The following is a 144179-nucleotide window of genomic DNA, read 5'->3' on the forward strand; positions in this document are numbered from 1 at the left end:
TAAAATACATGAATGATGACGCAGTCGTCTGGGCGGAAGTTTGATATCGCGACTCCGCCTCCGGCTCCACTGACGGTTCCTTCTGCGCATGCCCAGGCTCCAAACTTACGTATTGCGTAACATGTCAGCGCCCATTCGGTCGGCCATTTTGGCTTCAGTTCATTACAATGGAAGGAAGCGACGTCGCGTCGTCCATCTTTTTTTACAGTCTATGCGTTGGACGGAAATAAGAGGGAGGAGGAGAGAAAGCGGGGGCCGGTGAGAGGACTTTTCACGAGTGAAGATATTATTGCGCCAAGTCAAAGTGCTCCAGAGCACTTGCTATGGTATTCCGCCATACAATAGTTATCCATTTAACACGCTTAGAAAAGCGCAACGTTTTGTTGTGTCACCGTCCTAGGTCGAGTTATACTACTCGAGTAACTGTATTTAAATAGGGAAAACATGGAGGTGTTTGGTAGCTTCTCTGCTTGGCCCTGAACTGGGCTAAGCTAAGTGCTAATAAAGTTTCGCCGCGAGAAAGAGGGATTTAGAGCACGCACTGAGACAAGAGAGGTATGTATCAACTCGTCTTCGTTAAGGGAATAACAGTTAAATAAGAAAAAACGGTGGAGTATCCCTTTAAGGATTTCATCTGAGGCCACGCTCATTTGCATACTTTTTAGTGTGTAATTTTCACCCCCTCTGATCCTTAGAATTTAACGTTCTGTTTTTGTTGTATATTTGACATCTACACAACTCATTAATAGCAAACATTTTGTTTGTAAAATGAGCAACAATGCCTATTTCCCACATTACATTGACAAGTTGCCAAAATAATTAGATTTAAAATGTAACAAACTGGGGAACCCAAACTTTCAGAGTGTTTCAACTCTCATCAACAAACCACTGGCATACTTCAGGGTTCGATGCTTGGCCCTTTTGTTTTCACACACATCACAGACTTGTCGTTCAAGCACATGGACTTCCCTGCTAAGCAAGTGACAAACAGCTCTATTTACCATGCTCTCAGCTTGTCTAGTAGGCATCTTGGGCTGGATAAAAGCTCCACTTCAACCAGAAACAGTAAATGTTTGGAAAAAACAGTATGTACAATATAACTGAAAATCCTGTTTTCCATGGTATGAGTCCCTGTGCAATCAATCAAGAAAGAGCCTGTACAGAACATGTAAGATAATTTGATTTTATTCAGTTATTTAGAGGCAATCACAGTTTGCCATAGTAAACAGTAAATCCTCCATTTTGAACATGGAGACAGCTTCTGATCGCTTCAGTAACATGTTTAACAACACTACAGACACAAGACAATTCACCACCCATTTGGGTCACAGCATGTCAAACTTGACATGTTTTCACCTTTCATTGAGTCGAGCAGTTTGGGCAGCTTGAGGTTTTCCGGTAGCGGCTACAACCATCATGTCAATAATACCCTGAGGATACAACGGAGCATATTGAGCTCTTGTATAAGACTCCATTCACCTCTCTCGTATCATTTGCCCCCTCCATTGCTTGCTTTTAGTATATATATCTACACTACACGCCTGGTAAGTAATTGTAGAATATGCAAAATCAAATTCAACTAATCTAAACAATTGCTGAATGTTCTAGTTACGCACTTGCCACACAATGTACCATGTTTTTTGTGTCGTTTAATAAGTTATTAATATATTCTCATGACATTTTATCATCTATACTAAAAAATAAACAGCATACGTACAATACCAGTGGATTGACATTTTTAAAAAATTATTTTTTGGTTAAACCACAAAGGAATGAAATAAGCAGTCAAAATGATACAGTCATATGGCTCAATGGACCATCCTGCATGTGAAGAATAATACTGCCCATATACTGCAATTGATGCGACACGACAGCTACATCACACCCATTATAACCAGCGAAGCAGGAGCGATCTAGTTCACTAATTCTTAGTGTGGACAGGTGTTATAACCCGACTCTTGTAGAAGAAAATATAAAAGTTGATTATGAAGTTGCCAACATTCTCTCATACAGTAATTACTGCCTTTTAAACAAAAGGTTCAAGAGAAAAAAATAAAACATCCTCTAACAACAGCTTTGGGAAGCTCGTTTCTACAATTGGTCTCTGTTCATCTAGTCTTAAAGTGCACTTGACTAGACTGCAAAGCTATAAATGACAACACTAGTACAAATTGTTTATTTTTTTACTTTAGTGTTTCTAAAGGTGCGCATTTGTGCATTCATAAGCGCTGACACAGAATATCTTTGTTGTAACTCCTATTTTCAGACTCATAGCCAACATTGTGAAATCAGTCACAGCACTGCCATGTTGGCTCCTCTTGTTCCAGTATCATCAGGCCTCCGAGCTGATTGAGGCTCTACGAGGATGCAGGGGCGTCCATGGTGGACAGAATGCGGACCACCTCGGCACGCTGCGTGGGGGAAATGTGCTGGGTCATGTGAACAATCGAGTCCATGGCCACTTCAGGGTTAGCTTGAACCAGGCTAAGAAACATGAAGTTAACAAAAAATGTTAATTTAAAAACACAAAATATAAATTTAACAATAAATAAGGGTTTAAAAATGCATTGATCTGGCAATAAACATCTCCCTTGAAGATATACTAAAATATACAGTATCTCACAAAGTGCATATACCACTCACATTTCAGCAACCATTTTAGTACATCTTCAAGGGACAATACTATAGAAATGAAACTTGGATATATTTTAGAGTATATTTAGCATTATAGGTTTACTGTCCTCTGAAAATAACTTACAGCCATTATTGTCAAAATAGCTGGCAACAAAAGTGAGTACACCCTGATAACAGTTGTTTTTAACCATGCAAAGCCACATGTCATATTCATCATGTTCATGTTTTTGTATGCTTGATAGGGCCATACAAATGTGTGGATCTTGTATTAGAGCACTTAAAATTTGGTGCTTTGAGTACAATTCATTCATACTGATCACTGGATGTTCAACATGGCACCTCATGGCAAAGAACTCTCTGAGGATTTGAGAATTAGAATTGTTATAAGAAGATCAGTAACACCATGAAACTGAGTTACAACACAGTGGCCAGGGTCATAGAGAGAGGTTTTCCATGATTGGTTACACTCAGAACAGGCCAAAGAAGTTGAATCAAAGAAGTTGAGACCTTGTGCTGTGCGTCAGGTGCAGAAGCTGGCTTCAAAAAACAGATGCATGAGTGCTGCCAGCATTGCTTTAGAGCAGCATTTCTCACAGTGTGGGGCGTGCCCCATTGGTGTGCCCATCTCTATTAAACTTTTAAACATGAAAGTGAAATGTCACATAATTACCAGATTCAAACTGTGCTTTTGCGCTTTGGCTGGCGCTGAAATATAATTTGAATTGATAATTGTATTCAATTGATATATTTGAAAAAATCAATTCAAATATAATTTGCAGACATGTTTTATTCATATCAGATACACAGTGTGTAAGTAACTAAGTGTACTATTTTCTCCCAGATCACGACCACTTGCATGAATTTCGGGAGAAACTGATGAATTCACGCGCTGTAACTGACAGGACTCTCTGAACAGCTGCGCAAACAAACATGGCGGCACCCATCTCGCGTTATAGATCAAGATAATTTATTAACATTTTTAAACGACAAAGCAACTCACTTACACATACTTGAGAAGTGGAATATCAGATAGTTGGTGACATGGTAAGCAAGTTTGTGAATATTTTGAATAAAAAAGAAACAAAATAAAAGCGTTAGGCCACATCTGTAAAGCATGACGCGTCACCATGGAAACGGGAAACGTTCTAAAATAATGGTCGCGGAAAAAAACAGCTAGTCTAATAATATTTATTTTATAAATTTATATATAATAAATTATAATGCAAAGTGATAATATAATTGCACTTTTATTTTCTCTATTTGAATGTTTTTAATGCTGTAATTTAATGTTATGTTTTTAAAATCTGATGTTAATAAAATAAATGTTAATATATTTTAACAGTTAAAGTTAAAGCCTAGTTTATTAACATTTTGTTGGGGCGATTGAAGACAGGTGGGGCTCGGAACCCTTCCCCACCTCCAAAGTGGGGAATGGCAGAAAAAGTTTGAGAAACACTGCTTTAGAGGTAGCAGAAGAGGAAGGTCAGCTTGTCAGTGCTCAGACCATATGCCGCACACTGCAACAAGTCGGTTTGCTTGGCCGTCACCCCAGAAGGAAGCCTCTTCTGAAAATGGCTCACAAGAAAGCCCGCAAACAGTTTGCTGAAGACAACATGTCCAAGAGCATGAACTACTGGAACCATGTCCTGTGGTCTGATGAGACTAAGATAAACTTGTTTGGCTCAGATGGTGTCGAGCATGTGTGGCGGGTACCAAGAAAATTGTGTCTTGCCTACAGTCAAGCATGGTCTGGGGCTGCATGATTGCTGCTGGTACTGGGGAGCTCTGCTTCATTGAGGGAAACATGGATCCCAACATGTACTGTGACATTCTGAAGCAGAACATGATGCCATCCCTTCAGAAACTGGGTTGAACGGCATGATAATGATCCCAAACACACCGCCAAGATGACAACTGCCTTGCTGAGGAAGCTGAACGAGATGGAGTGGCCAAGTATGTCTCCAGACCTGAACCCTATTGAGCACCTGTGGGGCATCCTCAAGCGGAAGGTGGAGAAGTGCCATGTGTCTTAACATCCAGCAGCTCAGTGATGTCATTATGGGGAAGTGGAAGAGGATCCCAGCAACAACCTGTGCAGCTCTGGTGAATTCCATGCCCAGGATGATTAAGGCAGTGCTGGAAAATAATGGTGCTCACACAAAATATTGACACTTTGGACAGTTTTAACATGTTCACTTATTAGGGTGTACTCACTTTTGTTGCCAGTTATTTAGACAATAATGGCTGTATGTTGAGTTATTTTCAGAGGACAGTAAATCTATACTGCTATACAAGCTGCACATGGTCACATGGTCTAAAAACTATCATTTCTATAGTATTGTCCCTTGAGAACATATAATAAAATGGTTGCTGAAATGTGAGGGGTGTACTTTTGTGAGATACTGTATAATATATAATATACCGCTAAACTATATTTCCCCATTGTCTCATATCAGTTTGTTTCTTCTCACATAATAAACACATGGAAATGAAATACTGATTTGAATATATGATTTAAAATGATTTAAAATAAGACTTTAAAATTATAGTATAGTATAGTTAGTATAAACAACCAGGATTCCCACAGTCAGTCAGTCTTTTTTTTTTTTTTTAAATAAAAACTGCACATTCTACTAGTTATGCCAAGCTCAAAAATTGTGAGTAAAAAAAAAAAAATCTTATCCTCCCAATAAACCATGAACAACTGGAAGTCATGTGAATTCATTGGTTAAAAAGAGTGGGAAACCTAAAGAACATTCAGCTTTTAAAACTTCTGGAATCTTGAAATTTACGCTTTTTAAGGCTGGTGTCTGGATGTTACCTGCGGATCTGTTTGAGGATGTGATCTCTGCGGATATATTTGATATTCTCATCGATGACAGATCTGGCTCCCTCTTCCTCTGCCAGCTGCCTCTCCAACCATTCCACAACATCCTCATTACTGTCCCACAGATATGCCTGAGAGAGACAAAAAATAATAGAGAATAAAAATAAAGAAACAAAAGAAGTTCAAAACACCTTGAGCTTGCTTGAAACATGCCAAACAAACTTTCTGACAATGTTTCTATTTGAAAACCAAATCACAATCCTAATCAACGGCTCTTCATTTAGGCTTACACCGATAACATCAGGCTGATCTGAAACAAAGCCGGACTTGTGCTTGTGAAGATTTGTCGAGGCGTTAATGGGCTTCCGTGCTTCTAAAAACCGCAAGCACTTGTAGTCGGCAAGAACATTTAATGCCCCATATTAATCATTTTTAATCCGTTTGCTTTTAATTAAGAAACAGCGTGTTGCTCTGCTATCTGCGTGTGGCAGGGTGGAGATTAATTGTAGCTTAAGATAGCTCGCTCAGATTGGGCTAATGTATTAGTGGTCCAGACACCGTCTTCTGCAGATACTTTAACCTGCCCCGGGGGCTTGGCTCTGCTCCAGGACCTGGTGTGGCGACTCTTCCGAGGCATTGTGGAGAGCTCATCCATTCTGATCATTTCTAATAGTCATATATTCCCTAGTCCACACTCTACTTCAGTAAAAGAAAGACCTCCTATAGGTTTTTTTTTTTTTAAAACAATTGCTAGGACACATTTCTCAATACTTTGGTGACTTTTTCAAAACTCTTCACACAGTTCTTCGAATTTCACACCCAAAATGCAGTAAAGCTACTAAAACACTTTACACATGTCTCAAACGAACTCTTCTTCCTTAAAGGGTTAGTTCACCCAAAAATTCTGTCATTAATTACTTACCCTCATGTCGTTTCACACCTGTAAGACCTTCGTTAATCTTCGGAATACAAATTAAGATATTTTAGTTGAAAATCCAATGGCTCCGTGAGGCCTCCATAGGGAGCAATGTCACTTCCTCTGTCAAGATCCATAAAGGTACTAAAAACATATTTAAATCAGTTTATGTGAGCACAGTGGCTCAATATTAATATTATAAAGCGACAAGAATATTTTTGGTGCGGCAAAAAAAACAAAATAACGACTTATTTAGTGGTGGCCGATTTCAAAACACTGCTTCAGGAAGCATCGGAGCATTGTGAATCTGTGTGTCGAATCTGCAGTTCGGAGCGCCAAAGTCACGTGATTTCAGCAGTTTGACGGTTTGACCCGCGATCCGATTCATGATTCGATACACTGATTCATTTATGCTCCGAATCTTCCAGAAGCAGTGTTTTGAAATCGGCCATCACTGAATAAGTCGTTATTTTGTTTTTTTGCTGCACCAAAAATATTCTTGTCGCTTTATAATATTAATATTGAGCCACTGTACTCACATGAACTGATTTAAATATGTTTTTAGTACCTTTATGGATCTTGACAGAGGAAGTGACATTGCTCCCTATGGAGGCCTCACGGAGCCATTGGATTTGGAACACGAATTAAGATATTTTAGTTCAAAGATTAACGAAGGTCTTAAGGGTGTGAAACGACATGAGGGTAAGTAATAAATGACGATTTTCTTTTTTGGGTGAACTAACCCTTTAACACTGGCATAGGTAACTGGACAAACACACTTTGTCACTCATAATTACACTAACAACAGGTAACATTATACAATGGTTTCTTTTGTAAAAATATCTTTACAAAACAAGAATAACAGCTCTCTACTGGGTAGAATTCTCTGCAGTATGTGTTACATGGACCATGTTTACATTACAGAACAGTTCAAAATTAAGTTGTCCCCTTTTGGATAGAAGGTAATGAAATAGAAATAAAACTGGTGTTTTTTAGATTTGAAATATATTTTATTATGGTATTACTGTAGAAATGTAGCTAATTTTAGTCTTAGTTTTGTATTATGATTAACAATTTTAACAGTTTTGAAAGAAAAAAAAAATGTAGTCACTGAATGCAGTTTGTGGCAAGGCAATAGAAAAATCTATAGTTAAGTCCACAGACTGCTGATGTGCTCACTGTGAGAAGAGTTTTGAAAGGGAGACCCACGTATTGAGAAATGGGTCCTTACAACTGACTCGTTTGGTCAAATTTTAAGACAAAATCCAATTTAAAGACTTTTTTTTTTTTTTTATTCCTCTTCAAACAAATACGGAAGAGGATTAGGGCCAAGCAATAATAAAAAAATAAAAGCATCTCGAGATTAAAGTTGTTAAATTACGAGAAAAAATCGTTAAATTTCGAGAAAAAAGTCAAAATAAAATGTTGAGAATGAAGTCATTAAATTACGAGAAAAAATTCGTTAAATTATGAGAACAAATTCGTTAAATTATGAGAAAAAAAGTCGTTAAATTATGAGAACAAATTCGTAATTTAATGACTTTATTCTCAACATTTTATCTTGACTTTTTTCTCAAAACGAGTTTTTTCTCGAAATTTAACAACTTTAATCTCGAGATGGTTTAATTTTTTTTAATATTGCTTGGCCCTAATCCTCTTCCCTAAACAACAGTACCTGTCAAAAGTTTGGAAACATCAATTTTTTGTGTTTGAAAGAAGTCTGTTTTGCCCAAGTCTGCATTTATTTCATCAATAAAAACAATACTACTGTGAAAAATTATTACAAATTAAGAGAACTGTTTTCTATTTTGAATATAAATTTACTTGCATCTATTAAATATTTATTAATGCATTTATTAAATATAAATCTTTGTAACATTATAAATGCCTTCACTGTCACTTTTGATCAATTTAATGCATAATTGATTTGAACAAATGTTTGAATGGCATCATTGTGTCCACAAAAATGTAAAGCAACAAAACCTGTTTTCAACATTGATAATAATAGTAAGAAATGTTTCTAGCAAATCAGCATATTAGAATGATTTCTAAATACTGGAGTAATGATGCTGAAAATTCTGCTTTGTAATCAAAGTAATAAATTACATTTTTACAATACTTTCAACTTTTTAAACCTTTGACAGGTACTATATATGTTTTTAGCTAGATATTTGGCTTTTTACACCCCTGTACCTGTACCACTCTAATGGGAACCGAACAAATGACAAAAACATCCTTTTCTGAAAATATATAAATACAAATAAAAATGTACTGAATCAAAAATATTACTTGTACTGTTAAATTTGTACATGATTTTTGTTGGTGATCTGGAGAAAAGAGATTTATTATTGCAGTAAGCGATTTCTGAGAAACGCTGGGGGCGGAGCAATGAAGGGAGGGGTGTGTTTGTTTGGGTGTCAATTTCAAATATCAACAGTGTTTCTCAGAAATCGCTTACTCCACCTTTAATGCAATAGCTTTTTGTAACATACTTTCACAGCTCCCTCTGCCTCCACGAACCAGCGGCGGAGCATTGCCTGAACCTGCCCGTCCGTCAGCTCGCTGTTAGCACACTGGATCTTCCTCTTAACCGTGTCTTCCAGCAATAACCGCCGCAAGCGCCAGTAGAAGAACAGCCGAGATGTCTGCCACTCTAGGATGTCCTAAACACACAATAAAAACAGTGTTTCAGAACAGGTCCAGATTAATTTAACTGATTTAAGTCTTATTTTATTTGAGCTTCTGATTCTTCAACTATGGAGAATTATGAATTCAAATCCAAAGGTTCCAACAGAAAATGACAAAAGCGAGAAAAAGCAGAGCAGACTAGTATAGAAGTTGAGTACTGACAGTGATGACTCCTTTCTCCTGCATGCGGCCAGGTGTGTCATGAAGGTCGGCAAACTGCACAGCTACTTGATGATATATGGGCAGCAGAAACTCCTCTCTCTCTTTCAGTTTAGCCTCCAGCTCTTTACGCTCAGACAAATTCAACTCCGGGGTTCCTGAAACCACACACAGAATGGACAAATGCAAATTTATGTAGAATGTACAAAACAAATAAGTACCTTAAAAATGGGGACAAAGCAATATATCAGTCAGGCCAAATAATGAGCCGATATTTAGCTGTTTCAGAAGACAACTGCCCAGATGAAACATTTCTGCCAACCACTTTTGAGGCAACTTTTTTTTTGGGATGTCAAGAGGTAAGTTCAAAATATCAATTTTATTAGGTTAAGTGCCATTAAAGGTGCAATATGTAATATTTTCTGTCAGCTAGAGGTCTCTAGAGGCCTATTCAAAACAAAGGTGTAGCTTGATGACGGCAAGTTTGAGCGCAGAATCTTGGGACATGTGGTCTTCATCTCAACGGCCGGTGGCAAAGAATTGGGATAGGACTCGGGAAGAAATCATGTTCATGGGATTATTAACGTTACTGTAGTATGAAGCAGAGCAGGACCGAGTGTTGTGGGAGCTGAACGAGGCCGCTGGAGCGATTGCGCAACACACGCCTCACGAGCAGCAGAACTTTTATTATGACACCGACGCTGGCGCCGCTTCCGCTTTTCCGGTCATGAGTATGAGGTAACGCAGCTCTGTTTATCATATTAGATACATTTGAGAGTGTTGAAAATTATGTTATAACGTTACTCTGTGCGTTCGTTCGGCAGCTGCTGTGAGACACTGTTGCACACTGCAGTAAGATTGATCGATTTTAAAATATCATATTAAATGCCGGATGGCTTGTGTTGATTAATGGCATGCAATTAATTTTGAAAATGCTGTAGTACTTTTACTAAAATATTAAGCAGCATCTGATTATGCTATGTTAGCTACTTCACAAAATAGTGTTTTTCCTCTAAGGCATGGTAAAGCATGGTACTCACAAAAAAATAAATAAATAAATAAATAAAGAAAATTAGATTTAAACAATAAGAATAAACGTGTTGAGCTATATAACAATAATTCGTTTTCTGTCCATAAATATATCAAAACAGTTGTTCCCTTGCCTATTTAAACATGTAAATATTAAAGCGTCTTTGGCGTTTCCATGGTTTCTACAAAATAAAACCGGAAACCGAGACAGACCAAGGGTTAATGCGGGTATGACGCAATTGACAGGCGACTCCTCACTCGTCCCGAAGCCTTGATTAAAATTGCAATTTATAAATAGTTGCAAACATTTGGGATATTTTAAGTACTCAAGTGAACAAAATATATAACAATACATTCTGCACCTTTAAATCACTTTTTATTTAACAATTATTTATTTTTGTGTGTTATTATTATTATTATATAAACAATAATAATGGCTGGGATAATAATGCTGGGAGTACATTTTTGACAAAATTTTAAATTTAGAGTAATATGCACTGATGAATCGTAAAAAAGAAACGTATATTCAGAAAATAAAGAGATTCTATTTTGATTTTCTGTTGGCTTGAGCGCATTGGCACAATTCTGCTGTTTTGGCATCTAAGTGTTGACCCCTTGTTCTATACATGAGAATCAGCAAGAATAATCACAAAGCCGCCCAACCGAGGAACTCTCCAGGATCTCCCATCACCCTGTGGCTCTTTGAGAGAGATCGATCGCATCAGAGGCAATCATTCAGCGTGGCTGCATGTGACACCGCAGGCTACTCTGGTGGCATGGTCCTCTTTAGTGACTGCTGAGGGGGTAATCGATCGAAGGAGGTACAGAACAGGAGCGGGGCCTGATTGATCTGAGACCCCTGTGATTGACACGTCTCCTCAGGGAGGAGAGAGAGGGTCGACGCAATCAGCAGAACGCAACGATACTGTGCTTTAATACAACACTCATACAAGCCCAATAAAATAAAACTAAATTTCTGAGAAGAGAGAGCACTGTGAACAACTTACCCAGTCTTTCTGCAAGCCCCATGTACACAGGGTCCACTCGTCTCATGGTCTTCACAAGGTCTTTTTTACGGAACTTGATCTCCACTGTGCCTTCAGGCTCCAGCACACCACCACTGCAGAACACACACATGGATGAATCAGCTCAATCAGGCCATGACAATGAATCTGTTTGAAGTCCTGCTTCTGAAAGATTGGCCAAACTGAAAAACGTATTGGCTGATTAAAAAAAAAAAGAAAAAAAAAAAAAAAAAAAAAAAAGCGCCAAATATTGGCCGATATATTGGTCGGCCAATAATCATCATTCAGAATGGCGGGCTAGTAAGGTCTATTTCACTTTTTTTTTTTTTTTTTTTTTGTGTATTTGTTTTGTTTTTTAATGTAGTACTTACTGTTATGTTTACATAAAATAAAAAAAAGAAAAGAAAAAGAAAGCGCCTTTTATTTCCATATCCTAATTCTTACCGGCTGTCCTTGTCCGCATACATCTCCATGTGGCGAGGGTTGATGGTGGGGTCTATGACGACCCATGATCCTCCCCGGAGCTCCGCCTGTGGTGGGATGTACACCAGCACTGGCTGTCTGTACTCTCTCAGCCCGTCCACTATATACGCTCCAAACTTTAGCACCTGGTCGTACATGTCTAAAGACAGGAGAGCATGAGGTGTTAGCAAAGACCATCTCAGATCACTAAAGCACATACCAGTTCTCCTCCCATATCACTGACCTTTCATCCCTCCAGAGAAGCCTCTCCAGTTGGCAAACACTATGAGTGGAAGCCCCTCTCTGTTGAAGTCTTTAATGGCCTGTGCAGTCTTAAAAGCAGAGTCAGGGAACCACACTTGCCCTGCTTGCTGGATGATCTATAGGAAACAGCATAAAACACTAGTCATCTTTCTAACAGAAATCATGTGACCGAGGCTATGTTGACACTGCCAATTTTGTATCCAGTTGGAATCTGAACTAAACTGTCCACATTGTGTATCACAACTATGCAGATCTGATGCATGTCCCTTGGCCCTCTTTCGTTTTCTGCAATATCTGCATTGGTTTCTATGGCAATGACATTGCATTGGTACACAGTAAAATCCCCAGAGTTAAATCAACTCTGCTCAGAGCACATATGGTCCCTCTCTAAATAGTGTTAAAGTAACACTGAAGCAGAGTTAAAGTTAATCAGATATCTAAGCAATTACTTAAGTGATGATTGAACATTAATGATGAACACCTGCTCTTAACAAGCAGAAACACTGAAGAAAAGAGAATTGCTTAATTATCTCATTAACTTGAACTCTGCTTCAGTGTTATTTTAACACTGTTCAGAGTACATTTGGTCCCTCTCTAAATAGAGTTGATTTTACTCTGGGGATTTTGCTGTGTAGGCATACACCAAAAACAACAACCGCAACATTGTCTTATTTACACCATGACAATTTGTAGTCGCCGCACTGAACTACTACGTCTTTTAAGGCAGCGGCCAAACCGTAGGAAGCTGGTACGTGTGGGCATATCTATATTTAAAAGCCATTGTAATTTTCAGCTTGACCGGCACTTTGCAGCAACACAACCTTGTCTCTGCAGCAACTTTCAGCATGTTTTCTATAATAATGGCTTACATGTTTATGTTTTATGTAGCGTGAAATCTGATTAGAGCGGTCAGACTAAAACAGATTTCCTGAAATGCGATTTGAATATGATTTCAAACCACATATGAATGTAGCATTTATTGAGATTTTTTTGCCATTCACACTTGCTAAATCCGATGGGATTCCAATCGGATATGCACAGAAAACGTATTTGATTGACAGTCTGACCAATCTTGAGAGTCTGGAAGTGGTCACCTTGGCTTCGGAGTCCAGATTAGCTGGGTCTGCTGGGATTGACAGCTCCACCGATCGGGTTTCCACTGCAACTACTCCAGTCGGGATCCCGCCCAACCTACAATTAACAAGAGGCTGTGAGGGACAGATAAAAACAAGCACTCACCAATAACAAAGATAAATATTTCAGTTTTTAAATGTATATCTAATTTTCTGAAAATGTTTTTAAAAAGTGTCATCTTGCAGTGTTTATGATGCATATACAGCTGGATCTGGGTAAAGGATAAGAGAAATTAAATCACAGTAGTCTTAAAACATGTTTAGTTCAATTAATAAGTCATAAATTATTAATAAATTAATAAATATTTATTTAAAATTTAATTTGTCTTACACACAAATGAAAAATTTAAACAACTAAAATAAGGTTTTATTTAAAGTATCCAAGCATCTAAAGATTTTTGTTTTATCTGTACATGTAAATTAGAAATGAAAAATAGATATTTTTTTTAAATATTTTTTAAAACAAAAAATCTTTTTTTTTGTTTAAATTGACTATAATTTGAAATGACATTTCATTAAGTTGTGATTACTTCCAATAACATTAAAGCTATCAACAATGAATAAAAAATAAATAAATAATAGAGCAAAGGTTATTATATTATATATATATATATATATATATATATATATATATATATATATATATATATATATATATATATATATATATATATATATAAAAAATCTGGCTTTTTCATGCAGACAAATAGGTAACACTTTAGAATAACTCACGCTATGAAGCATTAGTTAAGCATTAGTAAATAGTTAATTCATCATTTATAAAACATTAATAGACATTAGTAAGCCATTTATGAATACAGCTATAAATGCTTTGTTCTTGATTTATAAGCATATCTATAATGAGTTTAATAATTGTATTTTCATACTTTATTAATGATCAATTTATCATTTCTAAATTATGTATTACATTATTCACAAACCAGTAATTTAGGAGTTGTCAGTGGTTCATAAGATCATTTAGGAAGTGTAAGTAAATTATTAATAAAATATTTAAATGTACATTTATGCATCTTATTATTTATACATATAGTATTAGTTACTCAGTGTGTTAATAAATGCTTTATTAACATATTCCTAGTGTCAAAACTACCTCAGTACTAACTTTAAAAATTAGAGAACAGCAGTGCAGGTCACTGAACCTTTAAATCTCATTTATAAAAGCTTTACAAAGCATAAATAGTCCTCACTTTAGATGAGCTCACAAAAATAGTTCACTGACTACTTCTAAATGTTTTATAACTACCTGAATTAATCATGAATTGCAGTAGGAATATGTGTTAATAAAACATTTACTAACACACTAAGTAACTATTACTATGTGTCTAAATAATAAGATGTATAAATGAATGTTTAAATAGTTTATTAATCATTTACTTACACTTACTAAATGAACTACTGACAACTCCTAAATAACTGGTTTGTAAATAATGTAATACTTAATTTAGAAATAATAAATTGATTATTAGTAAAGTATGAAAATACAATTATTAAACACATTATAGATATGCTTATAAATCAAGAATAAAGCAATTATTGCTGTATTTATAAACTACTTACTAATGTATATTAATGCTTTAGAAGTGATTAATTAACTATTAACTAATGCTTAACTAATGCTTCATAGTGTGCAGTTATTATAAAGTGTTACCGACAAAGACTATAAAAGTAAAAAACAACAACAACATGTTCGATGTCAATTTTTGTGGCAGACAACTAAAGAAGAATGGAGTAGAAAACCGATGTAAAACTAATGTTCCCCACAGGAGCTTTCAAAGTGCATTTATCAGAGCAGGACCTTTCAAATTGACAAATGCTGCCCTTTAAGCATTGAGGTCAGAGGTCAACACAAGTTCACTGAGGAATGGAAAGGCTCAGATTGTATGGTTAATCATTAGAAAAATCAGTATTTGCAAATGTATTTCATTGCTTGTGGCATTTATTTTTAAGAAAAGTGTGCTTATGGATATGATTAGTTCTGAGAGCTCTACAGCAGCATCATTTATTTGCTTCAGTTAACAAAATATCAAACCAAGAAGCAATTTTACAAATTTAAGAACTGCATAAGAGTCCAGATACTTTTGGGGCCGCTGCATTGATTATTTGTGCTTACCTAGCCCGTCCAACGATTACACTCTGTGCCCACGGCTGCATGATCTCCAGAAAAGAGCCATGGTCGAAGAACCCACTCACCCACGCACCCTTAGTGTCTGTATGGAGGAAAAGAGACAGTCAGAGCTGCATTAGCACCCCATCTTCATCAGAGATATGCTGAGTTTAACTGAGGGGAAGCTGCTGCAGGAAGAGGTTACCATTCAATTACACTGAGACCCGTCTCAGCACTGAGACAAAGATTCTTCTCCCTGCCACCCGCTCTCGATATCTCCCCACCTCACTGTGGTAATTACAGTGATGTGTAATCTGTCTCGCCAATAAAAAACACTCCATATATCCCAGAGTGTCTTATCTCTGAGAGGAGAGACCTAGTGCTGTGCCTCAAACATAAACCCTCAGACCACAGTCATCCATTACTGGATACTTCCCCAAACTAACAACACATCCCTCAACAGAATTAATACACAAAACTCAAGATAACGTAACAGGAAGCATCAAAAAATCCTATGTCATTGGCACAAATACTTAATGACTTTTCTATTATATAATTTGCTGTATATACTGCATATTGGTTGAATCACATGACTTTCATCCACATCATTTATGTTGGTAATGTATAACTAGACTTGTGGTAACTGGCATCATGGCACAGATGCTGTCAATATAGCTGAACTTGAATTGAACTAGGGCTCTAGCATCCAACTCACTCAGACTGGGACGTCCCGCTAGCATCCAGCGTGGGTCATAAGGTGCCTTGGTAGGAACAAACTCCACTAGTCGATCGATGGGATCTTTAGCAGTGAGCATTGGCACATGACTGGACGTATTCTGAAGGAGAACAGCACTGTTAGACTCAAAATTACATTCTCTTGTTTACATGTCACGATGTGTTCTACATACCTTCGGCATGTAGGACAGCCAGTGAAGTAATGTAAACACTCCCTCAAAATCATCACACACAGTGGTGTGAGTGACTCCATTATTGTGCATGATCTGTACTCCACCTAGCTGGTTATTTGAGGTATACACCTCACGACCCAGAACCTGTAGAGAAAAAGCAAATAGGTGAATGAGTTAAAGGTGCCCTAGAATCAAAAATTTAATTTACCTTGGCATAGTTGAATAACAAGAGTTCAGTACATGGAAATGGCATACAGTGAGTCTCAAACACCATTGTTTCCTCCTTCTTGTGTACATCTTTGTTTAAAAGACCTCCGAAGAACAGGCGAATCTCAACATAACACTGACTGTTACATAACAGTCGGGATCATTAATATGTATGCAAATGCCAGCCCATGTTCAAGGCATTACGCAAGGGCAGCCAGTATTAACGTCTGGATCAGTGCACAGCTGAATCATCAGACTAGGTAAGCAAGCATGAACAATGGCGAAAAATGGCAGATGGAGTGATAAGAACCGACATGATCCATGAATACATTATATTTTTAGCGATATTTGTAAATGGTCTTTATAAATGTTTCGTTAGCATGTTGCTAATGTACTGTTAAATGTGGTTAAAGTTACCATCGTTTCTTACTGTATTCACGGAGACAAGAGAGCCGTCGCTATTTTCATTTTTAAACACTTGAAGTCTGTATAATGCACAAACACAACTTCATTCTTTATAAATCTCTCAGTGTGTAATGTTAGCTTTAGCCACGGAGCACTATCAAACTAATTCAGAATCAAATGTAAACATCCAAATACTTATCACATGACAGTATGCATGATGAACATCTTGTAAAGATGCATTTGAGGGTTATATTAGCTGTGTGAACTTTGTAAATGCACTGTAATATAGTCGAGAGCTTGGGGGGCAGGGAGCGCAAGATTTAAAGGGGCCGCAGCCTGAATCGGTGCATAGTTAATGATGCCCCAAAATAGGCATCTAAAAAAATTAATAAAAAAAAATCTATGGGGTATTTTGAGCTGACACTTCACAGACACATTCAAGGGACACCTTAGACTTATATTACATCTTGTAAAAACTGATTCTAGGACACCTTTAATGGCTGGCTGCCATGCAAATTACAGAAGTCAGGCTACCCAAGTTTTCAGCAGTCCACTTGGAAAAGTCACCAAACGACTACTTCTGAAGAGAAACTAGCTACTGGATTGTGAAAAGCAGGGGTTCTCACTATACAAATGTTACCCTGCGATTAATGACTCATTCATGGAAACGATTCATGCCGAATGAGGTACGTGAGCAGTTTCAGTTTCACTTTAAATAGGCCTAAGTTTGTTATAGGCTTGGCATTTAAAATAAATGTTTGTAATGTATTGCACTATAATTTATATTTTATTACATACATATATTGTTCTTTTTTTCTCTGTGCTGATTAGGCCTACCATTAAACGTATAGAATGTAGTGTGAGGTGAAATCAAATACATGTTTACAGTGTTTAGAGTTTGTTAATTTTTTGTTTTATTAACCAGTATTTTACGTTATTTTACATTATTATTATTATTATTATTATTATGTTACGGTACATTATTTCTGTATCTAATAATAAAATGCGACTTATACAGCAATGCAGCTTAACTGTGTTTTTTCTTTCAACAACGCAAGTTTGACCTGGTTTGACTTACATGTGCGTCTTATATTTTTTTATATAAAAATATAATAATAATAATAATAATAAATATATATATATATATATATATATATATATATATATATATATATATATATATATATATATATATATATATATATATATATATATTTATTTTATAAATACTGCAAATAGGCATAATAAAATCGAGCTGTAGCCTATTTACAATGGTACATTTACAATGGGGACCGTTTGCGCAAATGAAACAAGCATATTATGTTCAATACTGTTATAATTATGAGGGGGTCCTTCTACCCTATAAAGGCCCTGATGTATTTACGGCGAAGTTCTTTTTCGGTTTTGATTTGGGGTAAAACAAAGTTCGAAATACTAGAGCAGCCATATAATGTTACCAAACATCTGACACCGCCCACACTGCCAAGAGCGGTGTTTAGATGAATATGTAAATATTTGTTGAGCGCTTTCCTCTAAACAAAATAAGCACACAACAAAACTGAGAAAACAGCTAGCATTTTTTTTTAAATAAAGCTTAATAAAAGCATCTAATCATAGCAATGTGGATATGTTTGCACATATGTTTGCTCTGCAATTCGGCACTCTTGTAAAGTCACATCACGTTTATATTAAGTCCATGTGAAAGAAGGTGGAGCCTCCGTGCACAACTACCTATTAAGTAATCTTTTCTGGAAACTTCGCTTTGGCAAGCAGTTTCAAACTCCCAAATCAAACCCCAAATGAAGTTCGTTTTTTTGTTCGAAATGACGTCACATCAGTTTGTTCTTTAATTTCGCTTTAATTATATTGGGGCCTTAAGGGGTTCCTGACTCCAAAATGTTTGAAAACCCCTGGTGTAAAGTAAAGGTGCGGTCACATTAGCAAAATGTAGGCGAAATTTGTGGGCAAAAAAAGTAGCAATAGTGGTCAATAGTGTAACGATATATGAAACGCAGCTAGACAAAAGTCACTTTCAAACCAGATACTCGATAGTTTTCAGGCTGTTAGTGCAAAGATATCCAAGATATCCTCAAAAACCTCATATTATGCTTTAGTTGCAGAGTTTTGTCTGTGAAAGTCAGTACATGAGTTAAGGCCCCAATATACTATTGACAAAGTTCTTCTACATTTATTTAATCAGGGGTAAAGAAAAATTCGTAGTAGCTGTGCATGTTTGTACGGTTTGTGGACATTTCACCACCAGCAATGTCGCAGGGAATCTGGAATGAGTGAATAGATTAACCTGAAACGATTTCGGTCAAAGAAAAGCACACAATCATCATGAGCCTATTAAACACATATTACACAGTCATCATAGGCCAATGGCAGTTTGAAGATGATTAACAGTTGGCGTAAACTTTTCCAGAAAGTCTGCACTGATGAGCTGTTTCAAACCACTGAAAAGTACCCCTTTGTTTTGGATAGATTTTGTATAAAATTACATTACAACTATGCTTTCTTCATTTCGTTTGAGTCAGTGTTGTCTGTAGAACTCAGAGACTGATATGCCATTATATGAATTATCAATCACTTTGGCTGCACACCAGTCTAATATTGTGGAAATATCGATGTCATTTTAACCTCTGCCCTTAAACATCACATTAAAAAAATATGAACTGTGGAATGGTCTCTATGGATTTAAGAGTCAAACTAGCTCTACCCCAGTGTCAAGTTGCCCACGAGTCAAGCATTGCAATGATGCTCAATTCTAAGCCCAAATAACTTCAACTTTGACCCTTTCTCTCCTGACATAGTATAATGGATGGTGACACCTTGAAAATAGACTGTTGCGAGACTCTTTGGGTGATTCTTGACCAGAATAAACTACAATACTTTATGTTGATAATCAAAGTGATGTCACCAATTCTTCTTACATGAGGAAGTAACATAATAGAACTAGGAAGCAAGACGTGTGTATTGTGTGTTATGGCAGTGTCAGTACTAGTGGAGGTCTTGGGGCTGCGGATCAATATCATCACACAGGCAGTCAGTCCAGTGCTGCAGGCTGAGGAGAGACTGCTTTCCACTCAATGCTGTCAGTGACTTAGGAAGAATGACGGTGTTACTGAATGGTCAGTAGGGTAGAGTAAGGGTTTATTTATGCCTCTAGGACTGCATCAATACTCAGATTTCTTCTTCCTTTCACCATTCACACAATGCTTTCTGTAGCGGTAATGCAATATTTTGTGGTGTCATATGTAGTGTAAACACTGAAGCATTTCTATTCGTTTTGAGACGACTTCTGGTTCAACAAATGGCATGGGGGGGGGGGGGGGAGGGGGGGGTTACTGTCCTGCTGAGTTTAGCTCCAATTCCAATTAAACACTCCAGAACCAGCTAATCAATATATTCAGGATTACTAGAAACTTCCAGGTAAGCATGTTGGGGCAAGTTGGAGCTAAACTCTGCAGGATGTTAACACTCCAAGTGCAAGATTGGACATCCCTAGAATATAGGGAAAGAGTGTCGGAAACCTTTTTCCAAAAAGGTCCTTATTTGCAATTGTGTGTTAGGTCCCGCTAGTGGTGCAGAAACTCACTACTCGGCTTGCCTCGCAAGAAAACTGAATAATAATAATAAGTTTTATTTATATAGCGCCTTTCCAGAGCTCAAGAACACAATGCTTCAAAGGTAAATTATTTGATTTTCAATAAAGCAAATTCCCAACCGGATATTTTTTGACCCCTTCCAAAGCCAATGCCAACATAACACTCAAATTAACATTTTGTGCCTATAATCCATACCAAATTCCTGATCTTGAAGTCTTGGTCTTGAGACCACATAGTTGGTCTTGGGTCATGCTCTGGATCTCATCACTCTTGGGTGGCTTTCACACTGGCTACGTTTGATGGGGCCTGAATCCCAGAGCAATTGTTCCCAGTGCCCCTCGCAGTGTTGGCCTGGTTTCAGACTCACTTGATTCTATCGATCCCTCAGTGCATTAGCGTTTATCTTGATCACAAACATGTACTGCAAGCATGATATTTTTATTTAAATTAATATTTTTATTTAAACTGCAATCAAACTCAGACCACCTCTTATTATAGATAACCTTGGGTTCAGTAACCTCAGTGCACTCCCCAGTCTGTTGGGCTGAACAATGGCATGTGGCAGGGATTTCACATGTTTTGAACTCAACTGCCTGTGTGAAAGACCCCTTGGTCTGCATCAATATCTCCACTTACGGTCTACAGTCTGTTTCTAACATACTGTACCACAAGTGATAATTACCTCAACCATTGCTGTCACTGTCATAATTTCTGAAAATTTACAAGAACTTCATGAATCTGAAAGGCTAGACAGCCATTAAAATGGACATCCTGGTCCTTGGAACAAATTCTTCAACTTTACTTCTTTGTTAGGGTCAGTCTTGGTTTGGATTTTGATTCAATGAGGTATATTTATGTCTAGATCTGGACAGCAGGGAAACTAGTTTTTGTCTGGGTCTTGACTTTAACTCCAGATAGCATTTAAGTGTTTTATATTGTAACATGCTTCCCTTTTGTTTCAGTGGTTTCACAGTGATAGAATCACTGAGGTTGGACCATCCACACAGAAACAACTCTGAGACTGAAGTCTTCATAACAATCAGAATCATTTGCAGACCTGACAAGATCTGTGATGCTCATCGACAGTATCTGTAAACGAGCAGATCATGGTTCTGATCTAATTAACACAGTAATAGGATTGTAAAGGACATTCTCAGGTGGGGATAGATGGGGTGTTCCTGCAGTTCCAGAGAGTACAACCAGACACTGGATGTGATAAGTCATGATTGTGCCTAAAATATCTGAATACTGCATTTCTGTCCAAACCAGTGGAAGGATATAGACATTCACAAACTGCTAATGGAAATTATTCTGAATAAAAGTGGTTTCTTAGTTCCAAACCCTAATCTGGACGGCTGCAGAGAGTGATGGAGAAAGGCGGAGCGGTAGAAGTGCTCAATTCTGTTCTCAGAGGAATGATATGAGTGTGCCTCCCCAGTCTCAGCCCCAGGCATCAGCCTATTTCTATGCAAATAACAACTTCACGCTTCTCTTTCTATTATTCCTGCAGGAGCTGCAGCATCATGACGGGAGACAGAGAGAGAGAGAGACATGCGGGGGGATGGCAATCACTGAGGGGTGAATTATACACCTAGAGAAAAGCACATATACGTTTGTTTTTCTATCATGGCAGGTGGCTTTCTATTGTCTTTATACTGAGATATCAGTTTTTATACTGTCTCTCAGTTCTTGATTTAATTTCTGTTCCCAATAAAACACGTGATGCTTTTGCTTCCTTTTTTAAAATTGAAATGACCAGTACACACTTTGTACGTATAAATTTTCTCCTTTTGTGTTTTATGGAAAAAAGTTGTGGGTTTTGAATGACATGAGGGGTGAATAAATTATGAAAGAATTTTCATTTTTGGGTGAACCGTTTCTTTAACAAATGCTTGAATGCACAGCCAACCACAACCAATCCCTGTCACCAGTAAAATAAGAAACTGGCAGATTCATAAAATTCATATTGTAATGCAGTCATGGTAATTGCACGAATTAGGGATTCATTTATTTGGGTCATAGTTGAGCGCACACAAGGCTTTCAGAGTTCACGCTAACCTGTCACAACTCCTGCCTTGGCCCAATCAAATTACTTCACACAATTAAAAGAGAGGCCAATTAATGTGCCCTTATCAGCAGAGTGAATAGATAATTTATGCGCAAATGCCATCTTTCATAGCAGCAACTAAACAGAGAAGACCTTTGAGAATATACAAAGTAGACCAAGCAAAAAAACTGCTTTGAGGAGGCACAAGTTGGCATGTGGTGGATGGATTCTATTTCTAAACCAGAAAACAAGTGCAGCTGCTGACCTTATTAAGAGCTCCAGCTCCAGTCAGGATGATGTGAGAGTTCTCGACCTGTATGGTTCTTTGGCCCAGTCTTACCAGGTACGCTCCGATCCCAATGGCCCTGCATGTCACCTGAGGACCACCGAAGACACAGAGGCTCAGAAACACTATATCATATACAGTACAGTTCAAAGGTTTGGGGTTGGTAAGTTTTTGAAATAAGTCTCTTATGCTCATCAAGCCTGCAGTTATTTGATCAAAAATACAGTAAAAACAATTATTTAAATATCATTTAAAAATATCTATTTTTATTTTAACATATGCCGGTGAGGGCAAAGCTAAATTTTCACCAGCCATTACTCCAGTCTTTAGTGTTACATATGATCTTTCAGAAATGTTGAAAACAGCTGTGCTGCTTAATATTTTTGTTACATATTGTGGCGAGTAGGGCGGGCGAGAGCCGTGAGGGAACGGCGTAAGGCCGGTGACGTGAGAGTTAACAAGCTCCACCTGTGAGGTGCACCGGTCTTGAGTCTCTCACGGAGGAGCTCCGGGAGCATAAAAGGAGGAGCGACGACAGTGAAGGACGAGAGAGGACCAGGCCTGGATATTATTTTATGTTTTATTATGTTTGTGTGGCCGGCAGACGTCCGCGAGGGTCTGCCGGCATTACTTTTGTTTTGTATTTGTTTGTTTTGGAATTAAAGTTGTGTTGAACGTTCGCCGGTTCCCGCCTCCTCCTTCCTTATCCACAAACTTTGTTACACATATTTTTCAGGATACTTTGATAAATAGAGAGTTCAAAAGAAATCTTTTGTAACATTGTAAATGTCTTTACTGTAACTTTTGATCAATTTAATTCAACCTTGCAGAATAAAATTATTTAAATGTATTTTAAAAAAATCTTACTGACCTAAAACTTTTGAACAGTATTGCTTTACTAAACATATTGCTTATAAGCTTTTTTGAAAATTCAAAAAGTTGAACTTTTCCCTAATGTTTTGCCAAATATTTGCCATGGTTTGTAACAAGTGTCTGTGTTCTGTCAGCATACCAGGTTCATGGTGATAATATCCTCATACGCCAGCGATGATTCCCCTGCGATCATGCCAGAACCTCTCAAGTTCTCCACACCCAAACCCTCCTCTTTACCAATGATATCAGTGATCTTATACCTGCAAAGACACAGGTTCCATTAGAGGAGAATATAATCATAATCAATGACAGAAAAAAATAATAATAAAAATCTCTTTAGAAATAAATGTTCTATGTGCAAATGTAAACATCCTGTTACTTTCAGAACTCAAAACTTCCTCCCAGTCAAACCATTTATTGAAACTAAACTGCAAAAACAGCTTGTTCTTATATCAGATATAAAAGCATTAAAAATTCCTGTTCTGTGTTCAGCAGCTGAGCTTGCCAGTAATGATGAATTAATGGTGAAGTAGTAAGACAGAAACATATTTCTAAACTTTTCTCCTAAACTTCTAGAAGAATATTTTAACAATTTATCTATAACTACTATACAATCCTTCCAAAGGAAAAAAAAAAAAAAAAAGTATGTCACCCCCTTCCAGCTTCCCAATTTTGAAGCTAAAGATCTGTGTATGTGACAATAAGTAACTCACCTGGATTCTCCCTCGTCTTCCACATGTTCACAGTGGACTGAGTTCAGAGCAGACACCTTCTTATAGTCCTGAGGTGTGAGGTACAGGTACTTAAATCCCTATGAATCAACAGAACAACACACCAGTGATTATGACACACATCCAGAAGAAGATAATCACTACATTAATGATCACTGATCCCTTCCCCTGGAGCCACTCCAAACCTTGTATGGGTCTGCCGGATCCTGCCAGGCCACATGGAACATGTGTCTGATCTCCTCTGCCAGGCCGATCCGGGCTCCGCTGTTGGCAGCAATATAAATTCGCGGAATGCCGCTTTCCCGTGCCATTTCTGAAGCCTGCAGAAACAGAACATCCTCCTGCGGCCCGAAGGAGCCAATCTTATGTGTGATGTCATTGCTGATCACGATAATCTCACGGCCGGCCGGGTACTCAGGGGTTCGGAGAGTCATCCGCCATGCTACCATGCCAATCTAGTGAACCACGGACAATTGAAGAATCATTAGTGTTTCTAAGAATTGTTTTTTTTATCCACAATAAAGGTGTGATAAAATAAATACATTTTAAATAAATGCTTGTAGAGGCTCACAAACCAACATTTAAGAAGCAAAGGGGCCCCCTACAGTGTGCAAAGTGTATAGCATGTGATGGTTTGTGGAAAATGAGCAAAGCCAACCTAAGCTAGCAGTGTCATTAACATGGTGCAATCTAACCTCATTTCCTCCAGGTAGGCGGTTCATCTGCACAAGCTGACCCTGAGAATCCAGAACCAGCTCAGTGAAAGTGAGCAGTTCTGACGGAAGAGGACACTTGGGTAAGTTGGCGTGTGCATCCATGGACTGCCATAACTTCCTTAGAGACTAGAGAAAAATGGACGGAATTAAACTAATCACCAAGAAATATTTATAGTAAGACATTATGAAATTACAAGAAATATTCATATTAATATATTTCCAGCGGTCGTTTTAAAATAATATTAAATAATTAAACTTCAAATTATTAATAATACTTGAAAAAAATTGCAGGTGCAAACACACATACATGTATGGGATTTAGCGGATATATATAATACACACACACAAACTTTAGTTTTAAATCCGCTAAATCCCATACATGTATGTGTGTTTGCACCTGCAATTTTTTTATATATATATATATATATATATATATATATATATATATATATATATATATATATATATATATATATATATATATATATATATATATATATATATATATATACACACACTGCGTTCCAAATTATTATGCAAGAGACAAATCAGTAAGATTTCTGTACAATAAACATTCAGATTTTAGTTTTTCTAAGAAAATGTTTGTTCGTTTATTTATCCATGTCTTTTTAGATAACTGGTATCAACCTCAGACAAAATAATTTGCCAGATCTATGGAAACCCGACTTGTTGAGGTTGTTCCACATTATTAAGCAACTCACAGTTCTCATGCAATATGGGGAGGAAGAAAGATCTTTCTGAAGATGAAAAGCATGAAATGGTGCAATGTTGTGCAAAAGGCATGAAAACAACTAATATTGTGTGAAACTGAATGGAGATTATCGAATTATCATAAGATTTGTGAGTGATTTAGAGCACAGCAGAACTCGGTCAGATAAAGGCTTATTAATGAAAGTTCCTGTCAAAAAAATGTATTGTATTAAAAGGGCAGCTATAAAAAAAAAGCCAGTGTTGAGCAGCAAACAGGTATTTGAAGCTTCTGGTGTCTCTGGAGTCTCAAGAAGCTCTCCATGCAGGCTGGCAGTTGTGCGTAAAGATGCATTTTAGACACCACTAACCAAACCTCACAAAGAGAAACATTTACAGTGGGTGTAGAAATACATGAAGACTAAGTCTAAGACTAAAAATACATTTTTAAATAGTTTTATTCACTGAATAATGCCGTACTACTACTGGATGGTCTAAATGGATGGATTTCTGGATGGTTGGTGAATGGCCACTACGTTCCAATAAGACTGCGATGTCAGCAAGAAGCTGGTGGGTGATGATTTGGGCTGGAATTTTGGGAAGTGAGATGGAGGGTATTAAAATGACTTTTGCAAGATATGTGGAGTTCATAACTGTCCATTTTCAGCTATGGTATAAAAAGGAGGATAGTGCATAGTACAATGCACTATTGTACAATGCACTATGCACTATCCCATGCTGCAAAAAACACCACAGCAATAAAACTGTTTGTATTTCTACACCCACTGTAAATGTTTCTCTTTGTTAGGTTTGGTTTGTGGTGTCTAAAATGCATTTTTACGCACAACTGCCAGCCTGCATGGAAAGCTTCTTGAGACTCCAGAGACACCAGCAGCTTCAAATACCTGTTTGCTGCTCAACACTGGCTTTTTTTTATAGCCGCCCTTTTAATACAATACATTTTTTTGACACGAACTTTCATTAATAAGCCTTTATCTGACCGAGTTCTGCTGTGCTCTAAATCACTCACAAATATTATGATAATTCGATAATCTCCATTCAGTTTCACACAATATTAGTTGTTTTCATGCCTTTTGCACAACATTGCACTATTTTATGCTTTTCATCTTCAGAAAGATCTTTCTTCCTCCCCATATTGCATGACAACCATAACTTGCTTAATAATGTGGAACAACCTCTAAGTAGGGTTTCCAAAGATCTGGCAAATTATTTTGTCTGAGATTGATACCAGTTATCTAAAAAGACATGGATAAACAAACAAACAAACATTTTCTTAGAAAAACTAAAATCTGAATGTTTATTGTACTGAAATCTTACTGATATGTCAATTGCATAATAATTTGGAACGCAGTGTATATATACACACCGCTAGACACCACTTCCCTTTTTCACAGCCTATAAGTTCACAGAATCAATCAGAAGTCAATCTGATTTATTGCACCCCAACACTGTTGTTGACAAACTGAGATGCATCAAGTATTTAGTAATTGCATTGCGATGCCCTAAATTAAATTAAAATCAAATCTTGAGCTGCTTAAATATTTGCCATCAATAGACTACTGTTTCAGATTGTGGATGATACCTGACGGAACATCTCTGGGAAGTCGTAGACGTAGGTGGTGCCGAGGCTCTGGGCCTGGAAGCGTTTGGACTGCAGGAGGTCTTTAGTGACGTAGGGTGTGTTGATGAGCATGCCGTGAAGAGGACCCTGCTTATCTCCATAAGCCTGGAACATGATCTGAGGAGACAGATAGAGGGCAAGAGAGAGTCAGCCAGTCAGGCAGAGTTAAAGTAATACAAAAAAAAACATAAAAATAATTTAAATATATCCCCGCATATAGACAAACAGATAACAGTTGCTCAATGATACAAACAAATAAGACTGACATTCGATGTAACAATGACAAAAGGTGATCTGCAAACATTATAAAAACTATCAATTCTATTTAATTCCATAAAAAAGCATTTTTATATTCAGACTGAAAAGTGACCAATGAAACTAATTGGTGAACTAGCACAATGACAAATCACTGTACATCAATATTTTAATTATATTAGTGTATATTATATTAGTTTTAACATATATTAGTATACCTAGTGCAAACTGCTGCCTCACTACAACGGCAGACTGTACAGTGTCAGTCAAATGTTTGAACACACATGAATTTTTCTCATAAATAATAAAATAATAAATATACATAAAATAAAAATAAATATCAAAATATTATTGCAAAATATAATTATTTTTAATATTATAAAAAATATACAATACTGTTCAAAAGTTTGGGGTCAGTGTGTTTTTTTGATAAAATAATACTTTTATTCAGTAACGATTGATTAAATTGATTTAAAGTGACAGACCTTTATAACATTACAAATGGTATATTTCACATAAATGCTGTTCTTTTTAACTTTCTATTAAATCAAAGAATCATGAAAAAATAAATGTATCATGTTTCCACAAAAATATCAAGCAGCACAACTGTTTTCAACATTAATAATAATTAGAAATGTTTCTTGAGCACCAAATCAGCATATTACATTGATTTAAAGACAGATGTACTGGCTGCTGAAAATTCAGTTTTGCTATTAAAGTATTCAATTATGTATTAAAAAAAAAGAAAACAGTTATTATAATAATATTTCAAAATATTACTCTTTTTACTGTATTAATGATCAAATAAATTAGGCTTCTTTTGATAAAATCTTAAAAAATCCAAACTTTTGAATAGTAGTGTAATTTTCATATTATATTTATCATAAATTATAAATACAATAAAACATTTTGATCTATTCTTAAATGCTTGAAATTAGCTTTGCAGACATATATATATATATATATATATATATATATATATAGTGTCTACGTATGAATAATGAACTGTGTCGAATCTGAAGAAAAGGTAAAACATATCAAACATTTTTCAACATTCACTACAAAATTCCCATTTGTAATATTTCATAGCTTTGATTTTACTATTATTCTAATATATATATATATATATATATATATATATATATATATATATATATATATATATATATATATATATATATATATATATATATATATATATATAAAAATAAATAAAAAAAACCCAGTCATAATAAAGAATGATTAGGTGTGTCCGAACTTTTGACTGATATTGTAGTGTATTTATCATCGACAGAAAATTACCAGTGACTAAAACAATGAAGGATGGCATAAAAGTGTAGTTCAGTTTGAGATGTCTGTGTTTGTGTTAATGAGAGACACGTGAGCCCCACCTGTCGATCTTTGTGCCCCACCTGTCCTGTACGGGAGTCTGTGACCTCCTTGTACAGGCTGATGTCCAGGTAGTAGCCACTCTCATTGGTTAGGAAGAGGCGGATGGGGATCTGCTTGCCAGTGGGTGTCAGTCGGATGTTGATCTTCAGCTCGGCTTGGAGCACACGGAGTTTCCACAGACGGCTGCCGTAGCGCATGACCATAGAGCGTACGGATTCCTCAATCTGATAAAAAAACAAAGGCTCAAAACACATGCAAAATGTACTTTCCTAAAACAAAATTCCATTGAAACTCATTAAACCTTAGAAGGGTCCATGATGACAGTTGGGACAAAGTTGAGGAAGATGTGGTTGCAGTCTGTGCGCACTGTGGTGTTGTTGAAGGCCACCTCCAGCTCATCCATGGCCTCCAGCAGCAAACGTTCTGCCTCGTTGTGCAGGTACTCAAACGATGCTTCCTACACAGCAGAGAACAACATAGGAGGGCTTTTCACACTTGAAAAAGTGAACCCTGGGTCATTCTAAACCCCAGGTAAACGGAATCCTGGGCTATCTGCTTCACGTTTCACACTGTTCATAATTTACCTGAGGTTAGCAACTAATCCTTGGTATTCATAAGCTGGCGTTTTAAGCTGGCCTTGACTTTCCTTGAGGCACACGATTGGCTAAGCATCTAGCCATAACAATCTTGCACTGCTGAGTTTCACAATGTACATGTTTGGCACTGCAATGCAGGGTTAAAATCGCAATAGTGGTGCTTATCCTGCTCCGGAGGAGGGTTTCATAACCCCAGGTTAAACAAGTTGCTAACCCCGCTTCGAAATTATAAGTGAGATATGTTCCTTTACCCGGGGTTAAAAGCGGGGTTTAGAACGACAATAACCTAGGTTTAAAACAGTGTGAAAAGCCAAAGTGTCACACACCTAACTAGATTTATTAACACAATCATAGACCACAGTGATGCTCCTACCTTGGTGACCAAGTCCGAGTGGCGGATGATGGCCCGTACAAAGAAGCGGTAATCAGTGACTTCGGTGCCCACCTCCACGCGGGCGGCTCCCAAGTACAGGTGCATCTTATGGTTGGCGCAGGGGATGGCCGTCAGTGCAAAGTTACGCATGCGGTTGAGCTCCAGCTGGAAAGCCAATGCAGGCTCCAAGTGCCTGTAGATACGGTCCTCCTCAAACTGAAAAAAGGGATCGACAAAATTGGCAAAAACTTTGGTTTCAGACAAACAAACAAACAAACAAAATTTTATATATATATATAATATGGAAAACCACTTAACATTGATTTCTGAACTTGGAGTGGTCTCTTAATTTTTTCCATAGCTGTATATAAATTTACTTAGTGAATGAATAATATGTATTAAAAATATTTAAAACAAATTTATAAATAAATAAATAAAACAAAAAAACATAAAAACGGTTTCCAAATATATAGAAGCAGAGAGGCCATGCACTATTATTTTTCTTTCTGTTTTGCTTGTTTATATTTTGTGTCTGTTAAAAAAAACAGACACAAAATATTCAAAAATATTGGTTTTTATTCACTAACCGTGAATAACTAACAAATCTGTGTGTGAACTTTGTATGCAAAAGTTTTGGAAAAACAAATCATGATTTATCAATAAATTTCAAAAATTTAAGGATTCTAAGAGTACTGAATGTTTGCTGAGAGCAGGGTTCCTACACATTTTCCATTTCAAAGTTCCGTACTTTTCCAGACTCAAATTTCTAAACCTCTGTAGATTTTTCAGGCCATATTTAACATAAATGGTTCATACAGCATTATTTTCAGCATTACATTTGGCATATAGTACAGTCATCTGTAAATATTCTTATTTTCTCTGTTTTTATACTACAGTATATTGATGTTTGATGTTGCATGATCACCAAACAAGAAAGTACAATATGAATTTGATGATCGTTTCCTCCTTTATCTGCTGCTAGATTGAGTGGCACACACATATGCATAATGAAAATGTGCGCCTTGAACTTATTCAGTTGTGTTCGACAGTCACTAAAGGATCACTAAACTTTTGCCATGAAAACACTCTGCTTGTATGATAAATTTATTTTTTAGAAAACTGACTAGGGGCAAAGCCTGGAAACACAAATATTTTTCCATTTTTCTTTTTTCCATACTTATCCAGACATATAAATTCCTCAAATGAAATTTTATATTTTTCCAAACTGCGCAAGGAACACTGTGAGAGTGACAAAATGAATTTTTCCTTTACAGCCTTACAGAAAGTTAACAGAAAGCTGGTTTGACTGTTTTATGCAAATGATTAGCCTTGGGTATGCAGTCACTCACTTAGAATACCTCAATTCAAAAGAAATTCATACATTTTTATATCATGAAAATAATAGAAGTTCCCCGGTGAATATTAACAAATAATCCACAAACATTATTAGTGAATGAGACCTATTATCTCACAATTCCATATGTAGCTGTTAGTATAGTGAAAATGAAAAGCAAAAACATTAAACAATGTTCCATCAAATGAAAGTCAAATGCAAGTGTGATGTGATATATATGAGATTTAATAAAATTGAGAAAAAAAAATAAAATAAATGGAATGAAATTGCTTGTTTTAAATTTAGAGAAAGTGAGTCTACAGGAGCAGAAAGTGCCCGTGAGCTATAATAGCAAGCTAGATTTAGTAAATGTAGGTAATCACGGCCGCTAATGGATGTCATCCCTCTCAAATGAGACAAATAATTAAAAAGTTCATTAATGTAATGAGCTTTGCTGGAACCATTTTAGCAAACTATCAGGGCTGAAGGAAGCCAGAGAAACGCCATTGATCATGATTGAGTTACTTGCACAGCAAAGACAAGAAACAGGAATATAACAGCCTTTTCTTTTCCTCCTCCTCATTTCCCCTTTGTATTTTCCCTCCTAAACATAAAGCCGCTGATGAATTTAATGATCGCTTGCATTTAAAAGTGTTACAGCCTTTTGTGCCTGTCAATGATAAGTCTTGCGTAAAACAACTCACCTTGTCTCGTGCCCGGAAAGTGAAAAATTTGGGGAATTCTCTCTGTGAAATAAAACATTAAACACTTACAGTGAGATAACACTGGTTTAACATGTGACCAGCACACTGGAAGATCAGACCAATATGAATGATTATAACACAAGTGTATTCACTACAGGCCATTTACAGAAAAAAAAACTGTCACAATTTGCACATTTCAAAGACTTAACAGTGTAAGCAACTTAATTAAGAGACCATTTATAATGGCTCTGTTCCAAAACCTATTGTAGGTGTCAGAATGTTAATTATTAAAATAATCATTATTTCTAATAGCATTGTTTATAAAATTTAATTCATAAAAAAGTTCATTTATGTTCAAATAATAATGACTTAAAAAGCTTTTTTAAGTCTTTTTGCCATTTTGATTCAATGATTCACTCCAAATAATGTCTTCATCACCATATCCAATCCAATGCCCGTTAGGGGCTCAAACATTGATATATGATATCATTTGTGATTAATTTGATTTATTAATCAGCATCATGCAATGAACTAATCTTTGAATCATGATTTAAATCAAATGACAGCCCAAATTTTTATACTTAACTGTATTGGGTCATTAGCTTAGCAACATGCTAACATCCAAGACAGTGACAATAACCAAGAAATGTTGATCAAAATACTGTACATCTCATTCAATACTAAGAAATACTGATAGTCTAATTAAAAATGAACTGTGTGTGCCACATATTTTACTTTTAGTAGGGCTATATGAGTTCTGAATCATTAGCTTAGCAGCACGTTAACATCTCTACTAGAATCAACTGTTAGCTAAAGCCAAATCACTCATGCGATTTAGATAAGTAGTACTACTGGTGTGACTTGCATGAGTGAAAGTTGTTGTTGCATTTCAGTTCAGTCACTTGTGAGGTTCCATTTTGGTTTAGATGTTACCTAAGAAGGTTGCTGCCTATTTAGAGAGTAGACAGCAAAGCAGCTGAAAAGGTTGTGGAACAGAGCCAATATCTCAAACATTCCACAACTACTTACATGGAACCTCTGGTCCACCTCACAGTTGACTTGCTTCCTGAAATCCTGTTAATAACGGCGTCAAGAGCACAGGGAAAAAGACACACACACACATGCAGTGGGTGTACCAGACTTGAGATCAGTTACTATGAATTACATTTATTCAAATTAACATTTAACTGATTACAGATTTAGTTAAAATTTGATTGAGGAGTGAGAGAGCGGAAACATGCTCAAATGTCATTTTGAAAGCATACCTTCTGAGCAACCAAGAAAGTAAGTCTTCGGATGCCGTGCTCGAATAGCAAAGATTTCTGTAGTAGAAATTATATGAATGAAAATTAATTTGTTGAGAGCAGAGAAAAATATTTTAATTTCAACTCATAAAGAACAGAGCATTTTACCTTCGACTGGGTAAACTCACGGAACATGGCAGCCAGCCCATCGTCATCAATGTCGCTGTCCGTCTTTATTGCCACGTTAAGGATATGAATTGGCTCATCTTGAATGCTCTACAATAAAACAAACAAAACTAGGTATAGAAAATGTTGATTTTTACAACATTACAACAATCTAATATATCGAAAAATTGTTTCTTTTCTTTTTATTTTTTTTTCACAGGTTCAGAGGTCGTAAGTTTCACCTTGTTGTCCTCCTCTCCATAAAGCACAGGGTTGCCCCCCTCAGGAAAGGTTGGTGTAGAGGGGGGTGAGTCAGAGAAACAGCTCAACACATCCTTAATGTTCCTATCATAACAGTCACATTAGACACTGAAGCACCAAATTTAGGTAAAATGAGAAAACTACTTTAAAAAGACAACATGAAATGGCATTCATGATATGTAATATGTTGTGTCTGTCAGGAGTTAGTAAGCAGCAGTAGAGCACACAAGACAGAGGTAGCGATCTTAATCCATCTTTTTTACTCTTCACTTCCGTTCTCACACACATAATGCCATTACACAACACTTCAAAATAGTAGTCACAATATAATTCTACTTATTACTTACCCTCATGCCGTACCACAACCGTAAGTCCTTCGTTCATCTTCGGAACACAAATTAAGATATTTTTGTTGAAATCCAATGGCTCAATGAGCTTTCTATGAACTATGAACTTTTAGAAGAGTCAAAATGGTTCCATGAGCCTCCATATCCAGCAATGACATTTCCTCTCTCAAGATCCATTAATGTACTAAAAACATATTTAAATCAGTTCATCTGAGTTCAGTGGTTCAATATTAATATTATAAAGCGACGAGAATATTTTTGGTGCACCAAAAAAAAAAGAAAAAAAGAAAAAAAAAAAATTATACTTATAGTGATGGCCGATTTCAAAACTGAATCATGATTCGACACAGAAGAATCATAATGCTCCGAAGCTTCATGAAGCAGTGTTTTGAAATCGGCCTTCACTAAATAAGTCGTTATTTAGTTTTTTTGGTGCACCAAAAATATTCTCGTCGCTTTATAATATTAATATTGAACCACTGAACTCAGATGAACTGATTTAAATATGTTTTTAGTACATTAATGGATCTTGAGAGAGGAAATGTCATTGCTGGATATGGAGGCTCATGGAACCATTTTGACTCTTCTAAAAGTTCATAGAGAGATCGTAAAGGGAACCAAATGAATTAAGAGGTTTAGTTAAAATTTTCTAAAGAGACACGATTGCTTATTATGATGAACAGATTGAATTTAGGCTTTTATTCACATATAAACATTCATCAACTTTCACATCAGTTGTGGTAAACAGAAGCTCAAGCATGCTTGCTTGACGTTCGAGAACCAATGAGGTTCGTTCTCTTGTGTTACGCAGCACGTCTGAACTTCTGCAAGAACCAATGTAGCTTGTTCTCCTGTATGAAGCAGGATCGACTGAGCTTCTGTTTATGTTTGCTAATCACTGTTTATATGTGAATAAAAGCCTGTTCATCATTTAAAATAATCAAGTCTCTTCAGAAAATTTGGACTAAACCACCCGATTAATATGGATTAGTTTTACGATCTTCTTTACAAACTTTTTGTTTCAAAGTGGTAGTTGCGAAGTTGTCAATGGAGGGACAAAAATCACTCAGATTTCATAAAAAATATCTTCATTTGTGTTCTGAAGATGAATGAAAGCTTTATGGGTTTGGAACAACGTGAGGGTGAGTAAATTTTCATTTCTGGGTAAACTATCCCTTTAAGACTGGTTGCCACCCATCATAAACTGCAAAAAAAGAAAAAGACGCAGTGTGTAGCTTCTACTGCCACAAAATCATGTTGGATGAGATGAGTTTTTTTGGGTTAAAAGAAGTTCTTTTGTACTTTTCTGTACAGTTTTGGAAAAAAAAACTTTTCCTTTCTCCCCTATACTTGGATTCTGGGTAAGATTCCTTAAAAAAAAAAAAAAAAAAAAAAAAAAAAGAAAACCCAAAATAAAAATAAAGATACATTTGAATGAATACATTCTTTTGAATTAAATTGACTAACAGATATCATTATCATGATAATACCCTTATCATCACCCTTACCAAGTAAAGTATGTAGTAAAAATTGAGCCCTAATTTGCAATGTTATTTTTTTTAGGTCTACTTGTCACCCTTGATATATTTATTTCCTGAATGAAAGTGGACAATAATAGGTGGCTAAAAAAAATAAAGAGAATAGTATTTGGCTTGTCATGTGATCTCAGTATGTTAACATGAGTGGGTCACACTTTTAATGTAATATTCAAAAGGTCTTGTTTATTTATTGGTTAAACTTTTATACATTATGATGAATTGTGCAGAGCAAGATCAGGGGCATTTAATAAGCAAATAAACAGGGTCAATTTAAATTTCATGTTGCCTTTACTAAACAGTTACATACTGTAGACGCACACTAACCTGGTGAACTCCTGGAAGGAGCGGAAGGAAACCATGGCGCCCATACGCTGACAGGGTGGAGTGAAGGAGGTGTCCAGGAGTACATCGCTAACACTGGCCACATGGACCATGCCATAGTGGTTCAGGTTAGAGGAGAAAGACATTCTGAGAGCACAACACACGCACAAACAAAAAGACCTGTCATTAACCCAGCTGCATACACATAACCTCTCAAAAATGTGGTAGATCACCCCAGGAGACCAAATCATCACCATCACACATCAGAGGAGTGAAGAGAAATCAGCATCGCCTCCTCACAAGCTGAATGTGTAAGAGCTGAACATTATAATAAGGGCCAGTTGTCAGGAGGCAATTAGACCAGATGTTAAAGGAAAAAAACATGTATGACTGAAACTTCACTGAATGGGTGAATTCATGCATTCTCATTTTTTTTATTTGAATTCATAGTGGAGGTACAGGTTAATTAGGAATATTCCAGGTTAAATACATCTATATATGGCCTGCTGTTAATTTCCATAATTGTGGGCCATCCCTCCATTTTGTTACACATTTACAATAGAAGTCTATAGGGCTTGTTGACCAAGCACAGCTTTTCAAACTGGGGTCCGCGAAAAACGTACAAAATGTACAAATTGTTTAGGGTTGTGAAATGTAATATTTATACTATAATATAGTAATTAAATATGTTAATATGACTATTTTTGATTTTATTTATTTATTACTATTATTATGATTTTATTTTATGTTGCCTTCAGAAATCAGAAATTATGAGATTAACTGATTATTTTATTTTATTGCCCGAACTACTTTTTAAGTATAGAGCCTCACACATAACATGTGGAAAGAAAGAGAGAGAAAAACAAAACAAAACACTGTCAACTAAATTAAAATGAGAGAACAAATTAAGTCACGGCCATGATATAACTAAAAGGAACAAATTAATAAAATTTGACCATGAATTAATAAGCCATGGGAACGAATAATGATTCTGTATCAGATATATACTTTTTTTTTTTCTTCACACAAGCTATGTATAGGCCTCCATATTTAACAGATATACTGTTAACTTGATAAAAACATTATTTTCCAGTTAATATTTTAGCAGTTTGCTTTAGTGCAATAGAAAATATAATTACATCACACATGGTATAATTAAAAACATTAATGGGTTTTATACTGTATGTGAAAAATACAGTTTCTTTTATATTTTTGGGCAAGTTGTCCTTAGCTAGTCAAAAAACCCTGGACAAGAGGGTTTAAAAGCAGAAATGTAAAAATATATTTTTTGTTAAAGTGCCCCTATTATGGATTTTTGAATGTAGCTGTATGTGATTGTAAACAGTCTGCAAAGTTATAAAGCTGAAAGTGCATCATAATTAAAGCTATTGTCTCTCAAAAGAAAGAGTCGACTCTGAACCACTTAAACGACTCATTTGAAACTGGATTCCCATTTCCGGGAAGTTCCCACACGCCACAAGTTAACACATTTGCCTATGTTGTGCATGGACATCCAACGAAAACTTAAACCCCTCTCAAACGCTGTAGCTCATCCGTGTGAATAACATATTGACAAGACACTGTGCTCTGCGCTGTGAAAGTAAATTCAGTTTATTTAAAGGGTTAAAGGGTGGGTGTAATGCTATTTCATGCATTCTGACTTATTTACACTGTTAAAGAGTTGCATTCTCATGCTTTACATGACAAAAAGTTTTAAAACACGAGCTGGACATACGACGGAGTATTTCTGTGCGAAATATACTGCTTCTGGTTGTGGACATGTTTCACCAAAATTTTTTTCGAGTATGGCCTGTATCCCATCATAAATGGTGGAATTCCTTGTATAGGCACTTCTCCCTGATAAGAGTGCACACACCACCCAGAGCAAAGCAAGAGCACGCCCATTAGGGGTGTAAATCGGATAGTTCATCACTATTCGATACAATATCGATTCTCACAGCCAGCGATACGATATTTTCCGATACCTCAAGTCTGCGATACGATTACGATACAATTCAGGGGTATATCGATCAATATTTTGATATTATGATATTATGTGGCTATTTTACAGTTATTTTTTTATTAACTCACAACTGCCACCAAAATATATAATAAACATGTATTTCAAAATGTCACATCACACCCCCAGAGCACATCAGAGCAGAGCAGGCTCGCGGAAAGGAGGGATTTATAGAGACTGATTCACCTGACGAGTCGTTTGAGAATCATTGAAAACATGTGGTGATGTGCAGTGTATATGATGAGGAAATTAAAGTGTTTTTTTGACCATTGATGCATGTAAACCTGTTGTAGGTGACCTGTAAAACAGAACTAAGGCCGCATTTACACTGCAAGTCTTAAAGCACAGATCCGATCTTTTGACCATATCCGATTTTTTTGGATGACGTGCTTACATATCTTTTAAAAGTGACCCTTATCCGATGTCTCCTTTTTACACTGCACTTGGCGAAACGTATTAAAAATAGCATATATGACATCACAAATCAATTTCAATGGTACATTGAGCTTAATTTATTGACATGAATTCATATAGAAACCCTTTTAATGCAATAGTTACATCCCTACATAAAAATAATACAAATTCTTCACGACAGTATACATACGCAGCTCTGCTGGAAGCGTGCGAGTTGAATAATACTCTGGTACGGGTAGATATTCACAGCTTCATGGGCTCGAATCCGCCGTCCTATACTAGTTTTTTTTTGTGTTGTTGTTGTGTGTGTGTGTGTACCCTTAATACTTGTATATCAAGGGTAGTTGCAAGTTTGTGATTTCAAAAGCAAAAATTTCAACGTCAGATCGCCTTTTATTTAACACAAACAAATGAAATTAATAATCTGCCACTCAACTAGAGATGCTCCATTTGTTATAGGTATGTCTGTACCGCGAAATGTTAAAAAACCCTCACTTTTCAATGACGCAGGAGTCGCATTTACAAGGGAACATCCGATCTGTCCGCTTACACTGCAGGCGCAAACGCACGTATCCGAGTCATATCTGATTTATAATCACATATGAATGAGGCCTGAAACCGATCTGTGAAAATCGGAACCAGTGCGCTTTTTTCCTGCTTACACGGTCATGACTCATATCCGATCTGTGCCACGTAGATGGAAAAAAAAAAAAAAAAAAAATCGGAATTGGGTCACTTGAACTGTGCAGTGTAAATAGGGCCTAAGAACCTTTCAAATAGCATAATAGGGGCACTTTAAAAAGCTTACATCTGCAAAAACTTTTTATATTTAAGCTGTAAAGTTGTCTACATTGTTTAAACATTACTTTGTGGTGCTGTACACTTTGCCTAGACTTCCATTGCAAGTGCACTATTAATGCATTTTTCCAGTTTTTACAACTTGAGGGAACTGATGACATGCTGTACTGTAAGTGCTATTGATTTTAAGTTGTATTTAGCCCAGAATTTTCCTTTAATAAGTCCCTTAAATCAGCATCTACCAGAAACTCTGTCATAATTTACTAAACTTCAGTATGTGACAAGTGTCCTGTTCAATGTTAGTATGGACAGAAATCCCTTACTTAAAAATTATTAAAAGAATTCACACCCAGATTTCTTGAAATAAAAAAAAGGTGTATAGATTACTTCTTCCCAATTAAACCCTCTCTGTGATTAAACACTGTAGTCTGTCCTGCACTACCTGGCCTCACTCTCAGCAGAGTCACTAGAAGCCCCTGAGGTGGCACTAGTGTTAGCTGTGATATCTGGAAGTTTGTAGTCCTGTAGTGGGGCAGACAGTTTCCTGAGAGGACAACGATGACAGTCACATTTTGACACATGAACGCACACATAAACACACAGAGCAAGAACGTACCCCAACAAACAATCACATCACACACACATATACACAATAGATTTAATCGCCATTATTATGCAGTTAATTCAAACTCAGTATGAGGTCTAAACAATTTACTTTTCACTTAACATACCACAGGAGTATCCCTACTGGCATGCGCACGCACAAACAATAATGCTGAAGGTAATTTCAGACACACACACACACACACACACACACACACACACACACACACACACACACACACACACACACACACACACACACACACACACACACACACACACACACACACACACACACACACACACACACACACACACACACAATCTGTGTTGAGAGTAGTGCAATAAGCCATGCAAATTAGATTGTATTTACCGAGATCAACAGAATAAAAGTGCCAAGAGGGCTGTTTTCATTAAAACACAAACTTACACACATAATAACTGCAATCGGTTGAGTCAATGTATTGAGAGAGACACAGAAGCTTTGATCATTAGATCCATTTAGCAGGATTTGAATGCTATTCATTTTAGGTTGTTAATTTTTATATCTTATAATATTAATTCAAAAACATACTTTTATATGTGATTACACTTGTTTTATGTTTGGAATAGCAGGCTTGTATAAATACTACTGCATGTGCTCAATGTATACTGACTACTACATTTAAAATGTATGTGTTTGACCATGTTGCTTTTCTATTTTATTTTCCAAGTCTACACTTTGGTTTAGGGAAGAAAGAATATGTACTATACCTGTTTAGAGTGGGGATGTTCCCTCTGCAATCAAACAACATTGATTACTGATTGGTTAGTGTCAGGCATCAATAGGAGGGGTCAGTCAGAGATCAGAAGTGTGTGGCCTTTTCACATAACTGTCAGCTTCTGAGAAGTGGCTCAAAGACAATTCTGTTGCATTTACACAAAGTTTAATTGAATTATACAAATGTCTCAAATGAGTTCAGTAATTATTTGGATGTGGTCACTGCATAAATGCATAACTGACTAATTTAGTTCATTTAAATAAATTGTAAATCTACTTGAATTGACCAAAGAACACATCCAGGTCACATTTCACCTCAAAATCAAATGGAAGTACTAATAAATTACATTTATTGAAAGAAAATATAGCCTGTTTTAGGAGCTTTACCTTTTACATTGACATTTTTTTCTTCATTTTTTAATTTTCTCATTACTGTACTGTTTTAAATAAACTGTATTATATTCTGCTATTAAAATAATACTGTGTTATAGTATCAAATGTGAATCACCACAAAGGATAATGTGAATTACTAATAAAGTCAGAAGTAATGAGAATTTAACAAACAAACAAAACAAACAACACTTATTTTTAGCAAACGGAATTTTGGCCGAAACAGCTACTTTGTTTCGTGAGAAAATGGTTTTTGAGGGCCGAATCAGAGGACGAAACAGTTGCTTAATTAGCGAACACAACTTGACTGTGTTCAGCATTTATATTGCGCACACAATGTGGATAAGCTACAAGAGTTAAACATGTCAGGTGTATGGACATTAGTTCTGGATTGACAATATTAATTTCTCGATTTTAATCGATAATGATCTAAAATGATCTAATGATCTAAAATCTTTAGGTCTGTGCTGTTTTCTGTTGATGTACAGTGTGAACAAAACTTCATTTCAACATTTGTAGCGTGCATGTCATCCAATAAATCGCAAAAAGCTTTGCTACTTTTAATATGAAACTTTAAAGGTGCTCTCGAATGAAAAATTGAATTTATCTTGGCATAGTTAAATTGTTCAAAAAAAGAGTTCAGGATATGGAAATGACATACAGTGAGTCTCAAATGTACTGTTAAATGTGGTTAAAGTTACCATAGTTTCTTACTGTATTCACGAAGACAAGAGCCGTCACTATTTTCATTTTTAAACACTTGCAGTCAGTATAATGCATAAACACAACTTCATTCTTTATAAATCTCTCCAACAGTGTAGCATTAGCCGTTAGCAACGGAGCACAGCCTCAAATTCATTCAGAATCAACGTAAACAATATAACAGTATACAATACTCAGATAATCCGACGCATGCATGCCGCATGCATGACGAACACTTTGTAAAGATCCATTTGAGGGTTATATTAGCTGTGTAAACTTTGTTTGGGCACTGTTTAAGGCAAGCGCGAGCTCCGTGGGTGGGGAGCATCAGCATTTAAAGGGGCCGCACAGCATAAATCGGCTCATATTTAATGATGCCCCAAAATAGGCAGTTAAAAAAATGTATTAAAAAAAATCTATGGGGTATTTTAAGCTGAAACTTCACAGACACATTCAGGGGACACCTTAGACTTATATTACATCTTGTAAAAAAAAAAAAAACATTCGATGGCACCTTTAAGATTCTGTTGAATTTTAAACATCCTCATAATCCTCAGTGCTAAACTGTCTTATTTAAAATTTTATTTCTGTTTTATTTTTGTAATTTAATAAAAAAAAAAAAAAAAATCATATTTTTTTTTTTTTTTTTTTTTTTTTACACAACATTACAGGATTTTAATAATCAGCCATTTTACATTCATTGGCCATAACAACAAAATAAATATCAGCTTATCGGCCAGAATTTTAATATCACTGCATCCCTATGTGAAACATAATTTATTTGTTTTTTTGTTTTGTTTTTTCTTTTGATTTTAGGGGTTTAAATTGAGATTAAATTTGTAAGATTAATCCACAACACTTTAATTTAATTTAAACCAAGCCACACACTTCACAAATAACCGCCCCTCCATCACATGCAAAAATTCAGCTCTTAAAACACTGCAGTAAATGCAGCTAAAATCTCCTTTATGTACTTTAACACAGGCATAAGCCATTCATTGTACACAAATCACAGGCAAAGCAGCAATGGCAGTTTGGGGGGGGGGACTTAAAAAAAGAATAAAAAATAAACACACAACAACTAAACAAGCAAAAGAAACACAAAAATGCTTAACATGCATCAGAGGAGGCTACACTGAATTAGTTCACAAGCATAAATCAGCAGAGAATAAAAAAGAAAGTGCAGGAAAAGCGAGCTGTTAGACAGCCAATCAGCACATTCGCTGAGCATGCATTGGTCGCATTCTTTGGTTTGCAATATATCGTGTCACCTGAAACACATGGATGTGGCCAGCACAGATGAGAGACACCTTAAAAGACTAACTTTTTTTGGCCCTGTGATTCAGACCCTGGGTCACTAAATAATACTTTTCTACTCTTACTTCATACAAACATCCTGATCACAGCAGACAGTAAATCAGTGGCATAGACTGTGCACAGGTACAGCATTTTAAAGGGTGAAAAGGGAAGTGGATTGTGGTACAGTGGAGGAGAATCTGTGTCGCAAACAACCAGTAGTTTTAATGTACGCAGAGATGCTGATGAATATAGAATTCAAACACATTTTGCCCCAATCTTTCATTGTGTTTGACTTGCTCCTCCACAGTCCAAGCAAGGGGGTGACTGGGAGAGGTGGGGAAAGCAGGGCTGCGGTACATCTTGAGGTACCTGTTTGGGTGGGATGTGGGCAGCATGAACTGGAACTCCACAATGCAGGTGTTGTCCTTCAGCTGACGGTGCTGGACGCTGTTGAGTTCATAAGCGATGTAAGCTCTACGAACATACACCTAAGGAAAGAGAGCAGGAACCATGTTCGACATTTTATAAAAGACAAAAATAAACAGTCAGGTTCTTGGATATATAAATGTAAAATGACACAGTTTTACCTCTAGAGCAGCCATCCGTACCACTTGATTACTGTGGTAAAAGAAATTTGGCAGCACGTCAAAGATGGAGGTCTCTGAAAGGATCAGTTTCTAGAGAAAATCAAAAAAGGTATCAATAATTTGACAATGCACAATGTTCTACAGCAAAATATTACAACTTAAAAAGGTAAAGTGTGCAATTTCTGTGCCAGAAGAGGCATCAAATGAAACAGCAAATATACACTACCATTCAAAACATTAGGATAGGATTTTTTAATGTTATCTTATGAAGTCTCTTCTGTTCACCAAGGCTGCATTTATTTGTTCAAAAATACTGTAAAAACAGTAATATTGTAAAATATTGTTACAATTTAAAATAACTATTTTAAAATGTAGTTTATTCCTGTGATGTTTTTAGCAGCCTTTAGAAATAATTCTAATATGCTGATTTGGGGATTTTGTTGAAAACAGTTGTGCTGCTCAATATTTTTGTGGAAACTAAGATGTTTTTTTTTGAACAGCATTTTATTTTAACAATGTAAAATACTTTCTGCTTTGATCAATTTAATGCATCCTTGCTGAATAAAAATATTAATTTCTTAGAAAAAAAAAAATTTTGAGCTGTAGTGTAACTAGCTAAATGAATCAAACAATGATCAATTAAATCAATATTTAATGTAAAATTAATTATCTATTATTACCTATAGTATTATTACTAAACTAGTATATTACATTACAAAACAATATGATAAAGTGTTCAGATTGCTGTGTTAATTTGGCACTATTGAACTGTAAGATGTGTCTAATCAATTGAGAAAAATATATTCTACATATCAGGGAATAATTAATTAGATTACACTAATTATGTAATTATTTACATTTTGTGGCAAAAATCCACTTCTATCAATGTCCTTCTAATTACTATCAACATCCTGCGAGCATGGTCAATTAAGTTCAAATTCCTCATAATCTAAAAGGAAGCCATTTCAATTTCATTTCAGAATTTCCCTTAATCTTAAACATTTGACAATCATAATAAGTGGCAAAACACTTTTCATTCAGCAGATGGCATTACAGATCTGTCAATCACAACTCAATCACAGACATCCAGCTTGTCCTACCTGCAGGTTCTCAATGCAGAACTGATGCCCGTACATGTCAATGGCGGACAGGAAGATGGATTCCACCTGATTGTGTCGCAGCTCGTATGAGGGAAGGTGAGAAGCGATGAGAACCTGCCGTGCCCGCAGTGCCACCTTGGCATTAGTGGTCTTGCTGAGCTGTGTGAGTTCTGTGAGGATGGCCATGAGCTCGTCCGTCAGAGTGGGGTCTCGTCCACACAGCTGATCCTACAGAGAGAAGATAGGGACAAACATTTTAATCATGAGTGGACTGGGATCACAGATAAAATATAAATGTTTTATTATATCTCAACTGTTATTACATCTCACAATACATGATTAAAAACAACCAAACAATCATTCAACTTAAACTTTGTGTTTTAAAATTCTGACCGTGTACTCACAATCAGCATGGTGACCAGAGAGTTCTTCTTTGTTACTTTTGCATGAGAGAATATGTAGTTGAGCACATTGGACATGTCCCCTTTGTTTTCCTCTCGTAGTGCAAATACACACTTGTCATAGTGACCTGAAAGAAATACACACATATACACAAACAAATAATAAATTAATACAATTAATTACAATTACATATTAATTTAAAAATAAATTTAATGGAAAGAATAGAAAAGGCAAATATTTGTTAAATAGCAAACATTTTATAATTCTAATATTATGTATTAAATTGTTGTTTCATTATTCACATCTTTTGTTTCTATTTTCTATAATTATTTATTAAAAACTATAATATTGTAATTTATGTGATTTAATACACAAGCACGAATCATAATGTTATACTGCCATCCAGTGGTCACATAATTAAATAAGGCAACATCCAGTGATAGCATTTATGGCAATATAAGCCTGGTTTCACAGACAGGGCTTAGATTAAGGTAGGAGTGGGCTTTTATAAACATGCCTTTAAAAAAATATTACTGGTGTGCATCTTGAAACAAAACAATGGCACGGACATATTTGCTTTCAGTTAAAACAACTGAAACATGCATTTTTAGTCTGGAATGCAGTCTTACCATGCTGAAACTGAACTTCCACTCTTAAATACTGCCTGAGGAGGTCCATCACCACTGCCTTCATATGACCTCTGATGCCACTGCGATACCTGGGTACACAAAAGACATGAAGGCCAGTTAACCTGTGTTTGCGATTGTGTTTACATCACTGATCTATATAAATGACTGGATTGCTTGTTGTGTTCTAAACTGCCAGCAGCCAAAACCTTGACCTAAAAATCCAGATTTGCAGCGTATCAGTGGGACAGGATTAGTTTTTAGGATATATGTAAATTAATTGTTACTTGATGTTATCTGTAATGATATTTATGGTCTTTTTGGGCTGGAATTGTTAAGATGGGCATATCTACTGGACACTGCAGACAAAGGCAACTGAAAGAATACAAAACAGATTTATTTATGTACATAACCATGCAGGAAATATTAAGCATGAACATGTATCTGGGATTACCAGAAATTGATTTGAATATACAATAAATATAGAAGCCCCTATTACTATATTGCATTATGTACTAAGCTTAGAAATGAAAGCTTAGAAATTAAGCTGTCTTTAAATAGCTTATTTGAATAAGTTGTGAAGCATGTATATCATTTCCTGAATTCTATTTGCTGACCAACATCCACTTCAGACTCCTGGAGATCTTGGAAACCATTAAAAAGCCACAGGTCAGCTCAAATTCTTTGGCGTTTTACTAGCATGACAGTTATGAATTAAGTGTTATTTGTATAAATTGTTGAGCTAATTAATTTTAATAAATGTTTAAGTCAATGTCTCATCTGTCAACTGATCTGATATTCCCTACTGTAATGAAGATGAACGTAACTTTTAATAATCAGAGGAAATTCCAGAATTTAAACAAATAACCATTTAAATGTTCAGGACATTTGCATTGTAAGAATGTACAGGGAGACTTTATATATAAAAACGTTAACTTGTTAGGTGATGTTTTCGAAATAAAACCAGATGATAAATAAAATGTTAAGATGTGAGAATACTATGGAATACTAATATAGTATATTAGTCATAACGTCATGAGCAATCCAGTCATTTATATAGATCAGTAGTTTAAGTACACAGAGGTTGTTCGAATGAAGGACTAACTTCTGAACCAGCTGTACAATGCTCTGAGTGTTCATGAAGAAGACCTCTCTCTCTGACTTCCTGTTCAGTGTGGCAGCATGACTGTCCAGTATATTGGCAATCTGAGATGAAAATTTGACAATTTATAAACAATGTTCAAAGTTTTATAGCTTAGACATGAACTCAAAGAACCACAAGCAGCACCTGCTGGCTGGGAAACTGGCAAAGGACAGAGGTGATGTTGCTGGCATACTGAGCCATTTCTTTCTTGATGGCCTTCTCTACGGCAGGAGGGATACGGCCTGAAACACTCGTCATGATGTCCTGAAGCTCCAGCAGGGGCAAAGAGGGGTCTCTCAGAGTCTTCATCAGACGCTCCACCCATTCTTTCAGCTAAAACACACACATACAAATCTTATAATACCAAACCAAATTGCTCACTATTCACACAAAAGTTAGCTCTGAGAAATAGTCTAGAATCATTTGTTTATAGTTATTTGCTGCAAGCTTTATTGGCTACATTACACCTATATTACACCATTATGGTTTAGTATTCTCCCCAGTATATAATTTAAGTAATTTAATATAAATGTGCCATTAGTCGACTAATGGCTTAGATGAATGACTAATAGCCGACTAAAAACTTTTTTTTATAAATATTATAGTAATGCCATTCTTAAATCATCCATTTTAAAGATATTAGTGGTAATAATAATAAAATAGCTGCTTACCAATATTATAGTTGCTTTTCTACTTCAATTGTTTTTGTTTTTTTTTACTATATATTTTTGTTTTTATGTTTATATCAGAGACCATTAACATTAACAGTATTTTTAATTTTTTTTTATATATATTTACTTACTATATATTTTATCATGCATTAGTATATCAGCAACAAAAACTCCATTTTAAGCAGTGGTTCTCAATAAGGGGGCCTCAAGATGACAAAGATTTAAAATAAGACAAAATAAGCTTTAAAATAAGCTAAAACAACACAGTGCTAATGCAACTCAACCAGGTCTCACACCCCCTTATTTGTATATGCCGTGGGCTGGAATTATTTAAAGGTGCCCTAGAATTAAAATGTTTATTTATCTTGGCATAGTTGAATAACAAGAGTTCAGTACATGGAAATGACATACAGTGAGTCTCAAACTCCATTGTTTCCTCCTTCTTATATAAATCTCATTTGTTTAAAAGACCTCAGAAGAACAGGCGAATCTCAACATAACACCGACTGTTACGTAACAGTCGGAGTGTACGCCCCCAATATTTGCACATGACAGCCCATGGTCGAGGCATTACACAAGGGCAGCATATTAACGTCTGGATCTGTGCACAGCTGAATCATCAGACTAGGTAAGCAAGCAAGAATAATAGCGAAAAATGGCAGATGGAGCAATAATAACTGACATGATTCATGATAACATGATATTTTTAGTGATATTTTTTAAACTGTCTTTGTAAATGTTTCGTTAGCATGTTGCTAATGTACTGTTAAATGTGGTTAACGTTACCATCGTTTCTTATTGTATTCACGGAGACAAGAACCGTTGTTATTTTCATTATTAAACCCTTGCAGTCTGTATAATTCATAAACACAACTTCATTCTTTATAAATCTCTCCAACAGTGTAGCATTAGCTGTTAGCCACGGAGCACAGCCTCAAACTCATTCAGAATCAAATGTAAACAAATACAATACTCACATAATTTGAGGCATGCATGCAGTATGAATGATGAACACTTTGTAAAGATCCATTTTGAGCGTTATATTAGCTGTGTTAACTTTGTTTATGCAATGATAGAGTTGAGAGCCCGAGAGGGGGTGGGGAGCATGCGATTTAAAGGGCCGCAACCTGAATCGGCTTATTTCTAATTATGCCCCAAAATAGGCAGTTTAAAAAATTAATAAAAAAATCTATGGGGTATTTTGAGCTGAAACATCATAGACACATTCAGGGGACACCTTAGACTTATATTACATCTTGTAAAAAAAACGTTCGATGGCACCTTTAAATGAGGGATATTGTGACGTGTACATTCCTGGAAGAAAACTGAAGACTACAATTGAGGCATATTAGGGAGTTCAAAAACAGTGCTTACTGATATCATGAACGTTTGGAATAGTCATTATAAATTAATTGGTTAAAAAGTGTGGGAAACTTAAAAGGACATTTAGCTCTTAAAATTTCTGAATTCTGAAACTTAAGATGCAGAAACTAGTAGTATAAGGCCTTTGAATATTGTTGTGGACAATGGGGGCCTTGGAGCCAAAAGGTTTGAGAACTACTGATATGAAGTCCAATAAAGTGATTGAGGAGCTCCATGCGTTTTCTCACCCTGACACTGAAGAATGGCTCTGGCAGACAGTAGCCGTTCATAATGTGCACTAGGTGATCCAGAGTGCTATGGAAGACTCTGTGAAGCTTCTCTCCACGGAGACCCACGGACTGAACAATGGGTAATGTTCCTGTATACAGCTCCGCCTGAAACAGACACACACATTGGAAACACTAAACAACTCAAACGCTTTATAATTTCTGAAAGGGAACCTAACTAAGATGAGCCCACAGACACGCATCATACATTTACCACAGGTAACACATGGATATACCTGCTGTACTCTGCTGGGATCATCCAGCTGCAGTTTGGCGATGATACAGCCCGGCTCCAGCACTGCACCAGCTCTCTTCACATAGTGAATACAGCCAGACTCAGAGGCGTTAAGGGTCATAACCATCTTCATCACCTAAAAAGACAGATTCAACAGGTCTGCTCAGTCTTACTGGTAACAATTTACAATAAGGTTCGTTAGTTAACATTAATTAACTACATTAGTTAACATGAACTAATAATGAACTGCACTTATACAGCATTTATTAATCTTTGTTAATGTTAATTTCAACATTTATTAATAGAGGATTAAAATCTTGTTAACATTAGTTAATGCACTATGAACTAACATGAACAAACAGAACAACTGGATTTTCATTAACTAACGTTAACGAAGATTAGTAAATACAGTAACAAATGTATTGCTCATGATTAGTTCATTTTAGTTAATACATTAACTAATGTTTAACTAATGAACCTTATTGTAAAATGTTACTTGTCTTATTAAAATGTTTCGCTACTTAACATGTAATGTCTTAACATTAATGTCTTAACATTACAAATGTGGCAAAATACAGTAACATTCTTTGTACCCTGGGAATGTTTTTTTTTTTCCCCAAATGGAAAAAATCTGTGCACCCTGACATCTAAAATTCATGGCCATTCATAGCTCTTACACACCTCTATCTCTGCATAACACTGTCCAGCAAACACGTGTCCACCGTCCTCCACAGTATACTGGATGAGTTTCCCAGCAGATGGTGATCGCAGGAGTGAAGGATCATTCTCCTTTTCAAACACGCACGTCTTGTTACCGATAATGATGCGATACCTAAAGAATATAATAAAACGCATGCTCAAATGTTTCCCTACAAACATAAAATTTCTTTTTTTTTTTTTCATTTTAAAAGAAGAGCACATACAATGATCAAGATAGGCAATAATAGAGTATCATTACAATGTATGTCATTTATCTTCGATAAAAAAAAAAATCTCCAAATGTTTAGAATTTTCACCTTTTTTAACAGCAACTACATTTAATATAACATGGGGAGCCAACAAACATCTATTTTCGTTATAAACGTATTATTTTATTACAGTATCTTGAATTAAACAGTAATAATATAATGGAATAATTATGCAAAAAGTTATAATTTATTAGAACTAGGAAAAATAATGTTTCTGTCATATTTTGTTTTTGTTTTTTTTGTTTAACACATTGGGGAAAAAAAATGTAAAAAACAATTAATACAGCATCCGTTTTACGAGCTGAACTGACAGTATTGACAGAGAAACGCTTACTTTTAGTTATACATATTTTATCCCCAGAAATAAAAATAAATAAATTGTAATATACTATATTTCCGTTGTTTCCACATTAATGTGGAGATTCAATATAATGTGATATGTATGATTACAATTCATTATGTTAGGTGTAATTAAAGAAACCTATGCAATTAATAAAGTTTTTTTATTAATGGACAGCCCTAACATACAAGTACATATGAAGAGTTTGGTTCCAAAACGCAATAACTCCATTTTGATTAATTTGAGTAAAAAGGTGTTTTCTTTACCAAGAAAGTGGCAAGATGAAAACCACTATTTTCTGTTTCAAACTTTCACATAGCATCTTTTGGTTATAAAAACATTAAAAATTCAAATCTACATTTTGATTTTAAAAAAGTTTATTATAAAAAAATTATTATTTTTTTCCCAAAATGCAATAAATCCATGACATTTTTTTTTCCAAAATGCAATTAATCCATCAATATAAAAGTTATTTTTCAAATTGAAAATACACAACAAAGCAAGTTAATTCACATATATGACAGAGTCTAAACTTTGCCAATATTTATTTTATATACAGGCATTTTACTAAAAATACATTCAACCGTTGCTCCCAAAATGAATTCAACGGATCATCTTGTTAATGTTATAAATTATTTGTCATCACCGATTAACGAGTATCTGGCGCCACCACACGGTTAAATAAACACATTTGCCGAGTACATTGGTATTAAAACGGCTTTTTAAAAAAGCCTTCAATGTTTACAGTGGGTGGAATGGTGCGCTGTGATTGGTTGAGCGGATATATCACGTTCTGCAGAAAAAGGAGACTGGCGTTTGTTGCGTTTTGGAAAGAAAGGGAGAAAACATGACAGAATAACATGACGGATATCACATTTTGCGCAAAATTGATAAATGACTTTTCAACCAGATACAATACTGATTTTGGCGGAAACTCAATTTTTTTGAAAATGCCGTTTATCGCGTTTTGGAACCAAACTCTTCATATATACATGCACAAGAACAATGCACCATTGTTATTGTGGTTAAAATCATTTAGGGCTGTCAAACGATTAATCGCGATTAATTGTATACAAAATAAAAATTTGAGTTTGCATAATATATGTGGGTGTACTGTGTGTAATTATTATGTATATATAAATGCACATAAATTAATGTATATATTTAATGGAAATATGTTATTTATGTACAAAATGTTTGTATTTATATATAATATAAATTATATAAAAATATAAATAAATACATATACTTGTAAATATTTCTCAAATATATACATGAATGTGTTTGTATTTATATATACATAATAATTACACACAGTACACCCACATATATTAGGCAAACTCAAAGGGCTAAATAAATGACATCTCAACAAATCAGAAAATGGCAAAAAGCTTCCTTTATACCACACTGATTTGTTGAAAACATTAGATGCCATTTCATGCGTCTTGTGAAATCAATTAATTTTACTCAAGTACAAACCAACATTTAAATGTATTTCTGCACTTTAAGTGATGAATCTACACATTGTTCAAATGTGACCAAATGTAACTGTTCTCCATCCTGTATTTACACTCAGAATCCTACCTGTCCACCTCCTCCTTCATGTAGGTGGTGTAGCTGCTTCCGTCGTATGAAAGCAGCAGACCTCCATCGCTCAACCGATGGACATCCACCTCTGCCAAAGTGTCATTCATGATGACTACATAAGAGTTAGGTGACAGCCTGGTCACCTTTAGAACATATTTGGTTCCCTCATAGATCAGCTCAACGTCCACCGTGTTCAACAGCGTGTGTGCAGGTAAAACCTGCCCTCTACAGACATACAGGAGAAGAGAGCAAAAAGGTGAGAACATCCTATGACTGCAATAACAACTATAGACTCATTAGGGCTGGGTTGATAGCCTTGTTCAATCAATTTTAAATTCCTAAATTTCAAAATTGTCCGTTTTCGGTTTATGCATTAACAAATTTTCACTAAACATTATTTGTAGCGTTTCTATAATCCAATGACAATAAGGATTGATTTTTTGTTACTTTTCATAGCAAACAAAGTGTCAGCTTTCAAATTCTGTAAATTCTATCATGGGATTCAAATAATAAATGCCATTTTGGTGCTATATAATATGGAGTGAAGGATCGCTGCACATAGCACACGCAAACTGATCATCTTTAGTACTAGTTATAGCATGAAATAAACATGATTTAACATCAGAAGTTATGTTGATAGTTCAACTTGCTGAAATGTATGACATCTCCTGTAATCGCTCAGTGTTTCAACCACAGAAAGACATCAATAAACAGCTTGTAAAGAATGTCATGTAAGGTTACTTTCACCTAAAGAACGCCATTCAAAAATAACTCTAGAGAGGAGCATTTTGCTAAATGTATACATTATTGCATATTCATTTTATTTTTACTTAAAGGATTAGTTCACTTTCAAATAAAATGTTCCTGATAATTTACTCACCCCCATGTCATCCAAGATGTTCATGTCTTTCTTTCTTCAGTCAAAAAGAAATTAAGGTTTTTGATGAAAACATTCCAGGATTATTCTCCTTATAGTGGACTTCAATGGCCTCCAGACGGTTGAAGGTCAAAATGACAGTTTCAGTGCTGCTTCAAAGGGCTTTAAATGATACCAGACGAGGAATAAGGGTCTTATCTAGTGAAACGATCAGTAATTTTCGGAAAAAATTTAAATGTATATGCTTTATATAAACAAATGATCACCTTCCAAGTGCTTCCGCCAAAACCGCACTTTCATATTCTTCAAAAAGCTTACGCTGTATGTCCTATGCCTTCCCTATTCTACTTACGGAATGAATGCAGTGCCAGTTCCATTTTTTTCCATAAGTAGAATAGGGAAGGCGTAGGAAGTACAGCGTAAGCTTTTTGAAGAATATGAAAGTGCGGTTTTGGCGGAAGCACTTGGAAGGTGATCATTTGTTTATATAAAGCATATACATTTACATTTTTTCCGAAAATGACCGATCGTTTCACTAGATAAGACCCTTATTCCTCGTCTGGTATCATTTAAAGCCCTTTGAAGCTGCACTGAAACTGTCATTTTGACCCTCAACCATTTGGAGGCCATTGAAGTCCATTATAAGGAGAATAATCCTGGAATGCTTTCATCAAAAACCTTAATTTCTTTTCGACTGAAGAAAGAAGGACATGGACATCTTGGATGACATGGGGGTGAGTAAATTATCAGGAAAATTTTATTTGAAAGTGAACGAATCCTTTAACCTGTTAGCAGTGGAGTAAAGTATTTGAGTAAATGTAACATTTTGGCTACTTTGCAGTTTTACTGAGTATCAAAGATATTGGCAACTTTTACTCTCTACTCTCTACATATGTGATGAGTAATGCAATTACTTGTTACATTTTGCTTGGCACCTAGATTTTTCTGCAGCAGTTTATTTCTGCAACAAGTGATATCACCATCTAGAGGGCATTAAAAGGTAATATATTTTGTTCGTTTTGCCCTTACTAACCCAAACTTCTCAACATGGCTACTTTACATGAATGTGAGTGCATTAACAGATAGTTATGAATTGCAGGTGTTGCATATATGAGATGAGGGGCCCTATTTTAAACGACCTAAGCCTGGGGTAGGCAAGTTCGGTCCTAGAGAGCCACTGTCCTGCTGAGTTTAGCTCCAACCTTAATCAAACACACCTGAACAAGCTAATCAAGCTCTTCAGGATTACTAAGGCTACAGGCAGCTGAAGGTTTTTTTTCAGGGTTGGAGCTAAACTCTGCAGGACAGCGGATCTCTAGGACCGAACTTGCCTACCCCTGACCTAAGCGCATGGTCTAGTGCGCACAGCACAAGTGCATTAAGGGCGTGGCATAGGACGCAAAAATGATAACTGTGTCAGGCTGAAACTAGTAAAAAACACTTGTGTAGCGCCACATTACACCAGGTGTATGATAAGGCCCGAGGACATGACTGCAGCCGGTGATGAGGTGCTTGGACGTGCTTGGCTTTTGCTTTCCTTTTCTATTTAATTTTACTTAACTTTATTTAATTTTTCAGTCATATTTAAAAAAAAAACTTTTTGAAGGATATTGGTTTACTTATGCCCTTTTTGAGCAATTGAGCTTAGCTCAGACTAGTATTTGTAGACATTTAAGAGGCTGTTGTAGCATGATTTATTGCAATTTTGAGGTGTTCTGTTTTTTTATTTTTATCTTAGAAAATAAACATGATTCCTCTCCTTACAAATCAACTTTCATTCCGTTTTCTTAGACATTGGGGACTAGTGCATTTTTGAGCCTACATTCAGTAAAATATTGTTCAAATCAGATACTCTAGGATATTTACTCAAGTCCTATTGGAAATGGTGACTTGTAATGAGTCATTTTTCGCCTTAAGGTATATGTACTTTTACTTAAGTATGGTTATCAGGTACTCTTTACACCTCTGGCTGTAAATGATGTCTCATTTATTTTGTTTACTCATTTGACATGTACTGTACCTGATATACAGTTATATCCAAATGAATCAGAATCAAATCAAGAGCTTGTGAATCAAAATTAAATTGTAAAATCTGTGTCAATACCGAGCCCTGATACTCATATATTTGGACTAGTCACACAAACAATAAAACAAGTGTATAATAACAAAGCATGCTCTCAAGATGTTATGTAAAATAGTTTGTTACCTCTCCAGTGAGTGCAGGAAGTTGGACACACTGTTCCTGAGGTTGACATCAGCCACATGCAGTGCTCCACTCACTACTCCCAGCATAGTGTCAGGACGCTCTGCCTACACCCACAGTTACAGACATTCAAACTGACAACCTTCTCCATTTGTCATTTAAATGATGTGACTGAATGGTAACTTATATAGTGGACTCAAATTAAAGCAGCATATTTGAGCATCAAACAGGAAATGTCACAATGTCTTGCAGTCACAGGTGATTGTTTGACTGAAAATGTCTGGAAGCAATTACAGGCATGTTCATGAACGTTGTGATGTGAAATGAAGACAGTTGATTCATGCACCTGCATCTTCTCTGAGATGAGTCTGTCCAGCCAACCCGTGTCGATGCTGTTGTGCTGGAAGCTTTCCGTTTCTAGCAGCTTTATGAGATACTCCACTGTAGTCCTGAAGTCTCCTCTGATGGACAGTTCCTTGAGGGCCACCACCATGTTCCTAACATGACCCATTCAGCTTAATCAATAATACATCATTATCTTTTTTCTTATCAAATATAAGTAAACTATTTGTTTTTATTTGTTTTGGCAACTTTTACAAATAATAGACAACAGGACACACACTTGATGGATAAGACCTGCATAATCTTTACATAATGATATTTTTATGCATGTTATAATTCATATACATTTTCAGAAACAGGAAATACTCACGAGATGGCTTCCTCTCGGTTTTCTCCCCAGGAGAAGCAGTGACCAAATTGCGAATCTGCAAACTCATGCAGACCTCCAGCAGCCGCCACACTAAAGTAGCCCCACACGTTCTTGTTACTGCGGAAATTTAATTCCTGGACAGTTCCTGAGCTGGGCTTAAAACCCTGACATACAAAACACCAGAGACAAAGCTTCATCAAAGGAAACGTACATGGTAATTACTTTATAAAAGTGTCTTATGTTTTACCAAGGCTACATTTATTTGATCAAAAAAACTAAACAAAACAAAAAAAACTGTTAAATTGTTCTAATATATATATTTTTATTTTAATACATTTTTTAAAGTGTAATTTATTTTCATAATTACTCCAGTCCTCAGCATCACATGACATTTCATCATTCTAATATGCCGATTTGGTGCTTAAGTAACATTTCTTAATGTTGAAAAGAGTTGTGTCTGCTTAAAGGATAAGTCCACTTTTAAATAAACTTTTCCTGATAATTTACTCACCCCCATGTCATTCAAGATGTTTGTGTCTTTCTTTCGTCAGTCGAAAAGATATTAAGGTTTTTAAAGATATCTTTACTGTTACTTTTGATCAATTTTATATTTCCTTGCTAAATAATAAATAAAATAAAATAATTTCTTTCAAAAAAAAAAAAAAAAATCATTCTGACAAACCACTTATTTTATGTCATGCGATTAATTTTAAAATCCTTGACATGATTAACGCAAATAAAATACTGAAGCATGTGAAACTCGGTCATTAACGTAATTTACATCATGCAGTTAGATGATCTTCAAAGTCTAGAGCATCTACAATGGCACAAGCACCTGTAACCATGGTAGGCAGAAATTTCTATTCAAACCATTTAACTCATTTTCACATCTCTGTTTGTGATCAGATCATTTTAAGCTGCTAAACTCCGGGAAAGTTTTCCGTCCAATAATCCAGTAAGCAAATTCATTCAAACAGTGCTAATGTAAAGAAAACCAGGCTGATCAGAGATGGCAGAGAGAACTTGATTTCACATGCGACACTTCCTTTGCATGTGAAATCGACATCAGAGCTTATTAAATTTGCACATGATGACCCTTTAAGTATCAGTCAGGTTCACACACCTCATCTGGGTTCTCGCTGGTAATTCGAGCTGCAATGACATGTCCTCGTGGAGAGGGGGCAGTAGAGAGTCCTTCAAAGTCAATGGGGGAGTCTCCCCACGGCTGCAACCCGTACATCACTCTGATGTCTTTAATGCGGTGAAGTGGGATGCCCATAGCGATCTGAATTACAGAACAAATGTGTCACACAATGACCAAGAATAGCTTTCAAAATGAAAATTAAGAGGGGAAAAAGCATTATTCAGTTTCACTGTAAAAATTAACTTAATATCTATGATATTCTGACCCATTGATACGAGTAAAATAATACGTAGAATAAGATGCACAAATTCCTAGATTCCTTCAAATATGCACTAATCCCTCTGATTTCTATACACCCCATATGCAATTAATGAGTGCCTCCCCACTGCGTTTCTCTCCCCGTTGCACTTTTCAGTCTCTCCTCCGTCAATTCCCCTCATTCATCTGCAGCATTCTTTGTGCGTTACATAAGCGTATTGACCCCCCTCTCCCACTGAACCAAAAGCACACTGGCCTCAGCCGAGTGACCTAAATAACAACGACAGTAGTCACATGACCAGTGTCTGGCGCAGAGACTATATTATATTGTTCACTAGATGCTGCCAAACTAGTGATTGTGGCGATTTGCATGAGCCTTATGCTAAGTGGCAAAGGTAAGTGAAAAGCTTGCAGTCTTCCACTCAACATTTATTAAAGCAATATTTGAGGTTAAATACATCCAAATCATCAGCAGGCTTCAAATGCTACTGATTAACCACATAAAATAATAAACATATAAAATAAAAAATAAAAAAAACAAAAAGGAAAACTTACTGACTGTACAGTAATGTATTTTCAGTACAACGAGGCAATTGTACAAAAGGATTTAAAATGCATTTCCTTTGTTTTTACAAACTGAAGGGCAAGCCAGTTTTCCAATGGAACTTGAACAATAATAACAATAATAAAAATAATAATAACTGAGCATAAGTATTATTAATAATAATAATAGTAGAGCATAAGTATTTAACCTTAAATAAATATATATTATATATACACAGTATATATACTATATTTTATTTTTACACGTGGAATATTCCTTTAAAACACACAAATTCACATACAGACCTGCAATTGGGCCGCAGGCAGGTTAACATCAGCCACCATCTCAGTACAAGGATGTTCCACTTGAAGACGAGGGTTGAGCTCCAGGAAGTAAAAGCTGCTGTCCTGACTGTAGAGATACTCCACTGTACCTGCACTCACATAGCCCACCATCTTCGCCAACTTCACTGCACACTAAAACAGATACAGAGTTCATCATGTTTGTCCATTTAAGTAACCTAGTGTTTCATTCATTCCTTTAGGGAAATACAGAATTAGCATTCGACTTCTGCCGAATCTGATGCCTCATGATAGTCATACCTTCTCCATATCCTCAAACACATCAGAGGTGGCAATAGTAGCTGGAGCCTCTTCTATGATCTTCTGGTGTCTGCGCTGGACAGAGCAGTCACGGCCGAACAGAGAGATGGCATTACCGTACTGATCGGCCAAGATCTGCACCTCCAGGTGACGAGCATGTTTGGCCAATTGCATGACAAAAATGGGGGAACCTGGAACCTCAGCTTGAACCTGAGTAAAACCAAAACATAGTACTAAAGTTACAGTTCTGAAATAATACTCAACAAGAAAATCTCAACTGCATGATTGTTAAAAAATAAAAATAAAAATTATAATAATAGTAAACTATATTATCACCTAGTGATATATTAAATATATTGGCAACACTACAGTAACGTTCATTATTTAACATTAGTTAACACAAACTAACAATGAACTGCACTTCATACAGCATTAAAGGGTTAGTTCACCCAAAAATAAAAATTATGTCATTAATGACTCTCCCTCATGCCGTTCCAAACCTGTAAGTCCTCTGTTCATCTTCGGAACACAGTTTAAGATATTTTAGATTTAGTCCGAGAGCCTTTTGTCCCTCCATGAAAATGTATGTACGGTATACTGTCCATGTCCAGAAAGGTAATAAAAACATCATCAAAGTAGTCCATGTGACATCAGTGGGTTAGTTAGAAGTTTTTGAAGCATCTAAAATACGTTTTGGTCCAAAAATAACAAAAACGAAGACTTTATTCAGCATTGTCTTCTCTTCCGGGTCTGTTGCATATCCGCTTTCACTCCACAGTGACACGGCTTCTTCTTCTTCTTTCCTGTTTTATGGCGGTTGGCATCCAGCTTATTGGTGCATTACCGCCCCCTTCTGCTCCGGACAGTGACGCTGATGACGTTTTATCTAGTGCGCCCGAGCTTCATTTACAGTCCGAGGGAGACGCACGCTGTATTCAAGCTATTCTACATTGTTTGTATTTTGGTATTGCTATATTTTTTAAAATGGTGCGCACGTGTGCATGTCGCGGATGTCCTAATCGCGTCACTGTCCAGAGCAGAAGGGGGCGGTAATGCACCAATAAGCTGGATGCCAACCACCGTAGAAAAAGAAGCAGCAGCGTCACTGTGGAGTGAAAGCGGATATACAACAGACCCGGAAGAGAAGACAATGCTGAATAAAGTCGTAGTTTTTGTTATTTTTGGACCAAAATGTATTTTAGATGCTTCAAAAACTTCTAACTAACCCACTGATGTCACATGGACTACTTTGATGATGTTTTTATTACCTTTCTGAACATGGACAGTATACCGTACATACATTTTCAATGGAGGGACAGAAAGCTCTCAGACTAAATCTAAAATATCTTAAACTGTGTTCCGAAGATGAACGGAGGTCTTACGGGTTTGGAACGACATGAGGGTGAGTCATTAATGACATAATTTTCATTTTTGAAAATTTTTCAAAATGACATAACACTTTAACATTTGTTAAGATTAATTTCAACATTTACTAATACATTAGTTAATGAACTGTGAATTAACATGAATAAACTATAAACAGCTGGATTTTTATTAACTAAAGTTATCAAAGATTAACAAATACTGTAACTAATGTATTGCTCATGGTAAGTTAATGTTGGTTAATACATTACAATAAGGTTCATTTGTTAAAATTAGTTAAAGTGTTACCAATATATTAGATGTATGCATCCTACTTTACCTTCTTACACACTGTATAATCATGTAAAGTAAAATATAATATAATATATAGCAAAACTTGGCTGCGTTCTTGTTTATTTAGTTGAAAATGTTGAAAATGCTGTACAAAAACTGTTTGTTATGCTTTATATTGCAAACTAGTATTTGTTATCATGTTATTTTATCTTATAATCGTAAACACACTGGTTTGTAGTGCAAATGGTTTTACCTTTTACTGCACTTTGTTATTCTTCTAGTTATTTACCTATAGTAGCCAATGATCCCGAAGTCTCGCACAAAGAAAATAGCTTCCGTGTTGCAAAATAAGATGGACAGCAATTGTCAACTATTTGACATTTATTTTGCTGCATAATGTAACTGTATTATCACCCAGCTCTTTATATATAGTTGGATATATATGTCCAGCTTTATTTGGAATTATTTATTATTTATACAGTATACTTGCATAAGCCGATATATATATTATATTGCATATCTAAAATGCTTGATCGCTTGTTTTGTTGCAAAATGTAAACTATACTGTCACCCAGCTCATATCTGCTAAATGCGACAATAGGATGTAAAGATAAAATATTCTAAACATCAACATCATGATTTTCTCTAAAGCTGCTTTGAAACGCATTATACAAATATATTCGAAATGACTTGATTTGACAGGTTTAGCAACTCTGACCTGTCTAAAGAGGTTGGGGAAGTCTTCCGCACCGTTGACCTTCCGGATACCTTTTCCTCCTCCGCCCTCAGACGCCTTCACCATCAGAGGATACCCCACTTGTTCAGCCGCCTATCAATAAAAAATGCTCTGTCACTGACAAAACTAAACTATGAACATGTCACATTGTAGATGATTTCAGTGTATAGCATACCTTCAGTCCAGCCTCCACATCATGTACACAGCCCTGCTCGTACAGATCAGAGGGAACATTAACAATTCCTTTCTTCTGGTCATTCTCTGTCCACTCTACAGTCAGCCCTGTACAAACACAGCATCACGGTGGTCAAACTCCAAACTCCAAAAAAAAAAAAGGCATGTGGGATGGAAATGGAAAATCCTCATAAGTACTCTTTGTTTTAGCCTTCTGGTGCTCTTTGGTCATTTTTGAACGAAAAAATGTACGTTTCTCTTTTTGAATGGTACAAAAGGATTTATGTGATAACACACAAAAAGAAAATCATGGACATGATTCGAAAAGGTTAAATGGTTCTGAAAAAAAAAATAGTCACACTTGTTCTCCATCGCACTGAAAAAATGAATGCGAAACGAATTTCATCTAGTGGAAGCGTTTGGTACTGCGCCCAAACAAAATCTTACTGAAAGCTTATTTTTTGAGATAACCTCAAAGTTCAAATACAACTTGTTTAAATTTATGCTTTGATTTTCTCACAGTTTTAGAGTAAAACATGTATTGGAAAATATGTATTTCATATAAAAACTGAAAATAGTATTTTTGTGTATTTTTCATAATAAACTTCTAACTTTAAGTTCACTTTTTTACTTTTTTCACTTCAGCAATAATCTGTCAATTGTCTTCTTTAAGAAGAGACCAAACTTAAACCTGTGCTCCAAGGCATTCAAGATTTAAGCTAGAAATTAAATTTTCTAGTGAATAAATGGATTTTAACTGCTGCATAAATATATAATTTAGTACCATAAAATCCCCTAAAAATACAAAATATTAAATAAAAAAACATTATCGATCTAAAATATAGTACATTAATTTTAATGAAAATTTAAACTTTTTTTTTTTTTGACTGCCACACAAGGAGCACCAGAGGGTTGAACATCAACCTACGGATATGTTTTATGTATATATATTGCATATACTGTAAGTAATTATCTCAGTGTGGTTCCTTCTCATTCTGTGTTTGACAGAGGCAGTACAAGCGCAGGCAGGTAGGTGACAAAGCGGTGGATCAGTTCCACACAACCAGTCAGACTCGTGTGAAGTTTCACAAGCCTTCATTACATTAAAAAATGTTTTATTTCGAAACGGACATTGTTGAAAGGAACGACAACTATTCAGTAATTATCTTAAACAAACCTCGGAGTCTGAATATCTTTCAAAGACTTGAACCTTGAAAAAGAGGCCTAGGTATAAACAGATTTCCCAATTTGATTAGATACAGATTTATTTGTACACATTTCAGTTCTAATGAAATTTTGTTTAAATCCAAACGACATTTTCTCTCAGCTAATGCCGTAAAGTACACAGAAACCTTCTGACTTGTTATCATTACGAATGTATTAATTAAAAATTAACAATTCATTTAATTTATTAAGTATAATAAACAATCCAACCACAAACTGCTCTGAGGATACAAACTGAAGTAAAATTTCAATTTAATTTTCTATGTAAAATTTATAATTCAATACATAATACAAAATAAGGTATAAAAATAACATAAAAAAGGCTGTGACACACCAAGTTGACATTAAAGAACTAGCAGCGATAAAATCAGGTAAGATGATGAAAAATTAGAACAGCCTTCCGTCTGTACTATCTTGACTTCTTTACTCACGCTCGCTAAACTGAACAGCCAATCAGAGTGATCTCTGTCATTGACAGCCCAACGCTAATTCAACATGCTGAATCAGGCAAACTTTTCCCACACGAGCCTGACTAGAGCCAATGTGTGGAACACACCGCAAAAACTACGAAGTTGGCCCATGGCCGACCGTTGACTTGGAGCGAAACAATCAAAAAGGGCCCAGCTGTCTGGGAACAACAAAATTGTTTCTTGGTGGATTGAAACACATCAGACAGTTCATTGGTGTGCCGTCTGAGACTCAAACTAACCTGATCCACTCCAAGGTAACGTGGGGATTCCAGCTGTCTGGGCCACAATAGAAGAGGCGATCTTATCCCCGAGAGCCCACATAGCCTGACTAGGTGGACCTAAAGAAAGATACAAACAGTTAGAGAAAGAGCAGCACTTTCACTGTACGTTAATAATTTAATGTGGTGCTGTATAATAATAACTCAGTCTCACCCATGAAGGCGATGCCATTCTTGTGCAGCAATTCAGGGAGTTTGGGGTTCTCAGAGGCATGACCCCAACCGGCCCACACGGCCTAAAGACAGTAGGTGAAAAAGTGAGAAGAAGTACCCAATAAAGGGTCAAGCTAATCATGAGAAATAATAGTGATGTTCGTCTTACAACAGAGATTCCCAAACTTTTTTGTAAGCCTTTTAACAAAAAAAAAAGAAATTCAACACATTCGCATGTTCACGCTTTTCTGGTATTGGCTAGTCACATGACGTAGTCAAACAATATTTAAAGTTTTCATAATGTTTATAAGTTAATATCTTTGCTGCTGAAACATCAAGGCAAAGAGAATGCTTTTATATTAACATTTTTTAGAGTTTTTATATTATTACTATTTTTGACTAATTACAAAAAATGAAGACAGTATTGTACAGTAATATCTGTATACAGTAATACCGTAATAATACAACTGTCCTTTAAAATAAAAATAAAAATTTATTTGATAATTAGAATAAAATAAAAGTATTATTATAAGTTACAATACTATTATGTCAATACTATTATTCTTTACTTTTGAACGTTAGGTGTTAAAAAGCTTGATTTACACTTTTATGATATTATTAATGATTAGCTTTTCATTAACTCACAAACCCCCATTTGGGAAACCCTGCCTCAGAATTTGATATTTTGGTATGTAATTTAATGGCATCAATACGTATAGTTCACCCAAAAATGAGAATTCTGTCATCATTTAAACCCATAAGACCTCAGTTAAACTTTTAAACACAACATAAGATATTTTTTAATGTCCTCCTCATTAAAAGTCCAGGTAACCAAAACTTAAATAATCCAAAAAGGACATAAATGTGTCGTAAAATGAATCCATATGAATCGAACTGTTCAGTCCAGGAATGATCCCTTTATATGAATAACAGATTTAATGTAGGCTGTTTTAGGCCTAAGTAATGGCACATAAAAGTGATACTGCATACTCATTTAGATGACAAAATTTTCATTTTTGGGAGTGCTATCCCTTAGAGTGTTTAAATACTCTATGGAGCACTTTATTTGCTGATCACCATCCATCAAAGCCCACATGCATTTACCTGAACAGGAATTCGTTTGGCTATGTCCAAAATGAGTTCCACATTAGCATAGTTGTTGTTGTTTGTGCCTCCTGGGACAGGAACATAGTGATCTGCCATCTTGATGTACTCTGTAGACATAGTTATTTATATGCATTTAATTGGGTACATTTGAGTTTACAGGCATTCCTGTAACTTCCTCCTCAATGAACTCTTTCTATGCAAATTAGGTCAGGACTGTGCCGACAAAGCCAACTGACATAAACAATTAAAAATGTAACAATGAATTAAACAATGAAGAAAATGACCAATGTAATCCTCTCTAAATACATTTGACAGGTCATGTTAGAGCCAGGAGTGGGAGGAGTCCTTCAGCTATTTTTCAACTCTTACGGTGTAACAGTTAAGCCAAGCTCTTTAAAACATACCTGCATTGGCCTTGAGGTCCTCTGGGGTGACCATGACGACAAAACGTATAGCTCGTTCATTCCGAAACATTTCATAAGCCCAGCGACGGATGGAGCGCATACACTTCACTGCAGCAATGCCATTGTTGGCAATGAGCACCTGACGGAACAAAATATGTTACTCAGCGGTTTTGCCTGGCCTGGGTTATCATAGTTAACTAAAAATAAAACCATAAAAAAACACTGTTATTGAAATAATTAAATGTATTAAATGTTAACTGAGCTTTAACACTTTACAATAAGATTAAATTAATAATAATAATAATAATAATAATAATAATAATAATAATAAAAAACTTCTAATGCATGTATTAACCTTAAAGGATTAGTTCACTTTCAAATGAAAATCAGCCCAAGCTTGACTCAGCCTCAAGCCATCCTAGGTTAATATGACTTTCTTCTTTCTAATGAACACAATCGGAGATATTTAATAAATATCCTGATGCATCCAAGCTTTATAATTGCAGTGAACAGGGGTCACAAGTATCTCAAGAAAGTGCTTCCATCCACATCCATCCATCATAAAAGTGTACTCCACACAGCTCTGGGGGGTTAATAAAGGCCTTCTGAAGTAAAGTGAAGCGATGCGTTTGTGTAAAAAAAAATAGTTAAAAAAAAAGTTATGAAGTAAAATATCTAGCTTCCGCCAGACCGCCTTCCATATTCAATGTCCAAAACTCTCGCAGTTCAAAAACATTACACTACGTCCTAAGCCTTTCCCTATTCAACTTTCAAAAAAAAGTGTTACTGACGCGATGCCAGTATACTTTCTTCGTATCCTGAAAACTGAAGATGGTCTGGCGGAAACTAGACATTTTGCTGATTTAACTTAAATTTAACTTGTTACACAAATGCATCGCTTCACTTCAGAAGGCCCCCCGGAGCTGTGTGGAGTACACTTTTATGATGCATGGATGTGGATGGAAGCACTTTCTTCAGCTCATACTTGTGACCCCTGTTCACTGCCATTATAAAGCTTGGATGCGTCAGGATATTTATTAAAATATCTCAGATTGTGTTCATCAGAAAGAAGAAAGTCATATACACCTAGGATGGCTTGAGGGTAAGTAAAGCTTGGGCTAATTTTCATTTGAAAGTGAACTAATCTTTTAACGTTAACTCCCTGAGGTCTGAAAAAGCGCTGACGCGTTTTCAGTTTTTTTTTTTCTTTTCACATTGCAGCAAAACAGACTTAAAATACTCTGTCATTTTTTGTCATAGAGACATAAGTAATATATCAATTGAAACTATAGAATATCTTCTTTTGATTTGTACACACAAAATGTTGTGCTTTTTGCAAAATAAAGAAAACTAACATGATGTATGATCTGTCCTCTCCCTCTGAACAAAGTTTTAGACTTATGTCTAAAAAAACATTGAAATGTCGGGTTTAAATCATGCAAGTCAAATCGAAAACAAAAATTCTGTGTTTATGTAATCTGTATGAAAAGAGACATGTCAGAAGTCATTGATTCAGCTCATTATCCGCTACTGCGGCCACGCCCACGGAGCCAGCGCTATTCAGAGGCAAATTATACAGGCATACATCATCTCAATTGTGTATTTATTGTCTTGAAAAGTGTTTATCTGTATGTAAAAGCCATGGTTAGTGACCTCTGGAAGACATGCCGTTAGTTCCTGATATGTCCTCTTCTTCTTTAGAATAATTTGTGTACTAATTGTGAACAGAGAGCGCCCTCTGGCTGCAAGTATGAATTGAAAACGCCATTCCTGAAATGTCCTCTTCTTCTTTAGAATAATTAGTGGACTAAAGGTGTACAGAGCACCCCCCGACTGCAAGTATGAATTGAAAACACCAGCGCTCATAATGATAACAATGAATATAGAATAATATAACTCCTCTATATAGAAAATTGACAAACATATGAGAATTCATCAATATTTCTCCAAATGTGAATGCTTTGAAACTAAAAACCTATATTCAGACTCTTTGCATCACAGAAATACAGTATATTTTAAAGAATATAATAGAATACCATTATTTTAAATTGAGCTGAGACATGATTATAGAGTTTTTTTTTTTTGTTTTGTTTTTTTTTCACAGCCTACCTGACTGAAAGGCCTCATTATTATACAGCACCATTAGAGGTTCTTTATGCGATTCTTTTGTCTTCTCAGGTGAAAATGACCCATTATTCATGATGAGTCACGCCTCCACGCATACACGCATAGTGCTCAATTCTGATTTATTGCTCAGATCCAATTTTTTTTGTTTGGCAGTTCACACTATGTTTAAATGTGGCCAATATCATTTTCTAGTGCAAACAGATCATGGTTCTGAACTGATTCGTATGCGCAAAAGAACAACAACAAAGACGGCGCACAGCACGGAATTACACTGAAATAAACACAGAGGTTACTGAAGTCAGTGTTTAAGCATTCATTCATAAGGTGATATCCCTTCACTGACTTACTTCACTGCCGTCTTCCATAATGACTGAGTGACCAAAGAACTACCGATATGTAAAAGCTTTAGAGTGACTCCCATCAGCACAAAATTGTGACGAATTTTGATATAGAGTGACGTAAACAGACTTCAGTTTTGGGCAGTCGTGGCCTAATGGATAGAGAGTCGGATTTGTAACCGAAAGGTCATGGGTTCGAGTCTCAGGTCCGGCAGGGATTGTCGGTGAGGGGAGTGAATATCCAGCGCTCTCTCCACCCTCAATACCACGACTGAGGTGAGACCCTTGAGCAAGGCACCGTACCCCCAACTGCTCCCCGGGCGCCGCAGCAATGGCTGCCCACTGCTCCGGGTGTGTGTGTTCACTGCTGTGTGTGTGCACTTGGATGGGTTAAATGCAGAGCACAAATTCCGAGTATGGGTCACCATACTTGGCCACATGTCACTTCACTTTCACTTCACTAAATTTTGAATAAATTCCAATATGACTTTTGAGACTGAGGTCTCATTGCAAAACATAAGACCTGTATCTGATTTAGGACTGCATATGGAAGATTATGACGTATATGTGTTTTACATGTGGTTTGTGCTGTTAACATCATTATGAAAAAAAAAAAAAAGGATCCGAGTCACATGTGAGCAAAAAAAAAAAAAAGGGGCAGTTTTGCCTGCAGTCTGAATGTAGCCTTTATTTTAGCTACTTGTAAGGAAACATTTAAAAATAATAATAATAATAATAATAATAGTAATAATAAATGAAAATAATTAAAACAACAAAATTACTAAAACTTTAACTAAAATGAAAATGAAAACAGTATATATAAAAATAATTCTAAATATTAATAAAAATGATACTACAATAACACTGGACCATGCTCATATAGCAGCATAGCAGACAGCAGTCTTGGATCTTACCTTCTCTATGACTTTGTTGCCACCAAAGCGGGTGACAAACTCAGCGGGGGAAGCGACAGTAAAGTCTCTCTGCAGGTCCATGCGTCTGCGATCCCTGCCCTGCTTCACAAGGTGAAGTCCTGACATGCTAGGCCTTGATAAACACACACACAACACCATCATAATTCACAATGCGGCAGAATACAACGAGACTAACACTATAGCTATAAACACACTAGGAAATGATAGCATTAACTATTTTGAATCTTTTTCAAATACGGAGCACCACACAAGAGGAAAAAAAATATTGTGGCCATGACTTAATTAAATTAAAACAATAGAACATTTTTTTTTTTTTTTTAAATAAGGAAACTTTTTAATTTAACTTAAATTGTGGCAGCAAATTCTTAATTTGTGGCCACATATCCATTTTTTTTCCTGTATGTTATGTGTGGGGCAGTGTAAAAAATGCTAATTTGAAGGGAAATAAGAACTTCTACAGTACAAATCAAAATCTTTAGCTATGTTTAGAATGCATTACTAGCGCACTTCATACTGATTGAACAGTATATACTGTACAGCAGTGTTTATCAACTGGTGGCTTGTTTAAAGAAAAGTGTGTAGTTAAAGAAAAAAAAAACGTTTTTTTTTTTTTTTTTTCTAAATGTTTTTCTGATGCAAGACTTTTATTTTGAAAGATGTGCATGAAATGTTGACTCTTATGTCAGATGTCATGAAACGTCCCCCCCTCCCCACTTTTTTAAGCCTGGTTGTTCACATCTCAGATTTGAAAAAGAATGAAGAAATGGGAGCGCAAAGCTGTGGAAAAGTGGGAGTGTAGAGGGTAGGAAGAGAGGAGACAACAACCAATAATACATAGACCTGCAACACACTCATTATAAAAGACACATTTTAAAATATGAGAGGAGAAAAAAAAAAAAAAAAAAAAGACAAAAATATCATCATTACAGACTACAAGCAACTATTATGAACAAATCAAATACATTCTGATAAATTATTCTTAGAAATATCAACAAATCAGCATTATAATTTTGCAGAGTTACTGCCCTACATGAAAAATATAGAAGGCGGCCTATAATAACATTTTTATTACGTTTACGACCAATACAATCTCTGAACAAATTATACACATCAGTTTCACACAGAAAGAATAAAGGCATAGTTACTTTTTTGGGCATTCTTCTTTGACTTTTCGGTCTACATCACTGTCTCTGTGTATTAGAATGATTCATTGTGTCATTGCACATATATATTTAATTTGTAGAAGACATGTTGAAATATGTGCACATACATGGTGCTGGTTCATGTTTGCAGCAGGAGAGTATGTGAAATATGTACATAAAAACTTGAAACACACAAGCTCCAGGGCGGATATGAACTGTGCTCTGAGCCGCGAGTGTTGTTAAACTCATTGCGGCGTTCCGTGCCGAAACCACTCTCATGCGCTCTCCGCATGTTCTTACCAGTGGCGTGCAGGCAAAGTCCTCACTTTTTTTTTTAATAAATCAAATGTAAATTCATGTCCCAGTTATACCTACACTCTTTTTTACTATTCTATTTTTTCTTTCTTTTTTACTTTTTTTATTTTTACATTAACAATGCAATTAATGTTCTATGTATTAAAACCAAGTATAAATCTCATCAAGTTAGCCTTTTAAGCATTTTTACATTTGTTCCAAAATAATAACTAAAGGCAGTAACAATTTATATATTTCAACATCTGAACGAACTGACGTTCAGATGTTCTTTTTATTAGCCAACTTATTTTCAGATCATCAGTCATCAAGCTCAACAAACATTTGTCACAGATATGAAGATGTACCTTTAAAAGGTGCCGTAGAACGTGTTTTCAAAAGATGTAATATAAGTCTATAATATAAGTCTTCATTTTTTTAACTTCCTATTTTGGGGCATCATTAAACATGTGCCGATTCAGGCTGCGGCCCCTTTAAATTCTTGTGCTCCCCACCCCCCGAGCTCGTGACTGCCTTAAACAGCATAAACAAAGTTCACACAGCTAATATAACCCTCAAATGGATCTCAAACAGTTCATTCTCATGATGCAGAGATAAGCTCAGAAACTGATTATGTAGACTCCAATTACAACTCATATCTCACTTTTTCATTTTTGCTTTTACAATAAGGTATTTTTTTTCGCAAAAGCTTACAAAGCAACCTGATTTTAAACTTTGAATTGATTTTATAAAAAAAGACAAGTCAACACTTTGTAATAAAATAAGAACCAATAAACAAATTACAAGCAGTAGCACAAATAAAAACAATTTGGTTGTTAAGTCTGACGTCCGGTGGCAGCGCTTCCAGGTCCTCAATCTCATACCACAAGAAAACAACAAACACAAATGATGAGGTCTAATACTTCCAAAAAATGATAAGAATAAACATACAAAAGAAATAAACAGTGCTTTAAGTTTTTCAGGTAGGCATAAGAGTAGTATTCAGGTAGAGGAATACTACAGAAATTGAATAAAGTATCAATTAATGTTAAATGTTACTGTTAAAGTTAATATTAAAATTACACTGATTAGTCTTCATTTTTAAAAAATTAAATACAAAAACAATTAGAAAAGTCAAGAGCAGTGAGTGATTTTCCTGTCTTTTGTTTGTTGTTTTATCAACACTAATGACACAGACACATATTAGGCTGCTGTCTCTTTAAAACTGAATGCACTGATCAATTATACTGTTACACACGCATTTTATGTGTATTTATGTGAATACTTGCCCAGACGAGCAACTCGTTCATAAATTGGTGTGTATTTGATCATTTACTTTATTAGCCAAGCAAAGAACTAAACTTGGTCTTCATGAGCAGTTTATGAGGCTATGCCCACTTTTGATAAAATATGTGCAATACCCATAATCCCGTGCAGAAATTCAGGCCCTGAGTACCAATAAATTACATAACTGGTACGCTGTGTTAATGGGGAAGGATTTGCATAAAGGTATGATGTTGTTCATTCTATTCATCAGGATCAGTGTCCTTATGTTTTATCAAAGGGATAATTCATCCAAAAATTGGTCCAAAGTTGTTCCAAACTTGTATAAATTTCTTTGTTCTGCTGAACATAAAAGAAGAATGAATATGGTTAATCAAAAAATTGATAGGCCCTAATGACTTCCATAGTATGGACAAAAAAAAAAAAATACTATGGAAGTCAATGGTGCCCCACAACTGTTTGGTTACAAACATATCAAAATATCTTTTGTGTTCAGCAGAACAGAGAAATTCATACAGATTTGGAACAACTTGAGTGAATAAATGAGGACCAAACTTTCTTTTTGGCGTGAACTATCCCTTTAAGAGTTCATGTTAGTATTGTGTATTTACCATGGCACCTGTGTATTTACCATGGTACCTGCCTGGCTCAAATTCCTAAAAATTTGGCTGGCAGCTTAATGACCATTGGCAAATGTGAGTCCCAAGGCCAAATCAGTAGAGAATCACTGTATAGTATGTGAAAAAGTATGCGTTATGCCTATCACTCAGCAATATGCTACATGCTGCATAACAAACCGTAGCATGCTATGTGCATGTTAAATGTAGCCAATCCCATTTTCCATTTATATAATAACAAATAGTAAGTTTATATAATAAAACATATGTTTTTTTTTTTTGTTTGTTTTTTTAAATGTCTTAACAGTTGACAATCTGATTCTTGAGTCAAGAAAGCAGATATTACTTCTGTGTCTGGTTCTTCTAGAAATGGATACAGAATCTCACATAATATGCTTTGGTTGGCAAATGTAGGATATCATTCGGTTATTTAACACAGAGAAAATGCATATTTTACATACATACATACTGCAGAAATAGAATGAGTAGTATAGAAGTATGCTGTCCCTAACATAGTCTTCATGTTGCAAGCGCTGACACATATAAAGTGATCCTTTAAGGGGGAAGGACTGGAATGTCCCCCCTCCTCTCAGTCTCCTCGATTTTCCTTCTCTTCCCATGTACTTCCTTTTTTGCTTGCCCACCACAGCCGCGCCCCTTGACCAATAGCAGAGCGATATGGGGAGGAGGGGCATATTGCCCCACTCAGGCAGTTTCAGCACCGTAACCCCTGTCCTATAACACTCCTCTGAACACTGAGGCATGACGTATTATATACATTTAAACACCAAATCAGAAAACAAAATATACACTATGAGGAGTAGTATGTGTTTATTATTTCACTAAATAAATGATGTTCACAAGGTTGCATACAAACAGCAGATTTGCAAGTACTTGTCTACATGTGATCTGGTCGGGTGGCCACAGGTTCCCCAAATTAATAATTTAACTTGTCTATTGAGAGTAAAACTGCCCGCTTTAGCAGTTTTACTCTCGATAGACAAGTTAAATTATTTTTCATCGTAGCTATAAAACACAAATAGTGATGAATAGAAAGTGACATGAGTTTAGACCTAAGTGGTAATTTAAAAGACCTATGTATTTGTAGTTTAATTGGCAGATTCAAATCAATCAAGTAATTTTTTTCAATCTGTTACCTGTCAACATGTAATTCAAGTATTTTATAAGAGTGATAACAGCGTGTAATTAAATGTTAGATGTTTCTTACATTTACATGATAAGGAAATGACAGTAACAGGTTACTGTGTCCAGAGTGAATGTGTTTGTTGCTGCTGAACATTCTTCTTATCTGTTAAAGTTGCCCTAGAACCCTTTTTCACAAGATGTAATATAAGTCTAAGGTGTCCCCTGAATGTGTCTGAGAAGTTTCAGCTCAAAATACCCCATAGATTTTTTATTATATAATTTGTAACTGCCTATTTTGGGGCATAATTAGAAATGTGCCGATTCAGCACATGTCCCCTTTAAATGTTCGTGCTCCCCGCCCCCAACTCTATAATAAATTGCATAAACAAAGTTCACACAGCCAATATAACCCTCTAAATGGATCTTTACAAAGTGTTCGTGATGCTGCATATCAGATCATGTAAGTGTAGTATTTATTTGGATGTTTACATTTGATTCTGAATGAGTTTGATAGTGCTCCGTGGCTAACAGGGCTAAAGCTAACATTACACACTGTTGGAGAGATTTATAAAGAATGAAATTGTGTTTATGAGTTATACAGACTGCAAGTGTTTAATAATGAAAATAACGACATGGCTCTGGTCCATGAATACAGTAAGAAACGACGGTAACTTTAACCACATTTAACAGTACATTAGCAACATGCTAATGAAACATTTAGAAAGACAATTTACAAATATCACTAAAATATCATGATATCATGGATCATGTCAGTTATTATTGCTCAATCTGCCATTTTTTGCTAATGTCCTTGCTTGCTTACCTGCATAAAGTCTGATGATTCAGCTGTGCTGCTCCAGATGTTAATACTGGCTTGTCTAATGCCTTGAACATTGGCTGGTATATGCAAAAGTCGGGGGCGAACATATTAATGATCAGTGTTATGTTGAGATTCCCCTTTTCTTCAGAGGTCTTTTGCAAAAATCAAATTTACATAAGGAGGAGGAAACAATGGTGTTTGAGACTCACTGTATGTCATTTCCATGTACAGAACTCTAATTATTTAACTATGCCGAGGTAAATTCAATTTTTAATTCTAGGGCACCTTTAAAAAGTTTGTGTTTTTCTTTATAATTTTTATTACTATTATTATCTTCATTTTTTAATGTACAGATTTAAACTGTCCTTTTGCTTTAGTTTTTTTGCATATACTGTACTTTAGCATAGATAATATAGATCTATGCACTATATATGTTTTCACAGTATTCAGCTGGCACTTTTATTTGAAGGACAGCATTGGGCAGGATATGGAATAGTTTGTTTTTTTTTTTTTAAAAAAAAACAAAAAAAAAAATTGGGCTTTTTATCTGATTAATCAAAGAAATAATCGGCCAACTAATTGATTATCAAAATAATTGTTGGTTGCAGCCATACTTGGTATTTGTAGTCCTTGTGTTTCTCTTCGCGAGACACATATAACTTTTGTTTAATGAATTCATCAAGCTCACCATCGCATGGAGAAAAAGATAGTACTCTTGAAAAACTAACACCAAGTATAATTATTTATTAAGTAATGAGCATGTTAAAATGTTTTTAAATGTTTTAATTAGCCTAGTTATTAATAGCTCATGGAAACAGATCTGAATAAAAATGCATTTATTTGGTTGGTAATGGGGGGTTCAAATATGTTATTGACCTTTAATTCATAAAGTGATAAATCCTTTCCATTCAACTTTTGCCCTTCAACATTAGAATAACTAAAAACAAATAAAGAAATAGTTTAGCTTTTAACACCTTTTACATGACAGTTTCTTTTCATGGCCATAGGTTAAAATAAAATATAAATATCAGTTGCCATAAAAAATCTTTTCTCTGGTAAACTTTCCTGAAGATTGAATCTTTCCCAACAGTCCTTGATTAGGTAGGCATGAAAATCTTTGCAAGACATGCGTTTAAAGTTGTGTAGTGTAACACAGAAGCCCCTGCTATGTTTCCATCCACCCATTTTATGAGCATTTTGGGATACCGCATTAAAAAAAATAAAAATAAATAAAATAAACTAGATGGAAATGCAAAGATGCGCAAAAATTCTTAAAATGCACATAGAAAAAAAAACGTATACTCTCAATTAAGTCGGATACATTTTTATGCAACGCGAAAACATGCGCATAAACTAAGATGGAATCACTCATTTAAAAAAAGGACATATGTGACTTTGCGATGGGACAGCATAACTAGACCAACCAGCCAAGCGATCTCGTTGCACAGCATCTGGAATGCTGTTTTGGTCATTCTGTAATGCCTGTTCAAAGTCTGTCATTAAAGTGGTTCTGTATAATTTCCTCCCAGAAGCGCTTCGCACAATTGCGTTCACAAACACCAGGCATCTGAATGCAAGATAGCATGATATGACAGCGTTTATTGTTTCATCTGCGTGCTCTGAGGTGCAAATAATTTATTAGTCTATATATGAAAATTATCAGTGCTTCCCACACATAGACTTTACTTGGGCGGGTCGCCCACTTATAATAACGGCCGCCCAAGTATATTCGGACACACATTTTTGCTTTTGTTATTTTTATCCTCTCATACTTTTATATCCGCGCAAGATAATGAAACCGTCCGCGATCGATTAACTAGTCGTTTCGTACCTGCTCGTTATGTGTGCGTCAGAACTGTTTACTCTCGCTAACATTCAAACAGGCGCTGAATTTTGCAGTCACAAGGGGGCGCTGTTGCGCTTTCTACAGGCTCGCACAACAGCGCTTCAGACTGCTTCAAAGTTATTCTCAAACAATGAAAAGCGCAGATTTATGCCAAGCGATTGCTAATGAACTCAAGTTGATGAATTATTACAATGTCTACTTTATGGCCTTTATATAAAATGTTTTAGACGATTGTAAGAATCTGAAGGATCAGCCTGCAATAGTACAGACATTTTTAAAATAAGAGTCCCGGTGAATTTCGTGCTTGTTTATAATTAAAAGTCACACGCTAAGTTTTTTTTTTCTTTTGGGCATTATTGGTATTTTGGTTACACTATAAATTGTATTTAATTTGATTTCCATTTAATTCATATTAAATTATTGTCTCCCCCACAGAAAGAAAAGACTAAGAACATTATTTGACACATATATTATTCATTTTATAAATCTTACTAGTTAAATCTGTGTCCCATTCACTGAGAGAAACACTATATGACAGCAAGAAGAACATAGGAAAATGTGAACCATTTAAATGCTGTAATTTTGCATAATTTACAATGCATAATAATGCATAATATTAGTATGCAATTAAATGTAATATGTTATTTAATTAAAATTAATTTCAATAAATAAAAATACTGTTAAAAATCACACATTGTTTGTTTGTCACATTGTCACAGTAGACCATTTTAGTGCCGTGGGTAATAGGAGGATTTTTCGCTCGGTTACCACCGCAAGTATATTTCAAACCTGTGGGAAGCACTGATTATTATATAATAATCGAATCCCGGACACTTGAGATTTAGAAATCCCAGCCGAACACATTTTTTTAGGTCCAGAAAGAGGACATAAGGGGAAAGGGGAAAAAGAGGTTGTATGGTCACCCTAAAGAAGACATACGCAAGTTTCTCAATGTGTGTTAGGGAGGTGGCGCTATGAAGTGTGGGCACCCACCAGTAGAAACATAAATTGGCGCCTACGCTCCAAACTATTCCTGAAGCATCACCACTTGGACACACACGACACACACTCAACACTGCTCATTATGCCATGTATATGTGAGACCCCTGTGAGCATTGAGATGCAAAATGCTTCCAAAAGCTGGCAGTGTAACCGAAGTTAACCAAACACACAGAGAGGCGCTTGTGCACATTTTCGCACAGCAAAGAGATGAACCCAGATGAACCTTGATGAACCTAGTATACTCAAGCCACCATTTTGCACAATGCTGCTGCATACTTCCCTCAGTCATACTCACACATGGACTATCAAATTTAATCACTTATTTAGACAATCAGCACTAGTCTTATCAAAACTCAAGCACCCTGATATCAAGTACCAGACACAGCAAGCGTGATACAGCTTGGTGAAAGTGGACATCTATGTCACAATAACTGCAAACAAAGAGCACAAAGCGCCTCTGACCTCATATTGAGCAAGGCTCCGTCCAGGCTGTCAAAACCCATCTCATAAGTGCTGTCTGAACTGACAGAGGAGGGGGAAAGGGAGCGTGGATTCTCCTCCAAATGCAGGTCCAGCTTCCCTGCGGTCTCATCCTCAGAATTGTCCTCGGACACAGAGCCCACAATGAAGTGAGAGTGCAGTGCAGCCACAGCTGGAAGCTTATTCTCAGTGGAGTCCTGCTCTGCCATTGATGGGCCACGCTGACAGGCTGCAAGCACTATGGGAGGAAAGAGAAGATCCATTTGTTTGCATTCAAGTCTTTAAAACCGTGCAAAAATTACTACAACAAAAACATGATCTCTTAATTATATATTTTACTTAATTATACATATTTTTTTCCAATGAACAGATGACATAAAAAATAAAAAAAATGTAATGCAAATGTGTATCTTGCATTTTACTTAGTCACAATGTAAAGAAGGTAGCAACCAGTATTGGATGTAACTCTTTACAGAGTAATTAATTGCTGTAATTTAATTACTTTACCTTGAAAAAATAAAGTAAGGGATTACTCTGTAATTTAATTAGTTACTTCTTCTGTAATTGCATTGCATACTGTATATACACTATAGAAAAATTTTATATAAAACAATAGTGGATTTAACATCAAAAGTGCAGTTTCTTGTCTATCCCTGTATTGTTCAACTGGTCGACTTTGATATGGGATTTATGTAGAAAGAAATTAGTAATAAGTAATGCAATACTTTTTAGAGAAAGTAATTGGTACAGTAATCTAATTACACTGTTGAAGATGTAATTATTAGGAGCTAGTAATTAATTACTTTTTAAGACTAGCTTGCCCAACACTGGTAGCAACAGATATTTTCTTTTTTTAAGAAAACTAAATGGAGAAGTCCTGCATATATCACCAGAAAGAAGTCAGTCATTTCGCCGGATTAAGACATTGATTAAAAATTACGAGCTCAAAAACGTTCTTAAAATTAAACAATGCATGGATGAGTCTTTCATGATAAGATGTATTTAGAAAATAGATTTTCACATTCAGATTGCCAATTTAATACAAGCAAACTCACTGTGACAGGTCTTGCTACACAAACTGGTATCACATGTTAAGATCATAATTTGATATGAATTGGAACTGAATAATTACCATATTCATATACCATGGTATTTTTTTGTCAGTGAGGTGTCATTGTGATTTATTAAACAGATATGACTGACAAACAGGTGACTTTGTGTATTTTCTTGATTCAACAGCGTACATTCTAGAAATGCATGTTGGAACTTGCTTTATATTCATGAAATGTGTGTAAAGCAACAGTCGCTATCAAAGTCATGCCTTACTAGAAAAGAGACAAGTGCAGTAACATAAGATAGTACTATAAATAATATCATGGTTCTAGACAGTATTATTTTAGTTTTATTCATACACTATTATAGCATTTATTAATAATTTGAATTCAATTGTTTTTATGTTTTGTTTTTATTTTAATTTGTTTCAGTTTTTGTAATTCTGTTAAGTGATTTTATCTTTTTTTTGTTTTTTAATTTTTAATATTTATTGTAACATTATACAATAAGGTCCTATTAGTGAATGCATGAACGGACATTAACTAGCAACCAGCAATACATTTGTTACAGTATTTTTAGTCTTTGTTGGTTAATAAACTAACAACTGATTATTTTAAGTTCATATTAGCTCAGGTCAACAATCTTAACACTTTTCATTTTAATAATGTATTAGTAAAATGTTTAAATTAACTGTAAAAGACTAAAAAAAATGCTTGATAAGTATTTTTTAACTAATGTAATTTACCATGTTAACTTTTTTATTTCAGTTATTTGTCAATGCAACATTTTTAAGTTTTTCATTTAATATTTATATTTTACCTTTGTATCAATTAACGCACATTTTAAGAGTTTTAGTCAACAATACCAGCACTTGACACATGACTGTACTACGAATACCATGATATTTACATGGTAGGTTGCTAAAACGATGTAACATACTTCCTCCAAGCAGAATAATGGTATTTTTAGTACTTTGTAAGTGATGCTCTATGGACATAGCACCATATATTGTTATGTTTATGGTCATGCACTATGTCTTTGAAATACCATGGCTATCAAAGCACCATGGTGTCATCAGCTCCCATCAATGTATCACAAGTACAAGACTCTGTAACAATAGCGTTATTGTACGTTACCCATTTTACGTTTGACTCCGTGTGAACCTGTCTGACAACTGTAACGTGTACCTTCATTTAGCAACTTACCTGCAGGACTGACACATGTAAAAAACATAAATGCACCTCATCCAGCCTGATGAACCTGATGAACAAGTCTCAGAACATCCCGGACCCTCAACCATGTGTAACACTCGTTTTTAATCATCTAACGCTTACATTAGAGCTCATTTGTACTCAGTCCATAACCAACTGCCTTCAAATAGCATAATATTCATAATTTCATCCTCTTTCAAACATGTAAACTGCCTGTTCCAACTTATATCGAGAAACAGTACAATCCGTTCAACCTAGCACACATGCTAAGTTAACTCATCATACCATCACAAACCCTCCCACCATATGATCCGCGAAGGTTCGCCAGCCAAAGTCGCTTTTGATGTTTTATAAATCCATCCAGTATGTACAGTGTCATGTGCAGCGCTTGTTAGTAGGCACTCGCTCCCAGTAATAAGCTTATCTACTCACCGTGCGAAAAGAGTCTGCAAGCAATTCTGATGCGTGTAAACGGACGTTATAAAATCGATTGAGTGAATTCCTTCCTAATTGAAGGCCATCTCCTCTCCGGTGATGGCTAATAGGCTATATAGCAGCATAATGGTACTGGCTGTGTAGCTCCAGCCTCTTTGACAGCAGCATCACGGTGGTGTGATGCGAGGGGGGGTTACTTCTGGACGTCGTCCTTTGACCTTACCGATGCAACCGCTCACGCTGCATCAGTGGGCCAATCATATTACGCGCTTTGGTCGGGGCGGGTTTACGCATGCAAATAAACGGGAAGGTGTGCCCAATGATTTGGTACTTCGTTAGACACACGTGTTTTCTGCCATAGAATGTTCTGAGAGCTACCTTTGTTGCATTGAAGTAAAACAGCAAATAAAAACGTGATGTTGAGCGTTAATGTTAGAACTAGAAAAGTAAAGTTCTTCAAAAATTTACATTTTGGCTTTAGAAAGTCTGAAAGTTTAAAAAATAGCCATAAAATCTAAAGCATATTTAGGCCTGTTTTTTTTTTTTTACACTTGAATGTTGATTTGCTAAAATGTGGCCAGAAGGTTTTCTAGATGGTTTGTAGGCAGCTGCTAGATGGGGCATAAGCAGATCAGTTCCCTAGTTCAGTATTTCAGTGCACTAAAACGCTTGCATCACCCTGGTTCCCTTGGTAACTAATTTATGATTCTTACTTTTTGTTCATTGTGATAATCTTCACAAGTAATCATAACTTGTGAATTTTTGAAGCCTAAATACAATCCCCAGAAGTAAAAAGCTAAATGTAAGCTATAAACTGTGAAATGAAACATGAAATGTTGTAGAATAAAATGTGAAAATATTTCCTGCATTTAAAGGATTATGCTGCGTTCACGTCACCTCGTATTTACCGGATTCTTGAAATGACAACACGTGACATTATATTCGGAGCTGTTCACGTCCTTTTGGTCCTTGGACTGGGAATTATGCGTTTCCAATGGCACCACTATCAACGCCTAATAAATGAATCTACAGCGGCCAGGTGGTACATGTGGGAGCTTTCAGAAAACTCCCAGCTTACAAGATGTAATTACGAGCTCTACGAGGACGTGAATGCTTTTTACAAGCAGGAATATCGTAACTACAGGAATTACGAGGCCGCGTGAACGCACCTCTAGTCCACTTCGGGTGTGTCTCATACGTCCTGAAAAGTGAAGCTGCGGGCTCTTTGATCGCCCCCTGAAGGCTAGATGCAGTACAGGTCATAAACCCCGCCCTCTCAATGCAGTCGAATGAGACTTCAGTGAAAACTTAAAAATAATTTCTGTTTGAAATAAAACTTTCTGAAAGATGGTTTTGGTCATTTAAGGTAGTTTTTATCACGCTGATATATATTCAATTGTTCGTTTTTGTGATGATTTAGATTTTAGCTAGCAATTTGATGCTATAAAAACGGGGCGTGTCGTCATGATTCGAAGTTGATTGACAGCTTGTCTGAGGACTGTCGGAGCTTTAAGGGGAGATTGAAGATGTATTAACTAAATATAAATTTTCGATTTCTTTGTTATTTAACACCAACAAAATGAGCTGTTCAGCAGTAAACTGTCCTAACCGACCTACAGGATCTGACGGATCACTGAACCTTTTTCTGTAACATTAAATGTGGGCGTTATAAGCTAATTAATAAATGTTAGTTAAGATAACACACCTAATGTTAACCATGTCAGGGAAAAAGCAGGTGATCGTTATCTGGCAGTTATTTATTATTTTTATGGGTATAAAATAATAATTAGCAGGACAAAACTAATGATAGCCTACTCTAATTACAGCAATCGGTTCGATCTCCTTAGTTGAACTTGATTTAAAATGGCAGGACCGTTTCTGACGATTTAGAGTTGTTTCTAGTGGCATATTATATTGATTTTATCTACCGAATTTGCTGTTTCAAAAATATTATTGCTCTAGAAACAGAATAGCCTATTATTTTATAGGTAGAATTTTAAATTGTATCTAATTTTTATAGTCTATTTAAAATACATGAATGATGCAGTCGTCTGGGCGGAAGTTTGATAAGGCGACTCCGCCTCCGGGCTCCACTGACGATTCCTTCTGCGCATGCCCAGGCTCCAAACTTTTTTTTTTTTTTTTGATGTAGGTATTGCGTAACGTGTCAGCGCCCATTCAGCGGCCCATTTTGGCTTCAGGTCAATACTATGGAAAGCGGCGTCGCGTAGTCCATCTTTTTTTTTTACAGTCTATGGTCCATTTTCAAATAAATTTTTTCTTATTGAACTTACGAAACGAACGCGGCGCCAGTTTATTTTTTGCCGTAAGTAGAATAGGGAAGGTGTAGGACATACAGAGTAAGCTTTTTAAAGAATGCGGAAAGTGGAAGCATGTGCAAGGCAATAATATGTGTTTATAAAGCATATTTTTTTTAAAAAAAATTACAGATCGTTTCGCTAGATAAGACCCTTATTCCTCGTCTGGTATTGTTTAAAGCCCTTTGAAGCTGCACTGAAACTGTAATTTTGACCTTCAACCGTCTGGAGGCCATTGAAGTCCACTATAAGGAGAATAATCCTGGAATGTGTTCATCAAAAACCGTAATTTCTTTCCGACTGAAGAAAGACATGGACATTTTGAATGACATGGGGGTGAGTAAATTATTTACCCAAATTTTCTTTGTTCTGCTGTACACAAAAGAAGATATTTGGAAGAATGTTTGCACCAAGCAGATCTTGCCTCCCACTGACTACCATAGTAGTACCATCGTAGTATTTTTTTTTTCCTACTATGGTAGTCAATGTGATCTATATTTTCAAGATGATAACTGGATGCCACTCACTGAATTAAACATGCAATGTGATGAAGTTACATGATAAATATAGTAAATGTAGCATACTACTGCTTAAAACTGCATTGCTAGAACTGCCCGGCCCTGCAGATTTGCCTTATACAACATTAGGAAGATCAGGCCCTTCCTAATGGAGCATGCTACACAACTCCTCGCCCAAGCTCTTGTTCTATTCAGACTGGACTATTGTTATGCTCTCTTGGCAGGCACTGTCAAACCTCTGCAACTGATCTAGAATGCGGCAGAGAGAGTGGACTTTAATGAGCCAAAGAGAGCACATTTCATCCCTCTCTTCATCATTTTGCACTGGTTGCCAACAGCCGTTTGCATCAAATTAAAGGCACTGGTGTTTGCCTACAGAGCAACCACCAGCTCTGCAACCCCATACCTAAACTCACTACTTCAGAGAGACTTATTATGTGCCCTCCAGGAGCTTGCATTCTGCAAGTGAAGGGGGCCTTGTGGTGCCATCCCAAAGAGGCACAAAACGACTTTCACTGATCTTTAAATGGACTGTTCCCTGCTGGTGGAATGACCTGCCTAATTCCACCCGAGTCTTTAGTCATTTTCAAGAAATTGCTAAAGTTACATCTTTTTCATCAAGACTTGACTTATAATACTAATATTTACTATTCTATTCTATAGAATAATAGTAATAAATAAAAAAAAAACCTTGCTACATGTGCTGTGCTAGGCTAGATTAAATGGGATTTGTCACAGCACATTTACATTTTGTTGCCCTATTGTTGGTTTGATTGCTTCTATCATTCTCCACTTTTGTAAGTTGCTTTAGATAAAAGCATCTGCTGAATGATTAAATGTAAATGTTAAATGTTTCTGTGCAATAGTTAAATAAATAAATATATAAATTTAGACTCTGAACATTCCATGTGAAACTTCAGTTTTGGAAAAATCTTAATCCATGTTTGTACAATAACAGCATTTGTCAACCCAACATAACAAATCCCTCAGATTTTATTGGCATCCAGCAGTTGATAGTCATTGTTGTACTTTAGAACATGCTTCTGATTTGTAAGCATATCTGCTGATTTGGTCAAAGTATTTCAAAAGCTGCAACCTTGACCTGTTCGGCCCAAGTGCAATCTAGACACAGAAGATTGATATTGGGCAAATCATTTCACTGGAAATGGTTATGAGTTTACATTGTACAACATATCCCACATGAAAAAAAGAATACTTGAATGCACTAAAAAATACTTAAATACAAGCAAGTACATTTGTAGTGCATTCTTATTTTTTTGTGCCAAATGTAATTGTAAAAGTTATACACTTTAAATACATTAATTAAAAGCATATTTCTGCTTTAGTACTTCAGTGCACATAAAAAGTATACTAAATACCACTAATTGATTTTTAGTGCATTGAAATACTGTATACCACAAAAATATACAGAAGTGTTTTTATAAGTGCATTACTTAAAAGTGTGCTATGAATGCTTTACATAAAATTTTAGTGGATTTTTTGTATATACCATCACTAAGTTGGATTTTAATGGATTTTCATGAAAAATAAAACATGCAGGTTAAATGTGTACTAAAATTCACAATTTAAGGCTGTAGTCTGTAATTTTGCCTCCTTGTCACCATCTGTTTGACCTAAAATGATGAATGGGACACCCCACGGTATCGTGGACTTAACGGACACGCGTTCGCGGCAGCCATTGTAAGTCCGCAATACCGAAAGTGCATAGAAGTGTGCAATTTGGGATCAAAGTGGGTGGGATTATAGACTGATCATTATAGTTGCCCTACCTTTACTGCTGTGGATCCGCACCGCCTCTACTGTCCACAATACAGCCAGTTCTTTTTTTCAACAGTCGTTTAAAGCAAGTTGTTTAAAAAAGGTTCAATAAAGGTTCAAATAATACTGTGGTGGCTGTTACTGACTATTTAAATCTAGTTGTTACGGTTGCTGGTGTAAGAAGCACACAACGAGGAGTAATATACATATAAACAAGTCTTTTACTAGAATATCCACAGGAGAATACAGGAACATACACCAAACAATACAAGAACGATACCGGACAACACAGTATTGGAAACACAGGGCTTATATACAAGGGATAACAAGCAGGGTGATAAGGAACAGCTGGGTGTGATGATTAGTTGCTATGGTGACAAACTGGTGGCGGGAAATAGAACAACAAGTCCAAAACAGAGTGCACATGTAACATATCGCCCCCTCCCGGAAAGGCGCGTCCTCGCGCCGTGGAGAGGGGAAGATGAAAGAAGAGATGACAAAGATGTAGGAGGCGGTTCGGGAGGCGGACGGCTATCCGGGAGGAGGTGAAGTGCAGGGATCCAGGAAGTTGCAGGAGATGAAGAAATCCAGGGAGGTGGAGATGGTGGTGAAGTCAAGTGAATGGCCTTGAGCAGAGGAGACCAGATGTTGCTCCAGGCCACAGCCAGGACGGTGACCCAAGGCGGCGTTGCTGGAGGGAGGAGCCGAGGTGGTGAAGCGTTCCAAACCACCTTGGGAAGGCGTGGAAGCAGCGCCGGCGATGAAGAGGGACCCTTAGGCGAAGACAGAGCCGAAGGAGTGGAGTGATGCCGATGACCTCTGAGTCTGCGACGACGTCCTCGCGACGGCCCCCCGAGGCAGCAGCAGTGTACCGGAGGGCTTAGGTGGAGCTGGAACGACTGAGGGCCGAGGCGGAGTCTGAGGGAAGGCGGAGCCCAACGGAGCCGTAGGGGTGGAGGGTCGGAGAAACTCGAACGACCCGTAAGCCCGTGGTGTAGTGAAGGCGATGACTGACCCAGGCGGAGTCGCAGGACCGAGGGAGTCCAGTGGAGCCGAACGCTCTGGTCACTGCTGTAGACGAGGGTGGCAGGAGCAGAGGCGGAGGAGTCAGGACGAGGAGTCGAGGTGGGATGACGTGATCTGAGGCTGGAGGCGGAGCCACAGGATCCTCATCGCCTGAGGCTGGCTCACAGCAGGCCCCAGGTGTAGCCACGCCACTGAGAGGAGGCTGGAGTAGAGCTGAGGGCGTGATGAGAGACAGTGAAGGCTGGGTAGCAGGCAAGGTTGTGGGCTGGAGAACAGGCAGAAAAGCAGAGGGACTAGGACAAACAAAGTCATTAACGGGGTTTTGGAGAGGAGGTGGGAGAGGGAGGCTGGGCGGGACCATTTCATCCAAAATGAAAATGACAGTCTCAGGAGGTACTAACTCAGGTAAGGAATCTTCTTCAAAGTCATACTCTATAGCGCTTGCTTGGAACTCACTCTCAGTGGCGGGAGTGTGGGCGGGGCTCCCATCCAACCCCTCGTCTTCCACACGGTCTCCCTTGGCGATGGTGACAGCAAACTCACACCTGGTCAGACACGCTGGGCTCAGTCTCCGCGGTTATGTTACGCTCAGTCGTTCCGCTGATCGCTGGCTCCTGCATCGCGGTGGAGGCGGGCTCTCTGTCTTTGGTGGGGTCGTGCTGTCCTTCCACGCCGTCTGATGGTTCCTGGCTGGGCACTGGAGTGGGAGTGGGACTGGCGTCGTTGTCGTAGAAGCCCACGGTCATTGACGATCCACAGGACACCAGTACCCACTCCACGTATTCAGGGAAGCTCCCTCAAGGTCCTTCCCCAGACAGCAGCGCTTGGGTGGCGGTATTCAGGCCGGCAAACAAAGTTGCAAAGGCTGCTGTCCGGGAATTGTCGATGGTGCTAGGAACAGAAAGTCATTCAGATGTTCCTCGAGGGAGCGGTCCTTCTGCTCAAGGCAGATTAACAGAAATGCGGGTGTGTACATGATGACGGGGATGTAAATAGAAACACGAAAAAAAAAAAACACTATGACGGAAAACAACAAACACTTAACATGTCACAATCTGTTTGACTGTTTCGGTCCGGTATTCTGTTACGGTTGCTGGTGTAAGAAGCACACGACGAGGAGTAATATACATATAAACAAGTCTTTTACTAGAATATCCACAGGAGAATACAGGAACTGGCAGGAACATACACCAAAAAATACAAGAACGATACCAGACAACACAGGATTGGAAACACAGGGCTTATATACAAGGGATAACAAGAAGGGTGATAAGGAACAGCTGGGTGTGATGATTAGTTGCTATGGTGACAAACTGGTGGTGGGAAATAGAACAACAACAAGTCCAAACCAAGTCCAAAACAGAGTGCACATGTAACACTAGTGGGTTTGGTGTCTCATGTTTCAAATCCAATAACGCTGGTAGTGACGATTCTCTCTGACCAATGCAGAGTTTACACGTCACATTTAGTATCGGTACGACACGCTTGGAACCTCAACTGAGGTGGTACTATTTAAGTGAGCTGTACCGTGTACCGAGCTGTACCATGTAGTGGAAAAGCACCAAAAAGTGAGTCGTATACTGAGCTGTACCGAACTGTATCATAGAGCGGAAAAGTGCCATAGGTGTACTTTTAGCATAAAATACTTAAAGTGCTATATTTTATATAAGGATCATAAACTTTTGTTAGTTATGAAGCTTATTTTCTGCAACAATCCAAAAACCAATGCTGATGCCATGTTGGCCTATAAAAAGTGTTATCATTGCAGCACTTTTAAATTACATTAAACACTGACAAAACGGAGAGTTAACATGTTCATGTTCATGTCAATTGGTTTAACATTCTGCTCTACTTCTCATTTTTTACAAACAAATGATCTTTGATGCTAATCACACAGTTTTAAAAAGTTTCTGTTATTTTCGTCATGCATTATGTTGTGTAAAATAAGATTGAATCTTTTCTCTCAGCCCAATACTGTTCATAAGACGAGAAATATCATAGATTTGCCTACAAGAAAATGATACATTTTATCATTGGTCAGTTAGATGATTCCAATTTAGGTCATTTTACATTTACACAGAATAATTGTTGACTAATCTAAAACTGTGGCTGATATTTCATCAATGTTCCTGATCTATTTGCTTTGAATCACTAAAGCCTGAGATGTAGCAACATGTACTTTGATGACAGAATGTACCTTTATCTTTATTTGAGCATGTGTAAATGTAGTGAAACTTGAATATTTGCCAAATGGCAAAATAATGGAAGTATAATGTCCTGTTTCAAGGCCATTTTAAATATTTCATTTCAAAGACAAGAGAATGCCATTGAGCTAGACAAAACCTAATTTAGCACTGCCACCTGCTGGCATTGTCTTCACACTACAAGTGACAATGAGTAATTCACATGAACTGATTTCTCTCATGGTAGCTTACTTGCCTACATAATATAAAAGCTTGTTAAAAGCCCCCAAAAAAGTTAGTTATATTCTTTGCCTGTACAGAGTCATTGAAAATCTGACAATGAAAAGAGATATAACTAAAGTAATATTCAATATTATTATATGTTGAACATGAGCACTAATAGTAGCATTAGTAATACTAGGGGTTGCTAATACAATGCTACCAGATATGTACAATAATTCATGTTCAATTAAAGTACATTGAGTTTAATTTACTGACATAGAAGTCATGTTAAGCATGATCGTTTCATCCTTAAAATCTACTATAATATTAGTCCTGCCATTCTTGACACATAAAGTGATACATAAATCCACTATTATTGTTTGTGTGCCCATGGTCTGGTGGTAGAAGTTTTGTTAAGCGTGTCAGTGGGTTCTAATCCTCCCTCATAGTATTTTTTTTTTCTCTGTCATTAAAACCATGTACGTTCATCAGTGATTGTATATCAAGAACAGTGACACATTTGTGTGCATTTTGTTTTGTGATTTCAGATCTCAACTGTTGGTTGAGAAAGTGAGAGGATTATAAAGGATGGAGTCAACTGACTGGTGTGCTGGGATGGTGGTGGTTCTAAAACCCAATGGTACCGTTTGAATTTGTGTAGATCTATCTAAGTTAAATTAGAGTGTTTGCCATGAAATACATATACTTTTATCTGTTGATGACACCTTAGCACAAGTGAAAGGTGCTACTATTTTCTCAAAATTAGATGCTACATCTGGCTTTTGGCAAATCCCTTTGCACAAAGAATCTAAGCCTTTGACTACTTTTATCTCCCCATTTGGACGTTATTTTTTCCAACATCTTCCCTTTGGGATTTCTTCAGTTCCCAAACATTTTCAGTTGAGAATATCTCAAATGATTGCAGGAATCCTTTGGGCATTCTGTCATGCAGATGATATACTTGTGTTCGGTAAAAGCAAGAAGGAAAGACTGTTACTCAATATGGAAGGATTTCTCATCCTCCTATAAGGTTCAATTTGTGAGGACAAAATTGTTTGGGAAAATAAAAAGTATGGACAGCCTGACTTTTAAGAGGAAAAGGTGGACTGTGGGGAAAAAAAAGAAAAAAGAAACAATTGTAAATTAATTAAATAACTAAATAAAACTGAAAAAAAAAAAAAAATTTGAAAAAAAGGAAGTGAATGTTTGTAAGAATTTGTATTATATGTGTTTAATGCTTTATGAATTCTTGTAAAAAAAAAAAATAATAATAATAAAATGTTCACAAGAAAAAGAGGGGGATGTTATAGCCATTAGATGGTGGTATGTGAATGTATGTAGGCAAGGCAAGGCAAGGCAATTTTATTTGTATAGCACATTTCATACACAATGGTAATTCAAAGTGCTTTACATAAAAAAGAATAATAAAAATAGAAATAACAGTAAAAACAGAGAATTTTGCTATCTGGATGGAAGAGCTAGGAAGTCTCAGGGAGTTTGTTGTATTTGTTGTTGTTGTTGTTGTTGTCCATCAGAGTGAATCTAAATGGATCTATCCATCAGAGCGGATCAGAATGAATCTTCCTCACACGACAGGACTGCTACCTGTTAAGGCACTTCAAACTGATAAACATTTTCAATCTCCCCTTTTGCCAAGACGCCTCAAACTGAGCCACACAGCCCTAATCCCCCTTCCGGAGATATCTTATCCATGCAACGCAGTTCAAATTTCCCCTTTGGAAATTTCCTCCTTTGGAAAGTGTCCTGACTGTAATCCAGAGATATCTTAACCATGCACTACAGCTTAAATTTCTTCCTAATTCCCCCAGCTCTTTCAACCAGACAGCAATATTTAAAATGCATTAAAAGTCAGAATAACAAGATGATACATAAAAGATATAAAATACATAAAAAAATGAAATAAAAACATGAAAAGGAATTAAAAGAATAAAAAGATAATATGTATAAAATAAAGTGCAAACAGTTCGGACATAGCACAGTGCTCAATCAGCAAATGCATAGATAAAAAGATGTGTTTTGAGTCTGGATTTGGATGTGGCTACTGTTGGAGCACACCTGATCTCTTCTGGAAGCTGGTTCCAGCTGCGGCTGACGTAACAGCTAAAAGCAGACTCTCCTTGCTTTAAGTGAACCCTTGGTATTTCTAAATGACTTGATCCTGATGATCTGAGTGATCTGTTTATATTCTATGAGCATATCTGCAATGTATTGAGGTCCTAGACCATTGAGTGATTTATAAACAAGTAACAGTACTTTAAAATCAATTCTAAATGCAACTGGAAGCCAGTGCAAGGACCTGAAGACTGGTGTGATGTGTTCATGTTTTCGGGTTCTGCTCAGAATCCTGGCAGCAGCGTTCTGTACGAGCTGCAGCTGTCTTATGGTCTTTTTGGGAAGACCAGTGAGGAGCCCATTACAATAATCCACCCGGCTGGTGATGAAAGCATGAACAAGTTTCTCTAAGTCTTGACTGGAGACAAAGCATCTAATTCTTGCAATATTTTTGAGATGATAATATGCTGATTTTGTTATTGTCTTTACATGGCTACTGAAACTCAAGTCTGACTCAAAAATCACACCAAGATTCCTGACTTGATTTTTAGTTGTTTGACTAAGTCTCTTTCTTTCTTACACAGAACAACCTCCTGGACAACAACCTGTCTGGTTTCGCAGCCATTAAACTGAGACTGCCCAGTTTTTGGTTATTGAAGCTCTGAGACTGGCAAGAGCAGCTTCCAATTGCTCAGTATTTTTAGGGCCCGAGCACCGATGGTGTGAGGACCCTATTGGAATTGCTCAGCCAATTATTCTTCTTCTCCAAAATGAATCGCATTTTTGAGGGCCTAAACGTTCTCAAAAACTCATGAAACTTTACACACGCGTCAGAAGTGGTGAAAATTTACATCTGATATGGGTTTCAGAATTAGGTGTGGCAAAATGGCTCGATAGCGCCACCTACAAAATTTCAATTAAGCGCCCTTCGTGCTACATTTCACATACAGTTATGAAATCCGGTAGACAGATGTAACAGCCCAATACCTACAAAAAGGAAGTGAGATATTTTGAATTTTCTCTACAAAATTTTGGCAGTTTTTGCCATTTCCACATGTTGTACTTTAACGAACTCCTCCTAGAGCTTTAATCAGATCAACATCATATTTGGTCAGTCTAATCTAAAGGCCTTTGAGACGTTAAATTGCGAAGATCTAGAGTTTTCGCTGAAGTGCGTGTCCATGGCGGCCTGGCAAAGTTCGATGTTTCGCCATGAAACAGGAAGTTGTTGTAACTCGGGCAATGTCTGATCTGCCCCAAACTGTTTTATTAGAGTCCTGGCCTGAATACATCTCTATGGCAATATTCAGTTACAGTCATAGCACCACCTGGGGGCAACAGGAAATGACATGTTTTGCACTGTGATTAACTCCTCATAGAGATTAAACCAGATCAACATCATATATGGCCAGTCTAATCTTAAGGCCTTTGAGATGTTAAATTGCAAAGATCTTGAGTTTTCGTTGAAGGGCGTGTCCGTGGTGACCGACAAAGTCTGATGTTTCGCCATGTAAGGTGAATCACTTTTTTGAAGGCCGAAACATACTCGAAAACTCATGAAACTTTGCAGATGCATCAGAAGTGGTGAAAATTTACGTCTGATATAGATTTCAGAATGAAGTGTGGCAAAATGGCTCGATAGCGCCACCTAAACAATTTCAACGAAGTGCCCCTGATACTACGTTTCACGTACAGGTATGAAATTTGGTAAACACATCTAACATCCCAATACCTACAAAAAAGTCTCCTCGAGTGAAATCTGAAAACCAACAGGAAGTCAGATATTTAGAATTTTCTTTGCAAAATTTGTGCAGTTTTTGCCATTTCCAGACGTTGTACTTTAATGAACTCCTCCTAGAGCTTTAATCAGATCAACATCATATTTGGTCAGTCTAATCTAAAGGCCTTTGAGACGTTTGAGAGTTTTCGCTGAAGGGCGTGTCCGTGGCGGCCTGGCAAAGTTCGATGTTTCGCCATGAAACAGGAAGTTGTTGTAACTCGGGCATACAATGTTTGATCTGCCCCAAACTTCACATGTTTTATTAGAGTCCTGGCCTGAAGAAATCTATATGACAATATTCAGTTACAGACATAGCGCCACCTGGGGGCAACAGGAAATTTCATGGAACACTGTGAACACTTTTTACACTGTGATTAACTCCTCATAGAGATTAAACCAGATCAACATCATATATAGCCAGTCTAATTTTAAGGCCTTTGAGATGTTAAATTGCAAAGATCTTGAGTTTTCGTTGAAGGGCATGTCTGTGGCGGACTGACTAAGTCTGATGTTTTGCCATGAAAGAGGAAGCTGTTGTAACTCAGGCATACTATGTCTGATCTGCCCCAAACTTCACATGAGTGATAAAAGTCCTGGCCTAAAGACATCTATTTGACAATATTCAGTTAGCTGTAGCGCCACCTGTTGGCAGCAGGAAGTGTGGCACTTTTACATGATTTTGCCATAATTCTCCTGTATTTACTCGCTCACAAGCATGTCGCCCACTGTTCGCTGTATTCCTGAGGCCAACGGGTGGTGGTGATCCCGGGTGCGAGGGCCCTTTCATCGCTGCTTGCAGCTTTAATTCTTGTTGAATCTTTCTGCTGCTTTTGACACAGTTAACCACCAGATCCTTCTGTCAACCCTCATGACGAAAAGCATCTCAGGAACTGCACTCAAATGGTTCAAGTCTTACCTCTCAGGTAGGTCAGGGTGTTGTAGAGTGGTGAGGTGTCTTAGTCGCAACATCTAGCTGCCTCAGGGCTCAGTTCTTGGACCACTTCTCTTCTCCATCTACTTGTCATGACTAGGATTTGTCATTCAGAAATCTGTTTTTTCCTATTACTGAAATGCTGATTACAGCCAGATGATCCGACAGTAGCTGCTCACATCTCAGCCTTCCTGACAGACATTTCTTGCTGGACGAAGGACCACCACCTTCAACTCAAGCTTGCAAAGACAGAACTGCTTGTGGTCTCAGCCAACCCAACACTTTATCACAACTTCTCTGTTCAGCTAGGTTCTTCAACCATAACTCCATCCAAGACAGCAAGGAACCTTCGAGTTGTGACTGATGATCAGTTAAACTTCACAGAGTATATTGCTAGAACTGCCCAGTCCTGCAGATTTGCATTATAAAACATTAGGAAGACCAGGCCCTTCCTATCGGAGCATACTACACAACTCCTTGTTGCCAAAGAAAACGCACATCACACGTCTCTTCATAAACTTGCACTGGTTGCCAATTGCCCCTTGCATCAAATTCAAGGCACTGATGTTTGCCTACAGAACAATCACTGTTTCTGCACCCCTATACCTAAACTGACTCCTTAAGAACTATGTGCCCTCCAGAAGCTTGCGTTCTGCAAGTGATCGGCGCCTTGTGGTGCCATTCTAGCAGCTGAACTGGAGATTCAAACACAAAATCAGTGTTTGTCAGATGTTTGGAAGAGTGCAAGATGGATAAAGATCACTGCTAGTTCAGCTAAAGGTGTACCAGTATGAGCAAAAACAAATCCTGATAAATGAATGAGCATCTCTACCACTACTACTACATGGCTACTACAGACAAATATAATTTGTCATGTTTTGTACTGGGCTGAGAATGACAAAACTACTTGACTGGTCTCCAAAGGAACACATTCTGATAAATGTACCATATGATGCAGAGTATTTAACAGGACAAGTTACTCATCTCAGAGGCTTTTACTTCTCTGTGAGGCTTCCTAGAGTAGTGGATGAATTAATTGCTGGACAACTCAAACTGAATGACAAATTTTCTGGGAAAACTAGGTTGCTGCTGGAAAAGATGTTAGTGAGATCGGCAGGGGGTGCTCAATCTGTGGTCTGTGTGGGTCCTAAAGCCCCAGTATAGTGATGGGGACACTGGGGATACTGTCAAAAAGCATCATCCTTCGGATGAGACGTTAAAACCGAGGTCTTGACTCTCTGTGGTCATTACAAATCCGAGGATGTCTTTCGAAAAGAGTAGGGGTGTAATCCCGGCATCCTGGCCAAATTTGCCCATTGGCCTCTGTCCATCATGGCCTCCTAATTATCCCCATCTACTGATTGGCTTCATCACTCTGTCTCCTCTCCACCAATAAGCTGGTGTGTGGTGGGCGTTCTGGCGCAATATGGCATCCAAGTGGATGCTGCACATTGGTGGTGGTTGAGTAGATTCCCTCTTCCATATGTAAAGCGCATTGAGTACCCAGAAAAGTGCTATATAAATGTAACAAATTATTAATTATTATTAAATACCTACATGTTGTCAAAAAGCTTAAACTACTGGTACAAACAAAGACTTAAGGCCTGTTCACACTAAGAACGATAACTATAAATATAACTATATTTGCATCCACACCAGTGGACGATATTGTTCTGTTTATTCTTACTGCGTGATTGTTTGTCACTTTAAATGGTCAAGCTCGTTATAGCAGGATGGATTCTGGTTGGCTGGTTGTTCATCAGCTTGGTAAAATCATTCTGAAAGTGATTTCAACCATATTGTTTCTCTGTGCCGTTATCGGTATAGCTGTGGTGTGAACTCTGCTATTCTTTAATATTGAGAATAATTTTTATTATATTTTATTATATTTTCTTTGTTCTCTTTATAATTATCGTCCTTGGTGTGAAGAGGGTTTTTACAGATCTTGACATGTAGGGGGAAAAAAAGTTGTGGCAATGTGTCAATGCAAGTTTTCAAAACACTTTTGAATTTATTTTATATTAGTTCCGTGTTTACAGGTTTTGCACTTGGTACGTTTTGTATGTTATGCTTTTTTTAGATTAATTTAAAGTGTATACAGTAAGTACATAGTACATGAAAATAGAAAACAACATATTAATAATAATAATAATAATAATAATAATAATAATAATATGTTTTATTTATATAGTGCCTTTCAAGGACCCAAGGGCGCGGTATATGAAATTGATAGATAATATGAACACATACATATACAGTCAGTATACAACATACGTCCAACCAGATGGAGCAGACAGAGATAGTATAATATACAAGAGAAGTTACAAAAGCAAGCATAGACCTGAAAAATTGAGGCAAACAATCAATTAACAAAACATATTGTGAATAAGTGAGTTTTGAGAGCAGTTTTAAAGGTCTGAAGTAAAGAGACAACATTAAGGTTTTGTGGTAGTTTGTTACAGAGCTTAGAAGCTGAAATGCTGAAAGCCCTGCCACCCACACTAAATGGACAAAACTTGGGTACTGCAAGCTAATTTTCAGAGCTCGATCTCAGAGTACGGGGAGGGACATAGGGGAGAATTAATTTAGAGAGATAAGAAGGTGCTGAACCATGACAGCCTTGAAAACTAGAACAAGAATCTTAAAATGAATACGATAAATAACAGGGAGCCAATGTAGTTGCTGTAAGACAGGAGTGATGTGAGCTGTTTTTTTGGTAAATGTGAGGGCCCAAGCAGCTGAATTTTGAATTAGCTTCAAGCCATTTAGGACTTTTTCGGGTAGGCCATAAAACATGGAGTTGCAAATCCAGATGTGAAGTTATAAAAGCATGAACAACAGTTTCAGCATCTTTGAAATATAGCGAGGGTCGGAAATTGACAATATTGCGAAGATGGAAAAAACAGGACTTGACAAGCTGATTGATATGGGGTTCAAAACATAGCCTAGAATCAAACAATACACCGAGGTTGCATATAGTGGAAGAGGGATGGACTATAACACCGTCAGTGTTAACCCTCTATGGTACGCAATATGATATCAATGAGGAAAAAAATATTTGTGTTGTTTTTCCTGCTTAAAATTGGACACTTTAACAATATCAATAAACATTTTCATAATTTTTTAATTTATTTAATTTTTATAAGTTTGTTGCCTCGAGGCAACATTGTACCACAATGGAAAAATGTAAACATTTGACATTTTCATGTAGAAAAAAGAAATCAATTTCTTTAACTAGACACTTAAACAAACAATTTATCTAGTTTTTAATGTATTAAAAGTTCCATATTTAATAAAAAGTAACATTTTATATCCAGCTGTTGCCCTCAGGCAACATTGTACCATAGTGGAGCACAAATATTACCAAACCATAATATTAAGTTATTATATCTCATATCATTCATATTTTGTTTCAGTGCAAAAAAGTTGTACAGCGATTGCTCATTCCAGTCTGCCTTCAAAAGACTTCAAAAGTATATTTCTGTATAAATACACAAAGAGCAAAAAGAAAAAAAAAGTATAAAAAGAGCTAACAGCAATTTTAATTAATAGGAGATCTTAATTCTGAAAATGTGCCTGCAAAGTGCACTCACCTGGCAGAATCGCCCGTGCCTCCAGTCCAAGGCATATAAAACAACAGCCACCCCTTCATTTGCCACGGGTGGGGAGTTTGCATTTCGAGGACACGCCGCTTCCTCACCCCTCCCTAGCCAGTCCCTCACGGGACCCACAGAGCCAGGTAAGTGCACCACACTCACCACCTCTGGGTTGGGTCCCAGCACGCCTCGCTGCCCCATCGGCAGGTACGTCTGTTGTCCCTTTGGTGCCACTCGTATGAAGCTTGGGAGCCTGGCTAGCACTTCCCAGCCTGTCCCGTTGGCTCATTTGAACAGTCAGACTCGGCTATGTGATTCAGTTCACCAGGCATTCCACCAGGTTCAGCTGGTGGAATGCGTTCGAGGGTCAAGCATATCAATACAAACTCACACCTGCTCAGGGAGCTGGGCGTCCGCATCTTGAACTATCTTGACAGCTGGCTCATTTTGGCCCAGTCTCGGGATCAGTTATGCGAACACAGGGACCTGGTGCTCAAGCACCTCAGACATCTGGGACTTTGGGTCAACTGGAAAAAAGGGCAGGCTCTCTCAAATACAGAGCATCTCTTTTCTCTGTGTAAAGTTGGACTCGGTCAGTATTACAGCGCATCTCACCCACGAGTGCACACATTTGGTGCTGAACTGCCTGAATACCATCAGGCGGAAGACAGCGGTTCCACTGAAACAATTTCAGAGGCCCCTGGGGCATATGGCATCTGCAGCAGCGGTCACGCTGCTTGGATTGCTTTATATGAGTATGCTTCAGCACTGGCTACACAGCCGAGTCCCGAGATGAGCATGGCGACACAGCATGCTCCGTGTGGCCTTCACACCGAGCTGTCGCCAAACATTCAGCCCTTGGTCATACCTTGCCTTTCTATGGGCCATAGTGCCCCTAGAACAAGTGTCCAGGCATGTTGCTGTTACAACAGATGGCTCCAGGACGGGTTGGGGCGCTGTGTGCAACGGGTGTGCAGCTTCGGGCTCCTGGACGGGACCTTAAATGCAGTGGCATACCAATTGACTGGAGTTGCTGGCAGTGCTGTGTGCCCTGTGCCGGTTTTGACCGCAGCTTCAGGGCACATGTTGATCTGCATGGACAACACTGACTGTTGCGTACATCAACTACCAAGGTGGAGTACGCTCACTTCGCATGTCACAACTCATCCGTCATCTCCTCCTCTTCTGGAGTCAATAGTGGCTCAGGTCGCTGCGTGATATTCACCATCGGCGGTAGACACTATCAATTGTGCCTTGAGTTCGGGCGGGCTTTGTTTCACGTCATCCTGACACCCCAACTCAGATATGTGCCCAAAGTTCCCACCACTCCCTTTTAAGGGCCAGGTGGTGAACTTGCAAGCGCTGACCCCGGAGTAGGCAGACCCAGCCCCCTGTCTCCTGTTCACGAATTGTGTGTTTACATGGACCACACGCAGAGCTTCAGAAGTTCAGAGTAGCTCTTTGTTTGCTTTGGAGGCCAGCAGAAGAGAAAGGCTGTCTCCAAACAGAGGTTGGCCCACTGGATAGTGGATGCTGTCGCCTTGGCGTACAATTCCCTAGGCAAGCCATGTCCCCTCCACTCGGGGTGTTGCCTCCTCCTGGGTGCTGGCGCACGCCGCCTCTCTGGCAGACATTTGCAGAGCTGGGGCTGGGCAACACCTAACACATTCACGAGATTCTACAATCTCCAAGTGGAGCCGGTTTATTCCTGTGTGTTCGGTACAAACAGGCAATGTGCGGGAAGGCTCGCTCGGTTTCTCACTAGCAGCGCCATTCCCCTCTAACGGGGATACAGGGAGCCTACTTGCTCTTCAGGTGAGTTCACCACTTGGAGAACCCTGATTGAAGTTCCACCAGCATCCTTTGGCATTTAGACTGGGTAGGTTATAACATTGACAGTTGCTAAAAGGGCACATGGCAGCCTGTGTCTCCAACACTCAGTGGCTGTGGCTCTTTCCTTAGGGACCCCATGACATCAGTCTGACGCAATGTCGAACATGACTGACTGAATGGAAATGTCTAGATTACTAATGCATCCCATGTTTACTGAAGGGGGGAATGGAGACCTTACTTTACTCCTGCCACAGGCCTGAACCACCACTTAATGGATCCTGTCTCGGCTCCTCAGCAAAACATGAATGAAGAGAGTAATGCCGGTTGTATTTATCCCCTTATGTACAGGTAGGTGTAGCTCGGCATGCAAATCTCACTGGCCAATGTCTATTGGCTTATTTAGATACCACTTGGAGGTGATTGGGCTCCCAGGGGAGACCCCATGACGTCAGTCCAACGTAACATCTGCATTCCCTCCTTCAGGGAACAGGGGTTACAAGACAGCTGCATTCTAACAGTCAGTATCCTTACAAATGCTTTGAACAACTCAGAATGTCAGTGGAGAAAGGCATATAGTTCATCATAACATTGTAGTATACATCAGTGTTTCTCAACTCCAGTCCTCGGGACCCACTGCTCTGCACATTTTGTATGTATCCCTTATTTAACACACCTGATTTAGATCATCAGCTCATTAGGAGAGTCTGCATGAACTGAATTGAGTGTGTCAGATGAGAGACATACAAAATGTGCAGAGCAGTGGGTCCCGAGGACTGGAGTTGAGAACCACTGGTATACATCATACACCTGCCATAATGCTAAATCTACATGATTTTTCATATCAACAAAAATATATACAAGGATAACCTGGCTTCTCTCAAGACTGTTAATGATAATGTTAAAGGGTCATGAAACCCCCCTGTTTTAGTCTGGTCATTCACACCTCTGAGCTGGAAAAAGTCTGTAAAAATGGGCGTGTAGAGGGGGGGAAGAGGGGAGAGAACAACCAATGAAACAGAGACATAGAACACACTCATTATACATAATAATGAATATGAGCACGGAGAAAAATGACAACAAACTCCCAAGCACAAGGGTGAAATGTGAAAATATTTAAAAGGGCTAATAATACTTTGATTACGTTTACGAGCACTACAGTCTCATGATAAACGACACATAGTTTAACACAGAAAGAATAAAGACAGAGAATGGACAAAAATAAAAAGTCTTTTGTTCATCAGAATAATCATGTCATCGCGTTCAGATACACCACTGTATCAGTGTCCAGTTTGCACATATATTTCATTTGAAGAAGACTTAATGAAATATGTGTGCATACACCGTGCTGGTTCATGTTTGGTGCAGGAGACTTCAGTTCTGACCGCATCACATTCAAAATACAAATGACAATCATGTGCTTGCTGTGCTGAGGGAAACATACGGCTCGCAAATCCGAACACATAGGTGAATGAACAGCACTTTTGTGACATTTCAATTATCCGCTGTAATGCGATCTCATGTGAACATATTTTCCATTTATGCTGGTAGATTACAGCAAAACAATCCACATGCACCCAAACTTCTGCTCTGGTCGCGCCGCAGGAAAATGCATTTTTGTGTTGTAGCACTGAGGAAACGAGCATCAACGATATGTCTCTGAATGACAAGAGACCGAGGCAAGAGAAGTGAGACTTCCTCATGCATAATACCGCAATTATAATCTTATGCATACTACAGTGCAGTGATTGGATTAAATTAGCTTTTTCTCATGAATAAATACAGAAACTGTTGACATCAGCATGTTCGCCCAGCCCATACTGGAGCCAATCAGCGCTCCTGATCTTGCCGGTAGTACACGATGACGTTAGATTTTGTGACGTTGCTCTGACTTTGCTTTTCAAACTGGGAGACAGAAATCACTCTGTTCTGGGGTTTCATGACCCTTTAATGATATGCTAAAGCCCGCCGGCATGTTGACGTGATTGGTTACAAGGTAGTTTATGACGTCACAGACACCAGCGATTTCAAACCACTGTTACAGCTGGTAGGTGACAGGTTTGATTTGCCCAGGATGGTGAAGGGGCCCATTGTATCTGGGACTTTTTGCAGGGCAGGTGCAGCTTGATGTCCCATGTCGATAGCCAAACCTTCTGTCTGGGCTAATAGGTTGGTGTCTCGACTCTTTGGGCATCAGCCTGGATCCGTGGCTGCACACTGCCCGTTGCAGGTGGTGGTGTGCAGAGTCCCAGACCCTCTCACTCTCTCGAAACCAGTGGTCGACGGAGGGGACGTCGGATGGTTCTCCAGACCACGAGAACAGTGAAGGCTTGTAACAGAGTATGCACTGGAAGGGAGTCAGTCCAGTGGCAGCTTGGCAGAGGGAGTTCTGCGTGTACCCAGCCCAGCCTAGGCTTGGTTACAAGGTAGTTTATGACGTCACAGACACCAGCGATTTCAAACCACTGTTCCACTGACTCACAAAATTGATCATAGCAGGGATAGTAAACAAGCAGGTGCGTAATATTGAATGAGCAGGATGGTAATATTGAATGAGTATACTGGCAGTTCTTTGTTTTATAGATTGTTGGAGGAGATCGTGGAGCTGAGCAGTCGAGCACACATTTCGGTGAGTATAATGGAAAGGGATGGAGTCCGGGATGAGAAGACGCTGGAGACACAGAGGATCGGGAGAGATGCAGGAACGATGGAGCATGGTGGTAAGTAGATCAGGTAAGTGAGTCCTTCTTGAAGTTGAGACCATTAACCACGATGTCGCGGTGGCTGACCTCTTCCACGGGGAGCTGGCTGATCTGGGTGAGTCTCATGGAATGAGGTAAGGAGGGCTGAGTCTAAGATGTTATCTCTGGGAGTCCATGACCGTTCCTCTGGTCCATAGCCCTCCCAATCCATGAGGTACTCGAGACGGCCACCACGGCGCCGGGAGTCCAAGATCGCACTCACCATGTACCGCACCATCTTCCAGGATGAGTGGAAGGGGAGATTCCTCTGTTGGGCCAGGCTCTGTGGAGGAAAGACACAGGTGAGTGGCAGGGTTTAAGGAGTGACACATGGAATGTGGGGTGAATTCTGTACTGTGCAGGTAACTTAAGTTGGTAGGTGACAGGGTTGATTTGCCGTGTGATGGGGAAGGGGCCCATTGTATCTGGGACTTTTGCAGGGCAGGCGCAGCTTGACGTCCCATGTCGATAGCCAAACCTTCTGTCCGGGCTGATAGGTTGGTGTCTCGGCTCTTTGGGCGTCAGCCTGGATCCGTGGCTGCACACTGCCCGTTGCAGGTGGTGGTGTGCAGAGTCCCAGACCCTCTCACTCTCTCGAAACCAGTGGTCGACGGAGGGGACGTCGGATGGTTCTCCAGACCACGAGAACAGTGGAGGCTTGTAACAGAGTATGCACTGGAAGGGAGTCAGTCCAGTGGCAGCTTGGCAGAGGGAGTTCTGTGTGTACTCGGCCCAGCCTAGGAACTGGTTCTAAGAGTTCTAGTGGCTGTGGCAGAAGGTTCTCAGGAAGCACCCAATCTCCTGAATCTTCCTCTCAGCTTGCCCGTTTGACAGCGGGTGGTATCCTGAAGACAGGGTGACAGTCACACCTAGGAGCTTGAAGAAGGCCTTCCATACCTGGTAGATGAATTGCAGGCCTCTGTCCGACACAATACCTCTGGGATACCGTAGTATCAGAATACATGATTGAAGAGGAGTTCTGCTGTTGTCATGGCAGTAGGTAAGCCCTTTAGAGGAATCAAATGACATGATTTAGAGAATCGGTCAACAATGACTAGGATACATGTATTACCTTTCGATGGAGGTAGGTCGGTGGCGAAGTCTACTTCTAGATGTGCTGTAAGGAGACCTGCAGGGCCAGCCTGGAATGGATCCGGTGCACTCATATTCAAATGGTAACTTGGTCTGGTCTTCTGTTACGGAACACAGACTCACAGCAACGTAAAAGTGAATATGAGGCTTTATTGATCATAACAGGGATAGTAAACAAGCAGGTGAGTAATATTGAATGAGCAGGATAGTAATATTGAATGAGTATACTGACAGTTCTTTGTTTTATAGATTGCTGGAGGAGATCATGGAGCTGAGCAGTCGAGCACACACTTCGGGGAGTATAATGGAGTGGGATGGAGTCTGGGATGAGAAGACACAGACGAGCAGGAAGACGCTGGAGACACAGAGGATCGGGAGAGATGCAGGAACGATGGAGCATGGAGGTAAGTAGATCAGGTAAGTGAGTCCTCTTCGAAGTTGAGACCAGACAAAGTGCTGTGGTGAAGTGTGTGCTTAAGGTGCGTTCACGCGGTCTCGTAATTCCTGTATTTACGAGATTCTAGCTTGTAAAAAGCGTTCACGTCCTCGTAGAGCTCGTAATTACAGCTTGTAAGCTGGGAGTTTTCTGAAAGCTCCCAGATGTACGACGTGGCTGCTGTACCACCTGACTGCTGTAGATTCATTTATTAGGCGTTGATAGTGGTGCCATGGAAATGCATAATTCCCAGTCCAAGGACCAAAAGGACATGAACAGCTCCGAATCTAACGTCACGTGTTGTTTTTTCAAGATTCCGGTAAATACGAGGTGACGTGAATGCAGCTTTATATACTACTTGTGATGATGAGGTGATGACAATCAGGTGCGGGTGATTAGTATTCTGGTGACTGTGATCTCTGTGATTTGGTAGTGATGGACCCTGGCCGATCTCTGACAGCCACGGGTTTGAGACTGACAAAAGTCATTGAGACTTTTTTCACTGCAGTTTTAAGCAGAAAATATTCAGCAATGGTGTTGACATATGAATTTGAACATGGTTTGTCTTTAAGCATATTGAATACACCACATAGACATAAACAACATTAAAAACTTAATTTTCACCACAGGGGGTATTTAATACAGGCCTTTTTTTCTGTCCAGTTTTTGTTTTTTGATATAACTAATTAATCCATATTTGTATTTGATATTGTTTGTGCTTTAACTGAATGACATTTTTTCCTGTATTGTCTGAAACTGACATTTTCCTGTACTGTCTGAAACTGACTATCTTACTGAGAAACTTCTTTCCTGAAAAACATAAACACACATATAATGAATTTAAATTTGTGAAGTCAGCAGCAACATGAGTCCACATCACAGTCAGATTTGCCACTGTATGTTCAAAGCAGTTTTCAGTTCGAAGCACATGATTACAGCTTTTGCCCTGTTGTTTTTTTTTTTCTTTCTTTTTTTTCTAGATGTACTTCAGCACTGAATTTTTTTTTTTTTCCAGTAGAGGCCAGCAGAGACCACTGTTCATACAGGAAATTCTAATTCTCATTCAACACATGGTATTGCGAAGTTTTATTCAATCAGTATTTTTTCTATCACTATCAGTTTAGATTTTGGCCCCATTAACAGACATTTTTTCTATATTGATAGCTAATTACCAAAATGAACAAGACCTATGAGAGATGCACACTATCCTATATTATGAGATTTCAAGTGATTAGAGCTTGTAGCGTTTATTTAAATGACTAGATGAATGTATTTGCTTCATTTTGCACAACATGATCGACAGCACATTTTACTTGGAATAGTTCATCCAAAAATTAAAAGTGTCAAAATGTACTAACCCCCAGGTTATTCCAGACCTTTATGACTTTATTTTTAGGATATTTGAAGAATATCTTAGTCTTTTTTGTCCAAACAATAAAAAGCAGTCGGGTCCAATGTTGTTTTTTTGCACCCAACTGATTTTCATAATGGCTATGTACACACTGTAAAGTTTAAAAAGTAACACCTTTAAAAAGTTTTAAAACATTTAACATCTGTGATGTTCCAGGTCAAAAATGGCCTGCCTTCTAAAAATTGCTTGTAAGTCGCTTGTTATGCTATATTTTCACGAAATATTGGATTCAGTCTTTTTGTCAACTGTTTTTTTTTGTTGTTGTTGTTGTTGTTCAATTAGGACAGGATATGAGCCTCTTTGATCTGAGGATAAAGTTCATCTCTGTGAAAAAGAAAGCCTGTAATACTCGAAATAGTTTGTACATGAATATGTGTGTGTGTGTGTGTGTGTGTGTGTGTGTGTGTGTGTGTGTGTGTGTGTGTGTGTGTATGTGTGTGTGTTTGTGTGTGCGCGTGTATGTGCACGGTAGTAAGAGTGTGCATGCATCTATGTATCCTGTCCTAATTGAAAGAAAACAAGTTGACAGAAAGATTGAATCCAATATTTAGTGATAATATAGCATAACTAGATTTTTGTGCTTTAATATTTTTGTAGGAGGGTAATTTTTGACCAGAAAATCCTGAAAGAAAATTGTATCTGTGTGTATACGGAACACAACCCACTACTGAAATTGGGTTTGGAACGACATGAGGGTGAGTAAATGATGAGAGAATTTTCATTTTTTGGTGAACTATCCCTTTAAGTATAGAACATTGAATGAAACATGGCAACATTGCGTATTACACATCGTTTTCCCTCAAAGCAGATGCCACAGACACCAATGAAAAGAATCTGTGTTGATGTCTTCACCCATCACACAGTGGAACATATTGCTTACTAGTGGCACAATGAGGCTGGGTGACTTTAGTTACACGTTCCTGTGGACTGGCAGACTGTAACAATGACTACGGAGGCCCTGGTCCCTACATCTCTGTGATAAGGCCACGATCTGGTTTCACTCCATCCTGCTGGTGCTGATTGACATCTTTGAATGCAGCTTTTGATGCAAGGCTCCAGTTTAATTAAAGCATTTACCCAGAGATCTGCAGAGAGGTCTGCTGATAAATACTGAATGGAGTTCATCCACTGGTGTCAGCAGCATGATGGGAACAGACTAGTACTTTGTGGCTGGATACAATTAGGCAGAATTCTGAGTTTTGCAGTGTTTTCAGATATTTTTAATGGGTCTGGGTGAGGAAAGTAGTTTTGGATCAGAAAGGCCCAGGCCTTTCTGCCACAGCAAGCTCTGCCAATTCAGTTGAGCCTCTGTGGCCCTGAGTAACGGGCAGTGTGAGATTTCACACGGTCGAAACATGGCACTGACTCTCTAGTGTCAGGGTGGCAGTGTTAGAGCGAGGCGGGATCAGCTCTCTATCCACTGGGGCTGATATCAGGGTGTCAGGCTACCTGTGTGGGCTTGCAGGAGTGTGATAAAGTCACTGGCAATCCATCCGCCCGCTGGTGCGACCCCTGAACCCCATAGCCGACTTTGAGCTTGAATGCTCACGGTTCCCTGTAGCTTTGAAGCGAGGCACTCTTGCAGTGCGCTTGTGTCCTGATGTGTCGGTGATGAAATCGATGGAGAAAGGGAAAGCTTAATGTAGACTTTGCTATCTGCATTCCATAGTGACTGCTGCCCAACAACAATGTGCACTGATAGTTTGTATGGCATCTGAGAGAGGGGGCTGAGGGGTGGACAGGCAGAAAGAGGTAACAGATACCCTTCTGTCACCTGTTCCTTACACCACCACTGACAACAAGGACCCCCATTCACAACCCACCCTCCTATTCTTCCCTCCAACTATGAATAAGTAATCATTCCATCCAAGAGGCGGGCAGGGAACTTGGACCGGACCATTTCATGTGGCAGGCGCGGGTAAAGCGATCCCCCCATCATAGGCAACCAGAGCCGGAGAGGGCCTCTTCTTCAGCCGGTCTGTAACCCAACCTGTGGCTTTCGCTCTCTCTGTTTACCTGCTGCATCAGGCCGGTCCTTTATTCCAGTGAGTGGCAGCTCAGAGGGGCTCACTTTCACCTCTGTACTATGGCACATTGTAATATTTAATGGCAAACAAGCTTGAGGGGGAGCATGGGTAACTGGACCCTGCGTTTTCCACCAAGAAGTGGAGGCTAAAAAGGCAGTTTGATCTTGGCTATTGTAGCATAACATACGTCGAAGCGCAACATTTGTTTTGGTGGTTTGTCATGAAATAAATAGTTTCTAAATGTTACACAGAGAACAGGTCTTAGGTTTAACTCATTTGAAGTGCTTGTGCTAGATGTTACACTTTCAGATATAAGAAAAAAAAAATCTCTTGCTTTTGTCATCTATGTTGATTTTCTAACATATTGGTTAATGTTGATAGTGCATTGATTGTCAGACACTTTAATATTCACACATAGAAATGATGCATTAGGACTTGCGTTTACAGACTTACTATACTTTGGGATCCACCAAAATATCACCAGTCCCACTTATAGCACACACTTGAAGATTGTTTTTTGAGTCCAATTTGCACCCCCCAATGATTCCAGGCTTGTCGCAACTGAACTTTTGTCAGAGAAGTCCTCAATTGTGTGGTGTCATTATGATTATTTAACTGCTCCTGATCGCATCGGAGCCTCCGCGATCCCAAATCGTAGTAGTATTGAGAAAGAAGATCACCCATATTCTTTTTTCTCCTTTGTTTTTCACTGCAAAACATTACTTGTGCCAGGAGAGCCAGATGACAACATCGATTGTCCTCCTTTCGTTTTTCTTCTCAAGTCACATTTTATCTTGTGAGTTTCTATGAGTTCTCATGTCACTGTGAAATTTTTCCTAAAATTGACAGGTGTCTGGTCTTGCGGTCCAGCCGAATCATCTAGTGTGTGTGCTCAGAGGATTGTAATGCTAAAAATCAGTTGAAACTGTCATTATATCTGTGGTCTTCCACGGTTTTAAAACTGGTTAAGATTTGAAAATCATCTAGTGTGTTCCAGGCCTTAACCATACACTAGACCAGGGGTTCTCAACTCTGGCTCCAGGTTTAGCTCCAACCTTGATCAAACTCATCTGCCTATAACTTTCTAGTAATCCTGAATACATTGATTAGCTTGTTCAAGTGTGTTTGATCAGGCTTGAGGCAAAACTCTGCAGAACCCCTGCACTAGACTTAATTTTATCACATGGAACTGATGTTACTTATATAGATATTTTATCTCAAAGCAATGATATTACAGATCACTGACCCATCTCTTGCTCACTGTGAGTAGCTGAGATTACCCATATTGCACCGCATTCGTTGACTGGGTCTAACTATTGTTCTATCCACTAAAGACAGTATCTTTGATGAAACACTCAAACATTTTTTATGGAGCAGCATGGATGACATCCTTGGCCAGATGCTGCGGTTAGGAGAAGATCACCATCCTTTCGCAGAGTTTGTGGATGCAACATTGCAGATCCTCACTTACACTGGGAGTCGTCAAGGACAAACACATCATCTCCGACTCCCTGGAGGAGTCCTCTGATTAAGAAACCACAACTGGACCCTGGTGAATTAACAAACTACAGACCCATCTCAAATCTTCTATTTATGTTTAAAATTGCTCTGGCTCTGCTCTACAGTTAAAGACCTGGGGTCTCATTTATAAAACTGTGCGTAGGATCCCTACTAAAATTGTACGTACGCGCAAAAGCTAGATTCTGCGTACGCACAAAAAAAATCAGATTTATAAAACCATGCGTACGCCAGAACCGGCGCACAAATCCCTTTATAAATCCCAGTCAGCGGAAGATTGTGCGTACGTAGATCTCCACCCTGTGTCCTCCCCGAAATAACCATATATGGAGCTTACGACGCCTAGTTTTACTATGCATAACCTCATCTACATATCATTTCCATAAACGTTCCCAACCACGTGACACCATGGTTAACACCGTCAAAGGTACAAGACATTGGAAAATATTAGATATGGACTATAAATGCCATTTGTGCCACACATTATGTTGATAAAGATAATCCAATATCCTCTTTATGTTTTAGAATAAATATATCAAAATATCCATAAAAACAAAATTGTATAAAATACTTCAGATAAAGGTTTTAGAATAGAGTTGATTCATTCATTTCCACTGGCCACAAAAATAGTTTTAAACAATTCAAATCAAATTTATGCAGTTTTGCTGATAAGGTGAACATATATTTTAGGAAGTTTATAGGCTATTTTTAGTGGAAACAGGACTACTTATTGCAGTGTAAATACAATTGTCTGACTCGGCGCGTCACTGACAAAGTATTTTAAAAAAGAAAACGTGCAAATCTTACCATTTTCCTCAAATTATATCCTTCAAATGGTAATTATTTGAAGATCCTTCACACGAACATGCAGCTGTGGTTGTACAGTAAGATATTATTAGACCTATTCAAGCTGGACAACGGACCGTTTGACAACCGAATCCAGCAGTGTCTTCCATAATATCTAAGTTAAGTGTGCATCACTGATCGTCATTCTCGAAAACATATTTTGTCATAACATCTGCAGTTTAGTTTTAAAGAGGAATTATTGTGCTTCCAGCGCTCCTCGCTGTCATAAAACAGCGTGTCACTGGAAAAGTGATCGAAAGTAGCACATCTACTATCTCAATTCATATCACTTTGTCTCCAGAATGTGCGTACGCACGGCTCAAAGTTTGCTTAAAGGTGCGCACATTCTCCCGTCAAGTTTGTTTTTATAGATCACAACCTTTGCGCAGGAACTGGCGTACGCACGTTTCCAGCCCTGTTTTGTGCGTACGCACGCTTTATAAATGAGACCCCTGGGGTCTCATTTATAAAGCGTCACAACCTTTGCGCGGGAACTGGCGTACGCACGCTTCCAGCCCCGTTTTGTGCGTACGCCAGTTCCCGCGCAAAGGTTGTGATCTATAAAAACAAACTTGACGGGAGAATGTGCGCACCTTTAAGCAAACTTTGAGCCGTGCGTACGCACATTCTGGAGACAAAGTGATATGAATTGAGATAATAAATGTGCTACTTTCGATCACTTTTCCAGTGACACGCTGTTTTATGACAGCGAGGAGCGCTGGGATCACAATAATTCCTCTTTAAACTAAACTGCAGATGTTATGACAAAATATTTTTTCGAGAATGACGATCAGTGATGAACACTTAACTTAGATATTATGGAAGACACTGCTGGATTCGGTGGTCGAACGGTCCGTTGTCCAGTTTGAATAGGTCAAATGATAATATCTTACTGTACAGCCACAGCTGCAGGAGGTGTTGATGTCGTGTGAAGGATCTTCAAACAATTACCATTTGAAGGATATATTTTGAGGAAAACGGTAAGATTTGCATGTTTTCTTTTTAAAATACTTTGTCAGTGACGCGCCGAGTCAGACAATTGTATTTACACTGCAATAAATAAGTAGTCCGATCTGTTTCCACTAAAAATAGCCTTCCTGAAAGATATGTTCACCTCATCAGCAAAACTGCATAAATTTGATTTGAATTGTTTAAAACTATTAAAATACTATCTGGCCAGTGGAAATGAATGAATCAATTCTATCCTAAAACCTTTATCTGAAGTATTTTATACAATTTTGTTTTTATGGATATTTTGATATATTTATTCTAAAACATGAAGAGGATATTGGATGATCTTTATCTGTGTGGCACAAATGGCATTTATAGTCCAGATCTAATATTTTCCAATGTCTTGTACCTTTGACTGTGTTAACCATGGTGTCACGTGGTTGGGAACGTGTATGGAAATGATATGCAGATGAGGTTATGCATAGTAAAACTAGGCGTCGTAAGCTCCATATATGGTGATTTCGGGGAGGACACAGGATGGAGATGCACGTACGCACAATCTTCCGCTGACTGGGATTTATAAAGGGATTTGTGCGCCGGTTCTGGCGTACGCATGGTTTTATAAATCTGATTTTTTTTGTGCGTACGCAAAATCTAGCTTTTGCGCGTACGTACACTTTTAGTAGGGATCCTACGCACAGTCTTATAAATGAGACCCCTGGGTGTTATATTAAACAGTTGTCTTTTGACAATCATATTTCCCATGTTACAGAAACCACGTTCTTCCATTGTTGAAACAACCTGTTTCAGATAAGAAAAACTAGTTCATGCATTCATGACTTCACGATTGGATTCACGAGTTCACACTTACATATAATCAGATAAAATAAATAGTATGCGTATTTGGCGTGCTGTCCAAGGAGAGGGCTCTGAGCTCAGTATTTTGCCTGAACCCAGAGTACTCCCACCTGTATTTCTGGTTAGGAAAGTAACCAGGCAAGTGTAAAGAGACGGGGTGGTGGAGGGATGCTGAAAACTGTTGCACTCAAAAAAATAACTTGTTGGTCTAACTTAATTCAATAATGACACCTATTTCCACACAGTTGAACTGATTTATTTGAACTTAAGCTAGGTTAATTGTACTAATGAGTGAAATTCATCCTAATTGAATGAGATCACACCAGTTTCATTTGACGTATTCTGTGTATGTTTCCTGAACATAATTCATTCTTGTTGATCCAACCAGGGCTTTTTTTTTTTGTTACCATCATGGTGAAGATGTGCGCTTGTGCTTAGGTTTTGAGTAGCTGTTGTACACAGACATACATGTTTCATGACCATTGAGAGGGGAAAAGCTGATGACCATATGTAGACTGTGTAAATTGCTCTCAAACTAATTTATTTATATTTCTATAAAAACTAAACTAAAATAACACTTTTTCATATGCTAAGTAACATTTATAGCATGCAAGTAATGATCAGATAAAGAACTTCTCATTACTGGCTTGAGCACAGTTAATGCTCGTTTAGAACAATATAAATTTGTTTTATGTAGCCACCTAGAGCCTAACCACAAGGTCTACACTTCAGCATAATGGTAACCTCAAAAAATCGACATAACAAACTCTTTTAAATGTCAAATATAACTGAACTTCAAACTTTACAGAAGGTATTTCCCTTTACTAAAAAACACATTAAACAGCACTTAAGTTCAACATTTACTGTCCCAATCTTTCCTTCCTTCCTGATGACTAGTTAGATCATTTGAATGTGTTCCTCCTGAACTTTGTTAATAAAACATAATTTATTGCCATGCACTACAAGATGGTTGCCCCGCAAGCTCAATATCCTTCAATATCCTTGAATATCAAAAGTAGCAGTCAGTACCTGGTGCTGCTTTAAGTACTACAGTTCATCTCATCCTCATGGACTGCACCAGATTTGCCAGTTCTTGCTGTGAGGTGTTACCCCACTTTCCCACCAAGGCAAGTTCTCGATCACATCTGGGGGAATTTTGTTTTGTTTGTTATTATAATATTTACTTTGACCAGTTGAATTGTAAATTTATTTGTTGATTTATAACATGTTGATTGTATGTTCTCCCCTGTCTTGTTTAAGCTCACCGTTTGTCATGAATACCTGTCTGTTGTCTCAGTTAGAAGGTCAGTTTGCTCTGTTCAGTTCTCCTTCGTTTCTCTTTATACCGAGTTAAAGTTTTGTTGACCTCAGTGCTTCCATCCACATCCATCCATCATAAATATGTGCTCCACACGGCTCCGGAGTGTTAATAAAGGCCTTCTGAAGCGAAACGATGTGTTTGTGTAAAATAAATATCCAAATTTAACAAGTTATGAAGTCAAATATTGAGCTTCCGCCAGACCGCCTTCCATATACAAGTTATGAAGAAAGTGTGAGCTGGCATCGCATCAATTACACTTTTTCCGCAAGTTTAATAGGAAAGGCGCATGACTTTGTGAACTGCAAGAGGTTTACACTTTCTGCGTACGTTGAACGTACGTTGGAGCCGTATTTATATATTTATGATGGATGGATGTAGATGGAAGCACTTTGTTCAGCTCAGGGTGAGTAAAAGGCAGCTGAGGGTGAGTAAAGGTTGGGCTAATTTTCATTTCAAAGTGACCTAATCCTTTAAATCCAGAATTTGCTATAATTTCAGGCGCATTGAAACAATTAATATTGTGAAAAGCACTATACAAATAATCTTGAATTGGCTATTATTCACTGCAGTTTCCAGCTAAAATGAACACTAGTGCAAGTAAAAGACCAAGAACTTATTCCTTTTTACACAAATTATGATTACACCACAAGTTAAGCAGCAGGGTTGAGGACGAAGAGAATGGATTATGGCTACTATTGCCATGATGAAGGAGAAGGATGGTTGTGATTGTCTTCCAGGCTGAGATGAGGGGATGAGGAGCTGACTCTGTGAAGGTGGCCTCCGTAGCCGATATGAGGGAGTGAGGAACAGCCTCCATGGCCAACACCGGGGAGGGGTCAAAAAGATCAGGCCTTGGACTAGCCAGACTACCTGACTTGGGACCACTGAACTTAAGACAACTTTTGACCACCCAGACCACTAGACTCTAGGACAACCAGACTTGGGACCTGTGCTGGTGAGGCAGGAGCTCTCATTCTCCCCTTTCCGGGGAAAGCTGCATCCCTCCCTGAGGACTCAGTCACTAACTCTGGGACTGTGGCAATCCAGTTTGCCATGACAAAGTGTTCTGTGACAGGAGTGGACTCTGTTCTGCTTCAGGGAGGACTGGTGAGAAAACCGGTGATGTTGGGAAGAAGGGAATGTATTCTGGGCTAAATAGTGTGCTCAGTGGAGAGTGGTAAGACTGCAATGACCTGGGTCCAGTGGGGTAGGAATCTTTCTCAACTCATGAAGAAGGCACTATCCAATAGCATGGCTTAAGAGATGTAATGGGCTAACAATTCTGAAGCATTTCCCAAAGGTATCCGACAGATCTTCAGTGCCCCATCAGCCCAGGTAGCGCAACTATACAGCTCCAAAAACTCCTTCACATACCACTCTAAAAGACAATCTTCCTGGTCCAGAGACATCAGCTGGTCCTAGGGGATGAAGAGTAATTCCCGCTGAGTTCATGGTGTGGTCTGGACTTCTGTCACAGGATTCAGATTGACAGGAATGCAGGGGCGTAATTCCTGTAAGTTTACAGATGCTGACAGACTCCCAGATACAGAGGGAGAAGACACTGGTACAACAGACTGGTAATGGAGATCAGAACTGGCGATGAAGTTGGAAAACAGACGATGGATAATCAACACTGAAGTCTGGAAACTGGGATCTGGAATCACTTGATAAAGTAGATGAAAATACCATGTAAATAAGTGCAAGATGTGCAGTGCCAATCTGCCAACATTATAATGAGAACACATAATGAAAACATAACATTGTTACTCAACGGGAATAACAATTTCTGGCTAGCACGTAATTTAGTTCATTTGCTTTTGTGTCCTTTTTGTGTTACATTTATGTTGTGTATCTAGAATATCTGATTTAATGTCATATAGGATGTGTCATATTGAATGGGCTTGAATTTAGTTTTGTTCATTCACTCTTCTGCTTCACCTCATGCAGCTGTTTTTTTTAGATGTCTTTTTCAAAAACAGTTATTTAGGCCTATTACTTATAATCTAGCAGTGTTATTAAAGTATTTTCATTATTGTCATAATGTCAGTGCCAACTTGAAAAGTTTTTTGAAGTTTGCATATAATCCAGTCAAGAGTGCCTCTTTCACAAATTCAAGAGATGTGTGAGGTGAGTTCAGTTTCAATAAATTCATCTCTGTACAGGCCAATATTGGTTTGATAGAGAGTGTGGTCACACATTTATTTAAAAGATACTGTATACCTTCTGGGTCACATTTTAGTACTGCATCCACACTCTTTGCTATTTCCATTGTCTAGGTGAAAACCAGGACTGAAATTCACCCAACAGTGTATTCAAAACATGAAAGTAGAGCTGTTGGGCCCATTTCATTTTCATGCTTTGTGTGATATTTGTTTGGTATTGTCTTTGTCCAAGGGAACTTGTGACAACACAGTAGTACAATTTAGCAATTCTTTTCACAGTTCGCTTGTGAGGGATCGCATTCATCTTCACTGACTGGAATGTTAAGTGAATTACAGAATGCTTCAATCTCAATCTATAATTCTTCCCACTTTTCAGTGGTCTCCATACCTCAAGGCCCTTTATTGTAGATTCCATGCCTTGTGAGTGCCTGGTTGTGAGAAAAATGCATAAAGACTCTTGAGGGTGTGAAAAAACATAGTTGCTGTACGATATACCTTGCAGGCATCCACCAAAACTAAATTCAGCTTGTGGGCCATACAGTCCATGTACACCACAGATGGATGCATTTTCTGCTGAACTCCATTTATATGACCGGTCATGACAGCTGCTCCATCATAACTTTGTGCAACAATTGGTAAAGTGTAAATTCCAGTAGCATCAGCTCTTTCAGAAGTCAACAAATCCTAGAAATATTTCCTTTATCTCCAGCTTCTTTGTGTACCTTACACACTGTAAGGTAAGGCTCTAAATCACTCAAATATTTTGACAGTTCGACAATCTCTATTCAGTATTTGCAAAATATTAGTTGTTTTTATGCCTTTTGCAAGACATTGCACCATTTCATGCTTTTTATCTTCAGAAAGAGCTTTCTTTCTCTCCATATTGCACGAGAACTGTGACTTTCTTAATAATGTGGAACAACCTTTTTAAGTAGGTTTTCCATTTACCTAAGAAGAGCTGTCGAACTATTTAACAAATCTGTCTGAGATTGATACCAGTTATCTAAAAAGATACAATAAAACAAACAAACACTTTCTTTGAAAAACAAATATCTGAATGTTTATTGTACTAAAATCATATTGATATGTCACTTGCATAGTAATTTGGAACAGAGTGTAGTTAAGCATTAAAGTGCCTCTATTATGGATTTTTGAAAATTACCTTTCATGCAGTGTGTAATGTATGTGAATGTAAACAGTCTGCAAATTTGTAAAGCTGAAAGTGCATCATAAATAAAGTTATTGTTTCTCAAAAGAAAGAGTCAACTCTGAAACAGTTAAACGAGTTGTTTGTAATTTGAATCGAATTTCCACGAAATTCACACGTCACAAGTTAACATATCTGCATAATGCTGCCTACGTTCTGCATGGACTTCCCACGAAAACTTGAAACCCCCTCAGTCGCTGTACCTCATTTGTGTGCATAACATGTCAACAAGACATTAAAGTACATTCGGTATATTTTGACTTCCAAAGTATAAGGCTTTGAAGAATCAGTGGTTAAAGGTGGGACAGTACCAACTTTATTTGAACCAATATGCTCCTCAGAATCACAACCTGTAAGTATGATTAAAGCTGCTGTCCGCGATTTTTGGCCCTCTAGTGGTTAATAAACAGAACTGCACGCGTCTTGCGGAAGAACATAGCCGGAGCTACTTTTCTCCGTGTATGTCTATGGCGAGTCACGCAGTTACTGTGATACTCTGCAGCGAGTCCTACCAGTCCGGTCTGAAATAGTCCGAATATAAACACTTATTATAATTGTACCATAATGATTCAGGATAAGACAAAATCACGTTTTGGAAAATGGATTCATGTTATTCTCATTATATAATTTTTGTAAATTTTTAACACAAAAAAGTTGCGGACTGAAGCTTTAATTATTCATGTATATATTTTATACCGAGTGTTCAGAATACAAAGTTTGTGTTTTAGCTATATTGTATGTATGTGTATGGCTAACTCACATTATTACTCACTGAAATACTTCTGCTAATCAGATGTTGGCCCACTATTAGGCTACTTAAAATTGTGTCCATTAATCCCGATTGTCTGTCGTTCTTACAAGAAGTCTTCACGGGTCCACTTGGATCAGGTCCGACCCGAGTAGGGTCGGGTCCAAAAAGACGAGTGCCTTGGACACAGGTCGGGTTCGGTATTAGTGGCCTTGGGTAATTTTATATAAATGTGTCTTTTTTGAAAAAAAAAAAAAAAAACACAGAAAAGACCTGAATTTTTTTAAACTATGCATTTAACAAAACTGTATTATTAAAAACAATTCTATGACAACGTTATCTCACTTTTTCTGAGTTCACTGTGAACGCTTCTCGTTCACTCTGAACGCTTCTCGCTTCTATTGCTTCCGCATTTAGACTCAGTTGCTTCATTTTTTCCTACCGTTTCAATGACTGCCGTCAGCATGGATTAAAATAAAGTTTAATCATTTTATGGTCAGGTGAATAACATCATGCTAAAAGTTATAGGATGTAATGAGATTACAGTGATGAGTGATTGACAGCACTTCAGTGCGTGTACTTGTGTTCATGTGAAGTGCATTTTTGAGAAATGCACGTAGAAAAAGGAACAAAAGCTTGTAACCTTGCACACAGAAATCCATCTTATAGCTATGAGGTCCATCGGGAAAAACCACTTGCTTCATTACGCTGTGTGTTCATGCAGGGCTTTTCTTTTTTTGTGTGCAGAATCACTTCGCCAGAGATGAGGTATTGCAGACAACATTAGCAAATCCAACTGGTCACAATTGAAAGATGAACTCAGAAATAGCTTGAATCCATTGGGCAGGCAATAATATAAAGTATAACTAACTAAATAAATAAAAGTAATCGTCCAGTTGGGTTCGATAATAAATGCTCTCGGTCTAATTTCATCGGGTCTGTTTCAGGTCAGGTTTTTCTTTTAAAAATAATTTATGCAAGTCAGGTTCAGGTAAGAAGTGTTTTAGGTCGATTCGGGTCTGGTACAGATTTTAGGACCTGAGAAGACCTCTAGTTCTTACTACTTTGAGTAATGATAGAGGATACAGCAAGATTTGTTTTACAAACTAATGCTACATCAGTCATTCACGTTAGCGCTCAGCTAATGTTATTGATACAGTTAATGATACAGTTCTCACACGTGCACTGCAATAAATTAGAAATATACACATCAGTTTGTTAATGGACATATGCTTGTTAATGCTGAAGTTGCATCATCTCATGATGAACGTCAAACTGAGTAGCGTATCACTGAGAAACGTCCTGCTCAAGTCATCCTTGCGATGGAGGTTCGGGTTGAATAATTAGTTCTTCCAATATTTCATCATCGGTCTCGCGCTCAGACTGATATTGTAAAATCGATGGCATTGTTACTGTCTTTACAGTGTGTGCTGAGCTTTAGAAAGCCTCCAGAGGTGAATCAGTTATGGTAATGGCAGTTTGCTTCCCACTTGCCACTTTGCTTCTGGCCAATCAAAGTAGAGCAGGCTCGCAGGAGGGATTTAGAGAGATTCATTCATCCGACAAGTCTTTTGAGAATCATTGGTAAAAGTGGGGATGTGCAATGTATATTATGAGAAAATGAAAGTGTTTTTTTGTTTTTGTTTTGTTTTTTTGACATTTGATGCATGTAAACCTGTTGTAGGAGACCTCTAAAACAGAATTAGGAACCTTTCAAAAATAGCATAATAGGGGTACTATAATGTTTATTTTTACTGAAAGTATATACAGCTGTTACGTGTTGCTGGTAGAGACACGAGGCAGATACGGATTTCCACAATTATACACTTCTTTAATAAACAAGGCAGGAGGCACCAAACATACACTTAACATAAACAGAGAACGGACAAGGAGTGCAGGGAGTGAGTGCATTATATAGGGAGTGTAGATGATAGAGTCCAGGTGCAGGTGATCCGTGATGATGAGGAGCTGACGAGGGAAGTGAGTGCAGGTGTGGAGAACAGGAGGATCTTGGGAAATGGAGTCCAGGGGAACAAGGGATCCGTGACAACAGCATTACTAGCATTGTTTTACTAACAAATATACCATTTTTATATTAGGGGTCCCTGAGTCAGAAAAAAAAATGGCTACATCTGCAAAAGATTTGATAAATATTTTTTTATTCATCATCCACACTCATGTGCCATAAACCTGCTTGTGTATAAACCTTACAGTGGACTAGTTGTTCTACTGCAAACATTTCAAAAGATGAATGATCTAATTTAAAGTGTATGAACAGTAAATGAATGTTTGTGCAATATAAAAGTTTGCTACGGTGCTGCAGCGACATAAAACTGATTGTGCGATTCCATCACTTAATCACTCAACATTCATGACTCAAATACTTCAATACAATGGAGGGGTTGGCGAATGAATAAAATGACACGTGAATGAGTCAGTGCATTATACAGAACACACCCTGTACAATTGCTGCATGTGATTTTATATTCTATAAATAGTATAAATAAGTATATTAAAGCGATAGTTCGCCAAAAAAAATGAAAATTCTGTCACCCTCATGTCATTCCAAACCTGTTCAAATTTTCCGAAGAGACTCCATCACTTTATATGATGAACAGATGAATTTAGGCTTATATTCACATATAAACATTCTTTAGCACACATCCTTTAATTTATATTTTAACTAGATTTGTGAAAATAAAAACTGAAAATAAGAAAAAGATACCTTTGCAAAACAGTTATTTTGGGTATATTTTTAATGCTTTTTACTTATATAAAAAAAGCCATTTAAAAATAAATAAATATTTTCCACACATTAACAAGTCTCAGAACGTCGCTGATGAGCCATTTGAAATTAATTCAGTAATAGCTATTCAGGCTATGGTATCATTTATATTGTATAAAGATGTGATAAAAAATTGTGGCAGTACAGTATCTCAAACAATCAGAATACAAAGGCTGCCACAGTTTCCCTGGATCCACTTACAACCTCTACACACAGTACACTTTCAGCTTCACACTGATAAATACTGCAGCCAGCAATGTTCAGCATCAATAATTCACTGTCTTTCCAGCTGCTAGTCTTGCAGGCCAAAATTACCCATGTAGTGGAATACTCTGTTAGCCATATTTGTGATAAGAAAAAAAAGAAGGAAAAGAAGAAAAAAGATTTCATATTTATCATGTGTCACTGTGCATGTACTACTGTATAGGAAAACAGCCAGGTATGTTGTAAGAAAGCTTGCACTGACCTAGATTTGCAAGTATATCACTGTGCTATTTCTATTGTTTGTAGTTTTTCCAACCATAAAGCTCTTAAATAGACTAAGAAGTCATGAGTCTTGTGGAGGTCATGAAGTCATGTGGAGGACTCCTGCTTTCTCTCTTGCTGTTTTTCTCAACTTCAACTGTATTGCCAAGTTGAGCATTCAAGCACTGCCAAGAGAAGTTTTCTGCTGACTGTGAGAGGAACTTGTACTTGACCTCTTCGCCACATTTCCAAGCCAGTGAAGATGCTTTGTGATTGTTCATGCCCGATCAGTGAAGAGGAAAATCCACATTGCGAAGATCAACAGAGTCCAGGGGCTTTTAGATCAATTCTTTCCCCTGGAGAACTGCTGACTTTTTCCATGTTACAGCAGAAAACATGTCTCTCGTTGTTGATTTCATTATTGGGGAAAGTGAGAATTCACTTTCAAAGCAGGAAGGCAAAATGTTTCAATTTGAGTGATTTTCTACACTACTGGTGGCTTGACATTAAGAAGTTTGTGTCACTGTCAATGTACTAAATGTTACCTCAAGGGTGATCAGGCTTTTCACATATAAAATAGTTTAAAAGATGTTATTCAAATTTGAAACATGTTGAGTATTCCAGTATTCTTTTGGAATAAACTGTTTACCTTGTAGGAAAACATGGATTGTTCCTTCAGTGGTTGTGGCATTAATATTTTCCTTTATCCTGGCTTATCCTGGGTGAAAAATAACTGATCTGCTGAAGTACAGCTTGTTTGAAGTGACAGAAGGACCTAAGGGAAAACACCCTCATCTTCTACTTCACTGGATCTAGGGCAGGACACTCAGGTTGCATCTCATTTACATTTGGCAGCTCACCCCAATCTTAAAGTTGCCCACAACCCTGCTTGAAATGAGATGTAAAAGGAATTACCATAATTTACCATGTTTTCATCAGGCCTCAGTTTACCACCAAGAGTGACCATCAATAATGTTAGGGAAGAGTGGGGTAAGATTAGGCCATTTCTACTTGTATAAAGAAAAATAGATGAATAGCTTAATAGCAACCCTATAACTACATCAGTTAACCTTAACTAACAATGAAACATGCCTATAAAGCAATATTTAAAGGTACAGTTTGTGATATTTTTTTCCGCTAGAGGTCGCTAGAAGCCTATTCAAAACAAAGGCGTAGTTTGATGACGCCAAGTTTTAGAGCGGAAACTTGGGACATGTGGTCTCCATCTCAACGGACGGTGCAAAAGAATAGGGATTGGAGTCTGGAAGAACTCATGTTCGTGGATGCGATTATTAACGTTACTGTAGTATGAAGCAGAGCAGGACCGAGGGTTGCGGGAGCTGAACGAGGAGCTGAAGCGATTGATCAACACACGCCTCACGAGCAGCGGGACTTTTATTATGACACAGTCGCCGCCGCCGCTTCCGCTTTTCCAGTCATGAGTTCACGGGAGCTGTCCTTGTCGGCAGAACCAGCGGCAGATGGTAAACAGTAATTATGTTCCATAAATAAGTAACACAATCCACCATAAAACGTGCAAGAAGTAAATAAGGAACTGCTTGAAGCAAGCTAGTGGTTTGCTGGACGCTAGACACTACTTCCGCATTTGTCCACGGCACTGTTGTCATGTGGTTTCTACGTCAGTAAAGGTGGTAACAAAGGTAACTGACGTCATTGACAGGCGACTGCACTGCCCCGTGTCACTGTTTAGAATGGGAATTTTCTCATGATTTACAAGTCGTTGAAAACATTAGAGATATTGTTAGTAATAAACTGGACAAAATATATAACACTAGCTTAGTGGTTTTTGGATATTTTACTGCAAAAATTTTACATATTGTACCTTTAAATTCGGTTTATGTTCATTTCAACATTTACCAATAAATTATTAAAATCAAATTATTTAATGCACCTGAGCTAATATTAAAAATGAACAGTTGTATTTTTGTCAACTAACATTAACAAACATTAATAAACAGTAACATTTATTGCTTATTGTTAATGTTATTTAATGCATTAACTAACATGAACTAATGGGACCTTATTGTAAAGTGTTACAGTTTTTCCCCTTTATGTATGTACAGTATGCATGTATTGCATATATGTAATATATGTATTGCTTGCTTGCTTCAGGTCAGGGCTAAGATGAGTTATTGCTGACCAATTGTATTTTTGCAGTAAAACACTGGATACAATTCCACACAAAAATAAGAAATCAATAAATAAATGATCTGAGGATTTTCATTGCATAAAAAGTATGATTTTTTTTTTATTAACCAACATATCAAAAGTCTTAGCTAGAAATCATGCATAAAGCATGAATGCATAGATATATACCACAAATACACCTTCTAACTTGCATGGTCATCAAAAACCACCCTGAACAAGCATCGATTCATGTTTGTCTAGACTGTAGTAGGGAATAATGAATGAACAACTAAACTGTTGAGTCAGACATACACTGACATTAAGCCAACAAGGCCAAGATGGCTGCGGCCTTATAAGAAACAAACAACAAGAACAGAGCACTTGGCTGCAAAACATTATAGTCAACAGTAGGATTGTAAAAGTAAGTTAGAGGGTTAAAAAAACTTGTATTGTCTGACATTTCAGCTCAGTCCCTCCTAGCATGTGGTCTCACATGCTTTCAAGGATCATTGCCAGCAGTGAGGACTGCCTTTTGCCCATATGTAAGCTGTCAAATTGAATCGCATGCTGCTTTCTGGTAGAATCTGGATGATATAATCCCTAGGGCTACTGGCCTCTTCTTTAGGTGAATGGATCGCTCACACCAGACACTTCCAGCCCCCGGTGCCCCAAAGATGGTAGTGCTTCTGTCAGGAAACTGCTGGCCTTTAATGGCCCACTGTTTGACTGCTTGAATGATGGGGATTTCTGTCTGACTGCCCATACTGGAACTGTCTTTGCACTAGGTGGCACTGAGACCTACTGATTTCATATATGCCACTTACACCCTTATGATTTTCATATACAGCATTAATGACATTGATCTGATGGCATGCATATATACCATTGGAAGAGGAAGGGCTTGAAAACAGGAAGGAATCAGTGAGTCCAATATTCCAGGCAGGACCGATGGGGGCAAATATATCCAAGGGGTGGGGGTATGGGTGGGATTCCATGTCAGGATGTCAAAATGAATAAGTTCTCCCTCGTGGATGGACATAGTGTCTGACTCTAGCTCCTGGCAGGAGGTCTGTGGTGGGTGTGGGTTTTGGCCGAGTGGTTCTGATCCTGAGGGTGTTAAATTGGCAGCAAATTGGCAAACTAAAAAAGACACAGGTGTGTATGATCCGTAACCAGGAACAGAAGAGGCAAATCAAGGGAATATAAACTAAAAGTCCTTGGAAACAGAAATTAAGCTAAACATTACATTAACAGCTAGCATTCCACCACGCATAGACAATCACTGACCAAGAACAACTAAAACACAAGGCAATATGGGATAACACAGAACTAAACAAGAAACAGGTGAACACAATCAAACAAATTTAAACACAGGAAGGAAACACAGGAAAAGAAAACCAAATCAATGGAACTGAAATATCCTTCAACACAAGGGTCCTGGAACTGAGACAGAAGGAAACAAGATATGTCCAACTGCAATGCTTCAGCACCCATGTGACAGTCACTTCAGGACTGCTGCACCAGGCCAGCAGTCTTAGGCCAGAACTTAGGGCAGAACTGACGATCACCTAACCTATCCCCATCACCAACCCTAACTTCACTAGAACTATAAGCTCCACCCTTGTAAATGCCTAACCCTACACCATCTACCCCACCACTGCTCTGCAGTTGGATCCTATTGAACGTGACAGGGACTATCTATTTTTGCAGTTGCCTGTGGTTGTGCTAGTGCCACAGAAATTACACACTTTACTTTTGAATATGTTTGATATAGAATAAAAAAAGTTTGGAAAATGTTAAGTAAATGGCATACTGTACTTGACTGAAGACATATGTGGTCTTTCTGTATTTTATGCCAGCTAAGATTATGAGGTTTTAACTGCAAATGCAGTCAATGAAGCTGAAAAATGACCAGTAATCATTGTGATAGATATTCACAAGTCAAGTTTTTATTTGAATCTATTTTTAATTAGAATAATAGAATATAGTGGATTGTGTGAACAAGCCACACCTTGACCTTTTGCATTATGTAACATTTGGCCCTCTAGTTGTTGAAGCATAAAAATAATGACTTGCGGAGAAAGATTGTTTTGGATATTACATGAGTTGTGCTTTGGCTCGGCTATTCTGCATGCGTGAATCTGATTGTTTGCTGTGCACCACTATGCTCATGGTTACAGGTAAACACTTTATCAGTGTAAAGGTCATTAACAACATCAAAACTGTCCCAATCATGAAACAAAGACGGATATCCCAAAAATGCAATGAGCATGTCATCGTCGCTGTAAATTACCAATGATTGCTATTCATATCAAATTAGGTAAAACTAAGTAACTGTTTACGAATTGTAAACAAATTTTGTTATTTTCAAAAAAAAAAAAAAAAAGTTACATACTGTAGCTTTAAGTACAGCCAAAAAAGGAAACTGTCAGCATTTAGAAGGAAACCTAACTATAAATTTAACAAACCAATTTAGAGTCAGACCAAAAGACTTTCTATCCATCAGGCTCCACCAGCATTGGTAAAGCTACTTTGAAACTGCAACAAACAGCCAGAAAAAAAAAACTTGGTGTATAGAAAACATGAGACTTAAGCACAGGAATTTTTTAATTATTTGTTTGTCTGAATGAACAAATTTACAAAAAAAAAATCACATTTCCCAATACGACAGAGAGAGAGGACATTTTAAAAGAGTGTTTTTGATTAACACCTCAGCTTGCTTGCAGCGATGTAGCATTTTTTCATGCTACCCTGTTAATGCTTGTAAAAAAAATAGCTTAGTGGAAAGCCAAGCTACACAGTTTTGAAACAGTTAAGCTACTGCAATGTTATTAAATTGTAGTTAAATTAGCAGCATTGTTTTGATTTAGTTACTCTGCAATACTGGCCACAATCTTATAGTTGTTTGTGCTTTTGTTGGAATCCAACATGTGAGGTATCAATGGCTAGTGAGGTGGATAGAGATAAAGATCTGGAAACCTCAAAGAAGCATTTCTTTAATGGATTCATTCATTCAAAAGCCCCTACATTTAGCATGCAAGATCACAACAAACACCTGACTTGTACCATCTACGATCATTTCCTTACATACAATCCCTCTGATTGTTCTGTGAAACAGTAACTTGAATTGCACTGCCAGTACAAATAGATAGATAGATACAATGCAGACAAACAAACAGATGAAGTGATCAAACCAGGGCTAAATCTTTAAAACCCTAAACCCAAGATTATTCCATATGGACTTGCTATCTGCTTCTGCTAACTGTTGTTGTTCTGCACAGCGAACATTATTCATACCCAAACTTCATTTCTGTTCATGATGAGCAGAATGAGCCTCTTCGGATATTTAAGCCATGTGGATTTTGATTGTAATCCAAGCAATTAAATATGTGTATCAAAATTTTAAGTCAGAAATCACACATTCATCTAAATTTGATCAGTGCATTCAAGTCTCAAAATGGTGTAATCTCTAAAAAGCAGATTTATGATATATTGAGGAGCATAATATATTGTCCAGAATTACTTTACATGTTAAAAAAAGAATCATATCAAATTAGCTTAAGCTATCAATCTTTTGTCATGGAGAAAAATCAGAAATGTTGCCTTCTTAAACATTACTAAACATACATTATAAAATCAAAAAAGAAGTTAATCTGATTTAAGCTAATATTATGTGATCAACTTTCAAAGGATCATATTTAAACAAGTACACTTGGACATGTTTCAGATTGTTTTCTCTCTGTCTAAAACAGATTTTGAGGGTCTTGGTTTAATTCCTAAAAAGAGCATCCTGAGCTGATCCCTATTAAGAGTTTTAATCTAGCGGAACAAGACAGTAAAAACCCTGATCAAGCCAAATCCTAAAAGAAAGATAATCAGAGACATAAACAGGGTAAACCATGTCATTTTGAGCAGACCCCTCCTGCTGTGTGTAGCAAGATGCACTGAAACTCTGAAAAAAACTGTCCAAAATCCAAGGTAGTTGGGTCTCAACTAGAAAACATACAGACTAACTCCTTAGTAAAGGATGTATTAAAAAGGATGATAGTAAGGAAATACCATGTTATATGCAATGAAGGGGAAAATCTAATTCACTATCATATCAGGTGTTCCACAAGGGTCCATATTGGGCCCAATTCTCTTCAGCATGTATATTAATGATTTACCCATGGTGTGTCAACAATGTAATATCATAATGTATGCTATACAGTCATTTCCAGAAGAGGTTGCAAATAAGTTGACAGATGTTATTGGAAATCATCTGTCACTCAATCAGTGTTTTTTCTAAAGGACATAGTGTTGATATAAAACAGGATATTTTCATTTCGGGAGAGAGATTAAGTTCTCTCAGAAATACCTAGGGGTTCATCTGGACTCCTGTCTTGGTTTTAAACCACATATAAAAAGGGTATGCAAAAAGGTAAAATTTTACTTAGTTAATTTTAGGTTTATTAGAAATTCTTTATCAACTGAGGCGGCAAAGATATATTTTCATTCTGATTCTTTCTCACATCACTTATTGTTTGACAAGCTGATCTAATACACATAGCTCTAAAACCATTGGAATTATTATACAAACAACTTAAAAATGTAGATAAAACACAATTTAGTTTTCACCATTGTCATATTTTAAATAAGTATAACTTGCTTAGCTGGGAAAACAGTTTAAAAAGGTTTATTTAAAAGATTATGTTTGGTTTAGCTCCTCCTCCTCTGGCTGATTTCATTCAATTTAAATCTATTTAAAACAAATTAACTAAAGGTGCAGCTAGAGCTGATTGCATAATTTCACATATAGGAAAACTAGACTTTGGGCTACTTTGGGTACATTTACATTTATGAATGTTGATTAATTGTACATTGCACCCTTTTTGAAAAACAAACAAACAAACAAATAAACACAAAAAAAAAAAAAAATATTGTAAATCCGTAAGTCCCAAATGGTCTAAACCGAAACCCATCTGTTCATCTGAGATATTCTCACACATAATCACAAACAAAGTGGTAAGCAAAACTTTTAGTGAATTAGTTGTGTTGTTCAGTATTGAAAGACATACCACTATTTTCCTTAATAAAATTGGATGATTTCTCCAAAAGTAGGTGGGCGTCAGAAAGTGGGGAAAACGAAATGGCTAATGTCAACATTCTCAATTTAATTTTTAGCTTATTCATAGCAAACTGATACACTGCCCTCCAAAAGTTTGGAAACGCCCTAGAAAAGTGGGGTTTTGGACAATATTGGCCTGAATCCTTTTTAATTTGTGATAATTTTGTACTGATAAGGGACAACACAAACTATGAAAACATATTTTATTATATAAACAGTTTATACATAGAATAAACTTACATTTTTGATTCATCAAAATATCCACCATTAGCAGCTATCTGACCTAAACTGGGTTCTAATTGGTTTAATTGTATTCTAAACTTAATTGGCAATCAATTGTTGAAGCTATTAAGGTGTGCTGACCCAAAAATCTTTTACAAACCTGGGCCAAGTTTAAACCAGTAACCAGGCACCACAGCTGGCAAAGGGGCATGTCTGACTTTGACATGTAGATATTGCCATTATTATGTAATCAAAATGAAAATTATTTTTGCTGGTCTTCAATGATAATGTCAAGTTACTGTAATGTATTTGCACCAAAAAATGATAAGGATTTATGCTGATATCGTCCAAAACCACACTTTGCCAGGGGTGTTTCCAAACTTGTGGAGGGCAGTGTATATGTAGTCAGAGCTTGCATAGTCCTGGTCTAGCTGGTGAACCAGCAACAAGCATCTCACTGGTCCCAGCATGCAAAACATACCTTATGCTGGTACCAGACAAGCAGTTTTTTGTTTTGTTTTTTTCCAGCAAGGATAACTGGTAAAATCCTTCAGCGCATGCTGAAGCTTGAAAATCTTTATTAAATTTAAACATTTCTGTCACAGATCATCAAGTATATTCTATCAATTATTAATTTTGTGTTACAAATTAAAAAAATGTCATGTATGAAATTCTTAATAACACTCTGGCAGATCTACTATGGATCAACATTCAGAGATCTGCTATCGTTGAGTATCTGAAGTGGCTGAGGGTTTGTTTAATCTGTCCATGGTGGCAGCTGATGGTTCTTGACTTGATGCCAAATTTTAGAACCCTATTGGGCAGTAAATCTGAAGCCTCTTATAGCAGATTATAGATGTAATTAGACATATGAAAAGTCTTACTCTCTTTCATCTGCAGATGTCAAAAGATTTTGTTTGTTAATTGATACATTAACATATACACATTTCTTTCAGTCTTTTTCATCTTGGTTTATAAAAGTGCCAGTAGATTTGAATGTGATCCTACGTTTTTGAGTTTGTGTGTGTGTGTGTGTGTGTGTGTGTGTGTGTGCGCATGCTTTTATTTAGTCTGCCAAGATGTAAGAGAGTTGTAGTGGCTATATACTGATTATGGAGCTATGGGATTGGTGAGAGCTCACCATGCTTAACAGAACTGCATAGCTGGAATTGAAGTCAATTAGTTTTGTTGATAAACTGTGATGCAATACAGATGTCATCTTATATTATCTCATTACTCCCACCGCTAGTCTAGTGACTACAACCAAATGAAAGAAAATACAAATTTTACTTCTCCTTTCACTTCATTTTTTTTTTTTTTTTTTGTAATTTTCACTTTTAATCTTATTTTCATTATGAACAATTAAGCTAACTTATGCATATAATAATGAAAATGAATAGCTAAAAACAATTAAGAGATGAATGCAACATATAAGTTCTCAAATTCTAAGAAAAACAAGTTATAGGCATATTTTTGACTTGATATAGGTCTTGTAGCATTATAATAGACAAATATAGTTAATTAAAGAACTCTAAGGATTATTATCTTCTGATCACCAAGCCTGCATTTATTTGATTTAAAATACAAACAAAAACAGTAATATTGTGAAATATTATTCCAATTTAAAACAGCTGTTTTCTATGTCAATATACAGTAAAGTGTAATTTATTCCTGTGATCAAAGCTGAATTTTCAGCATCATTACTCCAGTCTTCAGTGTCACATGATCCTTCAGAAATCAATCTAATATGATGATTTAATGCTCAAGAAACATTTATGATTATTATCAATGTTGAAAACAGTTATTTACATTTTTATTTCATGATGCTATGATGAATAGAAAGTTCAAAAGAACAGCATTTGTCTGAAATCTAAATCTTTTGTAACATTAAACACTACCGTTCAAAAGTTTGGGGTCAGTAAGAATTTTAATTTTATTTTTGGGGGATAGAAATAAAATTAATCAATGCTTTTATTCATCAAGGATGAGTTAAATTGATCAAAAGATACAGTAAAGACAATTATAATGTTAGAAAATATTCTATTTTAAATAAATGCTGTTCTTTTGAACTTTCTATTAATCGAAGAATTAAAAAAAAAAACTGTTTTCAACATTGATAATAATAATGAATGTTTCTTGAGCATCAAATCATCATATTAGAATTATTTCTGAAGGATCATGTGACACTGAAGACTGTAGTAACGATGCTGTAAATTCAGCTTTGATCACAGGAATAAATTATACTTTACTGTATATTGACATAGAAAACAGCTGTTTTAAATTGGAATAATATTTGACAATATTACTGTTTTTGTTTGTATTTTTAATCAAATAAATGCAGGCTTGGTGAGCAGAAGATATTTCTTTTAAAACATCTAAAAAATCTTACTGACCCCAAACTTTTGAACGGTAGTGTACATTTAAGACTGCTTATCTTACATTTGAATAACATGAACAAACAGTATTATTCTCACAGTCATTGCAGAGTGGAGTTTGTGAGTCTGGGTGGTCTCGGTAAACAGTAGGGGTGCTGAGGGTTTAATATGTCAAAACATGCTCAGCTGAAAGAGTGCTGAGATGAAGACAGACAGCTGTTTTGTCTCTGCCAGAGTCTCTCTGTCATACCAAACACTTCTTGTACTTCTTGTGCCAATAAATTATGAAGGTAGAGGTTGGTCAAAATTTAAAAATTGGCTCCTTTTCATTATGGGAATACATTTTAGTTGAATTCGCCACACCCATAGGAAGTTGAATTAGAATGACAGGAAGAGTCACAACAAGGAAATTTCTACGCATTTTCCAACATTTCAAAACATAAGTTGTGTCCCAAATGACACACTATAAACTATGCACTTATACACTATGTACTATACACTCAACCGTGTAGTGTACGAGTTTTATAAGGTTATTTTGTCATTCAACATTGTTAGCCTTAAAGCTGTGACAGTTGAGTGCATGAAGTTTTCAACATCCCACACTTTCTCTTTTTGGAATTTTCAGTATAAACACTACTTGCGCTTTTTATAAGTATGTGAATTGGTACGCAGCGATAATTTCATTTTGATTAAATATGACTTTATGAATTGATTACATTTTAATTTTGCCATACAACACCACATTTTAAGTGTGTAAACAATTAGGCTATTAGATCATTCTGGGAATTACACTGATTATTAATATCTTCTTATATTTCTAGACATACCCCATATGTTGTGTGCATGATTATTATTCATAATGAAAAAGTAAAATTTATTCATCTACTTAAACTTATTAGGCTACATTTATTTTTATGTCCCAAGGGTTGATTGTTATAAAATTGTAATAACAGATTTCAGTTTTTTTTTTTCCTTTTTGTTTTATATTTTGTTTTATTGTTTTACATTTCAAGCACAATTTTTGCAAAACTTTTGAGTATTTAATTTTGCTACTTTTCTAATGCTGTAGAGATTTTATTCTTCTACCCTTGACCCTTGACTCCTACACAAAGAATTTATTAAACAAACTCATTATTATTATTATTATTATTATTATTGATTTATTATATTTGTTTTTCTTTTACTTCTTTCTACTACTTCTTATTGTTATCATCAAATATTTGTTGTTTGAAAATTATTTGTAGTCATCATGTAATCATCATTTCCACCAAACTAAACATGTTTGGACATTACATACTTCATAGACTGCGATGACACGTTTACACAGTTACATCTTAAAGGTGCTAAAGAGGATCTTTTGGTCGACTGAGAAACCAAAGACTGTTACTGAGTTTTTGAAATGAACGCATGCATAAGAACAACCCCCCCTCCTTTCGAGGGAACGCCTCCCAAAACTCGTGCCACGAGTATTGGAACACGAGTGTTTACCACCGGCATTCGCTGTGTCGTGTTAGTGGATTCATTATGTCGGACTCACCGCAGGTAACTCATAATCTGCAGTTGTTACTCCTGTCTCCGGACAAAAACATTGCATGCGGCGCCGGTGGAGTGTGGAAAGTTACTGGAGTGCGCAGCCGCGCTCGTCTCTCACAAGGAACGTTATGGCAGTGATTAACAAGCCAGAGGGCCAATCGTTTACGTGATGATCGCGTAAACGATTGGCTGATGTTTTTAAGGCCCTACCTTGTGCACAGATGATGTATATTAATATTACTTTCAGTGCACCTAATAAATAGTCTTTTATCAGTTAGTAAAGACAGTTTCAAGTAATATTGCAAAAATGTATAAAACAAAACATCCTCTTTAGCACCTTTAAGTCCATCTTACGTTTTTTTTTTTTTTTTTCTTTTTTTAATTAATGTATTTATAACACTATACTTTGTGTTATATTGTCTTGGCAATAAATTAATAAAAACTATAACGCTGCTGTGTGTTCTAATACAACAACTGAAGGAGCAAATTTGACATCTTTCTCTTTTCTGACCAAAGTAATCACAGTAATCACAAAATTTTTTTTCCTCTCTTGTAAAGTCATATAAACGCTGTTGTGGATTTATTCTTTTGTTCATGGAGAAATTTGGGAGCACAAACATTATATTGGTTTTTGTTTTGTTTTTTTCCAAAATGTTTTGTACTTGACTATTTGAATACTTCATTCTGTTTTACTCTTTCTTTCCTAAATTCAAATCAAAATTTCATATATGCATCATTTTTGCAACCTCGATTGACAAAAAGTCAATACAAATTCTCATTTCAGTTCTGAATGGTGCACAATCCTGGCAGGACATTGGCAGGGTCACCATAAATGTCCTACATTTATCTCAGAAGTAATAGCAGTTCATTGTCTCCTACTGCACACAATAAACACAGAGTCTCTTGTGTTGGTTATATTAATATTAAAATAAATTTGGACATTGAGTTTTCACAGCAAATGCAGTATCACAACTTAATCACATTCATGTGAGTTTTCATTTTCCCATGCTCACTAAAAGTGTTGCACTGTTCATATAACAAAAGAAATGCAAAATATGACAAGCCTTTTGCTAACAACAGACCAGCATGTGTAGCAATGATCCAGCTGACAACCAGTCACAGAAATGTGGTAGAATGGATGCCTAACCTTCACTATCCTGGGTACAAAGACACCACCTTGAAACCCAACATTGCCTTTAAACAGACACATACCACTTCAATTAGCAGGAGGGTGGATAAAAGCTACTTTGCCATTGAATAGAGGCAAACTTGTATGTTTTGTGTGTCTTGTCATATGATGGGATTACTCTCTCTGTGAATGAGGGGAGGGACGGTCGGAGCAGGTGGAAAACAACAATACAGCCCCGCCACATCTGTAGCCCTCCAGGCTCTGAGACTTATCGTGCCAACAGATAATAGTGCTGGTTCACACACACAAAGACAGCAAAGGCGTACGGGAAATGAGAGAAACGCCTGGAAGATAAACACAGCTTCTCTCTCGCTCTTCTCTTCGCTCCTCTCTAGCTCACAGAGCTTCCCTTGTTCGGGACAGTGAGAGACAATGGGCAGACAATTAGCAGTGGCCTCTCGTCACTGCCGGAGCATAAAAGGGCACTCCCTGTAAACTCGCTGATTAAACAATCCTAATGCACTCTGTGTTAGAGACTGTATTTGCCTTTCAGCTGCACTGAGACTGATGTGCCCTCCGCCAGACTGTGAGACACTTGAGAGGCGGAGAGGCCTGAGCTTGGCTTTTGTTGGCCGCTGTTTGTGAGTGAGAGTTGTGCTCAGGTTTGCCTTCCTCCCTATTGGGATTCATGCCGGCTCCATATAAGTGTTTGCTTTACTGTCTGGACTTAAGGATACTTTCTAATCTTATCCTTCTCTAAATTAAGTGGTAATGAGTTAGAAAGTTCTGGAGGTTTAGACCTCAATACCTTTGCCAGTAGATGTCACTGCGTACTGCAGTGCTTATATTCACGCTTAGCAGTTTAATCTGTTAGATTTTCGACACTTTCATTGACAGTATAACAAAGTCTGGAAGGAAATGATCACGAAGTCATGCCAGATTCAAATTCTCATCACCCATGTACTGGCATCTCCTGAACATGTGGTAACCACTAGGCCATAGTGACAAAACTTGATTTTATTTGAAATAATTATGTGTAATCTAATAAAAAAATAATAAAAATAATAATAAAAATAATGATATATATATATATATATATATATATATATATATATATATATATATATATATATATATATATATATATATATATATATATATATATATATATATATATATATACGTAATATAATATAGTTGTCTGCATTTCCTGAAATGTTGTGTGCATTTTAAGTATTTTACATCAACAATCAACATGTTCTCCAACCAATACGACCATATAGGTCATTTGTCACTGCCCTGAAATACGACTCATAGTGTTTACTAAAGTGGCGCCCCTATCGACAACAGGACACTTTCATTTTAATTCATGAAATACGACCCATAGGAGCATTTGCTTTCATTTTAATGCATTGTTCCCTTTTATCTGCGTCATATTTCTAGTTTCGCATAGCTCAGCTGGTAGAGCACTGCAATAACAATATGCAATCATGTGATCATGCGATCGTGGGTTCGATCCCAGGGAACACATGTGCTCATAAAGTGTAAATGCACTATAAGGGTAGGTTTAGGAGTGGGGTGGGTGTAGTCATTAATAAAATTAAATTTTTGTAAATGTAAATAGGGGAAATGGTGTAAAAAGTTCACACACTTTATTTAAATGAGCACGCATTTTGATTGGTAATGACAGACATACGTAATTTCATGACGACAGACGTAACACGACACTGTCAACGACCTATAGGGTCGTTGTTTTTTGGAGGACAGTCTGTCAACAAAACAAAGATTATTGGAGCAGCCTTTATGAGAAAAAAAATATTAAAATATTATTTCTACTTCAAAATCTCGTGTTTAATACAATGTGTTACTTGCTGTTTCTTTGTTGTGAAATTTACTAGCAGTTTCTAAATTAAAATTGTTCAAAGTAAAATCTATCAGGTTTAGGATGATGAATGGAATGAGGGCTCAAGTTGCAATGGGCTTTATTTAACTTTGGTGCTGTTTGGTCATTTTTGACAGAAAAATTATATACACACACACACACACACACACAAATCATGGACATGATTCGAAAAGGTTAAATTGTCCAGAATTTTTTTTGTCACATATTGTTCGCGGTGAAAACTTACTACATTGGAAATGAATGGGAGATGAAATTTCTAGTGGGAATGTTCGGTACTGCGGCCAAACAAAATCTTACTAAAAGTTAATTTTTTTGAGATATCAACTAGGGCTGTGCGATTTATCGCGATTAAACCGCACGGGATTTGTCAAAGGCTGCGATTATTTTATGCGCAGCTTGTCAGAGCTGTACGGCTCTGTGATCAGTAGTAAATGCTTCTCCATCTGAAAGCCAGAGGGCACTCTTGCACAGAAACTCCAAATATGCCCTGCAACACGTCATTCCAAGAAATCCCTATTGGCATCATACTATCACTGTAGCTGAATAAACAGAAGATTGAAATGCTTTGATTGATTAAACATGACTAATAAACACACTGCCTTATTCATCATCTCACAGAAGAATACTCAACTGTTGTTATGAAGTGAGTTTGGAGTAAAGACAAGATGTTAATAAATGCTTCTTATGTCTTGAAAGATGTTTGACACGTGTTGCTTTTTCAAATGTACGTTATAAGCGACTCAAACTCGCAGTGCTTTCATAAAAAAAAAAAAAAATCACAGCCTTTGCGATTTCATAATCACACTAAGAATCACGTTTAAGTGATAATCACATTTAAGTTTAATGTTATTTGTCATATTGTGCAATAAATCGTGCAGCCCTAATGTCAACCTCAAATTTGGAGTAGGGGTTGCACCAACTAATCGACTAGTCAACTAGTCGACTTTAATACTCTGCCATGACACTTTAAGCATGACGTTGACTAGTCGCTGGTCATGGCCTATAGAGGAAGCAACAGGATAAGAAATCTTTGAAGTCCACATTTATGCTCCATATCCAAAAGTTAATGACAAATAAATGCATACTCCAGCTTAGAAACTGAAAAGTTCTAGTATATATTAGTAACTAAAATCCACAGCTTCACTATTTGTACAGAGAAGCTGCCAGGTAGAATTAATTCACATGCAATCGCTCTCTCACTAATGCATTCATATAAATTGAATCTTTACTGTGCTACTTTATCTGTATTTGATCTAGAACGAGCAGAAATCTGTGAGAAATATAACGACCCAAAGACAAAGATCTGATAAAAATAAGCTGTTATGTAGGAGCAATATAAGGCTCGTTCACACAGAAAAAACACAAGACGCGGGCGGTGAAATGGGAAAAAATGCAAGGTCTCGAGACACGATTTTTTAAAAAGTTGAACTTATTTTTAGAATGCCATGTCATGCGCAAGACGCTGCAAAAGATGCAAGACACGAGTGCAACGCTCATACATGTCTGTCTAGCACATTTTTACATAAAAAAAAATCTATGGAAAAGTACACTGTAAAAAATTACCGTGATTTTAACAGTAAAAGACTGTAAAAATGCTGCGGTAAAAAAATGTTTATTGGTTTACAGAAAGTTTCCGTACTATATACGGTGAATAACTGTAATAGATGTAATAGTACATAAAATGTAATTTTACGGTAAAATACAGTTAAATTCACAGGTTTTGAAAGTGAAAAATAACAATTCATTGTAAAATTTACAGTGAAAAAACGTAAATTGACATTCCCACAATTCCCTGCGTGACACTTCACATTTGATATATTTTCGTTGAAATAACTCTATTTCTTCTTAGTTTTTCTCATTTTTTTCTAATCAGTTATGTACATTAGGGTTTTATGTTACATCTAATGTTGTTAAATTAATGTTTATTGCATTTTTTAAATGTCATGCATGTTACCATGATGGTGTTTAGTGTGTGTGTGAATGACACTGTGTGCTCCTTCTATATATTAGTATTGTCCTTCTCAGCTTGTAGAAAATCTGCTTGTGATGAACTTTGATTCATCATGTGACTCTTATCACCACTGTGTTTGGTAACTATCAGTGTATTATAAAGATACAAAACAGATATTAGTACCTCATTAGGTTGGTAAATTAACATTATATCAGTAATATGTTATTTTACCGTACATTTTACTGGGATTTTTTTTTTTTACAGTGTACTGAAATCCAATGTTAAATATACATATTTAAAATGTAAAATTCACATGTAACTCCGTAGTATGTTTACGGTTTGATGTCATTTTTACAGTATTGTTCTGGTAACCACAGCTGCCAGTATTGTTCCGTAGAAACAACAGGATTTTTTTACAGTGTAGCGCATTGGAATGAAAAGCACATTCTGTGTGAACAGCCCCTTATTTGTTCATTAATGACGTCATCATGGACTAGTCGACTCGACGTAATCACATAAAAGTCGACTAAAAAATCTGAAGTCGTTCAACCCCTAATTTGGAGCACAACTTGTTTAGACCTCTTCCTATGATTTTCTCACAGTTTTAGAGTAAAACATGTTTTGGAATTAAATGAAATGTTGATAACAACAAACTCATTTAACTTTTTTTAGCTTCACTTTTAACTTTTTTTCACTTCAGCAATGATCTGCCAAGTGATCTTCTTTAAAAAGAGACAAACTAAGTTGGAAATGTAATTTTCAGGTATATGCTCAAAAAGTGGTTACAGGTAATAAATGGATCATAACTATTCCATAAATATAATTTAGTACCATACAATTTAGTCATCTACAAACACAAAATATTAAATAAAAACATTATCAAACTAAAATATAGTATATTTATTTTATTGAAAAAACAAAGATAATTTTTGACCATCACAAAAGCAGCACCAGAGGGTACAAACAAACAAACAAACAAACAAAACTGGCAAGGCAGGACAGAGGAGTACATATTACAACAAAGTGGTACAGGACTGCAAACACAAGGTGAATAAATATGGTAATATTGGAATATTGCAGTATTTATTATAAATTATATATTTGTGCACATAATTTTAAATTTATGTGCCCTTGTAATCTTTAATGAAAATAACTTTCCCTTCCACTTGCAGTGACATACAGTATCCAGCATGATATTTTTCCCCATTGAGATCTGATGTATTTCAAAGTGTTCCTTTAATTTTTTTGAGCAGTGTATATCACAGGTATGTTCATTATTATTTATTTATTTGCACCTTTGGGAATTTGAACTTTATGGCATTACTTGAAAAAAAGTACAACATTTTGGATTAGAACAAGCTTGTATTATCTACATAAGTATGGTGACATTTAGCTTTGGCAAATCTGGAAGGGATTACTGGGGATTCACTCAGGTACAGGAGGTAGTTTGGATAATCTGATAGGATAATCTGCACTGTCCGACCTGCTTCTCATAGGTGACTTTAGTCACAAGTGTCTACAGCTTTAAACACGCACTCAATGTGCTTCAATTACAAAACTCCTCTGGTCTGCCAAATACCCACATGGAAAATGATTAGGTAAGATTTACATGTTACAGTTTAGTGTTGAAATTATGAACACTGCACTGACCTCACATGCTGACATTGCATTCAATAAAATAACAAATGCTGCTGCAATTTTTTTTTTTTTTTTTTTTTTTTTTTTTCAGAACTAACTTTTGTAAGTCATTTTCAGTACTTGGTTTGATATGACATATGCTATCAATGAAAAATGCAGAACAGTTAGTTCATGCGTTCATAACCTCAACGCTTTACTGGGTGCGTTCTGCACGCCTGATAAATAAACTACAGCTCCTACAAAATGCAGCAGCTAGAGTTCTTACTAGAACTAGGAAGTATGACCATATTAGTCCAGTTCTGTCATCACTGCATTGGCTTCCTGTTAAACATCGTATAGATTTTAAAATCTTGCTAATTACTTACAAAGCACTAAATGGTTTAGCTCCCCAGTACCTGAGCGAGCTCTTAAAGCATTATAATCCTTCATGTCTATTGCGATCTCAGAATTCAGGACAGTTGATAATACCTAGAATATCAAAATCAACCTCAGGCGGTAGATCCTTCTCCTATTTGGCACCTAAACTCTGGAATAATCTTCCTAGCATTGTTCAGGAAGCAGACACACTCTGTCAGTTTAAATCTAGACTAAAAATGCATCTCTTTAACCTTGCATACATATAACACATTATCAATTTATATATAAAGGATTATTAGGTTGCATAAATTAGGTCAGGCGGAACCGGGAACACTTCCTATAACACCAGATGTATTCGTTACATCAGAAGAAGAATGGCATCTAAGCTAATATAAGTCTTTCTGTTTATCCCGAGGTTAACCGTAGTCAACCAGATCCGGGCCGTATCCAGATGAGACCAAGGACCTGCGCCTTGACACCACCACAACGCAGCCCTGAAGTATCAGCAGAGATTGAGTTAACTAGATAATCCACTGTGAAGGCTGCTCCTCAACAACCGTCCATACCGGCGTGATGAATACGATCCTCAACTGGATGGAACTGAAATAAATACTTTGATTGTTGCGATCCTATCAGACTTATGATAGCAACCTGAGTCGTAACAAAGCACTTTTTGCCAGAGGAGAACTGGCCCCCCGACTAAGCCTGGTTTTAACACCTATATACCACTTGTTTGCCACCTGATGTCACCTGTTGGAGTTTGGGTTCCTTGCCGCTGTCGCCTTTGGCTTGCTTAGTTGGGGACACTTGACATTTGACTTGACATTCGATATTCAACAGTATTCTTGACATTTATTCAACAGTGCTTTGATCTGCCTGCATTGACACTATTTTTTAAGAGCTGCTGTGCAGCCAAAATAATGTACCAGTTATCACTGTAAAGCTGCTTTGACACAATCTACATTGTAAAAAGCGCTATATAAATAAAGGTGACTTGACTTGACTTGATATTTTGTTATACCAAAAATACAATATGGGACTATTGTTGACTAATAGTTGCTTGATGCTCTGCCTTATTGTACTGTCAAATGAATATTCTGGGTCCAATACAAGTTAAACTCAGTTAAAAGAATAATGTTAATCGACAACAAAGCACCCAAACCCATAAAGTGATCGTAAAATGACAACAAAATGAATTTACAGTTCAAATAATACACAATAATAAAATAAACTTCACATTCATTTTTAACTTTTTCAAAATTTTGGCCACATTTACTTTTACTGTAAGCTCCTTAAGCTCGATTTTTGCTTTTTTTTTTAAAGAAGATGAGGGATGACATTTAGTGTTATCTTAGTACTATTTATATACAAATGTCTAATTTTTTTAAATAGCTTTTAAGTTTTAATTTCCAGTTAGTAATTTTAGTACTTCAGCTGAAACCTTTTTTCAGTTAGTTGTCAAGGCAGCATTTTTAATTTTATTTTAAAAGTACAATTTGTGATATTTTTTCCGCTAGAGGTCGCTAGAAGCCTATTCAATACAAAGGCGTAGTTTGATGACGCCAAGTTTTAGAGCGGAAACTTGGGACATGTGGTCTCCATCTCAACGGACAGTGCAAAAGAATAGGGATTGGAGTCTGGAAGAACTCATGTTCGTGGATGCGATTATTAACGTTACTGTAGTATGAAGTAGAGCAGGACCGAGTGTTGTGGGAGCTGAACGAGGAGCTGGAGCGATTGATCAACACACGCCTCATGAGCAGCGGGACTTTTATTATGACACAGTCGCCGCTTCCGCTTTTCCGGTCATGGGTTTACGGGAGCTGTCCTTGTCGCCAGAACCAGCGGCAGATGGTAAACAGTAATTATGTTCCATAAATAAGTAACACAATCCACCATAAAACGTGCAAGAAGTAAATAAGGAACTGCTTGAAGCATGCTGGTGGTTTGCTGGACGCTAGACACTACTTCCCCATTTGTCCACGGCACTGTTGTCATGTGGTTTCTACGTCAGTAAAGGCGGTAACAAAGGGTAACTGACGTCATTGACAGGTGACTGCACTGCCCCGTGTCACTGTTTAGAATGGGAATTTTCTCATGATTTACAAGTAGTTGAAAACATTAGAGATATTGTTAGTAATCAGTTGGACAAAATATATAACACTAGCCTAGTGGTTTTTGGATATTTTACTGCAAAAATTTTACATTTTACAAATTAATTTAATTTAATTTCAGCTTTATTTTAATTAACATTTTTTAATAGTTTTATTTATTTATTTATTTATTTATTTATTTATTTTGTGTGGTAATGAACATTATGCCACAAAATACAGTGGGGACTGAGCTTAACTTGTCTTGAACCCGGAATATTCTCCAAGACAAAATATCTGCTCAGTGATTCTTCACGATCCAGGTAAGCCGTTGCCCACCGGATAAGAACGAGTAAGCTCCCTCCTCTCAATGTCTTAGTAATCAGTGAGATATAAGAACAAAAGGTTTAATCACCATCAAAAGCATGAATGCCCAACGCCCCTAAAAAAACAGACGTTTCAAACTTTGATTGATGTTAAACTGTCTTTTAAGACTAATTAGTGTTTAACTAGGCTGTTAAGTTGTATTTGGTGGTGGAGGATGGGAGGTGTTGGTGTCGCAGAACCAAACATCCATCATTCCCAGAAGCACTTCAGCATGTTTGTGCGTGCTCATGCGCATTACCTGGTTTTCTCTTTGCACATTGGCGTCACAGAGCCGAAAAAAGAGGCATGACACAAAGTAAGCAAACATACTATCTCACCTTTCATCTTCGGCCGTGCACATCAGCAACAATTGTCACAACACAGAGGCCCACAGGCTTAAGTAGTTCACCTTAACACCCCTGTACATGAACACACACAGGCACAGACACACGACTCTACGTGTTTAACTTGTGTTGAGAGAAGGACTATAACAGGCTGAGATGTCTGGGCTGTCAATCATTCATGCCCTGCAGAGTTGCAGGGGTTATCTGATAGTCGCTCCTAGTGAAAGCATAACTCGCTTCTTCAGCCTGATTTCATCTGCATTGCATAACTCACATTCAGCCGGTATCTGCTAGTGTCCAGTGCTGTTGTTCAGACTACAGCCTGCTGTCCTGCAATAGGCAGAGAGCCTGCAGCAAATGCTTACTGATATATATCAGCCTCTCTTTCTTGCTCTCATTCCAGCGGTATGTTTGTGAGTCATGGTACATCTGGAGCCTGTATGCAGGGTCAGCAGGCCCTCTTTTATCTGTACGGCTGATTGTGTCTTATCTTATCAAAGAGGCTAAGAGCAGGTCCTCTATCAGTCATGAATTACGAACGTGAAAGGAGGGCCATGCATCGGGGAGGAGAAATGAGCTTCAGGGGGATTTTAAACTCCCTTTTTTCTCGGTTACATTCATATATTACATTTACTTTTAAAAAGTTGAAGATATCACATAATTTGGTGAGTGGAAAGTGGTTGCAAGAAGGCAAAGTCTAAAAGAAAAAGTGACAATCATTTAAGGAAGTAGGGTCAATTACATATATAAGGGGCTGTTTACACTACAATGTTTTCGACTAAAAAAGTAAAAAGTTTTATGCATTTTGGCCATTCATTTACATGAGAACGGCATTTTGGGGCTCTGAAAACTTTTGAAAATGGGTTTCAGAGTGCAAGTTTTTGAAAAGGATACTGTTATCATCTCAGCGTAAACTACAAAAATGTGAATTTGTGAAAATGGTGACGGCATGCGTGTATTACGTGTTCAGTCTATAGGTGCAAAGTGTTTCTTTACAAAGTGGCATCGCCAGCTACTGGCCTGGCATGCATAATACAGCGTTTTAGTCTTTTTCTTGGATCCATGTAAATGGGAATCATTTTAACAACATCCATTACAACTGCATTATAGGCCTGTTAATTTTCCATCTCAAAAGAAGAAAAACTAAAATATATGTGAATAAAATGCATGTTTTGAGTGCCTGTGATCCATATCCAGCACCTGCTGCAGTATTTCAATCACTAAAAACAGTGAGACATTCTAAAATGCTTAATGTGAGAAAAAGTGCCTTAATGTACTAAAACAGTGATATTAAAAGACCAAATTCAGTATACACCTTATTGATGATGGACACTATATACAGGTGAGATGAGCCCAGAATATGAACGCAATGTGTTAAAGTCCCCCTGTAGTCAATAATTTCATCCCTTAAAACTCATCTTTGATCACCAAATTGACATTTTTCCTGTGAAAAAAATTTCTTCATGCCTTAAAATAGCTTGAATGTAACTCAACACACTTGCCTCATTTTATATACGTGATCAATGAATATGCAAATTAGCCCCGCCTCCACTCGCTCACGCCAACTCAGAGATCCACTTGGTCAACTTACTGAGGTAAACGCTGCACAATGGTATCGCTCTTTACAACATTGGACACATAACGGTAATTAATATGATTAGCTTTTTGCTTGACTATGTTATCAAACAGCTGATAATGTGTTGCTAATGTTACACAAACCATGTTCCCATTTGCCATGTCAGAGTCAGACAGCTGCCTTCTAAAAATTAGTACCCTTAAAAACGCTTTAACAACTCAGAACGTTGGTGGAGAAAGGCATGTAGTTCATCATATACCCAGCATATTGCAAAATCGACATGATTTTTCATATCAACAGAAAAATATGCCGGGATAATCTGGCATATTTAAACACACCACACCACAAAGGGTCTTTAAATGGTTAAGTGTTTTCTTTATATTGGTTTTCTATGGAAAAACACTTAACGAGAAACTTATATTCTGGGTTCATCTGCTTGCCTGTACATAGTATGCATAATCAATAAGATGTATATTGAATTTGGTATTTTATATTATTATTGTCTTTAGTACTTTTAGTACTTTTATTACTGTTATTAGTACTTTGTGCAAACATGGTAAAAATCACTGGCATGCAATGGAGGAAAGCCTTTGTTTTGCCCTCCAGGTGGGCATTCCTATAAATATGGGCATGTAAAAAATATAAATACATGTGACTGCATGCGCACATTTTAATTATTATTTTCAAAAAATGTTTTAAATATAGGCTATTTTTGTAGATAAAAGTTTTTTTTTTTTTAACAAATGTCATTAATTATTAATAAACATCATTACTCTTTTGAGTTCCACCACATGACATTTTACAACCTAAACTAACAATGTCTTGTCATAAAAAGGTGAAATTATCTGATATTTTATGATATAATTTCCAGTTACATGCTGTTGTTTATTCTGCATGTTGGCTGCACCACATGATTTAAATACAGTAGAATAGATTTTTCTATAATTTAATAATAAAAACAATATACAAAAAGGTTTCCTTTTCAAGAATTTCATTCTTTTGAAGCTTTATTATTCATTATAATATCATGGTAGTTATATTACCTTTTAATTTAACCCCCCTATTATAAATATAATAGATAGGACAAACAATGAGTGCCATTTCATTGACCCTTAAACCATCTGAACTTATGGTACAGGGTCTTTACCATGCCAAAATTTCCCTGGCTGGCCTGGGTGTAGGCTATGCCCTCTAAGATGTACGCTCACCTTAAGGGGATCACACACACACTGGATGGTTAAGATCTGTGTCAGATGGGAGCAGCTTGGAAGAAGCTGTTAGGCCGTAAGCTGTGGCTCATCCCTCAGATAAGAACCTTCTTAAGCCAGGGATGAAGCAATAAATCCCCTAGTTTGACTTCATGCACCAGCTTTAGGTGATCACCAAGTAACTATGGTCAGATAAGCTTCAGGTATCTAAGAAATGCCTGCCCCTGTGAAATTAAACAGGTCACATGCTTGCTTGTAACCTTGAAAGCAACTAGCTTCTTTAGTCCAACACGCATGGTTAGACAGCTTACTTAACATAACATTTAGAGTAGGATTGTTACTTGTGATTTTAGTATTTTTGAGTTTATATGCAGGAGTACAGTTTGCTGTTCTCATTCTCTACTCGGAACTTTACATGAAGGAGACGATAAACAAATCTCCTTGCATGTCATAATGTTAGTAGGGTTTTGCCAAATTAATGGAGGAGAGCTTTGAGTTAGCATAATGAGCTTCACTAGCCTAACAATGGCTTATCTTCAAACAAAGGTGCCCTGACGAACTTCTGTGGCTTTCTTTAGACAAATAATCACCTTTTGCCTTACGCTTGATCCGTTTTGGTGCAGTCTTTCTTTAATCCCTGCTTCAGTCTGCCTCCCTGTATACCCATTTGTCAAAAGAAACACTTAAGGAGCAAACACTTGATCTGCTGCGATACAGAGCGCTTCCTGAGGGTTCTAAGCAGAGCAGAGTATCGAGTCGATTTTCTGAGGTAATCCTGAGATTACCAACCCCACTTTTCTCTAACCACACTGTGCAAAATGAGTAGCAGTCAAAACACACTTAGTGTGTCACTGCCCACAGCACTGCCAAACATACTTGAATAATACAAGAGAAAGAATTATTCAATGCTAATCTAATGAAAATAAAGTAACTTTGTGGATAAAGTCCAAAGGTAATTCAAGTTTCACATGCTGAATCTGTTTTTGTATTATCAATCAGGTAATATCGACTGTTCTCAATGTTAGCTAACAGTTTTTCAACATTGGTGTAGTGTATAAACCTAAACAAATGAATAGTTTTTGAGTTTACATGACATATTTTAAAAAATGCAACTAGTGTTGTAGGGAACAGTTTTGTTAAACTAGCAGGTCCTGCCTGCATCGTTCATTAGGTCAAGTCAGGTGTAATGTCATTCTCATTATACACCGAAAGAAAAAGAACAAATTCTTCTGTATAGCACAGCACAGCTTGTAACATTGTGACTTGACGACACAATAAACAATAAAAACAAATGCAAACAATAAAAAAACAACACAAGCTCATTGTTATCTTATTATGTTTCCTACATGTTTTGTGGTACTTTACTTTACAATGTCAAAGTTGACATTGTGACTCTATATATAGGCTTCTTGCATGTGTCATTATATTATTAACATTTTACCAAAATCAAGCTCAAATGAAGTTACGAAAGTTTTGACCATCAGCGATTGTCAGACAAAGGCTGTGTATTTTCCATCATTAGAACCCACATCTGAGGCAGTAAGTGTATCGCATTACGTTTTCATCAACTTACAGGTTATGAAGTTTATTGTAGATGTAACTATGTGAGCGCTCAGTTTTTTCCTGACATTTGGCCAAAATCCCATGTTATAAAAGCAAAATGATACGCACAGGCTTTTTAAGACAGTATAGCCTACTGTCTATGACGGCAAATGCTAGACTAAAGGTATGGTTACATCAAGGACGAAAACTATAACGATAATGATAGTTCTAAAAATCAATCTAAATATAAAAGTATCACATAGTCCACACCACAACTATAACAATAATGACACAGAGTAACAATATCTTTGGAATCACTTTAAAGGCCTGTTCACACCAAGAACGATAATTATAAAAATAACTAGCATCCACACCAATGC

At 37.1% G+C, this 144179-nt stretch overlaps 1 protein-coding gene across 13 annotated transcripts; it reads right to left on the bottom strand.

The window, feature by feature from the left end:
• Window positions 1–1182: 1182 nt before the first annotated feature.
• On the bottom strand, window positions 1183–79671 carry acaca (acetyl-CoA carboxylase alpha). Of its 13 annotated transcripts, none has more exons than XM_067407504.1 (55): window positions 79484–79671; window positions 76770–77025; window positions 69305–69349; window positions 68139–68271; window positions 64760–64898; window positions 64353–64462; window positions 63250–63331; window positions 63057–63155; window positions 61125–61231; window positions 60932–61042; window positions 58558–58767; window positions 58261–58431; window positions 57133–57294; window positions 56010–56173; window positions 55644–55794; window positions 55301–55404; window positions 52215–52442; window positions 50004–50154; window positions 49324–49458; window positions 49049–49195; window positions 46912–47100; window positions 46729–46829; window positions 45627–45715; window positions 45000–45124; window positions 44596–44823; window positions 43496–43585; window positions 43278–43396; window positions 40511–40534; window positions 39597–39698; window positions 35926–36069; window positions 33698–33800; window positions 33459–33566; window positions 33312–33368; window positions 33076–33120; window positions 32047–32088; window positions 30010–30225; window positions 29342–29497; window positions 29061–29264; window positions 27355–27510; window positions 25023–25169; window positions 24513–24782; window positions 24310–24407; window positions 23736–23856; window positions 22703–22813; window positions 16171–16314; window positions 15978–16098; window positions 15269–15365; window positions 13099–13195; window positions 11985–12120; window positions 11723–11900; window positions 11261–11373; window positions 9228–9382; window positions 8870–9040; window positions 5456–5592; window positions 1183–2484 (listed from the first exon to the last, which is right to left on the bottom strand). In XM_067407504.1, the coding sequence occupies exons 2-55, from the start codon at window positions 76994–76996 to the stop codon at window positions 2358–2360; spliced, it is 7197 nt and encodes a 2398-aa protein (XP_067263605.1). In that variant the 5' UTR covers window positions 76997–77025; window positions 79484–79671; the 3' UTR covers window positions 1183–2357. The 13 variants fall into 13 exon arrangements, with proteins under 13 accessions (XP_067263605.1, XP_067263604.1, XP_067263606.1 ...); XM_067407503.1 differs by having other exon boundaries at window positions 29040–29264; XM_067407505.1 differs by lacking the exon at window positions 69305–69349 and having other exon boundaries at window positions 29040–29264.
• Window positions 79672–144179: the final 64508 nt, after the last annotated feature.

The sequence above is a fragment of the Chanodichthys erythropterus genome, chromosome 13, assembly GCF_024489055.1.
Source record: "Chanodichthys erythropterus isolate Z2021 chromosome 13, ASM2448905v1, whole genome shotgun sequence".
Lineage (NCBI taxonomy): Eukaryota > Metazoa > Chordata > Actinopteri > Cypriniformes > Xenocyprididae > Chanodichthys > Chanodichthys erythropterus.

Coding starts and splice junctions, on each gene's coding strand:
- acaca (XM_067407503.1), bottom strand. CDS start 76,996: ATGGCAGAGCAGGACTCCACTGAGAATAAGCTTCCAGCTGTGGCTGCA. Junction 57,295..58,260: donor TGCCTGCGGCCCAATTGCAG/GTCTGTATGTGA, acceptor TCTGTAATTCAG/ATCGCTATGGGCATCCCACT. Junction 43,397..43,495: donor TACGGATGGCTGCTCTAGAG/GTAAAACTGTGT, acceptor CTCTTTCCTTAG/GTGTATGTTCGTAGAGCTTA.